Source organism: Aotus nancymaae, unplaced genomic scaffold (genome assembly GCF_030222135.1).
Source record: "Aotus nancymaae isolate 86718 unplaced genomic scaffold, 86718_ANA_hifiasm-v0.15.2.pri h1tg000004l, whole genome shotgun sequence".
NCBI classification, from domain to species: Eukaryota; Metazoa; Chordata; class Mammalia; order Primates; family Aotidae; genus Aotus; species Aotus nancymaae.
This window is the reverse complement of record NW_026988415.1, coordinates 17480834-17625012: the sequence shown is the minus strand read 5'-3', so window position 1 is coordinate 17625012 and position 144179 is coordinate 17480834. Positions and strand designations below refer to the sequence as shown.

The 144179-nt window shown below is 40.6% G+C and overlaps 1 long non-coding RNA gene and 1 pseudogene across 1 annotated transcript; one reads left to right on the top strand and one right to left on the bottom strand.

Moving 5' to 3' along the window:
• The first annotated feature begins 22627 nt into the window (after positions 1-22627).
• LOC105721629 (DNA (cytosine-5)-methyltransferase 3A-like) lies at positions 22628-25838 on the top strand (annotated as a pseudogene).
• Positions 25839-58039: 32201 nt separating this feature from the next.
• On the bottom strand, positions 58040-141359 carry LOC110569451 (uncharacterized). The gene is made up of 10 exons (XR_010336737.1): positions 141029-141359; positions 135851-135970; positions 105837-105952; positions 95757-95905; positions 84139-84257; positions 72806-72958; positions 71189-71311; positions 69391-69528; positions 59856-60008; positions 58040-58169 (listed from the first exon to the last, which is right to left on the bottom strand). It is a non-coding gene; the product is annotated as an uncharacterized LOC110569451 (long non-coding RNA).
• Positions 141360-144179: the final 2820 nt, after the last annotated feature.

The following is a 144179-nucleotide window of genomic DNA, read 5'->3' as shown; positions in this document are numbered from 1 at the left end:
GGAGGAAGATTTACCAATCAAACAGAGAGTAAAAATAAACTAATAAACAAAAAGCAGGAGATGCAATTCTCGCCTCTGATAAAGTAGACTTTAAAGCAACAAAGATCAAAAGAGGCGAGGAATGACATTACATAATGGCAAAAGGATCAATGCAACAAGAAGAGCTAACGATTCTATAGATCAACGAGATAGAAAATTAACAAGGATATTCAGAACTTGAACTCAGACCCGGAACAAGTAAACTTAATAAACATTTATAGAACTCTCCACTTCAAATACACAAAATATACATTACCACCTCACACCTATTCCAAAGGTGACTATATAATTGGAAGTAAATCACTCCTCAGTAATCGTATAGCATTTCATAGGTTTAAATTAAATATTGGTTGGCTGTTTGTTTGTTATCTTCTTCCCTTATTCCTTCCTGACTACATCATTAAGTATAATTATCAGTATAAAAGAGGTTTTCAATACCCATTACTAAATTGCATTCTAGCCTGGGCAAGAAAGCAATACTCCCATTCTCTCTCCCTCTTTCTTTTCCTTCTCCCTCCTCTCCATTCTCTCTCTCTCTTTCTCTTCCTTTTTCCTCCTTCCTATTCTCTCTCTCTCTTTCTCTTTAAAAAAAAAAAAAAAAAAAAAAAGAATCTGGTACTACATATCACTAGCTCGGGCAAGGGTAAAAATTCAAAGCATGGTTTCTTCTAAATCCACTAAGTACATGTCACTTTTGCATCTCCAAAAAGTCAAAAAATCTTAAATCATCATAAGTGGAGGACTATCGATATTTAAGTGAGCATCTATGCTCTTCCTAATCACCCTCTCTTGCCTCGCTATTGCACTAGTTGGCCTGGCCAGGCATGCTGTCCTCTCTATGGCCTTCTATCAGAGCACCGACCATGCCTGTGTCTCTTGTTTGTTCACATGTGTGCCTCTTCAGTAGACTGAGTTGCTGGAGTTGAATATGTTGATATCAGAACTGTGTGCCTAGCACAGAGCACAGGACCTAGTGCAGAGAAGGTATCTGACAACTATTGGATACATTAATTAGTTAATTAATCTGGTACCATTCTTGAGAATGACAGAACTTAGACCCAAGTTTGTCATTTTACAAAACACTCTCCCACGAGTGCTCTTCTTTTGTCCTTTCTATATTTTGGTAACATAATTATTTTTAGCAAGGCTTGAACACAAATATTTGTACACAAATCTCTATGCTTTACCTAAGTGTGTATACTGGCTCATCTGGTGGTCTGTGACATTAAAAGACACATTGGAAACAAATTCAAATTTTCTCAGTCTTCTTTCCCACAAGCTAGGTGGAATTCTTTAGGCAGATAATCAGGCTTAGGCAGAATTTTAGAGGCCCAAAATTATGTTTTATCAGAGTAAATACATTCCAACAGAAAATAAGATTAAACAAACCATCTAACATAAAGGAAAATTATGAATTGTACTGGCTAATGTACGCAAATGTACCAGGTCTCCAGTAGTTAAAGAGAATAGTACTAAGCCTTGCAAAAGTCCTTACTTTTAACATTAAAGATCCTTCGCCTCCCCCAATAACCCTAGATCATAAGCTTTTGAAATTACCCTTTGTAATCCTCTTAGCAGGATTTGCTAACATTTAAATCTATTACATATGTCCTTTAGTTGAATCTTTTAACCTCACTGAAAATGTCATTAATGTATTTTTCACTCAGACAACTTAATGGAATGGGCCAGAATTAAAATCGTTGTCACAACTTGAAAATGTGAATGTCACATCTTGAAAATTACCATCTTTCATATAAACAAACAGTCGTGCAAACATTGACTAAACTTCTAATATATACTAGGCATTGTGCCTATCCAGATGGAAACAAAATAAACTCCATGTGGGTGAGGACGCTGTTTAACTCACCATTGTTTAAACATAAATTAGCACTATGCTTGGCAAGTCGGAGGAACTCAAAAACACTGACAGAATGTATAAGTAAAATTAGATCAATTCATTGTCCCTGCCCTTGAAAATATTGCAATATATAATATTTGAGCCACACAAGAACCTATCTCGAGGCCATGGGCAAACTCATGCTCCACAGTTGTTCATGAGCATGTGTGAAGCCACAAGTTCGACTCCGGAAAGCTAATTAGGTATGACGGGGTACGGAAAGCACGCAGTCGTGATGTAACGTGTTAAGGGACACGGTTGTGGAAAAGAAAAGTGACGCAGGCATGCTCAGAGGTATTACAATGCATACTGCAAGAGATTTTATTTCTTTAGTTTGTCCCTTTGGAGAAAAAAAATGAGGTCGTGGGATGCAGAAGGTGCTCATGTGTGAAGCGTTCAGATCTTACATATTGTAGCTTGAGTCATTCTGTGAACTCTGTCACTCAGAGGGAGATCCTAGCACTCAGAGGGAGATCCTAGCACAAAGCCATGACATAGTAGCCACTTCATATGTATAGTGAAATGAGGAAAATTGAGTTAGATGAAACAGCTGCCCTCAAACTCAGGCGTCAAAGAGAAGACTTCCAGGCAAGCTCTCTATCACCATCTTGTGGTCTCTACCAGCATCTTATGCTTGCACACAACACCCAACCCCAGAAAGGAGGAGAAACAATGGACATTTACAGAGAGGAGTGAGAGGGCAAAAGAGGCTTGGTAATAGTGTGGGGGCAGAAAAGGGCAAAAATGTTCTCTAAGGGCAGAACTGGCTCCCACTTTGGTGAATCTGCCCCAGGACTCGGTGGGTACACTGACCCACAAGCAAGGGCCTTAGGAGTCCATTCTCTGTTTACAAAGGCACATCTCTGGGATGGAGGTAGGCTAAGAAAGTCACTTATTCTGAGGTGTCTAGGTCCTCCCAGGACTAGGAGAACAGGGTCCAGGAAAGTTCCTGCCATATCCTCCTAATGGCAAAGCTGAGCAATTGGGTTAAGGTTAGAAATTGAGCTGCCACATCACAACTGTGTGAAAACAAAAGGAGGCTCCTTATCTAAAAATGGCAAGATTAGGAGAACATGTGGTCCTGGTCCTGAAACAAAAGGGACACATTGTACAAGGGCTTGTTCTCTCAATCCTGGAATGTTACATTTGCCCCACCTATTCGTATACCTCAAAAAGACGGGGATGACATACTACATTTTGTTTATCCATTCATCAGCCATAAAAAGGAATGAAAAAATATTGATACATGCGACTGCATAAGTGGACCTTGAAAACATCTCAGTAAGTGGAAGAACTTAGAAACAAAATGCCAAATACTGTATGCTTCCATTTATGTGAAATATACCGAATAGGTAAATTCATAAACGCAGAAAATAGTGGTTGTCAGGGGCTGGGAGTAGGAGTCAGGAATGAGCAATGACTGTTTGATGGGTATGAAGTTTTCTTTTGAGGAGATGAAAATGTTCTGGAATGAGATAATGGTGATTGTTGCAAAGCTTTGTGAATATACTAAAAAAACACTAAATTGTGCCATTTAAAAGGGTGAACATTATCATGTGATTTAGACATCAATTTTTAGAAAATATAAAGAAGAAAATGTAAGACAGACACAGGAAGGAAATTCCGGGCCAACGTGAATATGGTGCATAATTCTCTGTGGTAGGTGAGCCATTGAGAAAGCATGGGGCCTGTCACTAGTCAATATCAAGTAGCATCATATACTTGAATGGGCACAAGATTTCCTGGGGAAAGCTTACCTGGTGTCCCCTGGGCAGCATTTTCTGCATGGTATCTGATGCTGTGCTCCCAGGATCAAGGATTGATGCCAGAAGGGAAAGTTTTCAATCTGTGAATGGAGGGATGAGCTTCTCCTGTCCACATTCCCAGAAAACACTACAACTCCAGAAATACACTGTTATTGCCTATCTCAACCAGCGCATACTAATAAAATCAACACTAAGACTTTGTAGAAAACTCAAACCAAAAAGCAGTTACCAACTGCCAGACATAGTTGATGAAGCCAGGGACACAGTCCGTAGTCGAAACTTAGGAGCTCAAGATGGGAAATGACAAGAAAAACACATAATGACTGAGGCCTTACTCTGAGGGGTGAAGATGGCAAATTAGAGTAGCTAACATATACTGGGTATTTAGTTATGTGCCAGGCATTGTCATAAGTGTTTTAAAATGTTTGTAAACTTCAGCCTCATAATAACCTCATAGGTACACTATGAAGATCCTCACTGCATGCACAAGAAAACCTGAGTGCAGAGAGGTAAACGAACTAGCTCAAAGTCACACAGCTACTAAGACATGACCTCAGTCTTCAGCTAAGCCTGCAGTACTGTTAGTTGTTGGTGTCAATTATGCTGAGGTCAAAAAGAGCAGCTGAATCCCCAGTCCCCTACCATGTGTGGAGGGAGGCAGTAGGTACAAGGAACATGGAGACAGCCAAAGACAGTGGCATCCCCAATGCTTATTCCATCCATGTTATTTGGATGCTCAGTCACCCTGTGGGATCTAGGGGGGTGGACGGAGAGGACTGTAAGGGGAGGAGTATCCCAGGTGGCAGCAGAACGTGGTTTCCAGCCTTCGTTCCTTCTCACATTGCTGTGAGAGATAGTGGGGCTCTGGTTGGTCCTGAACCCTAATTTCACCCATTGGAACAGGAAAAACAGCCCTGGAAGAGGTGAGGCCTCCTGCTAAGATCTCTTTCACCATCTAGTGGCCACTAGGAGGTATGCCACCCAACGCAGCACCTGCCAGGGGGAAATTCCCAGGTGGGAGGAGGAGAGACATGGGGAGCAGGAGCTCCTAACCCAGGGCTTGGCGAGGGGAGGGGCGGGGAGGTCCTGAGAAAGGAAAATCCCTAGAATCCTTTGTATCAACAATTCTGGTGCATTTTCCTGCAGCTGCCACGACATCCGCAGTGGCTTTTAGGACACTCACAATGTAAGGGCCGTAGCTGGAGAGTCGGGAAAAGGTAGCCAGAGAGACCTGCTCCTGCTGGGGCTGGCTCCGGCTGCCTTCTTGTCTTCTGCTAGCTTTTGAGTTTTTTTGATCTTGCTCCTCTAGCTCTTTCAATTTTGATGATAGAGTGTCGATTTTAGATCTTTCCTCGCTTCTCATGTGGGCATTTATTGCTATAAATTTCCCTCTAGACACTGCTTTAAATGTGTTCCAGAGATTCTGTTACGTTGAGTCTTTGTTCTTGTTGGTTTCAAAAAACATCTTTATTTCTGCCTTCATTTCATTGTTTATCCAGCCAACATTCAGGAGCCAGTTGTTCGGTTTCCATGAAGCTGTGTGGTTCTGAGCTAGTTTCTGAGTTCTGAGTTCTAACTTGATTGCATTGTGCTCCGAGAGACTGTTTGTTATGATTTCCATTCTTTTGCATTTGCTGACGAGTGATTTACTTCCAATTATGTGGTCAATTTTAGAGTAGGTGCAATGCGGTGCTGAGAAGAATGTACATTCTGTGGATTTGGGGTGGAGATTTCTGTAGATGTCTATTAGGTCCCCTTGGTCCAGATCTAAGTTCAAGTCCTGGATATCCTTGTTAATTTTCTGTCTCATTGATCTGTCTAATATTGACAGTGGAGTGTTAAAATCTCCCACTATTATTGAGTGGGAGTCTAAGTCTCTTTGTAGGTCGTTAAGAACTTGCCTTATGTATCTGGGTGCTCCTGTATTGGGTGCGTGTATATTTAGGATAGTTAGCTCTTCTTGTTGCATTGATCCTTTTACCATTATGTAATGCCCTTCTTTGTCTCTTTTGATCTTTGTTGGTTTATAGTCTATTTTATCAGAGACTAGGATTGCAACTCCTGCTTTTTTTTTGCTCTCCATTTGCTTCATAAACCTTCCTCCATCCCTTTATTTTGAGCCTATGTGTGTCCTTGTATGTGAGATGGGTTTCCTGAATACAGCACACTGATGGGTCTTGACTTTTTATCCAATTTACCACTCTGCATCTTTTGATTGGGGCATTTAGCCCATTTACATTTAAGGTTAATATTGTTATGTGTGAATTTGATCCTGCCATTTTGATGCTAGCTGGATGTTTTGCCCATTAGTTGACACATTTTTTTCATTGTGTCGATGGTCTTTACCATTTGGTACATTGTTGAAGTGGCTGGTACTGGTTGTTCTCTTCCTTGTTTAGTGCTTCTTTCAGGAGCTCTTGTAAGGTAGGCCTGGTGGTGAGGAAATCTCTTAACGATTGCTTGTCCATGAAGGGTTTTCTTTCTCCTTCGCTAATGAAGCTTAGTTTGCCTGGATATGAAATTCTAGGTTGAGGCCGGGCGCGGTGGTTCACGCCTGTAAGCCTAGCACTTTGGGAGGCCGAGGTGGGTGGATCACCTGAGGTCAGGAGTTCAAGACCAGCCTGGCCATAATGATGAAACCCCATCATTTAAAAAAAAAAAAATTATAAAAAAATTTTTAAAAAGGAAAAAAAAAGAAAGAAATTCTAGGTTGAAAGTTCTTTTCTTTAAGGAAGTTGAATATTGGCCCCCATTCTCTTCTGGCTTGTAGGGTTTCTGCCGAGAGATCCGCTGTGAGTCTGATGGGCTTCCCTTTGTGGGTAACCCAACCTTTCTCTCTGGCTGCCCTTAGCATTTTTTCCTTCATTTCAACCCTGGTGAATCTGATGATTATGTGCCTTGGGGTTGCTCTTTTTCAGGAAGATCTTTGTGGTATTCTCTGTATTTCCTGGACTTGAATGGTGGCCTGGCTTGCTAGGTTAGGGAAGTCATCCTGTATAATATCCTGAAGAGTGTTTTCCAGCTTGGATTCATTCTCTCCGTCACATTCAGGTATACCTATCAAATGTAGATTAGGTCTTTTCACATAATCCCATATTTCTTGGAGGCTTTGTTCATTTCTTTTCACTCTTTTTTCTCTATTCTTGCCTTCTCATTTTATTTCATTGAGTTGATCTTCAATCTCTGATATCCTTTCTTCTGCTTGGTCAATTCGGCTATTGAAACTTGTGTATGCTTTGTGAAGGTCTCATGTTGTGTGTTTCAGCTCCATCACGTCGTTTATATTCTTCTCTAAGCTGTTTATTCTAGTTAGCATCTCATCTAACCTTTTTTCTAGTTCTTAGTTTCTTTGCATTGGGTTAGAACATGTTCTTTTAGCTCTGAGAAGTTTGTTATTACCCACCTTCTGAAACCTGTTTCTGTCAATTCATCAGATTCATTCTCCATCCATCTTTGATCCGTAGCTGGTGAGGAGTTGTGATCCTTTGGAGGAGCAGAGGTGTTCTGGTTTTTGGTGTTTTCATCCTTTTTGTGCTGGTTTCTTCCCATCTTAGTGGCTTTATCTATCTGTGGTCTTTGTAGTTGGTGGCTTTCGGATGGGGTCTCTGAGTGGATGTCCTTTTTGTTGATGATGAAGTTATTTCTTTCTGTTTCTTAGTTTTCCTTCTAACAGCCAAGCCCCTCTGCTGCAGGACTGCTGGAGGTCCACTCCAGACCCTGCATGCCTGGGGATCACCCATGGGGGCTGCAGAACAGTAAGGGTTGCTGCCAGTTTCTTCTTCTGTTGTCTTCTTTCCAGAAGGGTAACCCCAGATATCGTCCTGAGCTCTCCTTTATGAGGTGTCTCTTTGGGTATACTGTCCCTTATAGGATCTGAAGTGCTGTGCTGGGAGCTCTGTTGTTCCATGCAGATCCGCTGGGCAGGTATTTTTAAGTCTGCCGCAGCAGAACTCATAACCGCCTCTTTTACCAGGTGGTCTGTCCTAGGAAGGTTGGCTTTATTTATAAGTTCCTGTCATGCTGCTGCCTTTTTTCATAGATGCCCTACCTAGCACAGAGTGGTCTAGTCACAGTCTGCCAGCAGAGGCGTTGCTGAGCTGCCACAGGCTCTGCCCAGCTGCCGTGTGAACAGCCTCAGTAGTGGTGGTCACCCTTCCTCCCACTGACCTGGACCATCCTAGGTCCAGCTGTGCTTGCTGTAAAACTCTCAATCCAGAGCGTTTCAGATTGCTTGTTTTGTGGGGGTGGTAACCTCCAAGCCAGATCACCTGGCTCCCTGTCTCTGCCCCTTCCCTTTCAGTTGATTGGGTGGCTCTGTCTCCCAGCTGTTCCAGGCACCAGTTGAAACGGCCGCCCAGATTTGTGTGTGTTTCTGTGCACCAACCCGGCACCAGCTGAAACTGCCGTGCTAAAAACTCATGGTGCTTTTCGGCCCGGGAATCTCCTGGTCTGTGTGCAGTGAAAATTTGTTTGGAAATGCGGTGGGCACTCACCCTCTGCGTTGTTCTTGCTGGGAAGTGCACTCCAGAGCTGTTCCTATTCCACCTTCTTAGATCCCCCCACCTTAACTTTCTATTTATACACCATGTTGCATTTTTGTTTATTACATACATCACCAGATCACATATAATAAACAATGTGATTTGTTTATTTTATGTTTCCTCCCAATAGAATAGAAACTCATAAAGGGGAGAAGCTGTGTATATTATGAACAGCAGAAAACAGAATGAAATAAATGCTCAATGAAAATTTATTAAATGAAAAAATTCTGCAAAAAATCATCCATTTTGTGGGAGGAGGGAGAGGATCAGAAAAAAATAACTAATGGGTATTAGACTTAATACTTGGGTGATGAAATAATCTGTACAACAAAGCCCCATGACACTCTTTTACATATGTATCAAACCTCCACATGTACCCCTAAACTTAAAATAAAAGTTAAAAAAAAATCCATTTCCTCCAGTTTTTCAAATACAATGACAATACCCAAGGGAAATCACTTATCACTTTTTAACCTTTCCTGTATATATTGTTATTTTACTTCTCATATTTTTAACAGCTCACTAATTGAATAATTTACATACCATGAAATGTGCCCATTATGTGTAAAATTCAAATGATTTTTAGTACATTTTTAGTTATGAACCTATCACCACGATCCAATTTTATATCACTTGATCACACCAAGGAGTTTCCTCATGCTTCCTTGCAATTAATTCCCACTCCCAACTTCATCCTTAGGCAAACACTAATCTGGTTTCTGTTTGTACAACTTTGTTTTTTGGACACTTTGAAAAATTGAATCATACAATGTATATTCTTTTGAATCTGTTTTTTTAAACATAGTGTAGTGTTTTTGAGGCTTATCTATGTCGCAGCATGTATCAGTATGTTATTCTTTTTAACTGCTGAAGAGTATTCCATATGTGGATGTGATGGAAAGTATTGTTCCTGGGTGTGTCTGCGAGGGTGCTGCCCGAGGAGATTAACATTTGAGTCAGTGGACTGGGAGAGGCAGGCCCACCCTCAATCTGGGTGGGCACCATCTAATCAGCTGCCAGTGCACGTAGGATAAAGAAGGCAGAAGAAAGTGGAATCAGCTGACTTGCTGAGTCTTCCACCCTCCATTTTTCTCCTGTGCTGGATGACTCCTGCCCTTGAATATCAGACTCCAAGTTCTTCAGCTTTTGGACTCTTGGACTCACATCAGTGATTTGCCAGCGGCGGACCTTGGGCCACAGACTGAAGGCTGCACTATCAGCTTCCCTACTTTTTGAGGTTTTGGGACTCCACTGGCTTCCTGGCTCCTCAGCTTGCAGATGGCCTATTGTGGGACTTCACCTTGTGATCATGTGAGTCAATTCTCCTAATAAACTCTCCTTCATATATTCATCTATCCTATTAGTTCTGTCCCTCTAAAGAACCCTGACTAATACAATGGATATGGGACATTTTGTTTATGCACACACCTGGCAATGGAAATTTGGATTTTTTTCCAGATTGAAGGTACAGTAAATAACGCTACTACAAATGTTTGTGTATGTCTTTATGTGGACATATATTTTCATTTCTCTTGGATAGTGTTGTGCTTAGGATGTGTCCCCCAAAATCCATATGTTGAAACTTAATCAACAGTATGATAGTATTGAGAGGTGGGGCCTTTAGGAAATAAGTCAGAAAGGAAGAGCCCCCAGGGACCAAATTAGGGCCCTTATGAAAGGATTTGAGGAAGTGGTTTCATCCCTTCCTGTCCCTTTGACCATGTGAGGACACCACATTTGTCCCTTCCAGAAGATGCAGCAACAAGGCACCAGCTTGGAAGTCGAGAGATTGGGCCCTTGCCAGATACCAAACCTGCCAGTACCTTGATGTTGGACTTCCCAGCCTCCAAAACTGTGAGAAATAAATTTCTATTGCTTGTAAATTACCCAGTCTGTGGTATTTTGTTATAGAAGCAGGAATGGCCTAGGACAGGAAGATATCTTAAAGGAGAATAGCTGGGTCATATCCTAAGTTTGTTTTCTTTTTAAAGAAATTGCTGATGCCTGTAATCTCAGCACTTTGGAACTCTAAGTCAGACAGATCACTTGAGGTCAGAAGTTTGAAACCAGTCTGGCCAACATGGCGAAATCCAGTCTCTACTAAAAATACAAAAATCAGTGGCATGTGCCTGTAGTCCCAGTTACTCAGGAGGCTGAGACAGGAGAATCGCTCGAACCCAGGAGGTGGAGTTGCAGTGAGCCGAGATTGTGCCATTGCAATCCAGCCTGTGCAACAGAGCAAGACTCTGTATCAGAAAGAAAGAAAGAATAAAGCTTTTTACCAAAATGGTGAATACATTTTACATTCCCACTGGTATGTCTGAAGTTTCCAATGTCTTCACACCCTCAAAAATGTGAAATTGTCTGGTCTTATTATAGTCATTCTAATGTGTGCGGTTTTATCACCTTGGGGTTTCAATTTGCATTTTTAATGGCAAATGATGTTTGGGCATATTTTCATGTATGTATCTTCTTTAAAGTATCTATTAAATATTTGGTTTTTCATGTATTTTTATCTATGCATATAGATATTTTTAAGTTTAAAGACTAAAGAGGTTTAATTGACTCACACGTCCACAGCCTATACAGGAAGCATGGCTGTGGAAGTGTCAGGAAGCTTACAGTCATTGTAGAAGGCAAAGGGGAAGCAGGGATGTCTTACATGGTGGGAGAAAGAGGAAGAGAGCAGGGGAGGTGATACACATTTTTAAACAACCATTTCTCATGAGAACTCACTCACTATCATGAAAACAGCAAGGGAGAAATCCACCCCCATGATCCAATCACTTCCCATCAGGCCCTTCCTCCAACATTGAGGATCACAATTGCACAAGAGATTTCAGCAGGGACACAAATCTAAACCATGTCAGAGTTCAAATTTCTTACTCAAAGTTTAATATTGTTGTGCACATTCAATTTCCAGAGCACAGAAATGGTTCATTTTGTCCATTTCATCCAGCTTTGCAGTGTGACATGGTAAAAGCGCTATAAAACTGCATACCTTAACCATACCTTGGCTTTCTGTTGAAACTGATGCAAAAAACGTTTTTTTCTGCTGGCTGCCAGCCCCGCGTGGCTTTTAGGCAGGCCACACCACCTCAGGGTGCAGTATTTGCATCCAAAATACGGCTTAAAAAAGCTTTCTGCCTACCTTTAAGGCAAGTGCCCTATTAGCACATTAGTTAAGGTATAGAGCCTGCAACTGCTAGGTTGTTGGTTCAAATCCTCAGTGAAGCCAGTTTTAAATTAGTAAAATATCTTAAGGGAAGTTCAAAAGCTAAAGAAAAAAAAAAATGGGGTCATCTAGCTCCGGGCCTTGTACCCCCCTCCGATGCATGACAGCCAACTTCAAGGCTGGGTTCTCAGGCCAATATGGGGTAAAATTAACCCCTGAAAAGCTCTGCTCTTTATGTAAACTAAAATAGCCATTGGGTGGCAAAATTACCCAGGCTGTATAAAAAATAGTCGCAGAAACTCATGAATACCCTAACCAGTTTCCATACATCAACCAACGGCTAAATTTAGTCCAACAACCCCCTCCATAGCTAAAGCGCTATATAAAACAGGCTAAACTTCAAGTCATATTAGCTAGCCCAAAAAAGTCCCCTGCAGCACCGGCCATTCTCCCCGCCCCAGAAAAAAATCTAAAATTACCTCCGCCTTACTTTAAACCCTCTGGACAGGGGTCTCAGCACCCCTCTCCAGACAGCACTGGTAGCCAGCCCTTGTCCCCACTCCACACCCATAGCAGGGCTCCATACCCACCCAGGGTATTACCCCTCCGGGAGGCGCCCCCAATGAAAGGAGGTAGCCAGGGCCACCCCTTCTTCGTCCACATCCCCTTATCCTCTAATGACTTATACAATTAAAAGGCTCAACATCCTTTCTTTTCTAAAAGGCCCCAGGCACTCACGGGGCTCCCAGAGTCTCTCTTACAAACCCACCACCCCACTTGGGATAATTGTCAACAATTACACCTAGTAATATTTACAGCAAAAGAAAGGGGCAAAATTAAACAGAAGGCCCATAAGGCCATCATTAGAACAGGGGGAGGCTCAGCGGAGGACCACCAGGAGCAAATTAATAAAACTTTCCCTTCCACCCAACACCAGTGGGATCCAAACACCTCGGCAGGTCTACAGGCTCTAAACAATTTTCACCGGTACCTACTAGAAGGGGTCAGGGAAGCGGCCCGCAAGCCCACTAACCTCTCCAAGGTAGAAACTGTAACTCAGGGCTCGCAGGAGTTGCCGGCCGCCTTCCTTGAGCCTCTACAAGATGCTTATCCGTCGACACTCCTATTAACCCTGAGGCTCCAGAAAATCAGCGGGCCATCAATCTAGCTTTCGTTTCCCAGTCAGCCCCAGATATTAAAAGAAAGTTACAAAAGTTAAAGGAATTCCAGGGAATAAATTTAACCCAATTGCTAAAAATTGCCCAAAAGGTTTTTAACAACAGGGACACTTCAAAAGCCAAACAAAATAAAGTTACTAAAGCAGTAATCGCAGCTCTTCAGGAAACCCGAGTTATCCCATGGGGACAGGGAACCCCAGATGGGAGCCCCCGGGGTCCCCAGCCCAGGCTAGGATGCAACCAGTGCTCAGACAGGAAGGCTACTGAAAAAATAAGTGCCCAGAAAGGAAAAGGCAAGAAACAGCTCAGGAAAAGCCACCGAGGGCCATTCTCAATTTAAAAAGCCAGGATTGTTGGGGCTGGAGCTCTTATTTACTAAGCCCCCAGGAGCCCAGGTCACTTTAAAAGTTGGAAACAAATCTGTCAACTTCTTAGTCAACACCGAGGCGGCCCACTCGGTCCTTAGCCTCTGGAACCACTATCCAGTAAAAAACAATTATCCAGGGGCCACAGGAAAAAAACTACAAGAAGCCCTTGGACCACCAACCGATTCGTTAATCTAGGGAACGGCACCATCACCCACTCCTTTTTAGTCATTCCAGAGTGTCCGTACCCACTCCTAGGACGAGACTTACTCCACAAACTTCAAATATTTCTTTCTGTGAGGGTCAGGCTTGCCTCTCAATTCCTCCTCCCTTGGCATCAGGGCCACCTCGGCAAATCCTCATCACCTGTGCCCTGTCAGACAAGCATCTCTTGCAAGAAGCTTTATCCTCAGAGGCAAATCAATCACCAACATCAGACCTCCTCCACCAGTTCCAAAAGAATGTACCCGGAGTGTGGGCTGAGACAAATTCCCCAGGCTTGGCAAGTCACCATACCCCAATCGTGGTCCAGCTATTGGCAACAGCAACTCCAGTCCAGGTACGACAATATCCCATGAGCCAGGAAGCCAGACGGGGAATTGCTCCACATATAACCAGACTCCTAAAAGGAGGGCTCCTTACTACCTGCAAGTCCCCCTGGAATACCCCCTTGCTCTCCATCTTAAAACCAGGCACAAAGGACTATCGGCTTGTACAGGACTTAAGGGAGGTAAACAAACGAGTGGAAACTGTCCACCCTACGGTTCCAAATCCGTACACCCTCCTAAGTCTCTTAGGCCCAGAACACCACCATTACGCTGTCTTGGATCTCAGGGATGCATTCTTTTGCATCCCACTGGCCCCTGTTAGTCAGCCCATATTTGCTTTTGAATAAACTAACCCGGATACTGGAGCCTCGGGGCAACTCACTTAACAAGACCGTCTCAAAGGTTCAAAAACTCCCCTACTCTGTTTAATGAGGCACTTAGCCAAAATCTTGCTGCCTTCCGAGCTAAGTTCCCCGAGTGCACCCTACTCCAATATGTGAATAACTTACTCTTGGCTACAGAGACCCAGGAGGCCTGTAAAGAGACCACCCAGTCATTATTAAAAACCCTACAAATTTTAGGTTACCAGGTCTCAGCTAAAAAGGCCCCACTCAGCCAACCAAAAGTTACTTATCTGGGCTATATCATTAAAAAGAGCAACCGGGCACTAGCACCCAGCTAAGTTCAAGCAGTGCTGCAAATACCCACCCCCACCACCAAACGCCAAGTTCAAGAATTCCTTGGGGCGGTAGGGTACTGCAGGCTATAAATTTTAGGATTCACCGCGATAGCCAAGCCCCTGTATGCCTGCACTAAATAAAATCAGCCCTTAACTTAGACAGAAATAAAGCAACGGACTTTTAACAAGCTCAAAACTGCCCTAAGTACAGCCCCAGCCTTGGGCTTGCCAGGCATCTGGAAACCCTTCCGGTTGTTTGTGCATGAAAAACAGGGAATCGCTAAGGGGGTGCTCACCCAGACGTTGGGACCATGGTCCCGGCCAGTCGCCTACCTTTCGAAAAGACTTGCTCCCGTAGACTCCGGGTGGCCAGCTTGTCTGAGGTCGGTGGCAGCTACAACCCTGTTAGTCAAAGAGGCGAACAAACTAACCTTAGGGCAAGAGTTAAATTTAGTGGCACCCCACGAGGTAGAGTCACTAGTCCATAAAGCTCTGGGAAAATAAATGTCAAATGCCCGCACAGTTCAATATCAGGGCTTACTTTTAAATCAGTCTCGCATAAAGTTTTTAAAGGCTACAGTTTTAAACCCCGCCACGCTGCTACCTGACAGCGAGCCGGAGAAGCCCATACACGACCGCCAACAATGGACGTCCTCCACGCTGCTCAACCGGACCTCACCGACGCCCCCCTGCAGAACCCAGAGGAGGTACTGTATACGGATGGCAGCAGTTTCATGGTCAACGGAGTCAGGTATGTCGGGGCAGCCGTAGTCACCCTAGAGTGAATTGTCTGGGCCCAGGCTCTTCCACATAAAACCTTGACCCGAAAGGCAGAACTCATAGATCTGACAAACGCCTTAAACTGTGCAGAGGGAAAAATGTTAACATCTACACAAATAGCCAGTATGCCTTTGCTACGGCTCATGTACATAAAGCCATTTATTTAAAAAAAAAAAAACTACTTACCTCAAAGGAAAAAACCATCAAAAATAAAAAATCCTAGCCCTACGAGAGGCTATATGGAAACCCAAGGCAGTGGCATTAATACACTACAAAAAACACCAGAAGAGAAATTCACCAAAGGCAAGGGGAAACAGGGCGGCTAACCTACAAGCCAGACAGGCAGCCTTAGAACCAGTAAAACCTCTGACTCTTCTTGTAACTCTGCCGGCCCCAACCCTGCCCCCCACCCCTACGTCCTCACCTAATAAAAAAAACTTTGCTAGCAGGGCGCGGTGCCTCACGCGTATAAGGCCAGCACTTTGGGAGGCCGAGGCGGGTGGATCACGAGGTCAAGAGATCGAGACCATCCTGGTCAACATGGCGAAACCCCATCTCTACTAAAAATACAAAAAAAAATAGCTGGGCATGGTGGCGTGCGCCTGTAGTCCCAGCTACTCAGGAGGCTGAGGCAGGAGAACTGCTTGAACCCAGGAGGCAGAGGTTGCAGTGAGCTGAGATCGCGCCATTGCACTCCAGCCTGGGTTAACAAGAGCGAAACTCCATCTCAAAAAAAAAAAAAAACACTTTGCTAAAGAACAAGGGGGCACACAAAATTCCATAAAATAGTAAATTCTACCAAACACAAAAATTGTAGTCCCCAAGTCTCTAGGATGGACCCTAGTTAAAAACACACACCAGGCCACTCACTTAGAACAAACAAAACTAAACTGCTAAAAGCCAAGTACTACATTCCCCACTTACATAAACTTATCAAGAAAATTACACTCAGTGTGATGTATGTGCCTGAGTAAATCTGGAAAAAAACAGGTCTAGCCAGGTAGAAGTAAAACTCAAAGGGACTAGCCCTGGGAAGCACTGGGAAGTAAATTTCACTAAAATAAAACCCCGAGTAAATGGCTATAAATACCTCCTTATGTTTACAAACATGTTCTCTAAATAGGTGAAAGCCTTCCTCACTAAGTCCAAGGCTGCTTTAGTGGTCACAGAAAAACTATTACAGGACCTTGTTCCTCGGTTCGGCCTCCCTCTAACACTGGAGTCAGACGATGTGCCCGCCTTTACTGCACAAATTTCTCAGGGCCTACGCAAGGCCCTGGGTATATCCTGGAAATTACACTGTGCCTATCATGCCCAGAGTTCAGAACAGGTCAAACTAATAAATCGGACCCTAAAAAAAACCCTGACAAAGTTTATCCTAAAAACCGGTGAAAACTGGGTCAGCCTGCTTCCTTTTGTCCTCCTTCACGGCCGATGCACACCCTATCAGAAAGGCTTCTCCCCTTTTAAAATCATGTTCGGCAGGCCCTCTCCCTTACTCCCCAGACCCGCGGATACTGTGCATGCTAAAGCCCATAACTATACACTCCTTAAGTCCTTACAGGCGCTGTAGTGTGTTCAATCCCAGGTACACCAGCTCATTAAAAACACCCGTCCCACCCCATTAAACCTCGCAAACCAGCCGACATACCTCTACCATCCTGGAGACTCTGTCCTAGTTAAAAAATTCGCCACCTCCAGCCTCACACCGACCCCCCCCCCCCGTTAAAAGGAACCCTACAAGGTTATCCTGACCACACCCACCGCACTCAAGGTGGACTGACTAATGACCTAAATTCATCACACCCACGTCAAAACTGCCCCACCTGAAAAACAGAGCTTCAACCATTCATCCCCTGATTCACTAAAGCTCAAACTGGTGCGCACTTCGCGGTCACCACCCTCGCCACCCTAATCCATGCTATAAATCCCTATAGCAAACCCCCCTTAAAACAAACAGACAATACTAACCTACTAAAGGAATTAATAATTTAATTCCTGTAAATAAAACAAAAGGGAAATGTGACATGGTAAAAGCCCCATAAAACTGCATACCTCAACCATACCTCGGCTTTCTGTTGAAACTGCTCTCTGTAACCCTGATGTGACAGGCAAACAGTCCAAACCCATGCCATCTTGGCCCCTGCGACTTGTGATAAGTAACTAAGTTCTGTTATTTCCACCCTACCCAGACAATGTATAAACTAACGCTTATCTTGACTTCTGTGAACCACTTAAGTAACAATTGGAATATCCAAAGTCCACTGGCCCTCGGAGTGTCTGAAGCCCCTCACCCCCACCCCCGCCCCTCACCCTCACCCCCACCCCCAAGGTGGTTTACGGGCATACAAGGTCTTGACACCCTCCTTTCGGGGCCACGGGTTGGAGAGACGAGAGTCCTCCATGGCCGCCGGCAATAAAGACCCTGCAATTTGGCATGCTTTTGTATTGGTGTTAACTTTCTATGCTCCCTCCAGTACAACAGTAGTTGTTCTTTGGAGAGAGTTATTTCCTAATATCCTCACATGGCCACTTGAGAAATGCCTTTCTCAAGCATAATCCTTGATGTTTTATGAAAAAAAGTCAACAAAACAGCCAAACTCTGTAAAATATTGAAAAATGTTTATTCTGCACCAAATACGACTGACCATGGCCCAAGGCACAGTCTCAAGAGGTCCTGACCAAGGTAATTGGGTTACAGCTTGTTTTTATATGTTTTAGAGAGACAAGACATCAATCAATACTTGTGAGGTATACATTGGTTTGGTGCAGAGGGCAGGAAAACTTAAAGCAGGGCAAAGTGGGTGCTTACAGGTCATAGGAGGATTCCGTGATTTTCTGATTGGCAATTGCTTGGAAGAGTTATGTGATTTTCTAAAGACCTGGAATCAATAGAAACAAGTGTCTGGGTTAACATAAGGGGTTTTGGAGACCAAATTTTTATTACATAGATGAAGTCTCATAAGTGGCTGCCCTTAAAGATAATAGATGGCAAATGTTTCCTACTTACACTTTTAAAAGGTGCTAGACTCTCAGTTAATCTCTTCAGGTTTGGGAGGGCTTGGAAGGGGAAAGATCTAGTTATGTTAATGAGATACTTTACAGATGCAAATTTTCACCAATTGCCTTGCAGGGCTATTTCAAAATATGTCAAAGAAACCTATTTTGAGGGTAAAATATTTTTATTTCCTTTTTTATCATGTGAAATTATACTAGAGTCAGGTTGGAATTTGGTATTTTATTTCTACAAAGAATCTGACTTGTAAGTTTTAAAATCTGTTTTAATGTTAATTGTCACCACCTGAACTAGTTTTTCATGATTCTTTGGAATCCTCCTGGCAGATAAATGGAGGGGAATTTAATTGATTGGGGGAGTTAGAACTTTATTTTTCTGGTCAAGATGTAGTAGAGGAGGCCAAGCACAGTGGCTCACGCCTGTAATCCCAGCACTTTGGGAGGCTGAGGTGGGTGGATCACCTGAAGTCAGGAGTTAGAGACTAGCCTGGCCAACAGCGTGAAACCCCATCTCTACTAAAAATACAAAAATTAGCCAGGAGTGGTACTGCACACCTGTAATCTCAGATATTTGGAAGGCTGAGACAGGAGAATCAATTGAACCCAGGAGGCAGAGGTTGCAGTGAGCTCAGAATATACCACTGCATTCCAGCCTGGCCACAGAGCAAGACTTTGTCTAAAAAAAAATTGCTAGAGGCAACATCAATGGCCAAACTATGATTTTGTCCCATACCATTGCTGGGGTGGACTGGCTATCTGTCCTGGCTCTAACTGTCCCTTGGTGGGACCTCAAAGCCAATGGATTTTGAGCCAAAAAATGTATAGCCAATTTAAATACTCTATGCCAGATGGGAATAGAAGTGGAGCAGGCACTTATCAAACCTTAAAATTTTGTAACATAAGAGTCAAGAACCAAAAGTCAAAAGGCAAGTTACAAAACTGACTTAACTATAAATCCTATGCATTAAGCTAGAATATCCTCACATGGCCACTTGAGAAGTGCCTTTCTCAAACATTTTACATTTTATGAAAAAGCAAACAAGAAAAACCCAACACTGTAAAATATTTTTTAAAGTTTATTCTGAGCCAAATATGAGTAACCACGGCCCAAGGCACAGTCTCAAGAGGTCCTGAGAACACGTGCCCAAGGTGATTGCCTTACAACTTGGTTTTACATATTTTAGGGAGACCTAAGACATCAGTCAATACATGTTTTAGTTATAGACTTGTAGCAATTAGCTTGCGAAACATAAGTATTTTCTTAAAACCGTTGAAGCTACACAGTTTAGAGACTTTTTTGTGCCACAATGCTTTTGGCATTCTTTTTAGTAGTTTGTCCTAAGGTGCTTGATTTTAAAAACTTTATATAACAATCTGCATAAACCTCATAACTGGGAGCACTACACCCAGGAGGTTTTATTACCACGTATGTTGATATCTTCTTTGCAATTTTCTTTAAATTCTACAGGAAGGAGGAAATTATGGTTTGGATGGATGAAAAGGGGCCATATACTGGTCCAGGAGGCAAAGTCTCTTATTTTGTCAACTGTTTAGGCATCTGTGTGTCCATTTTAGATTTGGAAGATCTAAATTAATATTGAAACTCAAAAACCAGCCTTTACAATCTTACACACTTAACTCTTCCAAAATAGTGCCTGAGCCTAGAGGGAAGGTGCTTATATAGTTTTAGCAGTGGAGCATTAGCAATGACAATAGATCAGGACCAGGGGGACTCTAAATAGTTTTAAATTTCAGAGATACTAAACAGAGAGAGTAAAAGTAATCTTGATTGTTTTACCCAAGTTTGCAAGCTATCTATAGAGTTAGCAACGTTTAAACAAAAGGGACTTAAGCCCTGCCTAGCTCTGACAATGGCAGGAAAAGAAAACTCATAGGTAACTAAACATTTATCTAATAAGGCATAGAACAAATTATATTAATATAGATGGAGGAAAAAATTATTCAATGATTATTTATGACTTTGTATATAGGCCAGGCCAGTGTCACATGAAAGCAGTTCATTTCGACTATCATCTTCTCTCAGGTCTAAAGATGGAACTTTGGTCAACTTGAGTTTGATGCCAGACACCAAAGTTGACTGTTAAGATTCAGTAGGCGTCAGTGCTCCCTTTCAGATGAAATACATGTACCCAGGAGTCAAACCCCTGCAACTTAACAGCACAAAGGTTAGTTAACAACACTTCATAAAGACCTTTTTTTTCCTTTTTTTCGAGACATCGTCTTGCTGTGTCTCCAGGCTGGAGTGCAGAGGCACGATCTTGGTTCACTGCAACCTCTACCTCCCAGGTTCAAGCAATTTTCCTGCCTCAGCTTCCTAAGTAGCTGGGACCACAGGCACGTACCACCACACCTGGCTAATTTTTGTATTTTTAGTAGAGACAGGGTTTCACCATGTTGGCCAAGATGGTCTCGATCTCTTGACCTCGTGATCCACCCGCCTCGGCCTCCCAAAGTACTGGGATTACAGGTGTGAGCCATGGCACCTGGCCATAAAGACCATTTTTAAGTGGGGCTAAGGGGAATCTCTCAACTGATGTCTAATCATCAGGCTGGCTGGTGGTGATACTTGAGTTTATGACTTGATTGGCAGCTCTAGAAAGATTCTATATCCTTAGGGTGATTAATTTCTATAGTTTTAATAAGCCTCCAGCAATAAGTTCAAGTCAGAGACTTAATTTGGGATTTCATTTTGAGGATATTTGTCAAAAATGTTAAAAGACACAAAATATTTTATTAAAACAGAACCATACGTCATTATAAATTAATAGTTAATCATTAACAAGAGTCATAATCAAAAGACTTCAAAAATCATACAGGAAGTTACACAAATGTAAAAACCTTAACCATTTCAAAGTTTAGTTTTTAAGTATTTTTTAAAATCTAAATAAAACAACACAGGAATTATTTGATAAAATGTAAAATCACTGTTTCTTAGACTAATCACCAAAAAAGTAAAACAACGACAACCAAAAAGACCTATGGTAGTAATTATTTTTCCTTATGTGAAGCTTCTTCAAATAATCTGAAAGTCAAACCTGTATTCCAGGCCTTCTCAAAGGGAGAAAGGCTAAATACAGTAGGTTAGAGAAGAATTTGAACTTCTAAGATATCAAACTCAGAAATTTCAAGTTTGAAAAAGGATTACAAAATTAAAAATTTAAAACTTCTTGCAATTTCATTGAGTAAATCAATATTTTAAGAAAGTCTATTCTAACTAAGTCTTTAGTTTTATATTAATTTTTATTATCAAAGCAATTTTTAGAAAGATGATTATAAATAATTTCCTTTCCAGTATAGCTAACTTAACCACATACAAAATTTCTTCCATAAATTCTGCTTTTTATGAGCCCAATTATGACTTACACAGACCATGTTTGAACTTTCTGTTTTGTCCTAAACATGTCTCTTTCTTAAATAACCAGTCATTTTATTTTAAGACAAAAATTTATCATACAAGATTCTTTTTCACATGAAATTATTTTACTTCTAAACTCTTACCAAAAATATTACTTTTATACCTATAGCTTTCTTTACATTTCTTTTACTTACTAGCTCCTAGCTCATTTTACTTTGTTTCATAAATAACCTTTCATTGAATTAGATAAAAATTATTTTCTTTTTATTAAGAACACATTTGTATGTCTTATAATTTTTCTCATTTTCATCAGAATCCATCTTACTGTGGCATGTTTTATCTGTAGAATTATATATTAAATTCAAATTTTATTTTTAGTAACCTTAATTTTTTGTAAAGACCTAGAAAATAGGAAATCTTAAAATGTCTATTACATCACCATTTTATAGATGAGAACCATTTAGTATTTAATTTTTCTGAAAATATTTTTGCATATATAATTTTTAAATATAATTGGATATGATCCAGATATTTAATAATTATCTCATTCAATTTAACATAACTTTAAGAATTTAAAATTAAAGTACAATTTTATTTATAAACATTTATTTCATTCCATTTATTTGACTATTTATTTACTTATTTATTATTACATTTTTTTTAAGACAGGGTTTCACCATGTTGGTCAGGCTGGTCTTGAACTCCCGACCTCAGGTGATCCGCCCACCTTGGCCTCCAAAGTGCTTGGATTACAGGCGTGAGCCACCACGCCCAGCCTATTTATTTATTTTTAATAGTTTACCTAGCTGGGCACGGTGGCTCACACCTGTAATCCCAACACTTAAGGAGGCCGAGGCAGCTGGAGCACCTGAGGTTGGGAGTTCGAGACCATCCTGATCAACTTGGAGAAACCCCATCTCTACTAAAAACACAAAATTAGTCAGGCATGGTGGCACATTTCTGTAATCCCAGCTACTTGGGAGGCTGAGGCAGGAGAATCACTTGAACGGGGAGGCAGAGGTTGCGGTGAGCCAAGATCACACCATTGCACTCCAGCCTGGGCAACAAGAGCTAAACTCTGTCTCAAAAAATAATAATAAATAATAAATTTTTTAAAATAAATAGTTTACTTAGAGTACTTATGAAAACTGTGATGTTAGACAAAGCTACTCATAATTTAAAGTTATTTCTCTGTTAACCAATTTTATACCTATGAATATCAGGTGTTTGCCTAAGTATGAAATTTACGCCCCTTCCCCTCCTCCCAGACGGGCAGCTACTTCCAGAGCTTCAGGGCCGGGGCTCACACCTGAGCGCTACCACAGAGGGGCTGCACCTGGCCTTATGGGGATCCTGGAGCGGGCTGTGAGAAGGAATGGGTGCGTGGATCGTAGCCTGAAAGACGAGTGTGATGCGGAGAAAGGATGGAGGCTGTGCAATGGGAGAATAACTGGGGCTGAGAAGAAAGCCAAGGTCATCGCAGTAATGAATGCTGTGGAAGAAAACCAGGGTTCCGGGGAGTCTCAGAAGGTGGAGGAGGCCAGCCCTCCTGCTGTGCAGCAGCCCACTGACCCCGCATCCCCCACTGTGGCCACCACGCCAGAGCCCATGGGGGCCGATGCTGGGGACAAGAATGCCACCAAAGCAGGAGATGATGAGCCGGAGTACGAGGACGGCAGGGGCTTTGGCATTGGGGAGCTGGTGTGGGGGAAACTGCGGGGCTTCTCCTGGTGGCCAGGCCGCATTGTGGTGGATGACGGGCCAGAGCCGAGCAGCTGAAGGCACCCGCTGGGTCATGTGGTTCGGAGACGGCAAGTTCTCAGTGGTGTGTGTTGAGAAGCTGATGCCGCTGAGCTCGTTTTGCAGTGCGTTCCACCAGGCCACGTACAACAAGCAGCCCATGTACCGCAAAGCCATCTATGAGGTCCTGCAGGTGGCCAGCAGCCATGCAGGGAAGCTGTTCCCAGTGTGCCATGACAGCGATGAGAGGACACTGCCAAGGCCGTGGAGGTGCCGAACAAGCAGATGATTGAATGGGCCCTGAGGGGCTTCCAGCCCTCTGGTCCCACGGGCCTGGAGCCACCAGAAGAGGAGAAGAATCCCTACAAAGAAGTGTACACGGACATGTGGGTGGAACCTGAGGCAGCTGCCTACGCACCACCTCCACCAGCTAAAAAGCCCAGGAAGAGCACAACGGAGAAGCCCAAGGTCAAGGAGATCATCAATGCGCGCACGAGAGAGCGGCTGGTGTACGAGATGCGGCAGAAGTGCCAGAACATCGAGGACATCTGCATCTCCTGTGGGAGCCTCAACGTCACCCTGGAACACCCCCTCTTCATTGGAGGAATGTGCCAAAACTGCAAGAACTGCTTTCTGGAGTGTGCATACCAGTACGACGACGACGGCTATCAGTCCTACTGCACCATCTGCTGCGGGGGCCGAGAGGTGCTCATGTGCGGGAACAACAACTGCTGCAGGTGCTTTTGCGTAGAATGTGTGGACCTCTTGGTGGGGCCAGGGGCTGCTCAGGCAGCCATTAAGGAAGACCCCTGGAACTGCTATATGTGTGGGCACAAGGGCACCTACGGGCTGCTGCGGCGGCGAGACGACTGGCCCTCCCGGCTCCAGATGTTCTTCGCTAATAACCATGACCAGGAATTTGACCCTCCAAAGGTTTACCCACCTGTCCCAGCTGAGAAGAGGAAGCCCATTCGGGTGCTGTCTCTCTTTGACAGAATTGCTACAGGGCTCCTGGTGCTGAAGGACTTGGGCATTCAGGTGGACCGCTACATTGCCTCGGAGGTGTGTGAGGACTCCATCACAGTGGGCATGGTGCGGCACCAAGGGAAGATCATGTACGTCGGGGACGTCCACAGCGTCACACAGAAGCATATCCAAGAGTGGGGCCCATTCGATCTTGTGATTGGGGGGCAGTCCCTGCAATGACCTCTCCATTGTCAACCCTGCTCTCAAGGGCCTCTATGAGGGCACTGGCCGGCTCTTCTTTGAGTTCTACCACCTCCTGCATGATGCACGGCCCACGGAGGGAGATGACTGCCTGTCGTTGGCCGTGAGACCAGCACGTCTGCCGGGGGTCTCTTGACCAGCAAGAGGGTCCTAATACCTGGAAGAGAGAGTGCGCAGAAAAAAAGGGAGATAGAGAAGATGGGTCCGGAGGTCTGAAATGAGCTATGCTCAGATCAGCAATTTATTCTTTGTGCACAGAAGTTTATATAGGATTTTACGTACAGTGACTGACGTCAGTTTTATTACAGAATCATTATCAGGGGAAAAAATAGAAAGTTACAAGGTAACCAAAGGAGGTTCAAAGTAACCAAGGGAGGGGGCAACATGTGAGCTTACCAAAAGGTCACAAAAGATTCTTATCCTCTTATCCATTGTTACAGAAAATGACGTTAAGACAGGTGGGCAAGCAATAAATCAGGAAGGGAGCAATTTTCTAGTAATACAGTGAATGATCTCAATGCTTCTGTGACTACAGGTAAACAGAGTCATAGAACTAGCCCAGAACAGGGACTTCAACAGAAAAACAATAAGCTGGCATTACCTCAGTCATGCTCTAAGAGCAGTGAACTGAGAGTGACTCTCTGTAAGCTTAACATTTCCCACGTCTTCCTGTAGCCACCTCACTCGACTGCACCCAGTGGAGGGAAACGTGTCTGGGCTCAAACCCCGTCATGGCGGAGACACGGAGGGGCCTCTATGCTGGTGGGGGATCCCCACAACTGCCCCTTCTTCTGGCTCTTTGAGAATGTGGTGGCCATGGGCGTTAGTGACAAGAGGGACATCTCGTGATTTCTCGAGTCCAACCCTGTGATGATTGATGCCAAAGAAGTGTCAGCTGCACACAGGACCCGCTACTTCTGGGGTAACCTTCCCGGTATGAACAGGCCGTTGGCATCCACTGTGAATGATAAGCTGGAGCTGCAGGAGTGTCTGGAGCATGGAAGGTTAGCCAAGTTCAGCAAAGTGAGGACCGTTACTACGAGGTCAAACTCCATAAAGCAGGGCAAAGACCAGCATTTCCCCGTCTTCATGAATGAGAAAGAGGACATCCTATGGTGCACTGAAATGGAAAGGGTATTTGGTTTCCCTGTCCACTATACTGACGTCTCCAACATGAGCCGCTTGGCGAGGCAGAGACTGCTGGGCCGGTCGTGGAGCGTGCCAGTCATCTGCCACCTCTTCACTCCGCTGAAGGAGTATTTTGTGTGTGTGTAAGGGACATGGGGGCAAACTGAGGTAGCGACACAAAGTTAAACAAACAAGAAAACACAAAACATAATAAAACACCAAGAACGTGAGGATGGAGAGAAGTATCAGCACCCAGAAGAGAAAAAGGAATTTAAAACAAAAACCACAGAGGCCGAAATACTGGAGGGCTTTGCCTTGCGAAAAGGGTTGGACATCATCTCCTGATTTTTCAATGTTATTCTTCAGTCCTATTTAAAAACAAAACCAAGCTCCCTCCCCTTCCTCCCCCTCCCGCTCCTTTTTTTTTTTTTTCCTGGTCAGACCTTTTGTTTTCTACTCTTTTCAGAGGGGTTTTCTGTTTGTTTGGGTTTTGTTTCTTGCTGTGACTGAAACAAGGTTATTTCAGCAAAAACCAGTAACAAAAAATAGTAACAATACCTTGCAGAGGAAAGGTGGGAGAGAGGAAAAAAGGAAATTCTATAGAAATCTATATATTGGGTTTTTTTGTTTTTTGTTTTTTTACTATATATCTTTTTTTGTCTCTAGCCTGATCAGATAGGAGCACAAGCAGGGGACGGACAGAGAGAGACACTCAGGCGGCCGCATTATTGAGCTGTCGTGCCCGCACCATTCCTGGTCACGCAAAACAGAACCCAGTTAGCAGCAGGAAGACGAGAACACCACACAAGACACTTTTCTACAGTATTTCAGGTGCCTACCACACAGGAAACCTTGAAGAAAATCAGTTTCTAGAAGCCGCTGTTACCTCTTGTTTACAGTTTATATATATATGATAGATATGAGATATATATATAAAAGGTACCGTTAACTACTGTACAACCCGACTTCACAATGGTGCTTTCAAACAGCGAGATGAGCAAAAACATCAGCTTCCACGTGGCCTTCTGCGCAAAGGGTTTCACCAAGGATGGAGGAAGGGAGACAGCTTGCAGATGGCGCATTCTCACGGTGGGCTCTTCCCCTTGGTTTGCCACAGAGTGAAGGAGGAGAACCTGGGAGCCGTGTTCTCCCGTTTCTCCCTGCCAAAAAGGGGGTTAGATGAGGTGGTCGGGACCGTGGACAGCTGAGAGTGGGATTCATCCAGACTCATGCAATAACCTTTTGATTTTTTTCTAAAAGGAGACTCCCTCGGCAACCTGGCAGGGTACGGAGTCTTCAGGCCCAATTTCTCACTTTAGCCGAGTCGAGGGCTCCTTGTGGTGGGATCAGAACTAATCCAGAGTGTGGGAAAGTGACAGTCAAAACCCCACCTGGAGCAAATAAAAAAACATACAAAACGTAAAAAAAAAAAAAAAAAAAAAAAAAGAAATTTACAATTAAATAAATGTGGGGTTTTTTGCTGATAAACTCAGAATTTAGCTCTTTTCATTAGACTAACAATATTAAATGCCTTATTTATCAAAAATTACACAAAGATCATAGGTTTGGGGCTGGGTTTATACTTCTATACCCTTCGTGCCAAACTTTAACACCTTATAAGAGCTATGAGATAAATATAAAACCACTTGAACAGTAAATCTAGACAAAATGTGTGCTGACAATTCTGAAGACATTTCTAATTTTATGTTACCAATAATTTTAAACCAGCTTATGTTTTAAAGATTTACTTAAGTCATATGAGCTGGAAAAGTATTGGGCTTATTGACTTAATTTATGAGTACTCCTTTATTTTAAAGCCAATTTGGTACTTTGTGGCCACAACACATTTAAAAATTGCATGTACATACATACAAACACATCTAAACACACATACATGCATATACAAAGATCTTATAACTTTTACCTCAGAATCTACCCATGAGAGAGATACAAACTCACTAGTTTAAAAAAAAAAAAAAGACAAAAAGAAAAAGAAATGATTGGATGCAGGTTTTTATCTCAACCCCAGTAGAAAAGTAACAGCAGATTTAAAGCAGGCAGAAAAGAAAATAGAGAAATACACATAAAACTTTAAAACACTCTGTAGTTGCAGGTCGACTTTTGACCTCTGAATTTTTTTTTATGTAATTTACCCACAAGTTTAAAATGTGCACAAGAATAGACCATAATACATAACCAGCTGGAGTACTAGAAAACCTGTTTACAAAAATGCTTGCAAGTAGAGGCATCATAAAAACAGGGTGCCCAAAAGGGAGTCATTCTCTCTGTACTCCTCATTCTTTGATGATTTGTTTCCTGGTTTTTTTTTTTATTTTCTTTAAGGGAGGAACCAAACTGTAATCTACATTTTAGTGGGGTGGAGCTGAGATATTCAGTTGCTCATTGATTTACAGAAGGGACAAACAAGCCAATTGAGATTAATTTGGGGAGAAAGAGGCAATGGAAAAGATCCTTTGGAATGCACCTCTGAATCAATTATTAGGATCCTGAACAACTTCCTAGGAAAAGTACCAGCTCAGAATAAACCAGAGGACTGTCAACCAAACAGGAGGTCCAGGGCTCAGGAAGACTTAACCAGTCTCACTCAAAGAGAAGCTTGGAGTTGGGGGGCTTTCAATGGGCCCCTGCTGGTACCTTAGCTCTGGGTTTCAGTGGCTTCTTCAGAGGTCTGAGGCCCCATATGTAGGGTGCCAATTAATGTTGATGAAAAAAGCCAAACTGTAACATATGTAAAGAGGTTTATTATAAGCCAAATACGTGCGGCCATGGCCCAAGACATAGTCTCAAGAGGTCCTGAGAACAGATGCCCAAGGTAGTTGGGTTACACCTTGCTTTTATATGTTTTAGAGAGACATAACGCATCACTCAACACATGTGAGCTATACGTTAGTTTGATCCAGAAGGGCAGGAAAACTTAAAGCAGGGGAAAGTAGGTGCTTACAGGTCGTAGGAGGAGTCCAAGATTTTCTGATTGGCAGTTGCTTGGAAGAGGTAAGTTATTTTCTAAAGACCTGAAATCAATAGAAAAGAATGTCTGGGTTGACATAAGGGGTTGTGCAGACCAGAGATTTTATCATGTAGATGAAGTCTCATAAGTGGCTGCCCTTAGAGATAATAAATTGCAAATGCTTTCTATTTAGACTTTTAAAAGGTGCGAGACTCTCAGTTAATCTCTTCATGTTTGGGAGGGCCCAGAAGAGGAAAGATCTAGTTATGTTAATGAGATACTTTACAGATGCAAATGTTTCCCAATGACTTTGCAGGGCCATTTCAAAATAGGGTAAAGAAACATACTTTAGGGTAAAATATTTTTATTTCCTTCTTTATCCTGTGAAGTTATACTAGAGTCAGGTTGAAATTTGGTCTCCTAGTGGTACAAAGTGTCTGTTTTGTCAGTGTTAAGATTTGTTTTTTGTTTGTTTGTTTGTTTTAAGAGGGTCTCACTTTGTCACCCAGGCTGAAATGCAGTGGCGCAATCTCAGCTCACTGCAACCTCTGCCTCCCAGGCTCAAGCAATTCTCCTGCCTCAGCCTCCCACGTAGCTAGGACTAAGGCATGTGCCACCATGTCTGGCTAATTTTTGTAGAGATAGGGCTTCCCCATGTTGCCCAGGCTGGTCTTGAACTCCTGACCTCAAGGGATACGCCCACCTTGGCCTTTCAAAGTGTTGACATTATAGGCGTGAGCCACCTTAACTGACCAAGAGCTGTTTTAATGTTTAATGTTCATGCCGGTCAGTTATAATACATTACGCTTATTGATTTGCATATGTTGAACCAGCCTTGCATCCCAGAGATGAAGCCAACTTGATCGTGGTGGATAAGCTTTTTGATGTACTGCTGGATTCGGTTTGCCAGCACTCCACTGAGGATTTCTGCATCGAAGTTCATCAGGGATATTGGCCTGAAATTTTGTTTGTGTTGTGTCTCTGCCAGGTTTTGGTATCCAGATGATGCTGGCCTCATAAAATGAGTTAGGGAGGAGTCCCTCTTTTTCTATTGTTCGGAATAGCTTCAGAAGGAATGGTACCTGCTTCTCTTTGCACTTCTGGTAGAATTCAGCTGTGAATCCGTCTGGTCCTGAGCTTTTTTTGGCTGGTAGACTATTAACTACTGCCTCAATTTCAGAACTTGTTATCTGTCTATTCAGGCATTTGACTTCTTCAAAACTATCCTATTTCTTAATCAGACTTACGATATGTTTGTCTTGGTCTTTTCAGGCTGTTATACTACCTTACACTGAGTAATTTATAAACAACAGAATTTTATTGCTCACAGTTGCTCTGGATGGAATAAATACTATGGTGGTTTGAATGTTTGTGTTATCCCCCAAATTTATATGTTGAAACCTAATCCCAATGGTAATGGTATTAAGAGATAAGGCCTATGGGAAGTGATTTGGTCAGGAGACTCTGCCATGATGAATGGGATTAGTGTCCTTAAAAAAGTGGCCTGAGGGATCTCTTTTACTTCTTCTACCATATGACGACACAGCTAGAAGATGCCATCTTTTTTTTTTTTTTGAGATGGAATCTAGCTCTGTTGCCCAGGCTGGCATGCAATGGCACAATCTTGGCTCACTACAACCTCTACCTCCTGGGTTCAGGCAATTCTCCTGCCTTAGCCTCCTGAGTAGCCGGGATTATAGGCACCACCACCACATCCAGCAAATTTTTGTAGTAAAGATGGGGTTTTACTGTGTTGGCCAGACTGGTCTCAAACTCATGACCTTGTGATCCGCCTGCCTCAGCCTCCCAAAGTGCTGGCAAGATACTTTCTTATAGCACCCTGAAAGAATCAAGGTAGAAATTGATAGCAATAGATGGGGTGCTGCCATAACAAACACCTAAAAATGTGGATGCAGCTTTGGAACTAGGTAAAGGGTAGAGGCTGTAAGAATGCAAAGGATCAGGCTAGGAAAAGCCTACATTTCTGTGAGCAGAGTACTAAGAGTGATCTGGTTATGGCTCAGAATAGGAGAGCTGTAAAGAAAGCTTTTATCTTCTTAGAGATTTCCTAAGAGGCCATGAACAGATTGTAGGTAGAAATCTGGATGGTAAAGGCCATTCTGATGAAGTCTCTGATGTAAATGAGAAATGTTATCAGAAACTGGAGGAAAGGTCATCCCTGTTATAAAGTGGCAAAGAACCTGGCTGAACTGTGTATATATCCAGGGCTTTATGGAAGGTAGAACTTCTGTGCAGTAATAGTATAGTTGGTAAAACAAATATCTAAGCAAAGTGTTGAGGGTGTGGTATGGTCTCTCTTGAATGCTTGTAGTAAAATACAAGACGATAGAAACAAATTAAAAAGAATTTATAATCAAAAGAGAAGCAGAATTAAAAGTTCTGAAAAATTCTCAGTGTGGCTGTTTTGTAAAGAATTAATGAAAAAGCATATTCAGAAGAGAATACAAAAAAGTATCACCAAGCCACCATTTGATAAGAAGATTAGTATGGGTAGAAGGAAGCCAGATGGTATTCTGCATAATAAAAGAATGACTCTAAAGGCATTTCAGAGACCATCCACCCTGCCACTCACATCATAGGCTCAGAATACCAAACCTGGTAACTTGATCTCAGACTTCTCAGACTCCAGAATTGTGAGCAGTAAGTTTTATTATTTATAAAAGATTATAAATTACCTAGCTATGGAATTTTGCTACAGCAGCCTGAATGGATTAAGATAAGGCTAATATATTTTATTGATATTTTCAGAGAATCTGCTTAAAATTCATTGATTATTAACTTTCGACTTTCTATTTCTGTGACTTCACTTTCAAAATGATTGACTTGGATGGGTGCGGTGGCTCACACCTGTAATCCAAGCACTTTGGGAGGCCGAGGCATGAGGATCACAAGGTCAGTAGTTCAAGACCAGCCTGGCCAATATGGTGAAACCCCATCTCTACTAAAAATACAAAAATTAGCTGGGCATGGTGGCATGCACCTGTAGTCTCAGCTACTTGGGAGGCTGAAGCAGGAGAATTGCTTGAACCCAGGAGTCAGAGGTTGCAGTGAGCCGAGATCACACTGCCACACTCCATCCAGCCTGGGCGACCGAGCGAGACTCTGTCTCAAAAAAAAAAAAAAAAGATTGACTCAATTCTTCTCACTTGTTTGGATTTAGTTCATTCTTTTCTGTCTTATTACCTTAATCTTCAAAACTGTTTTATATACCACTTGGTTGAGCTTATGATAATAAATAAATAAACATTTTAATAAAGTCATAATGGATAAAGGCTTTCCTCTGAGAAAAGCATCTGCAGACATAATGGGATTTGACTTGATGTATTTTGCATTTAATTATTCTCTGGATATTATGTAAGTTCCATTTTTATTTCTTATTTGAGTAAAAGAAAATTCTAAACATGTTTATTAATTTCAGATTAGATAAGATTTGGTAACATTTCTTTAGTTACTTCTAAATTTATTGAATACACACATGATATGGATTGCTAAATCTCTAGTATTTTAATATATTAAATGAACTTTGTGCCAAATGACTAATAAACCTATTAAGAATTCTCATTCTCTGGCTATCATTAAAAAATCTGGAGACAACAGATGCTAGAGAGGATGTGGAGAAATAGGAACACTTTTACACTGTTGGTGGGAGTGTAAATTAGTTCAACCATTGTGGAAGACAGTGTGGCGATTCCTCAAGGACCCAGAAATAGAAATTCCATTTGACCCAGCAATCCCGTTACTGGGTATATATCCCAAGGATTATAAATCGTTCTATTATAAACACACATGAACACGTATGTTCATTGCAGCACTGTTTGCAATAGCAAAGACTTGGAACCAACCCAAATGCCCATCGATGATAGACTGGACAGGGAAAATGTGGCACATATACACCATGGAATACTATGCAGCCATAAAAAACGATGAGTTCATGTACTTTGTAGGGACATGGATGAACCTGGAAAGCATCATTCTCAGCAAACTGACACAAGAACAGAAAATCAAACTCCGCATGTTCTCACTCATAAGTGGGTGTTGAACAATGAGAACACATGGACACAGGGAGGGGAGCATCACACACTGGGGTCTGTTGGGGGGAACTAGGGGAGGGACAGCGGGGGTTCGGGAGCTAGGGAGGGATAACATGGGGAGAAATGCCAGATATAGGTGATGGGGAGGAAGGTAGCAAACCACATTGCCATGTATGTAACTATGCAACAATCCTGCATGTTCTTCACATGTACCCCAAAACCTAAATCACAATAAAATATATATATATGGGGCCGGGCGCGGTGGCTCACGCCTGTAATCCCAGCACTTCGGGAGGCCGAGGCGGGTGGATCATGAGGTCAAGAGATCGAGATCATCCTGGTCAACTTGGTGAAACTCCGTCTCTACTAAAAATACAAAAAATTAGCTGGGCATGGTGGCGCGTGCCTGTAATCCCAGCTACTCAGGAGGCTAAGGCAGGAGAATTGCCTGAACCCAGGAGGCGGAGGTTGCGGTGAGCCGAGATCGCGTCATTGCGCTCCAGCCTGGGTAACAAGAGCGAAACTGTCTCAAATAAAATAAATAAATAAAATAAAATAAAATAATATATATAATAAAAAAGAAAGAAAAGCTTTATAATATTCAAATAAGAAATCCAAATATTTTCCTTAGCTATTGATTGTAATGTGAATGTATCCTTTTCTAAAGCTTGTCAATGAAATGTAAATAGGAAAATTGATTTCTTTTTTACTTCCCTTCTAGTGATATTGTCTGGCATTCAGCTTTTAAGAATTATGTATGAAACAGCAGCACCCAATAAGTGATTAAAGAACACTTTGAATAAATTTAAAAAAAAATTCTCATTCTCTCCAGGCACTGTGGCTCACGTCTATAATCCGAGTACTTTGGGAGGCCAAGGTGAGTGGATCAATTGAGGTCAGGAGTTTGAGACCAGCCTGGCCACCATGGCAAAATCCCGTCTGTAATAAAAATACAAAAATTAGCCCAGGTGGTGGTGGGCACCTGTAATCCCAGCTATTTGAGAGGCTGAGGCACAAGAATCAGAGGAGAAAGAAAAGGAGGTGAAGGTTGCAGTGACCTAAGATCAGGCCACTGCACTCCAGCCTGGGCGACAAAGTGAGACTCCATCTCAAAAAAAAAAATCATGAATTGATCATTACACATTGCATGCATGTAACAAAATTTCACATGTACCCCATAAATATATACAAATATAACATATCAAAAAAATTAAAAATAGAAAATTAACAAAATAAACAAAAAAGCTTAAAATATGGAAGGAGTAAAAAGCTATTTAATAGTATTGAAAAGTGCTTCTGTTGAAATCTTAAATGAGATCCACAGTAAGAATACATTACTTTTTTTTTTAAGTGTCCATATGGAAGGAGAGTATAGAAATGTGTTACTCTCTGTAAGGCAATTTCTGGAATATACAAATTATCCCTAACTACCTCTATTGCTATGCTTAGAATAGGAGTGTGGCAGACCAATTCTCCCTGACAATGATACAGACAGGCCCACATAGCACCTCACCTACACAAGCAAATTTCTACAGAGCTGCCTTAACATTGAGCAAATAGTTAAACCTAGGGAAGTCGGTGCCCAGACATCAAAGCTTGAAATGAAACTTACGGTCAATAGGAACCTTCCATGGGCTTTTCCCCAACCTGGAGAAAGCCAAAATAATGGAGACAGTCTTACATTCCTAGTGCCAGGACCCATCTCAGGTCAACGAAATCTGAGAGGAGCCAAAGGTAACAGAGGCATCTGTTTGAATAGATTTATTGGAGAGTCCAAGGTAGCTCTACACCAAAGTATAAAGGAGATAAAATAGAAATAATCACTCCAGGCCAGGCGTGATGGCTTATGCCTGTAATCCAAGCACTTCGGAGGCCAAGGCGGGAGGATCACCTGAGGTCGGGAGTTCAAGACCAGCCTGACCAACATGGTGAAACCTCATCTTTAAAAAAAAAAAGAAAAGAAAAAAAAGAAATAATCACTCCAATACTACAGTATACAGGCCTTGAAGGTACTGGGACCCTTTTAATCGAACTTAGCAAGCATTTTTTTGCCTCTGACATTCTAGTTGAAACCAAATTAGTTACCAATAGACTTAGGCGAATGCTATACTGCAGTAGGCACAGTTAATAATCCCAACCTATATAAGCACTAAGAAAACTGTAATACTTTGAGTTGGTCTGGTGGAATTATCTCCAGCTTTCTTCCTGTATCCAGTTATAGTAATAAATTCCATTCTTTTCTAGTTTGTCTGCTTTTCCATACTAGGCCTCTAGAAAATGCAGCTAGACCCGGCTTGGATCCAGGAACAGGAGTAACTCCCAAACAAGTATCAGTGTAGGACTGAAAATAAACGCAGAATATCATGAGAGTCTCACAGGAAAAGAGGGTGGCTAGAGAAGCCTTTCTCTAAGTATTGAATGTCCAGCATTTTATTCTCTCTCTTAAGCTTGGATACCTCACACTTATCCTTTCAGGTAGAAAATCTGATACTTTGGGAAAGTACTGGATATGGAATATTGAGCAGAACTGCATAGATTGCATAGAATGGAAACAGAACTCCATAGACAAGGTCAAGTGTAAATTTAATTTTTGAAAGAACAATATTCTTTTTTTTTTTTTTTTTGAGACGGAGTTTCGCTCTTGTTACCCAGGCTGGAGTGCAATGGCTCGATCTCGGCTCACCGCAACCTCTGCCTCCTGGGTTCAGGCAATTCTCCTGCCTCAACCTCTTGAGTAGCTGGGATTACAGGCACGCGCCACCATGCCCAGCAAATTTTTTGTATTTTTAGTAGAGACGGGGTTTCACCATGTTGACCAGGATGGTCTCGATCTTTTGACCTCGTGATCCACCCGCCTCGGCCTCCCAAAGTGCTGGGATTACAGGCGTGAGCCACGGCGCCCAGCCGAAAGAACAATATTCTTGATAAGGGTGGGTGGTTTTAGGCCTCAGTTTGATTTGAGACCGAAAACAAAAGTGAAAGTGAGTAGTAAGGCCAGGTTGCCCCCAAACTAGGCAAAACATAAGGCAGCCATGTTTGCTAGAGTTTTTTCAGACATGAGGGGCGGGAGAAGAGGGATCTAGACAGGGCTCCTTGGCGTATCTGGAGCACTACTGCCATCGTGAGGACAGAGTTTAATGAAACCCTACGCCATTACAGTGTTCTCAAGAACAGCGTTCTTCTGTTGGGGAAGGTCTGATGTGTGGGGAGGTGGAAGAGGTTTGGGTTCCAGGCTAGGTCTCCTTGCCTTCTCCTCTAAGGCCTTAAGATAGACCTGGACACTAGCGGCATCTTGTGAGAGCTTGGAGTGAACCAGCCCCTGTAGGTGGTCCTGGCACAGAAAGTCATGGGGCGGGGCCTTGGTTCCTCTTGTGGGCAGGACTGCAGGAACCCACTCAAAGACAAATGCAGTCTCTTGTGGGCATCTGTCTCCTGATCCTGCCCCTTAGAGCAAGAGTCAGCAGGTTTTCACATGGTACTATCTTTCTACGGCTCTTTGGGTCTCTTGTAGCACCCGGGCACAATGAACAGCGTTCTTCCAGGGGAAGTTTACAGGCTTTGCTATTAGAACCTTCACTCTCCAGGTTCTACACCAAGGTACCGCCAATGTCTAGGTCGCTTTTAAAGCCTCAGACGAGACTAAGCAAGGACAACCAGCATGGAAGCCAAGCCTCTTCCACTTCTTAACCAACTGGTAGTCTTCACTAGAACTCTGTAATGGCGTAGGGTTTCCTTAAACAACATCCTCACGATGGCAGTAGTGCTCCAGATATGCCAAGAAGCCTTCCCTTGGAGCCCTCTACTCCCGCCCTTCTTGTGTGAAAAAACGCCACTCATAGACAAAGACGCCGCCAAACATGGCTGCCTTTACATTTTGCCCTGTTTGTGGCCACGTGGTCTTACTGCTGCACTTCTGCTTTTACTTTTGTTCTTTTTCCTTTTCTTTTCTTTTCTTTTTTTTTTTTTTTTGAGACGGAGTCTCACTCTGTTGCCCAGGCTGGAGTGCAGTGGCACTATGTCAGCTCACTGCAACCTCTGCCTCCCGGGCTCAAGCAATTCTCCTGCGTCAGCCTCCTGAGTAGCTGGGATTACAGGCCACCAGGCCTGGCCGAAACTTTAAGACACTCCTGAATGCCAATAGCATCTATGTCTACAGACCATCACTCACCTCAACTATAACCAGCTTGAGGGAGAGCTAGTCACAGTCAAGAATATCACAAAAGCCAGGCCCCTTACCCTGGAATGCTTGCCTGAATCCTCAGAGGCCAGGAAAAGTCCTACCTGAAGAAGCTCTTGAAGCGCTGGAAGGTCACACTACAGTAGCAGACTCACATTACATCCTTTTTTAAAAGATTCAGATACTGAGATAATAAACACTGAAGAAGAATGTCATGGGGAAAAAAATCACCCATATAATTTTAGTCACCCTTGTTGATTCTTCAATTATGAGTCATGGAATATCTAGAGGTCTCCACACCTAAGGATGGATATCTTCATGAAGAACTAGTTTTGAAGCTGGTATACAGAACACTCGCTGGGATGAGGTAAATATTGGTTTGCCCAGGACTAAACAATGCCATCCTTCTCAGGGAATGTCCAGCGGAAAAGAAGCACCGATCTACCCTCTTTAAGAGAAATGAGATTACCATCAACATCCTACTATGAGAAAAGACTTTCCCATGAACTTATAAAGTCCCTTTTCTGTATGACTTTATAAGACTTATGCTGGCTTGTGGGCTTAGATAATTGCTTAGGCTTTTCGTTACATTCTTGCTTCCTAGAAGCAGCTGACTCAGTCCTGGTCCCTCACTCACCAGATACTTCACTAAGACTTTACATTTGTCCATTGCTTCTGCCAGGCCTCAGAGAAAGCGGTAGGAAGACCAACTTAAGTCTCGGGCCTGTTCAGCCTCCACTGGCTTTTTCCTTTTGCAACTGCTAGGGCTTATGGACAAAATACTCATGGGTTTTGTATACTATGAAACTATTTCCGCACGATGGCAGTATTGTGCGAGAAAAGCTAAGTAGCTTTGCTCTAGGCGCTCCTCTCCCGCCCGTCACGGTTGAAAAAAACTCCATGAAGGAACAAACACACCAGAAACTAAAACTATCTAATGTTTTGCTTAACTTGCATAAAAGTGGAATCACTCTTAGCATTTTGCTTTTGGTTTCCATTGGATAATTAAACTGAGATCTAATCCACTCACCCTCATCAAGTGTATCTTCGTTTCAAGAACTCAGTTTCCACACCACCAATCTTCCAATTTCTTCTCTTCCATTCAGCATTGTATCTGCGTGTTTTACCATGGTATCAAATAGTCTTGTAGTACTGGAGATAGACCTTAGGGATCCAATCCTAAGGAAAGGAGAAAAATTTAAATAAGCTTACCCTTTAGATCTTGGAGAAGAGCAAATCTAGGCACCAGGCCACGTGGTTCTTCTCCTGACTACCTACCCAGGTTCCCTGGGAGTTATACTCCATGTTCTGACCTAGTCATTAGAGCTTGTGTCTTGAGGGAGAGGTCACTATGTACTGGAGCTCTAACATAAGGGTACAGATAGCTCTCAAGCTTGATAGACACACACAACCCTACTTGAATGTATGCAAATGCAGGAATGACTATAAATGCTAATCGGATGGATCACAGGATTTTGTCTCATGGTTTCATTATTCAACATCGCAACATAAATATTTTCCAGTGTCATTAAGAGGCTGTGGCTCAGGACTGTGTTCTATGACTTTGTTGTGTATGTTTCTTACTGTTTTTCAGTTAGGAATCAGTCCTAGATTATCTCGTTAGTAACAATGACATGGAATTTGAAAAAAAGTAAAACAAGCTCAGGGCTCCTACTGATTCTACATGATGGTGAGTTGTATAATTATTTCATTATTTATTATCATGTAATAATAATATATATAAAGTACACAATAAATGTGCTTGAATCATCCCAAAACCATCTCCCAACCCCTGGTCCATGGAAAAATTGTCTTCCACGAAAATGGTCCCTGGTGACAAAAAGGTTGGGGACTGTTGATGTAGAGTTTAACTCCAATGTTTCTTTGTCTTCTTGTCTTTATAAGGTGTTCATCACTGCAAGTAGGGTATTGAAGTCTCCCACTATTATTGTACACCAGTCTGTCTCTCTCTTTATATCTCTAAATGCTTGCTTGTATATTTGGGTGTTCCATTCTTGAGTACATATATATTTACAGTTTGTTATATCCTCTTGCTGAATTGGTCTTTTTATCATTATATAATGGCCTTTGTCTCTCACTACCATTTTTGAAATTAAGTCTATTTTATCTAAGTATTGCCATTCCTGTTCTTCTGTCATTTGCATTTGCATGAAATACCTTCTTCCATCCCTTCACTTTCAATCTATTTATAGGTAAAGTGAGTTTCTTGTTGGCAGTATATAGTTGAGTCTTGCTTTTTTAAATCCATTCAGCCACTCCATGTCTTTTAGTTGGAGAATTCAGGCCACTTACTTTCAATATTATTGATAGGTAAGAAGTTACTATTACTGTTATGTTATCTGTTTTCTGGTTGTTTTGTAACTCCTCATTTCCTTTGTCCCTTCCTGCCTTCTATTGTGGTTAAGTGATTTTCTCTGGTAGTATGTTTTAATTCCTGAAATTTGTATGTTTACTGTATGTATTATAGATTTTTTTTTGCTTTGTGGTTACCAAAAGGCTTATCAAAAACACTTGATTGTTACAACAAGTTATTTAAACAGATAACAACTTAACTTTGATCACAAAGAAAGAAAAAATTCTGCACTTTCACTCAACCACTTCACATTTTGACTTTTTATTTTCTCAATACACATCTTTTATATTGACTATCATTTAACAAATGTTGTAGATATTACTGTTAATAGATTTGCCTTTTGGATTTCATACTATACATGTGAGTGGTTTATGTGCCACAATTACAGTATTAGAGTATTCTGAATTTGTTTGCTTACATTTTTTTTTCTAGAGAGGAGGCCTAGAATCCAAATGAGAATTCCAAATTATGGGTAATAAGGCCTCTCTGAGTTGGCTAAAATTCATTGCACCTGCAAAAGAGGAAACAAAACAAAATAAAACATGTGCTTGGTTTCTGTGTTTGGTTCCTGTCCTAAGAAACACAATTATTCTTTTGCTTACTTTTCTTCCACTCTCTCCCTCCTTCCCTCTTTACCACCTTTAGTACGAAGAAAAATCTAGAGAAGGTTTTTAATGACTTGAAACCCTTGAAAAACTCATAACAGAGATGTCCTCACCCCTTTTTGGAGTATTCTGTTTTCTTTGTGAAGTTTCAACAGTCATGGGAAGATTCTTCTGAGGTCTAAAGCTCTGCTCTCCTGTATTGAATGACCTGACATCTTAGGCTTTGGGGGAACCAGAGATTACCTTATACTATGAGAAGATTTGACCTTGGCATGTGTAATGGCAGATGAGAGCTACAAAGTTAGTTAGGGGTGGGTGAAGACAGTTCACAGGAAATTGCCTTACCTGGGTTTTTTCTCCTTTGAAGTTATTGTTTAGGATCCTAATTCTAGTTCAGAGGTACATTTTAAACTTTTCTCCAGTGCCTTTTCCCCCAACACAAATCTCAATTAGAGTGTGCATTTGCATAAGGAACTGAACTGTCATGTTCATAGATAGATGAAAGACTGATGAGTTTCCTCAGCTCCAAAGACAAAGCACATTTTGCTCCTCCCAGCTGAAAGGTGACCCTGGGTGACCAGGGGCCCAGCGGGAGTGTCTGTGGGGTTGATCCTCCAGGATGTATAGTTGCCCTACACGAAACCCCCAACAAAGTAAGCTTAAAAAGCCTCATTTAAGAAGTGCATATAGGAGTGATCACTCTTCACATTGAGCCCTCTCAGAGGTGCCAGACCTCCAGAGAGAGAAACTAAGACATTTAAGGGGGCAGAAACAACTTAGTGATGACACACTTTGGAGTCCTGCCTACAACCAGCACACTTTGACCCCTGCACACTAAACCCTAGGCCACAGCTCAGTGCCTCCCTTAAAACAAACAAACAAACAAACAAAACTGGGAAACAATCTAAGGATGAGGAAAAACAAAGACAATGACCCGCTTTCAGGCTCTCCGTTGGTTTTATGGAGGCTCTTCTTCCAAGTGTTTGTGTAAAATGGACATATATGGTCTTTTTGTGCACAATTACATCAAGGAAAATTCAGATCCCAAAGGTAGACTTGCAACTATAATATTCTTAAGTTCTCTATCTCTGTTTTCTTTTCTGCCTGCTTTAAGTTTGCTGTTACTTATCTACTGAGATAAAATCCACTGTTGGCATCCAACCATTTCTTTTTGTTACTGGTTTTGCAAACCACTGAGTTTGTATTAATATTTCATGGTTAGAGATCTGAAGTAACTGTTATAGGATCCTTGGTTGTATGAGTGTGTATGTGTGTGTTTATGTGTACATACATGTATTTTGTTGTGTTTTGGGACAAAACACACCATATTAGCTTAAAGAATACTCATAAATTAAATAATAAGCCCCAATGCTTTTCAGTTTCACATAAGTAAAATCTTTAATAAGCTGGCTTTAAAATTATTGTTGAATATTAGAAACGTCTTAAGAATTTCGAGCATATAATTTTGTTTACATTTATTGATTGAGCAGTTTCATATTTATCCCTGCCAAATATTATAAATTGTGAAAATTTGGCATAAAGGTTACAAAACTATAAACTCAACCCAAAACAGAGTTATCTTTTCTTGTGTAATTCTTTATAAATAAGCTATTAATATTGGTTTAATGAAAATAGCTAAATCTTGAATTAATAAAATAACCATATATTTAATCTTAAGGTTCTTACTTAGGTGGACACCTGAAATTCACAAGCTATAAAATGATTAACAGGAAATAACATTAAATTAATATCACAATTGTCATGAATCATTTATATTAACTATCAAAATACAATAATTAGGTAAATATAATGGGATAAATACTTATGGACCACCTTGTCATACTTAAGAATCTAAAGTTATATTAAATTATAGATATTTCACTAATTGGGTATTTTGCAATTAAAAATATATGTATTGTAGAAAAATATTTTTTCTAAAAAATGTTTTAAAACATGAATAACATTTGTCTAATTCAAAGCTTATGTAAAAGTTATCTATAAAATAAGGTAAAAGGAACCAGGAAAAAAGGAAGATATAAAGAAAGCTAAAGAAATAAAAAAGGTATTTTTGGTAAGAGAGCTTAAAGAAAAATTATTTTATATGAGAAAGAACCTTATAAATTTTGTCATAGAATAAACTGACTGGTTGTTTAAAAGAGATGTTCAGGACAAACCAGAAAGTCCAAGCATGTCATGAATGATTTGTGTAAGTCATAATAAAAGGATATATGAAAAAAATTTTATATGATCAATGTCTATAATTAAAGGGAAATTATTTATAATGCTCTTTCTAGAGATTCGGTTTTGGGGATAAACCACTTTATACACTAAAGAATTGGTTTAAAATAAAAAAGTTTCTTAAGGTATTGAATAAGCTTAATTACAAAAAAAATTTTTTTTTAATGCAAAGTTCAATTTTTATTGCATCTCACCTTTTTTTTGGCTTTCTCTCACCTATTTTTTTGAGATGGAGTCTCGCTCCCATCATGCAGGCTGGAGTGTAGTGGTATGATCTCAGCTCAGTACAACCTCTGCCTCCTGGGTTCAAGTGATTCTCTTGCCTCAGCCTCCCAAGTAGCTGAGATTACAGGCACACACCATCACACCTGGATAATTTTTGTATCTTTAGTATAGATGGGGTTTTGCCCATGTTGGCCAGGCTGGTCTCGAACTCCTGACCTCAGGTGATCTGCCTGCCTGGGCCTCCCAAAGTGCTGGGATTACAGATGTGAGCCACCGCATCTGGCCATATCATGCTGTTTTTATTATGGCTTATTGTTTGGGAAATTAAGTCTCCTCTCTAAAAGAATAAAGAGTTTTGCCCTTTCTTTTTTTGAAATCTCCAAGTTAGCACTTTAACTAAATGAATGATTCGTTTTACAATGACCTGTGATCCCATATTGTGTTATTCAGCATTTTAAACATTTTACATGTGACAAACTTTCCAAATTCTAACTTCAGTCCTCATTAATTTTTTTTTATATTAGTCCCCTGAAGTCCGAAAGAGACATATTGAGCATATATTTGACATAATATAATCATAAAGGAAGTATTATCAGATATGAAATTGTGCTTAACATTTTTTGGATATTTATATAAATGTGTTATTAATATGTTATCCAGAATTGTATGAAACTCTTGTGATTCTGGTATGTTTTAGTGTATGTGGGCAGTGGTAATTATGATTATGTAAAATCAGTGCATGCCACAGAAGTAACCATGTTTTATAAATAAGCTATTAATATTGGTTTAATGAACCAAGCAATTAAATGTTCTAATGAACATAAGCTATTAAATTGGTCAATTATGTCTCTAACTATGACTGTTCTGAGATTTTTGTCATCCACAATTGCTTTACTTTTATCCTTTTCAAAAGGTGGTTTTATAATCAACATAGGACTCTGACAGATGCTCTGGAATGCAGGTTTTGGAGACTATGTCACTAGAATAGAGAAAAAAACTTCCAAGGCTCCCATGGAGAGCTGAAATGTTCATGAATATCAAGCAGAAAAGGAGTTAAATGCATGAACTGAACTAATAAAAGAGTGTAATAATCCTTTTATGACTTCTTGCTTAAAACCTTATGGATCCTTTCTTTGTTTTTCAGAGCCAAGAAAACTTTTGAGTTATTTACTGCTTTTAACAATTGAGTAAAGTATACTCATATAAACAAAATTTGGAAGATATTTCTCTCTACCTGTTTTCTTCAAAATTTAGAAACTAGCTGTGGTAGTCTTAACTTAGAGCAATATAATTATTTGCCTAAGTGCAATAAGAATCTGTATTCTGGCCAGGTATGGTGTCTCATGCCTGTAATCCCAACACTTTGGGAGGCTGAGGTGGGTGGATCACCTGAGGTCATCAGGAGTTCCACACCAGCTTGCTCAACAAGGCGAAACCCTCTCTCTGCTACAAATACAAAAAAAAAATTAGCAGGGCATGGTGGCATGCACCTATTGTCCCAGCTACTCAGGAGGCTGAGGTATGAGAATCACTAGAACCCAGGAGGTGGAGGTTGAAGTGAATCGAGATCATGCCACTGCATTCCAGATATTACCAGAAAAAAAGAAAAAAGAAAAAAAAGAAAGAAAGAAAATAAGAAAGAAAGAAAGAAAGAAAAAGAAAAAGGAAAGAATCTGTTTTCTTTTGTAACAGGACACAATTGGAGACACTGGTTATTTTACAAAGGTTTTGACTAGAATGGCATGCTATCAGATACAGACTCCTTTATGGAATCAAAGTTGACTGACAGAGCCAATAAAAGCCCTTTGGGAAAAAGCTGGCCTCAAAGCTTGTCTATGCAGTTCCTGTACAGGTTCCTGACCTGTGGTAAGTAAAGAACGTTAATTTCTGACAGGCCCAAGAGCCCCAAGTTTTCTTGTGACCTCAAGGTGAAGATTTCACCCAATTAATATGGGTATTTGCAGGCACGGGCTGGGCTTAAGGCATTAAATTCAAATCAGAGATTTCTTATTGAATAAAGATCCAGAAAAGCCAATTAAAAAAACAAAAACAATAGGAGACTACATGGCAAATAATTATTCTTGCTGACTTTATGAAAATACTCTAGCCAAGTATAATAAGACTAAAACTTATTTTTCCAATGATTTTGTATTATGATTTGTTGTTAGTGAAAACAAGACTAGAGAGGAAAAATAAAGTATGTTTCAAAATGATCTATAGTACACCTGTTGTTAAATTCTAGTCTTGTTTAATTTTTTTTTCCATTTTTATTATTTTTTACAGTTTGGACCCGAATTCTAAAATTTTTCCTGGCTACGAGTCTCCCAAATTATGTTTTCAACTTTTTTCTTTTTTCCTTTCCTTTCCTTTCCCATTTCTCCTGATTTGAAATCATTAAAAACTGGCCGGCGCAGTGGCTCACGCCTGTAATTCCAGCACTTTAGGAGACCGAGGTGGGCAGATCACAAGGTCAGGAATTTGAGACCAGCCTGGACAACATGGAGAAACCCTGTCTCTACTAAAAATATAAAAATTAGTTGGGCATGGTGGCACGTACCTGTACTCCCAGCTACTTGGGAGGCTGAGGCAGAATTGCTTGAACCAAGGAGTAGGAGGTTGTAGTGAGCCAAGATCGTGTCACTGCACTCCAGCCTGGCAACAGAGAGAGACTTCATCTCACAAAAATAAAAAATAAATAAAATAAAGAAATCACTAAAAATTAAAGCTGTGCTTTCTTAAAGCCATGTAAATGAAATGTAGACAACTTAAAACTTCAGAAGAATATAACAGCATGCTGTTCACACACATAAGCCACTTTCATACATGCCTACTGATGTATAGACTTCACAGTAATATGGCCTATATCAATTTTCCAGAATTGTTCCTCTTATTTTTTGTTTGTTGCTATTTTTGTCCCTTCCACCCCCTATATTCTCTATGTAGAACATGAGACTTCACAAACAGCTAAAAGTGAATGTTCCTAATAATGTGGGACCTACCTGTCTAGGAATAAACTATCATAGCCATGAGAGATAAGAGAAAACCTGACACCAGAAACTCATTTTCTTCTAAAATGCCTTCTCTGAAAGATTTTTAAAAGAAAAGGAGGTAAATGTGAAAGGAAATCAAATCTCAGGATGCCAAAATCACTAAGACAAAGGAAAAAGTCAATCTGGGAACTCCTTAAGGCAAAACTGCCTCCCATTTTATTCCAAAAAAAGGCTGGATGCGGTGGTTCCTGCCTGTAATCCCAGCACTTTGGGAGGCTGAGGCAAGCAGATCACCTGAGGTCAACACAGTGAAACCCTATCTCTACTAAAAATACAAAAATTAGCTGGGTGTGGTGGCAGGCACCTGTAATCCCAGCTACTCAGGAGGCTGAGGCAGGAGAATCACTTGAACCAGGAGGTGGAGGTTGCAGTGAACTGAGATCGTGCCATTGCACTCCAGCCTGGGTGACAAGAGCAAGATTCCATCTAAAAAAAAAAAAAAAAAACAAAAAACCTAACAACAAACCTTCCTCACAATTTGTGAACAAAGGACAAACAGAAATCAATGTCATACCGCTGATCACTGAGATAAACGCATACCTCATTGCTTCCTTTGGAAGGGCTAATCAGAAAGTCAAAAGAATGCAACCATTTGTTTCTTATTTACCTATGACCTGGACGCCCCCTCCTCACTTCTAGTTGTCCTGCCTTTCTGAACTATACCAATGTATGTCTTACATATACGAATTGATGGCTTGTCTCCCTAAAATTGTATAAAACCAAGTTGTGCCCAGATCACTGTGGACACATGTCATCAAGACCTCCTGAGAATATGTCACAGATATGTCCTTAACCTTGATGAAAACTTTCAAAATTGATAGAGAATTGTCTCAGATACTCTTTGGTTTACAAATGCAACATATGAGAATAGAACATGAAGTACTCTCTGGTTGTCAGGGCGGAGAGCCAGCTCAGATCAGAAATCACCAGGGTTTGAAAAATGTTAAAGATCCCCAAGCTTCAACCAATATTCTTCTTTTTGTGGCTTGATCCACCCAATTTCTCCCCTGAAAGAGACAATTTTACATCACAGAAATTACTGGACATGTAACTCTGTGAAGTAAATTATACCAACATGGACTAGGTCAGGGGAATTTTTAATATCTGAAAAAATGAGATTCCTGATGAGAGTGAGTGGTTTAGGCCTCATTTTGTTTTCAGGTGGAAAACAGAAGCAAAAGTGCAGCCATAACACCGGTATACCCCAAACTGGGCAAAATGCAAGACAGCCATGTTTCCTAACGACTTTGTCTCTCTGGGTGGCATTTCTTTTTTTTTCTTTTTTTTTGAGAGGCAGTGTTGCTCTGTTGCCAGACTGGAGTGTAGTGGTGCAATCTCAGCTCACTGCAACCTCTGCCTCCTGGGTTCAAGTGATTCTCGTGCATCAGCCTCCCGAGTAGCTGGGATTACAGGCACACACCACCACACCCAGCTAATTCTTGCATTTTTAGCAGAGACAAAGTTTCACTATGTTGGCCAGGATGGTCACGATCTCCTGACCTCGTGATCCACCCATCTCGGCCTCCCAAAATGCTGGGATTACAGGCAAGCATAAGTGGGTGGCATTTCTGAACACAGAAAGGGTTGGAGAAGAGGCCTCTAGACAGGGCTACTCAAAATATCTGCAGCACTACTGCCATCATAAGGAAATCGTTTAAAGATACCCTACGCCATTATGACAGCCTTCCTGGGAGGCCTAGATGGTGGGGAAGGCCTGTAATGAGGGGAAGTAGAAGAGGCTTGGGCTCCATGCTGGGCCTCCTTGCCTTCTCCTCTAAGGCCTTAAGAGAGACCTAGACATTGGTGGTATCTTGGTGTAGAACCTGGAGAGTGAGGGATTTGGAGTGAACCAGCAGCTGCCAGAAGATACTGGCACAGGAAGTCATCCAGTGGGGCCTTGGTTCCTCCTGGAGTGGTAGGACTGCAGAAACCCACTCAAAGACAAATACAAGCTCTTGTGGGCCTCTGGGTCTCTTGTGGCATCAATATTCATGAACAATGAACAAGGTTGTTCCAAGGCAAGTTTATAGGATTTGCTTTTAGAAACGTCACTCTACAGGTTCTACACCAAGACACCACTAATGTACAGGCCTCTTTTAAGGCCTTAGACAAGAAGGCAAGGAGGCACAGCATAGAGCTGAAGCCTCTTTCACCTCCTACCAGACCTATCCTTCCCCAAAAGGTAGTACTCACAGGAAGGATGTTGAAACGGCACAGGGTGTCATTAAACTACCTCCTCATGATGGCAGTAGAGCTCAAGATATGCCAAGAAACCCTGTCTTGGAGCCCTCTTCTCCGGCCCTTCCTGTCTGAAAAAACGCCACCCAGAGACAATGGTGCAAGGAAACATGGCTGTCTTGCTTTTTTGCCCAGTTTAGAGCCACCTGGTCTTACTGTGGCACTTTTGCTTTTGTTTTCCATCTGAAATCAAACCAAGGCCTAATCCCTCATCAAGAGTCTTCTTCTTTCAGAAATTAAATATTTTACAGAACTAGTCCCTGTGGGTATGATTTATTTCACAAAGTTACAGTGCCAGTAACTTCCATGGAGTAAAACTGTCTCTTTCAGGGGATAAACTAGGTGGACAGGAGGATGATGACACAAAATGGAGAAAATTGCTTGAAGCTTGGATGAGATCTTCTCTGGCACACAATTTACAGATCCTGGTGGTCTCTGACCTGGCTCCCCTCCCAGAAAACCAGGGAGTTCTTCATGTTCTAGCCTCATCTGTTGCACTGTAGGCAATAATTTGGCATGAACCATCGAGGAGGGACCAGAAAGCTGTCATCACTGCAAGCAATATGTGCTCCACATGGCATGATACTCATACTATATATGTACAATTCCTACAGAGGTTACTCAGAGTTTCAGGCCAGAAGCAGCAGCTCACACTTGTAATCCCAGAACTTTGGGAGGCCAAGGCAGGTGGATCACAAGGTCAGGAGTTCAAGACCAGCCTGGTCAACATAGTGAAACTCCATCTCTACTAAAAATACAAAAAAAATAGCCATGCATAGTGGCACATTCCTGTATTCCCAGCTACTTGGAAGGCTGAGACAGGAGAATCGCTTGAACCTGTGAGGCGGAGGTTGCAGTGAACCAAGATCATGCCACTGCACTCCAACCTGGGTGACAGAGAGAGACTCCATCTCAAAACAATACAGAGATTACTGAGAGTTTCATCTCATGGGCTCATCATTTAACATAAAATATTTTGCCAAAAGATTAAATATTCTTCAAGTATTTCTTGAGACTTTATCAGGTATGTGTGTGTGTGTGTGTGTGTGTGTGTGTGTGTGTTTTATAATTTCTCTTTTAGGTATAAGACTTACAGTACTCTCCCACTGATTAATTAAAGAATAACGCTTGACAAAGACTCAAAAAAAAATTAATGCACTAATAAAAAAGAAAAGCACTACCATAAAATATGTCAAGGCATCAAATAACTCTTGAATTATTTTCATGATTATCTTTCAATATAGACATACATTCTTAATTTCAAGCAAAAAAAACTATATTAAAATTGGATAATTGTGTACATTGTGGTTTGGATCAAACCAAGTGTGTATTTTAACAAAGCTTTGAAGAGCATGAGTTCATTTGAATGTCTCAATATGAAGCATTGTTTGTCAACATTTCAAGCCTTCAGTTTAAATAAAGATAAATCTTAAAAACATGCCATTGCACTCCATCCTGGGCAATAAGAGTAAAACTCAGTCTCAAAAAAAAAAAAATAGGTGAACTAAACTATGCAGGTCAGATGCAAGGTTTGCTAAGTGTTTTAAGGTTACAAACGGCTTTTTAGGTTTTGAGGACTGTCTGTCTTGCCTGCTTCACAATTGGTGATGCCTGGGGACATAAAACCAGCCATGCCTTTGACTAAGAAGACAAGCCTTAGCTGCACTTAGCACACAAGTAAAGCAACTTACCGGGTTTTACCTTAAAGGTAAAATTGCTAGGAATTAATTAAAACTACTGGAAATAGATTTATATGCAAGGTGTATAAAAACAGTAAAATGTGCTTTTATAGTAAAAGGTTAAAAGAAGGCATGGAAATGTCAACTTTTGCCTAGTGTTAAAGGATTGTTTGTTTTAAGTTAAATTAGGAAAAAGCTGAAGGTTCAAAGAAGTGGTGGAAGAACTGCGGAAATGAGTCTTGCAGAAGAGGTTCTCTGTGTGAACATGTTGACTAAATTCAGAAGGGTTATAAAAGGTTTTCGCTTCTTTGAAATTTCTGAGCCAACATTTTGACAAAATAAATAACTTGTGGTAATCTGGAATTCCCAAAATCAAACTTCAGTTTCCAAATTGTCTTCCCTGGCACCTGGCTTTTGGAATACTTCAGAGGACCCCTGAAGTGTCCAGAAAAGAGAGGTAAACAGGATTATTTGACATGTTTAGGTACAAGGGATTGCCAAAATGATGCCCAATCTTCTTTAGGTTGTATTTTTGTGAATACTACTACTACATATTCCAAAACTGTATGGGATTTCTAAAATTATAATGTCTAAGTATATGCTACCAATCACAATTATAGTTATTATGCTTAGTTATTGTAAACTACAGAAATAACCAAGTTTCCTTGTATAAAGCTACTAACCCAAGTAAAACAAAAAATTAAATATCAATAAAATACTGTTAAACCAGCTAATACTAAAATTGTTTAAAATAGTTTATAACCAATGCTTTATCCCTGATTCCTGGGAAAACAATTAAAATTTCAGGTACATTTGGTCGCCTGGTTGGCCATTTAAACATTTTATAAAGAGATATCATTCAATTGTCATTTCAATGCATGTTTTCTGGTTTCCTTTGTCTTTCTTTTTTTTTTTTTTTTTTTGAGACGGAGTTTCGCTCTTGTTACCCAGGCTGGAGTGCAATGGCACGATCTGGGCTCACCGCAACCTCCGCTTCCTGGGTTCAAGCAATTCTCCTGCCTCAGCCTCCTGAGTAGCTGGGATTACAGGCACGCGCCACCGTGCCCAGCTAATTTTTTGTATTTTTAGTAGAGACGGGGTTTCACCATGTTGACCAGGATGGTCTCGATCTCTTGACCTCGTGATCCACCCGCCTCGGCCTCCCAAAGTGCTGGGATTATAGGCATGAGCCACCACGCCCGGCCCTTTTTTTTTTTTTGAGATGGGAGTCTTACTCACTCTGTCCCCCAGGCTGGAGTGCAATGGTGCAATCTAGGCTCACTGCAACCTCTGCTTCCTGGGTTCAAGCAATTCTGCCTCAGCCTCCTGAGGCAGGATTACAGGTGACTGCCACCTCGCCCGGCTAATTTTTGTACTTTTAGTAGAGATGGGGTTTCACCATGTTGGTTAGGATGGTCTTGATCTCCTGACCTCAGGATTCCCCAACCTGGGCCTCCCAAAGGGCTGGGATTACAGGCTTGAGCCACCATGCCCGGCCCCCACTTTCATTCTTTTGTTGCTTCATTCTTGCTTTGCTTTGCTGGACATTTTGTGTAATTATTTGTTCAAAACGCCAAGAACCTGCACAACTTGCAATCATGACCCTCTACCAGTCACAAGACCAGGTTGCACCAAACTGGACAAATCTCCAGGAAACCATGTTCAGTGGTGCCTTTATCTCTGGGTGGCGTTTTTTTCAGACAGGAAGGGCGGGAGAAAACGGCTCCATGACAGGGCCTCAATGAAAATGTGGAGCCCTACTGCCACCGTGAGGAAATTGTTTAAAGATGGAATACGCCATTATGGCATCCTTCCTGGGAAGCCTCACTGAGAAGGAAAGGCTGATCTGTGCTTGGCCTCCAGGCTAGGTCTTCTTGCCTTTTCCTCTAAGGCCTCAAAAGAGACAGGGACATCGGCAGTATCTTGGTGTAGAAGCTGAAGATTAAGGGACTTGGAGTTAACCAGCCGCTGCCAGCAGGTCCTGTCACCGGAAGTCATGGGGCGGAAACTTAGTTCTTCCTGGTGTGGGCAGGATTGCAGGAACCCACTCAAACACACATGGAGGCTCTTGTGGGCATCTGTCTCTTGTACCTGCCCCTTGGAGCAAGGGTCAGCAGGCTTTCACGTGCGGGCATCTTGCTATGAGTCTTTGAGTCGCTGGTAGCATCAGTACTGTGCATAAGGAATACGGTTATTCCAAGGGAAGTTTACAGGCTTTGCTATTAGAAGCTTCACTCTCCAGGTTCTACACCAAGGTACCACCAATATCCAGGTCTCTTTTAAGGCCTTAGAGGAGAAGGCAAGGACTCTCAGCATGGAGCCCAAGCCTATTTCACCTCCCCATAGACCAGACCTTCTCCTACAGGTAGTCCTCACAGGAAGAATACTAATGGCCTAGGGATTCATTAAATGACATCCTTGCAATGACAGTAGAGCACCCGATATGCCAAGAAGCCCTGTTGGTGGCCCTCTTCTCCTGCCCTTCCTGTCTGAAAAAAACGCCACCCATAGACAAAGGCGCTCCAAACTTGGATGCCTTATATTTTGCCCAGTTGGGAGCCAGCTGGTCTTACTGATGCACTTTTTCATTTTGTTTTCCACTTGAAATCAAACCGAGGCCTAAAGCACCCACCCTCATCAGGAATCTAGTTCTTTCAGAAATTAAATATCCTCCTGACCTACTCTGTGTGGGTTTCATTTACTTCAGTTAAAGGTTCAGTAATTTCCATGGCATCAAACTGTCTCCTTCAGTGGATAAATTCAGTGGATGAACACACAAAAAAGAGAAAAGGGGCCGTCACTCATGCCTTTAATCCCAGCACTTTGGGAGGCCAAGGCTGGGGGATCACCCAAGGGCAGAAGTTCGAGACCAGCCTGGCCAACATGGCGAAGCCCTGTCTCTACTAAAATACAAAAATTAGCTGAGCGTGGTGGCACAGGCCTGTAATCCCAGCTACTCGAGAGGATGATGTAGGAGAATCACTTGAACCTGGGAACAGAGGTTGCACTAAGCGAGGAGCATGCCATTGTACTACAGCCTGAGCAACAGAGTGAGACTGTCTCAAAAAAAGAAAAAAAAAAGAGAGAGAGACAGAAAAGAGCTTAAAGCTTTAAAAAGACCTCCAGCAAACAATTTATAAAACCCAGGGGTCTTTGACCTGGGTCCCCTGTCAGGCAACCAGAAAATTCTTCCTCTTCTAAGAGCCTTTTGTGGTGCATTGTAGGCAACAATTTAGCATGAGCCATTAGAGGAGAAACCAGGTGATGCTCATTACTGCATGGCGTATATACTCCACATGGCATGATACTCATAGTTTATATGTTCAATTCCTGTCAAAGTGACTCAGAGTTTAATCTCATGGTCTCATCATTTAACATCAAAACATAGCATGTGCCCATGCCATTACATATACTTCAAGTATTTCCTGAGAATTTATGGGCTGTGTGTGTTTGTGTTTGTGTGTGTCTCTGAGAGTACTATAATTTGTCTTTTAGGTATAAGGATTACAGCATTCTCCAACTAGTAAATTAAAGAATAATGCTTGACAAATATTAAGAAAAATCTGCAGGGCGCGGTGGCTCATGTCTGTAATCCCAGCACTTTGGGAGGCCGAGGTGGGTGGATCATGAGGTCAGGAGTACAAGACCAGCCTGACCAATACAGTGAAACCCCGTCTCTATTAAAAATACAAAAAGTTAGCTGGGTGTTGTGGTGAACACCTGCAGTCCCAGCTACTCAGGAAGCTGAGGCAGGATAACTGCTTGAACCCGGGACACAAGAGGTTGCGGTGAGCTGAGGCCGTGCCACTGCACTCCAGCCTGGGCGCCAGACTGAGACTCCCTCTCAAAAAAAAAAAAATCCATCTATCAATAACAAAGAAAACCGCTACCATATAACTTGTCAAGGCAATTCATGAACTTTCAGATTATCTGCATGCATATCTTTCAATATGTACATACGTTGTTAACTTCATGCAAAAAAATAAATCTGTATTAAAAGTGGATGACTGTGTACACTGTGGTTTGGATCAGACCAAGTGTGTATTTTAACAAACCTCTCAGATGCATGAATTCATTTGAATGTCACCAGTACTAAGTCTTATATGTCAACATTTCACGCCTTCAATATAAATAGAAGTAAATCTTAACATTCGGCCTCTGGAAAATTACTTTAGTAAAGTAGGCAATATCGGTTCTACACAAAGATAATGCCAATGTCCAGGTCTCTTTTAAGGCCTTAGATGAGAAAGCAAGGACTCCCAGCCTGGAGGTCAAGCCTTTTCCACCTCTTACCAGACCAGACCCTCCCCAACAAGTAGTCCTCACAAGAAGGCTGTAATGGCGTAGGGATTTGTTAAACGACATCCTCGAGATGGCAGTAGTGCGCCAGATATGCTAAGAAGCCCTGTTTGTAACCCCCCTTCTCCCGCCCTTCCTGGCTGAAAAACCACCACCTATTGACAAATGCGCCACCAAATATGTATGCTCAGTTTGGAGCCAGCTAGTCTTATAGTTGTACTTTTTCATTTTGTTTCCCACTTGAAAGCAAACCAAGGCCTACACCACCTGCCCCCATCAGGAATCTTGTTCTTGTTAGTAATCTTGTTCTTTCAAAAATTAAATATCCTCCTCACCTAGTTTCCATGGGTTTCATTTACTTCAGAGTTACAGGTCCAGTCATTTCCATGACATCAAACTGACTCCTGCAGGGGACAAATTCGGTGGATGAATGCACAAAAAGGAGAAAAGGGCTAAAAGCTTGGAAAAGATCTTCTCCAGCAAACAATAAAAATCCTACTGGTTTTTGACCTGGTTCCCATGTCAGATATCCAGGGATGGATAGTTCATACAACTTACCAGGGCAACCATAGAACTTGTCGAGGCAACTCATGAACTTTTGGATTATTTCCATGCATATTTTTAATATAAACAGACATTGTTAATTTCATGCAAAAAATAAATCTGTATTGAAAGTAGATTACTGTGTATACTGTGATTTGGATCAGACCAAGTGTGTATTTTAACAAACCATTGAAAAGTGTGAATTAATTTGAATGTCACCAATACTGTCTTATATGTCAACATTTCATGCTTTCAATATAAATAAGGGTAAATCTCAAAATAGGACCTCAGGAATATTACTTTAGAAACGTAGACACTATACATGACTACATGTTTCCAAAAAAAAAAGGCCACGAAGAAACAAAGACACCAGAAACTATGGCTACACAACATTTTGCTAATTTGTGTAAACATTAATCTTAGCCACTTGCTTCTGGTTTCCATTGGAGAGTAAACTGAGATGTAATCCACTCACCCTCATCAAGCATCTCTTCTTTTTAAGAACTCAGTTCCTGCACAATGAAGCCTTCCCATTTCTACACTTTCTCACTCAGCATCACATCTGTAGTTTTTTATTATGATATCAAATAGTCTTGTCATAATGGAGACAGAGCATAGGGATCCATGCCTAAGGAGAGAACTTAAAAAAAAAAAAAAAAAACAGCTTACCCCTAAGGTCTCGGAGAAGAGGAAATTGAGGCACCAGGCCACGTGGTTCTTGTCCTGACTCCCTATCCTGGTTCCCTGGGAGTTTTACTCCATGTTCTGACCTAGTCATTAGGCCTTATATGTTGAGGGGGAGACTGCTATTTAGTGGGACTCTAACATAAGGGTCTGGATAGTCTCCAGCCTAACAAGACACACATGGCCCAACTTGAATGGACACAAATATAGGAATGACTATAAATTCTAATCCAATGGATCATAGGATTTTGTCTCATGGTTTCACCATTTAACATTGGAACAGAAATATTTTCCAGGGTCATTAAAAGGCTATGACTTACGACTGTGTCCTATGACTTTGCTATGTATGCATCTTAGTGCTTTTCGGTTAGGAATCGGTCCTATATTTTCACATTACTAATGAAGACGTGGAATTTGCAAAAAAGTTAAAAGTAACGATGTGCTGATCAAGAGAAAAACAACGTCATAAAACTGTGTATTAAATACTGATAACCGTTTCCATATTTACTCCAATTTTTTCAATACACAGATAAAAAGTTATATCTATACAGTCAAACACAATAAATTTATGTTTTTGCTAAATTTATCTGTATATGTAAGGTTGAAGAATTAAAAGTTTCACATCTGATTCCGGAGGAGTTTTTGGTATTCTCATAAAGAAATGGCAGTATCTGAATTTTAGACAATAACATATTTGCAAGGAATTTCTTGACTGGACTATTCCTCAAACCCTAAGTTCACAATTTGCACTTTTAAATCTAAAATATCTATATACAGACATACAGATGTATTATTATTACTATTATTATTTGAGACTGACTCTCACTCTTTTAAGTGCAATAGTGCAATCTTGGCTCACTGCAACCTCTGCCTCTTGGGTTCAAGCAATTCTCCTACCTCAGTCTCCCGAGTAGCTGGGATTACAGGCATGCGCCACTGCATCCAGCTAATTTTTGTATTTTTTGTAGAGATGAGGTTTCACTATGTTGGCCAGGTTGGTCTTGAACTCCTAAACTCAAGTGAGACAACCATTTCTCACTCACAAAGTCTTGGGATTACAGGTATGAGCCAACATGTGCAGAATAACACACATACATACATAAATATATAAATACATTTTTATATGCAGTATAAACATGTATTTTACATGCTTATACCTCTGAAAATTAGGATTTTTAATTTCTCTCGAATGTTTATTCTTAATTCTAACCTTAATATTTTATCTTTAAAATTTCAAAAGAAATATAACAAAATTCAAGAAATGATAGTTGAAATAGGCATCTCTAACATTCAGTTACCTAGATGTGTAACCTAAGAAAACTGTATGCTGGACGTGGTGGTTCACGCCTGTAATCCTAGCACTTTGGGAGGCCAAGGTAGGCAGATCACCTGAGGTTGGAAGTTCAACATCAGGCTGACCAACATGGAGAAACCTCGTCTCTACTAAAAATACAAAATTAGCCGTGTGTGATGGTGCATGCCTGTAATCCCAGCTACTTGGGACATTGAGGCAGGAGAATCGCTTGAACCCCGGAGGCGGAGGTTGCAGTGGGCCAAGATCGTGCCATTGCACTCTAGTCTGGGCAACAAGAGTGAAACTCCTTATCAAAAAAAAAAAATCTGTAAGATGGATGCATTCGCACTACTCACATGCAGGTAGAGTGCTTCATTAGTGCCTCTGTTTATAACAATGAATTAAAGATATGAATTTGTTGGCCAAAGATACCATCGTCAAACATATACCCATTATAACACCAACCATGATTAAAAGCATATAACATTGGCCAGGCACGGTGGCTCTACTAAAAATACAAAATTGGTCAGGCTTGGCGGAGCGTGCCTGTAGTCCCAGCTACTCGGAGGCTGAGACAAGATAATTGCTTTAACCTGGGAGGTGGTGGTTGCAGTGAGCTGAGATTGTGCCATTGCACTCCAACCTGGGCAATAAGAGTGAAACTCCATCTCAAAATAAATAAATAAATAAATAAAATGTGATAGGTATTATCATCTGTTTCTTATGCATATATAATATAGACTTTTATAAACTATGCTCAAATTCCCCTGCACTATAACTTTATGTATAGATATATATTTATCATTTTAGATATGGGGTTTTACTATGTTCATCAAGCAGATCTTGAACTCCTGGCCTCAAGCAATCCTCCCATCTGGGCCTCCCAAAGTGTTAGGATTACAGGCATGAGGCACCCTGTCCGATCAACTTGCAGTATAATTGATAAAACAAGTTTTCTTCACTAACAACTTGAGTACTTTTCAAATATAATTAATTATTAATGGAAATAATGATAGGCTTAAAAGTATTGGCACTTTTTAAACTGAGTTTGCAAAATCCATATAACATAAAACCATATAGTGCAAGCATTACCACTGTCTAGTGGCAACTCGTTTTTATTACCGCGAAAGAAAGCCCTGGACCGATTAAGCAGTCATTCCTCATTCCACTTTCTTCCCAGTCCCTGGCAAAATCTCATCACTTTCCCTCACTACTGAGCATCACAATAAGTGGCCTTGTTCATCTTGCTTCTTTCACTTAGCATGTTTCAAATTTCATGCATTTGTTATCTACCTCTCTGATATCTATCTCTTTGATATGGATCTCTGTTGTTGTACCTTCATCCACCCAATTAATCACCTGAAGTAGACAATTCGAGGCCATGAAACTTACTGGACTTGTAACCGTGTTAAGTAAATCATACCCATATACTCTCAGTGAAGAGTATGTTTAATTTCTTTCTTCCTTTCTTTCTTTCTTTTTTTTTTTTTGAGATGGAGTCTGACTCTGTCTCCCAGGCTAGAGTGCAGTGGCAGGATCTCTGCTCACTGCAACCTCCGCATCAGCCTCCCCAGTAGCTAGAATTAAAGGTGGGCGCCACTACACCTCACTAATTTTTTATATTTTGGGTAAAGACAGAGTTTCAACATGTTGGCAGGCCTGGTTTCGAACTCCTGACCACAAGTGATCCATCTGCCTCGGCCTCCCAAAGTGGTGGGATTACAGAGCCACTGCACCTGGCCAGAATATACTTAATTTCTGAAAGAACAAGATTCCTGATAAGCATGGGTAGTTTAGGCCTCATTTTGTTTTCAGATGACAAAAAATAAATAAAATGTCAACAGTAAGATCAGGTTGCACCAAACTGGACAAATCTCCAGGCCATGAAAGTTAGTGGCGCCTTTGTCTCTGGGTGGCGTTTTTTCCAACAAGAAGGGTGGGAGAAAAGGGCGCCAACATAGGGCTTCTTTGAAAATATGGTGCACTACTGCCACCGTGAGGAAATTGTTTAATGGTGGAATATGCCATTTCACCATCCTTCCCCGGAAACCTTGCCGCGGGGGAAATTCTGATTTCTGGGAAGGTGAAAGTGGCTTGGGCACCAGGCTAGGACTTCTTGCCTTCTCCTTTAAGGTCTGAAGAGAGGCCTGGGCATTGGCAGTACCTTAGTGTAGAACCTGGAGGGTGAGGATCTTGGAGTGAAGCAGCAGCTGCCAGGTGGTCCTGGCACAGGAAGTCGTGGAGTGGAAACTTGGTTCCTCCTGGTGTGGGCAGGACTGCAGGAACCCACTGAAACACACATGGAGGCTCTTGTGGGCATCTGGCTCTTCCTCCTGACCCTTGGAGCAAGAGTCAGCAAGCTTTCTCATGCTGACATCTTGCTATGGATCTTTGGGTCTTTGGTAGAATCAGTACTGCTCACAATCAACAGGGTTATTCCAAGGGACATTTACAGGATTTGCTATTAGAACCTTCACTCTCAAGGTTCTATACCAAGATATCACCAATGTCTAGGTCTCTTTTAAGGCCTTAGATGAGTAGGCAAGGACTCCCAGCAAGGAGGCTAAGCCTTTCACTTCTTACAAGACCACATCTGCCCAGCAGGCAGTCCTCACAAGAACTCTGTAATGGCATAGAGATTCCTTAAACAACTTCCTCGCGATGGCAGTAGTGCTCCAGATATGCCAAATAGCCCGCCTCGGCACTCTCTTCTCACGCCCTTCCTGTCTGGAAAAACGCCACACATAGACAAAGCGCCACCAAATGTGGATGCCTTATATTTTGCCCAGTTTGGAGCCAGCTGGTCTTACTGCTGTGCTTTTTCTTTTTGTTTTCCACTTGAAATCAAACCAACGCCTAAACCACCCACCCTCATCAGGAATCTTGTTCTTTCAGAAATTATTCTCCTGACCTAGTGTGGGTTTCATTTACTTTAGAGTTACAGGTCCAGTAAATTCTGTGCCATCAAACTGTCTTCTTCAAGGGATAAATTCAGTGGATGAATTCACAAACAAGGAGAAAAGGGCTGAAAGCTTGTAAAAGATCTTCTCCAGCAACAATTTTAAAATCCCAGAGGTCTTTTCCCTGGCTCCCCTGGTCGGACATCCAGGGAGTTCTCCATAATCTAAGAGTCTTTTGTGGAGCATTGTAGGCAACAATTTGGCATAAGCAATTAGAGAAGAAACCAGGTGATGCTCATTACTGCATGTCATATATACTCCACATGGCATGATACTCATAGTTCAATTCCTGTCAAGGTGACTCGAGTTTCGTCTCACGGTCTCAACATTGAACATTAAAACACAGCATATTCCCAGGCCATTACGTATTCTTCAAGAATTACCTGATAATTTATGGGCTATGTGTGTTTGTGTTTGTGTGTCTCAGAGTTTTACAATTTGTCATTTAGATATAAGGATTAACTAGTAAATTAAAGAATAATGCTTGACAAATATTAAGATTAGTCCACGTATTAATAACAAAGAAAACTGCTACCATACAACTAGTCAAGAAAACTCATGAATTTTTGGATTATTTCAAGGAATCTCTTTAGATATGTATATACGTTGTTAATTTTATGAAAAAATAAATCTGTATTAAAAGTGGATTACTGTGTACACTGTGGTTTGGATCAGATCAAGTGTGCATTTTAACAAACCTTTGAGGAGCGTGAATTCATTTGAATGTTACCAGTACTAAGTCTTATATGTCAACATTTCACCCTTCAGTATGAATAAAGGTAAATCTTAAAGCAGGGCCTCAGGAATATTACTTTAGAAAAGTAGCACTATCAACTTTTTGTTTGAATTTTTACCGATACATTACTATACGTTTCAAAACAAACGCTGTGAAGAGACAAAGACATCAGAAACTACGGCTACCTAATATTTTGCTCAATATGTGCAAACAATTTGCACTCTTAAACATTTGCTTTTGGATTCCATTGGATATCGAACTGAGATGTGATCCACTCACCCTCATCAAGCATCTTCTCTGTTTAAGAACTCAGTTTCTACACAACCAAGTCTTCCCATTTCTACTCTTCTTCTTTCAGCATCCTATCTGCAGTGTTTTATTATGATACTAAATAGTCTTGTAGTATTGGGAACAGACCTTTGGGATCCATGCCTAAGGAGAGAAGAAAAAATAAAGCTTGGCCCTAAGGTCTTGGAGAAGAGCAAATCTAGGCACGAGGCCACGTGGTCATTGTCCTGACTCCCTACCCAGGTTCCCTGGGAGTTTTACTCCACGTTCTGACTTAGTCAGCAGGCCTTATACGTTGAGGGGGAAGCCACTATTTAGTGGGATGTTAACATAAGCATCCATATAGCTCTCAAGTCTGACAAACATGCACAGCCCTATGTGAATGGACACAAATACAGGAATGACTATAAATTCTAATCGGATAAATTACAGGATTTTGCCTCATGGTTTCATTATTTAACATTGGAACAGAAATATTTTCCAGTGTCATTAAAAGGCTATTACTGGCCGGGTACGGTGGCTCACACCTGTAATCCTAGCACTTTGGGAGGCTGAGGTGGGCGGATCACTTGAAGTCATGAGTTCGAGACCAGCCCGGCCAACATGGTGAAACCCCATCTCTAATAAAATACAACAAAATTAGCCAGGTATGATGGTGCATGCCTGTAATCCCAGCTCTCAGGAGGCTGAAGCAGGAGAATTGCTTGAACCCAAGGCAGAGGTTGCAGTGAGCCAAGATCATGCCACTGCACTCCAGCCTGGGCAAAAAGAGTGAGACTCTGTCCATCTCAGAAAAACAAACAAAAACAAAAAAGGGCTGTGACTTAGGACTGCCTCTTATGACTTTGTTGTGTATGTATCTTACTGTTTTTCACTTAGGAATCAGTCCTATACTTTCTCATTAGTAATGAAGACATGGAATTTGCAATGAAGTGAAAAATAACCATGTGCTGATCCAGAGAAAAGCAATGTCATAAAACTGTGTATTAAACAATATTAACCATTTCCATATTTACTCCAATTTTTTGATACACAGATAAAACATTATATATATACAGTCAAACACCACAAAAAAATTTACATTTTACTTCAATTTAGTTATACATAAGATTAAAGAACTAAAAGTCTCACCTCTGATTCCTGAGGAGCTTTTGATATTCTCATAAAAAATTTGCAATATCTGAATTGTAGGCAATAAAATACTTGCAGGGAACTTGTGATTGGCCTATTCATCAAAACATAAGATCTCAATTTGCACTTTTAAATCTAAAATATATGTATTTATACATACACAAGCATATAAATACATATTTATATACAATATAAACATACGTATTATACATATTTATACTTCTGAAAATTAGGATTTTTAATACTTCTTGGATTTTATCCCTAATTCTTATCATAAATATTATCTTTCAGAAGAAAGATAACAAAATTCAGTAAATGGTATTTGAAATAGGCATCTCTCACATTCAGTCACCTAAATGTATCACGTAGGAAAATTGTAAGATGGATGCATTCACACAACTCACATGCAGCTAGAATGCTTCATTAGTGTCTCTGTTTATATAATGATGAATTAAAAATATGAATTTACTGACCAAAAATACTATCTTCAAACATATACTCACTGTAACACCTACCAGGATTAAAAATATATAGCATTGGCCAGGCACAGTAGCTCACAACTGTAATTCCAGCACTTTGAGAGGCCCAGACAGATGGATAGCTTGAGCCTAGGAGTTCAAGTCCAGTCCTAACAGTGTAGAGAGACCACTTCTCTGCAAAAAATACCAAAAATAGCCTGGCATGGTGACCTGCAACGGAAGCCCCAGCTACATAAAAGGCGGAGGTGGGAGGATCACCTGAGCCCAGGGAGGTTGATCCTGCAGTGAACCTTTGCTCATGCCACTGCACGCCAGGCTGGGCAACAGAGTTAGAAGCTGTCTAAAATATATATATACACACACGTGTGTATATATATATAGAGAGAGAGAGAGAGAGTTTAAAATTTTGTAATATACTTACAGACAGATAATGAATATACACATACTCCAGACAGTTTAAACATAATTGGATGCATACTCTTTGAAAATTTGTACAAAATTTTCAGTATCACTTTATACTCTTTGAATATATCTACATTGATACAACTTTTGAGTGATTGAAATTTTTTTATATTTTACTCTAGAAGAACTTTAAGAAACTATAAAGTAGAAAATTTGTGGTAAGTCAAACACAGTAAGAAGAAATAATCACTTTTAAAATGTCTGTGCTAGATACTATGATCTGTTCCCTACGCATATATTACATGGACTTATACAAACCAATGTTCAGATACCCCTGTAATATAACTTGTTTTTTTTTTTTTTTTTAAATTTTAGATATGGAGTTTCAATCTGTTGACCAGGCTGCTCTCGAACTCCCTGCCTCAAGCAATCCTCCCATTTCGGCCTCCCAAAGGGCTAGGATTACAGGCATGAGGCACCCTGCCTGGCCACCTTGTAGTATAAATGTTAAAACAAGTTTTCTTCACTGAAAACTGGAGTACTTTTCAATTAAAATTAATTATTCCTGGAAATAATGATAGGTTTAAAAGTATTAGCACTTTGTAAAACTGAGTTTGTAAACTTCATATAACATAAAATTAACCATTAAAATGTGTTAAATTCAATGGCACTTAGGACATTCACAATGCAATGCGAGCATTACCACTGTGTATTGGCAAATCATTTTCATTACCACAAAAGAAAACCTTGGACGCGCACCAGGTGTGTTGGGTCACACCTGTAATCCCAGCACTTTGGGAGGCCAAGGTGGGTGGTTCTCCTGAGGTCTGGAGCTCGAAACCAGCCTGACCAACATGGAGAAACCCTGTTTCTAATACAAATACTAAAAATTTTAGCCGGGTGTGGTGGCGCATGCCTGTAATCCCAGTTACGTGGGAGGCTGAGGCAGGAGAATCGCTTGAACCTGGGAGGTGGAGGTTGCAGTGAGCCGAGATAGTGCCATTGCACTCCACCCTGGGCAATAAGAGTGAAACTCTGAGAAAAGAAAGAAAGGAAAAGAAAAGAAAGAGAAAAGAAGAGAGAGAAGGAAGGAAGGAAGGAAGGCAGGCAGGCAGGCAGGCAGGCAGACCTTGGACCCATTAAGTAGTAATTTCCCATTCCACTCTCTGCCTAGCCCCTGGCAAAAACTCACCTGCTTTCCCTCATACTCATCATCACAATAAGTGGCCTTGTTCCTTCTTGCTTTTTTCACTTAGCGTTTCAAATTTCATGAATTGGTTATTTATCTCCTTGATAACTATCTCTTGGATATCTGTCTTTGTTGTTGTACCTTCATCCACTCAATTTATCAGTTGAAGGAGAAAATTTGATGCCATGGAACTTGCTGGACCTATAACTGTGTGAAGTTAAATCACACCCATATAGACTCAGTGAGGAATATATTTAATTTCTGAAAGAAAATGATTCCTGATGAGCATGGATGGTTTAGGCCTCATTTTGTTTTTACGTAGAAGAAGTAAAAAAGCAAAAATTCAACAGTAAGACCAGGTTGCACCAAACTGGACAAATCTCCAGGCAGCCATGTTGGGTGGCACCTTTGTCTCGGGGTGACGTTTTTTCAGACAGAAAGGGCGGGAGAAAAGAGCTCCAAGCTAGGAATTCCATGAAAATGTGAAGCAGTACTGCCACCGTGAGGAAGTCGTTTAAAGACAGAATCCGCCATTACAGCGTCCTTCCCAGGAAGACTCGCTGTGGGGGAAAGTCTGAACTGTGGGGAAGTGGCAGACGCTTGGGCTCCAGGCTAGGTCTTCTTGCCTTCTCCTCCAAGGCCTGAAGAGAGGCCTTAACACTGGTGGCATCTTGGTGTAGAACCTGGAGTGTGATGGGCTTGGAGTGAAGCAGCAGCTGCCAGGCCGTCCCGGCACAGGAAGTCGTGGGGCGGGGCCTCGGTTCCGCCTGGTGCTGCAGGACTCCAAGAACCCACTCAAACACACATGGAGGCTCCTGTGGGCATCTGTCTGTTCTTCCTGTCCCTTGGAGCAAGAGTCAGCAGGCTTTCACATGCTGGCATCCTGCTATGGGTATTTGGGTCGCTGGTAGCATCAGTACCATGAAAAATTAACAAGGTTATTGTAAGGTCTGTTCTCGCCGAGGACGAAATGAAGAAACTGAGGCCAGCACGAAAATAATCCAATGCAAGGGGTTTTATTCATGCTCCCGGACGAGGTTCTGCGGCCCGGACAGGAAGGGCCGGAGAAGTCGCCCAGACTCCGCTCAGGCACGGGGTTTTATAGGGAGTGGAGGCATCCGATTGGCTGTGGCCAAGGTGAGTGGGACAAAATGGAGGGGAGTGGGACCCGGATGAAACAAAATGGAGGGGAGTAGGACCCGGATGGTGGGGAGTGGGGCCCAGATAGGACAAAATAGTAGGCAGGGAGTGGAGCCTGGATGGGACAAAATGGTATCAGGTAAGTCCTGATGGGGCTTTTTTTCCCAGGCTCCCGGCGGGGGCGGGGGAGGAGGAGGCGTGTCTGAGCTCCCGGCAAGGGAGGGGGGCGTTTCCGAGCTCCCGGCAAGGGAGGGGGGCGTATCCGAACGCCCCGCGAGGGGAGGGGGCGTGTCCGAACGCCCCGCGAGGGGAGGGGGGCGTGTCTGAACTCTCAGCGACACAGCCAACCTTACAGTTATTCCACGGGAAGTTTACAGGATTTGCTATTAGAACCTTCACTTTTTAGGTTCTACACCAAGACACCGCCGAAGAACTGGTGTCCTTTAACTCCTTAGACAAGAAGGCAAGGACTCCCAGCATGGAGCCCAAGCCTATTCCACCTCCTTACAGACAAGACCTTCCCCAGCGGGTAGTCTTCTCCAGGAGAACGCTGTAATGGCATAGGGTTTGTTAAACAGTATCCTCGCGATGGCAGTAGTGCTCCAGATATGCCAAGAATCCCTGTCTCGGCGCCCTCTTACCCTGCCCTTCCTGGCTGAAAAAAAGTCACCCGGCTGGGCACAGTGGCTCACGCCTATAATCCTGGCACTTTGGAAGGCCGAGGCGGGTGGATCACAAGATCAAGAGATGGAGACCATCCTGGTCAACATGGTGAAACCCCGTCTCTACTAAAAATACAAAAATTAGCTGGGCATAGTGGCGCGTGCCTGTGGTCCCAGCTGCTCGGGAGGCTCAGGCAGGAGAATTGCTTGAACTCAGGAGGCGGAGGTTGCGGTGAGCCGAGATCGCGCCATTGCACTCCAACCTGGGTAACAAGAGCGAAACTCTGTCTCAAAAAAAAAACAAAAAACAAAAGTCACCCACAGACAAAGGCCCCACCAAATGGGTGCCTTCTATTTTGCCTAGTTTGCAGCCAGCTGTTCTTAAACTGCTTTGCTTTTTCTTTTTGTTTTCCAACTGAAATCAAACCAAAGCCTAAACCACCTGCCCTATCAGGAATCTTGCTTTGTATTAAAAGTGGATTACTGCATACACTGTGGTTTGGAACACACCAAGTGTGTATTTTAACAAATCTTTGAGGAGCATGATTTTATTTAAATGTCACCAGTATTAAGCCTTATATGTCAACATTTCATACCTTCAATATAAATGAAGGTAAATCTTAACATAGGGCCTCAGGAATATTACTTTAGTAAAATAGACACTACCAGCTTTTTGTGTAATTTTTACAGATACATCACTACATGTTTCAAAAAAAAGGCCATGAAGAGACAAAGACATCAAAAACTATGGCTACCCAACATTTTACTGAATTTGTGTAAACATATACCACTCTTAGCCATTTGCTTTTAGTTTCCATTGGATATAACTGAGATGTAGTCCACTCACCCTCATCAAGCATATCCTCCTTTTAAGAACTCAGTTTCTACACAACCAAGTCTTCCCATTTCTACGCTTACTCACCCAGCATCATATATAGTGTTTTATTATGATATCAAGTAGTCTTTCAGTATTCCGGCCACAACTTAGGGATCCATGGCCAAGGAGAGAAAAAAAAAAAAGCTTACCCCTACGGTCTTGGAGAAGAGCAAATCTAGGCACCAGGCCACGTGGTTCTTATCCTGACTCCCTACCCAGGTGGCCTGGGAGTTTTACTCCATATTCTGACCTAATCATTAGGCCTTATATGTTGAGGGAGAGGCCGCTATTTAGTGGGGTTCTAACAGAAAGGTCCAGACAACCCTACTTGAATGGACACAAATACAGGAATGACTATAAATCCTAATCAGATGGATCACATGGTTCTGTCTCATGGTTTCATCATTTAACATTGGAACAGAAATATTTTCCAGTGTCATTAAAAGGCTATGACCTAGGATTGTGGCCTATGACTTTGTTGTATATGCGTCTTACAGCTTTTCAGTCAGGAATCAGTCCTATATTTTCTCATTATTAATGAAGACATGGAATTTGCAAAGTAAAAAGTAACCAACTCCTGATGAAGAGAAATGTGATGTCATAAAACTGATAACTGTTTCCATATTTACTTCCATTTTTCCATACACACTAAAAAGTTCTATGTATACAGTCAAACGCCACAATAAATTTACATTTTACTTGAATTCAGCTATACATAATGGTGAAGAGTAAAATTTTCACATCTGATTCCTGAGTTCTTGATATTGTCATAAAAATTTGCAATATCTGCCTGGCGCGGTGGCTCACGCCTGTAATCCCAGCACTTTGGGAGGCCGAGGCGGGTGGATCACGAGGTCAAGAGATCGAGACCATCCTGGTCAACATGGTGAAACCCCGTCTCTACTAAAAATACAAAAAATTAGCTGGGCATGGTGGTGTGTGCCTGTAATCCCAGCTACTCAGGAGGCTGAGGCAGGAGAATTGCCTGAACCCAGGAGGCGGAGGTTGAGGTGAGCCGAGATCGTGCCATTGCACTCCAGCCTGGGTAACAAGAGCGAAACTCCGTCTCAAAAAAAAAAAAATTTGCAATATCTGAATTTTTTACAATAAAATATTTGCAAAGAACTTCCTGATTGGACTATTCATCCAAACATAAATTCTCAACTTGCACTTTTAAATCTAAAATACATATTATATATTTATACATACATAAACATGTAAATAACTATTTATATATAATATAAACATGTATTTTACATACTTATACATATGAAAATAAGGATTTTTAATTCTTCTCCAAATTTTATTGCTAATTCTTACCTTAAAATTTTATCTCTAAAATCTCAAAAGAAGGATAACAAAATTCAATAAATGATAGTCAAAATAGGCATCTCTCACATTAGTCACCTAGATGTGTAACCTAACAAAACTGTAAGATGAATGCATTCACACAACTCACATGCAGCTAGAATGCTTCATTAGTGTCTCTGTTTATACAACGATGAATTAAAAATGTGAATTTGTTTGCCAAAAATGTCATCTTCAGACATATGCTCAGTATAACATCTACCATGATTAAAAATTTATAGGATTGGCTGGGCACGGTGGCTCACAAGTGTAATTGCAGCACTTTGGGTGGTCAACGCAGGTAGACAGCTTGAGCCCAGGAGTTCAAGGCCAGCCCTGGCAATGTAGTTAGACAATGCAGTTAACATAAAATTAACCATTGAAATGTGTGAAACTCAGTGGCATTTAGTACATTCAAGATGCCGTGTAGACATTACCACTGTCTAGTGGCAAGTCATTTTCATTACCACAAAAGAAAACCCTGGACCCATTAACTAGTCATTCTCCATTGGCCTCTCTGCCCAGTGCCTGTCAAACACTCATCTGCTATCCCTCACTACTGATCATCTAAGTAAGTGGCTTGTTTAGTCTTCCTTATTTCACTTAGCATGTTTCAAATTTCATGCATTGGTTATCTATCTCTTTGATATCTATCTTTGTTGTTGTAACTGCATCCACACAGTTTATTGCCTGAAGGAGACAATTTGATGCCATGGAACGTGCTGGACCTGTAACTGCGTGAAGTAAATCATACCCATATAGACTCAGTGAGGAGTGTGTTTAACTACTGAGAGAACAAGATTCCTGATGAACATGGGTGGTTTAGGCCTCATTTTGTTTTCACAATGAACAAAAAAGCAAAAATTCAACAGTAAGACCAAGTTACACCAAACTGGACAAACCTCCAGGCAGTCATGTTTGCTGGTGCCTCTGTCTCCAGGTGGCATTTTTTCAGACAAGAAGGGCGGGAGAAAAGGGCTCCAAGACAGGGCTTCCTTGAAAGTATGGAGTACTAGTGCCACCATGAGGATGCCGTTTAAAGACAGAATACGCCATTATATCTTCTTTCCCGGAGGCCTCGCTGTGGAGGAAGGTGTGATCTGTGTGGAGGTGGAAAAGGCTTGGGCTCCGGGTTAGGTCTTCTTGCCTTCTCCTCTAGGGCCTGAAGAGAGGCCTGGATATTGACGATATCTTGGTGTAGAACCTGGAAAGTGAGGGGCTTGGAGAGTACCAGCATCTGCCAGGCAGTCCTGTCACAGGAAGTCAGGGGGTGGGGCCTCGGTTCCTAGGGTGGGCAGTACTGCAGGAACCCACTCAAACACATATGCAAGCTCTTGGGGGCATCTGTCTCATGTAATTGCCCCTTGGAGCAAGAGTCAGCAGGCATTCTCGTGCTGGCATCCTGCAATGGGTCTTTCGGTCTCTGGCAGCATCAGCACCGTGCAAAATCAACAAGGCTATTCCAAGGGAAGTTTACAAGATTTGCCATTAGAACCTTCACTCTCCAGGTTCTATACCAACACACCGCCAAAGTCCCGGTGTCCTTTAAGGCCTTTGAAGAGAAGGCAACGACTCCCAGTCTGGAGCCCAAGCCTCTTCCACCTCCCCAGGGACCAGACCTTCCCCAGCCCATAGTCCTCAGGAAAAAAACGCTGTAATGGTGTAGGGATTTGTTAAACTATATCCGCGCGATGGCAGTAGTGTTCCAGATATGCCAAGAAGTCCTGTCTTGGAGCCCTCTTCTCCCACCCTTCCTGTCTGAAAAAACACCACCCATAGACAAACGCCCCACCAAATGGGTGCCTTATATTTTGCCCAGTTTGCAGCCAGCTGGTCTTACTGCTGTGCTTTTTCTTTTGTTTTCCAGTTGAAATCAAAGCCTAAACCACCCACCCTCATCAGGAATCTTGTTTTGTATTAAAAGTGGATTACTGTGTACACTGTGGTTTGGATCACACCAACTGTGTATTTTAACAAACCTTTGAGGAACCTGATTTTATTTGAATGCCCCTAGTACTAAGTCTTATATGTCAACATTTCACACCTTCAATATAAATAAAGGTAAATCTTAACACAAGGCCTCAGGAATATTACTTTAGTAAAATGGACACTATCAGCTTTTTGTGTAATTTTTACAGATACATCACTACGCGTTAAAAAAAAAAAAGTCCATGAAGAGAGAAAGACACCAGAAATGATGGCTACCCAACATTTTGCTGAATTTGTGTAAACATACTCTACTCTTACCCATTTGCTTTTAGTTTCCATTGGATATTAAACTGAGATGTGATCCACTCACCCTCATCAAGCAACTCCTCCTTGGTTTCTGCACAACCAAGTCTTCCCATTTCTACTCTTATCAGCATCATATATATCATGTTTTATTATGATATCAAGTAGTCTTGTAGTATTCCAGCCAGACCTTAGGGATTCATGCCTAAGGAGAGAAGAAAAAGAAGCTTACTCCTAAGGTCTTGAAGAAGAGCAGATCTAGGCACCAGGCCACGTGGTTCTTGTACTGACTCCCTTCCCAGGTTTCCTGGGAGTTTTACTCCATATTCTAACCTAGTCATTAGGCCTTATATGTTGAGGGAGAGGCCACTATTTAGTGGGGCTCTAACATAAGGGTCCGGATAGCTCTCAAGCCTGACAAGACACACAGAGTCCTATACGAATGGACACTAGCACAGGAATGAATACATATCCTAATCAGATGGATCACATGATTTTGTCTCATGGTTTAGTCATTTAATATTGGAACAGAAATAAGGAACTTGCTGGACCTGTAACTGTGTGAAATAAATCATACCCATATACTCTCAGTGAGGAGTATATTTAATTTCTGACAGAACAAGATTCTTGATGAGCAAGGGTGGTTTAGGTAGGCCTCATTTTGTTTTCAGATGGAAAAACAGAAGCAAAAATTCAACAGCAAGCTCAGGTTGCACCAGACTGGACAACTGTCCAGGCAGCCATGTCGGGTGGCGCCTTTGTCTCTGTGCGACGTTTTTTTCAGACAGGAAGGGTGGGATAAAGGGATCCAACACAGGGCATCCTTGAAAATATGGAGCACTACTGCCACCGTGCGGAATTCGTTTAAAGACAAGCTACGCCATTACAGCCTACTTCCCAGAAAGCCTTGCTATAGGGGAAGGTCTGATCTGTGCGGAGGTGGAAGAAGCTTGGGCTCCAGGCTAGGTCTTCCTGTCTTCTCCTGTAAGACTTGAAGAGAGACCTGGACATTGGTACTATCTTGGTGTAGAACCTGGAGTGTGATGGGCTTGGAGTGAACCAGCAGCTGCCAGGCGGTCCTGACACAGGAAGTTGTGGGGTGGGGCCTCGGTTCCTCCTGGTGTGGGCAGGACTGCAGGAACCCACTGAAACACATGGAGGCCATTGTGGGCATCTGTTTCTGTTACCTGCCTCTTGGAGCAAGACTCAGCAGGCTTTCACGTGCTGGCATCTTGATATGGGTCTTTGGGTCTCTGGTAGCTTCGGTAATGCGCACACGGAACAGGGTTATTCCACGGGAAGCTTACAGGATTTGCTTTCAGAACCTTCACTCTCCAGGTTCTATATCAAGATACTGCCAATGTCCAGGTCTCTTTTAAGTCCTTAGACGAGACAGCAAGGACTCCCAGCATGGAGCCCAGGCCTCTTCCCTCTCCACATACCAGACCTTCCCCAACAGGTAGAACGGGAAGAACTCTGTAATGGCATAGGGATTTGTTAAACAGTATCCTCGCGATGGCAGTACTGCTCCAGATATGCCAAGAAGCCCTGGCTTGGCGCTCTCTTCTACCGCCCTTTCTGTCTGAAAAAACGCCACCTATAGACAAAGGCGCTCCAAACCTGGATGCCTTACATCTTGCACGGTTTGAAGCCTGCTGGTCTTATTGCTGCACTTTTTCTTTTTCTTTTCAACTTGAAATCAAACCAAAGGCTAGTTGCAGTGGCTGGCGCCTCTAATCCCAGCACTTTGGGAGGCCGAAGTGGGCGGATCACCTGAGGTCGAGAGTTCGAGACCAGCCTCACCAACATGGAAAAACCCGGTTTCTACTAAAAATACAAAATTAGTCAGGCCTAGTGGCGCATACCTGCAATCCCAGCTACCAGGGAGGCTGAGGTAGGAGAATCGCTTGAACCCAGGAATCGGAGGTTGCAGTGAGCTGAAATCACGTCATTGCGCTTCAGCATAGGCAACAAGAGCAAAACTCCGTCTGAAAAAAAAAAAGAAAGAAATCAAACCAATGCCTAAACCATCTGCCATCATCAGGAATCTTGTTATTTCAAAAATTACATATTCTCCTGAACTAGTCTGTATGGGTGTGATTTGCTTCAGTTACAGGTCCAGTAATTTCCATGGCATTAAACTTTCTCCTTCAGGGGATAAATTTGGTGGCTGAACGCACAAAAATGAGAAAAAGGCCGAAAGCTTGGAAAAGATCTTCTGTGGCAAACAATTAAAAAATCCCAAAGGTCTTTGACTTGGCTCCCCTGTGAGACATCCAGGGACTTCGCAGGATTTTGAGAGCTTTATGAGCCTTTTGTGGTGCACTGTAGGCAATTTGGCATGAGCCACTAGAGGAGAAACCAGGTGACACTCTTTACTGCATGCCATATATACGCCACATGGCATGATACTCAGGGACATATGTTCAATTCCTGTCAAGGTGACTCCAAGTTTCATCTCATGGTCTCATCATTTAACATCAAAACACAGCATGTGCCCATGCCATTACATATTCAGTTATTTCCTGAGAATTTATGGGCTGTGTGTGTTTATAATTGAGTGTTTCTCTGAGAGTTTTATAATTTGTCTTTTAGGTATAAGGATTATAAAATTCTCCAACTAGCAAATTAAAGAAAAATGCTCAATAAATATTAAGAATAATCCATGTATTAGTAATGAAGAAGGTCGGGTGTGGTAGCTCACACCTGTAATCCCAGCACTTTAGGAGGCCGAGGCTGGTGGATCACCTTAGGTCAGGAGTTCGATACCAGCCCAACCAACATGGAGAAACCCCATCTGTACTAAAAATACAATAAATTAGCCAGACATGGTGGCGCATGCCTGTAATCCCAGCTACTCAGGAGGCTGAGGCAGGAGAATTGCTTGAACCCGGGAAATGGAGATTGTGGTGAGCTGAAATCGTGTCACTGCACTCCAGCCTGAGCAACAGAGCGAGACTCCCTCTCAAAAATAAATAAATAAATAAATAAGAAAACTGCTACCATACAAGTTGTCAAGGCAATTCATGAGCATTTTGATTATATCCATGCATATCTTTCAAAACGTACATTGTTAATTTAAGCAAAAAATAAATTTGTATTAAAAGTAGATTATTATGTACACTATGGTTTGGATCAGACCAAGTGCGTATTTTAACAAACCTTTGAGGAGCATAAATTCATTTGAATGTCATCAGTACTATGTCTTATATTTCAACATTTCATGCCTTCAAGGTAAATAAAGGTAAATCTTAAAATAGGACGTCAGGAATATTACTTTAGTAAAGTAGACACTATCAGCTTTTTGTTTGAATGTGTACACATACATGACTACACACTTCAAAAACAAAGTCCATGAAGAGACAAAGACACCAGAATCCACGGATACCCAACATTTTCCTCAATTTGTGGAAACCTATTCCACTCTTAGCCACTTGCTTTTGGTTTCCATCGGATATTAAACCGAGCTGTAATCCACTCACCCTCATCAAACATCTCCTATTTTCAAGAACTCAGTTTCTGCACAACCAAGTCTTCCCATTTCTACTCTTCATCACTCAGCATCATAATTGCAGTGTTTTATTATGATGTCAAATAGTCTTGTCGTATTGTGGACAGACCTTAGCTTTCCAAGCCTAAGGAGAGAAGAAAAGAAAAATCTTACCCCTAAGGTCTTTCAGAAGAGCAAATCTAGGCACTAGGCCATGTGGTTGTTGTCCTGACTCCCTACCCAGGTTTCCTGGGAGTTTTTTCTTTTTTGTTTTTTGTTTTTTTGATAGAGTCTTGCTCTGTCACCAGCCTGGAGCACAGTGGCAGGATCTCGGCTCGCTGCAACCTCTGCCTCCTGAGTTCAAGAGATTCTTCTGCCTCAGCCTCCTGAATAGCTGGGATTACAGGTGCGTGCCATCACACCCAGCTAATTTTTGTATTTTTAGTAGAGATGGGGTTTCACCATGTTGGTCAGGCTGGTCTCGAACTCCTGACCTCGTAATCCACCTGCCTCAGCTCAAAAAGTGATGGGATTACAGGCATAAGCTGCCGTGCCCGGACCCTTGGGAGTTTTACTCTGTGATCTGACCTAGTCATTAGGCCTTATATGTTGAGGGGGAGGCCGATATTGAGTGGGGCTCTAACGTAAGAGTTCAGATAGCTGTCCAGCCTGACAAGACACATATAGCCCTAACTTGAAAGGACACAAACATAGGAAGGACTATAAATTCTAATCAGATGGATCACAGAATTTTGTCTCATGGTTTCATTATTTAACATTGGAATAGAAATATTTTCCAGTGTCATTAAATGGCTATGACTTAAGACTGTGTCCTATAACTTTGTTATATATGTGTCTTACTGTTTTTCTGTTAGGAATCAGTCCTATATTTTCTCATTAGTAACAAAGACATTGAACTTACAGAGTAAAACAGTAATCATATTCTGATGAGGAGAAAAGCAATGTCACAAAACTGAATATTAAACACTGATAACCGTTTCCATATTTACTCCCATTTTTTTAATACACAAATAAAAAGTTCTATATAAACAGTCAAATACCACAACAAATTTACATTTTAATTGAATTTAGCTATACATAAGGTTGAAGAATTAAAAGTTTCACATTTTATTTCTGAGGGGTTTTTGATATTCTCATAATAAATTTGCAATATCTGAATTTTAGACAAGAAAATATTTACAAAGAATTTCCTGATTGGACTGTTCATCAAAACATTAGTTCTCAATTTTTACTTTTAAATCTAATATATATATATATATATATATATATAGAGAGAGAGAGAGAGAGAGAGAGAGAGAGAGAGAGAGAGAGAGAGAGTGATGGAGTCTCGCAGTGTCTCCCAAGCTGGAGTACAGTAGTGTGATTTTGGCTCACTTCAACCTTCAGGTCCTGGGTTCAAGAGATTCTCTGGCCTCAGCCTCCTGAGTAGCTGGGAGTACAAGAATGGGCCATCACACACACCTAATTTTTGTCTTTTTAGTAGAGAACAGTGTTTTGTCATGTTGGCCAGGCTGGTCTCCAACTCCTGACCTCAGGTGATCCACCCACTGAGGCCTCCCAAAGTGCAGGAATTACAGGCATGAGTCACCACGCCTGTATATATTTATACATACATACACATATAAATGCATATTTCTATACAATATAAACAGATGTATAATACATACTTATACTTCTGAAAATTACGATTTTTAATTCTTCTCAGATTCTTATTCCTAATTGTTCCCTTTAAACTTTATCTTTAAAATCTTCACACAAAGATAACAAAATATTTAGTTTTCAGACCCATTATCACAGGATGTTCTTTTTTAAAATCGATGTTATCTTTAACTTCTTCTCCAATATTTTGTGATTTTCAATGTACAAGACTTTAACCATTGTCCTAAAAATATGATTCATTTTGATGCTATTGTAAAGGGTAATGCTTTCTTAATTTAATTTTCAGATTATTCATTGCTAGTGTACAAAAATACAACTACAACAAATTTTCCCGAGTTAATTTTCTATCCTGCGGTATTTGCTGAATATTGTCCACTAGCTGTAATATTATTTCTTCTGGATTTTTAAGCATTTTCATAAGATCATCGTATTTATGAAGAGAAATAATTTCCATTTTTTCTTTTCAACTTGGATGTCTTTTATATATCTTCATTGTCCGCTGCCCCGGCTAGAGTTTTAAGTATAATGTTCAATAGAAGTGACAAAAGTGGGCGTTCTTCTCCTGTTCATGATTTTAGGTGCAAAGCTTTCAGTCTTTCTCTCTTGACTATATTATTAGCTGTAGGTTTTTAATAAATGGCCCATGTATCGTGCTGAGAAAATGATCTTCTAATTATATTGATTGTTTTAAGTTGCTTTTCTGGAGAGATGGACTAGAAAAGTGTCTACGGCACGTTTTGTTTTTCTTTTCTTTTTTTTTTTTTTTTTTTTTTTTTGTGAGACAGAGTTTCACTCTTGTTACCCAGGCTGGAGTGCAATGGCGTCATCTCGGGTCACTGCAACCTCCACCTCCCAAGTTCAAGCGATACTCCTGCCTCAGCCTCCCAAGTAGCTAAGATTACAGGTGCCCACCACCAAACCTGGCTAATTTTTGGTATTTTTAGTAGATACAAAGTTTTGCCATGTTGGTCTCGAACTCCTGACCTCAGATGATCCCCCACCTCAGCCTCCCAAAGTGCTGGGATTACAGGCGTGAGCTACCTCGCACGGCCCCCATTTTCATTGATGCCACTTTTACCACCTGTTTTTGAATTTGTAGAAACACTCATCCTTCTTCAAAATGTGCCTGACACAACAGTGATACATGAAAAAGTAAAGTTGTTACAGGTAGTTAGATAGGCAATGAGCAGGGCAGGAAAGGGCTCTCCCCACCCACTAGGAATGTCGCATGATCTTTCGGCAATTAACACATTGTCTGTCTAAAAATGATAGCTTGGCAACCAGGGAGAGGCAGTCTCCTGATGGTCCACACCTGTTAATATTAAAAGTGTGAATTGAATGCAGTCCCCAGGAAGAAGTAGCTTCTTGGGCATGCATGTTAAGAGACAAAATTGCAAAATATAATGTTCCAGGTACATGCGACCGGAAAATGGAAGAAAGCCTCAGATGGGCATGTGTATAACTCCCTAAACACATTGTGCAGTGCTCAATTCCAAATGGTAAGGAGAGCACTGCGCATGTGGAAAGCTCACCCTAAAGGAAGAATCATGGGAAAGAGGAAAGCCTGTAAGGTCCCAGGATCAAGGTTAAAAGGTCTTTTTGTTCTCTTGGCCATTCAGGCACCCATTTGGATCTCTTCCAAGGGTTCTTTCTTCCCTGTTCTAAAGCCTTTTAAATAAATGTCCACTCCTGCTCTAAAACTTGCCTCAGTCTCTTTTCTGCTTTATGCCCCTCAGTCCAATCCTTTCTTCTGAGGAAGGAAGGACTGAAGTTGCTATGGACCCATACGGATATGCCACCTGTTACTCGGGTAACTCGGTTCTCTACCACCATTAACAAAGTGAGATCATGGGTAATGTTACCTCCAACAGACAAGTACTTTTAAAATGTAGATTGATTTTCAATCCTTTTCACTCTTTTTGGGTCCCATCCCTTTATGTATAACAACTCCACTAAGAAAAAAAAAAACAAAATGGCCAGGCACAGTGGCTTATGCCTGTAATCCAGCACATTGGGAGACCAAGACAGGCGGATCACCTGAAGTCAGGAGTTTCAGACCAGTTTGAGATGGTGAAACCCCATCTCTACTAAAAGTAGAAAAATTAGCTGGACAAGGTGGAGCCCGCCTGTAGTCTCAGCTGTTCCAGAGGCTGAGACAAAACAATCCCTTCTTCCTGGGAGACAGAGGATGTAGTGAGCTCAGATCCTGCTACTGCACTCAAGGCTGGGTGACAGAGCAAGACTCCATCTAAAAAAAACAAAAACAAAAAACAACTCTACTAGAAGATGAAAACTTTAGGTCTTTTCAGTCTCTAGACAACTAGATGTCCTTGAGACTATCAGAAGACATCCTGGCTCCTGCTTTATCACAGCTGGAACAGGCCTGTCTTTGGTGTTCTTGTACTGCTGCATCAAAGGACCGTGATAGAGTAACACTGACTGAAAGTCTCCTAACACTTGCTCCAAGGGACAGAACATATAACACACACTCATCCCAACCACACACAGCATCTACTGTCTCAGGAAATACCTGAAGAATAGAATATGTGATGCATGGGAACATGCTGTGTTCTATTAAATGATGAGACCATGAGATGAAACTGGGTAATCACCATGGGAACTGAACATAGGGACTGTGAGGATCACGCCATGTGTAGCATATAAGGCAGGGAGTAATGACTGCTGTCTGGTCCTCACTCTATGGCTTATGCCAAATGTTGACTATGATGCAACACATGAGGTTAGAATATGAAGAACTACCTAGTTGTCTGGGAGGGAAGCCAGGGCATAAACCACCAAGGTTTGTAAACTATTTGCCAAAGATCTCCTCCAAGTTTCAAATAATTTTCTCCTTATTGCACTTTTACCCACTAAATTTATCACCTGAAGGAGACAATTTGATGCCATGGAACTCGCTGGGCCTGTGACTTTGTGGAGTAAATCATATCCAGATAGACTTAATGAGGAGTGCATTTAATTTCTGAAAGAACAAGATTCCTGAGGAGCAAGGGTGGTTTAGGCCTCATTTTGTTTTCACATGGAAAGAAAAGTAAAACTTCAATAGTAAGACCAGGTTGCACCAAACTGGACAAATCTCCTGGCACCCATGTTTAGTAGCGCCTTTGTCTCTGGGAGGCGTTTTTTCAGACAGGAAGGGCGGGAGAAGAGGGCTCTTAGACAGGGCTTCCATGAAAATGTGAAGCACTACTGCCACCGTGAGGAAACGGTTTGAAGACAGAATCCGCCATTACAGCGTCCTTCTCGGGAAGCTTCGCTATGGAGGAAGGTCTGATCTGTACGGAGGTGGAAGAGGATTGGACTTCAGGCTAGGACTTCTTGGCTTCTCCTCTAAGGTCTTAGGAGATGCCTGGACTTTGGTGGTATCTTGGTGTAGAAACTGGAGAGGGAGGGGCTTAGAGTGAATCAGCGGTTTCCGGGCAGTCCTGGCACACGAAGTCGTGGGGCGGGGCCACGGTTCCCCCTGTTGTGGGCAGGACTGCAGGAACCCACTCAAACACACATGCAGGCTATTGTGGGCACCTGTCTCCTGTTCCTGCCCCTTGGAGCAAGAGTTGGCAGGCTCTCACGTGCTTGCATCTTTCTATGGGTCTTTGGGTCTCTGGTAGCATCAGTACCGCACACAAGGAACAGGGTTTTACCAAGGGACGTTTACAGGATTTCCTTTCCTTCACTCTTCAGGTTCTATACCAAGATACCGCCAATGTCCAGGTTTCTTTTAAGGCCTTAGACGAGAAGACAAAGATGAACAGCATGGAGATCAAGCCTCTTCCCCCTCCCCACGGGCCAGACCTTCCCCAATGGGTAGTCCTCAGTGGAAGGACATTGAAATGGTGTAGGGTGTCATTAAACTGCCTCCTCACGGTGGCAGTAGTGCTCTAGATGTGGCAGGAGGTGTCTTGGAGCCCTTTTCTCCCGCCCTTCCTGTCTGAAAAAACGCCACCCAGAGACAAAGGCACAGGAAACATGGCTGCCTTGCTTTTTGCCCAGTTTGGAGCCATCTGGTCTTACTGTGGCACTTTTGCTTTTATTTTCCATCTGAAATCAAACCAAGGCCTAAACCATCCACTCTCATCAGAAATCTTATTCAAAAATTTAAATTACTCCTCACCTAGTCTATATGATTATAAATTACCACAGAGTTATAGGTCCAGTACTTTCTATAGCATCAAACTGTCTCCCTCAGGGGATAATGTTGGGGATGAAGGCACAAGGAGAAAATTTCTTGAAGCCTGGAGATCTTCTCTAGAAAACAAGTTACAAATCCTGGTGGTCTCTGACCTGGCTCCCCTCCCAGACAACCAGGGAGTTCATGTTCTAGCTCATCTGCTGCATTGTCGCAACAATTTGGAATGAACCATAGAGAAGGGACCAGATAGCTGTCATTACTGCATGCCATATGTGCTCCACGTGGCATGAAACTCATACTGCTTAGGTTCAGTTCCTATGAAGGTTATTCAGAGTTTCATCTCATGGTCTCATCATTTAACATCAAAACACGGCATGTTCCCATGCCACTACATATTCCTCAAGTATTTCCTGAGACTTTGTGGGGTGTGTCTGTGTGTGTGTGTCTGTACTTTATAATCTGTCTTCAAGATATAAGTCTTACACTATTCTGCCACTAGTTAATTAAAGAATAATGCCTGGCTGGGTGCGGTGGCTCACACCTGTAATCTTAGCACTTTGGGAGGCCAAGGCAGTGGATCACCTGAGGTCAGGAGTTCAAGACTAGCCTGGCCAAGATGGTGAAACCCTGTCTCTACTAAAACTACAAAAATTAGCCAGGTGCAGTGGCAGGTTCCTGTAATCCCAACTCCTCGGCAGGTTGAAGCAAAAGAATCGCTTGAACCTGGGCGGCAGAGGTTACATTGTGCCGAGATTGCTGCACTCCAGCCTAGGCGACAGAGTGAGACTCCGTCTCAGAAAACAAAATGAAACAATAATGCTTCACGAAGATTTGGAAAAATCCATGTACTAATAAGAAAGCACTACCATAAAATTTGTCAAGGCAATAAATAAATAAATTTGGATTATTTTCATGTATGTATATATATATATATATATACACACACACACATATATACACATATATATATATACACATATATACATATATATGCTCCTTTTTTCTTTGGACCAAAACTCTGTCACCCAGGCTGGAATGAAATGGTGCCATCTTGGCTCAATGCAACCTCCAGTTTCAAGTGATTCTCCTGCCTCAGCCTCTTGAGTAGCTGGGATTACAAGCGCATGCCACCAGACCTAGTTAATTGTTTTGTGTTTTTAGTAGACATGGGGTTTTGCCATGTTGGCCAGGCTGTTCTTGAACTCCTGACCACAAGTGACACAATCACCTTGGCCTCCCAAAGTGCTGGGATTACAGGTGAGAGCCACTATGCCCAGCTATACATACATTCCTAATTTCATGCAAATAACAAAGCTGTATTGAAATTCGATTACACTCGACATTGTGGTTTGGAACAGATCAAGTATGTATTTTAACAAAGCTTTCAGGAGCATTAATTCATTTGAATATTATAAATACTAAACATTGTTTTCAACATTTCAAGTCAGTGTAAATGAAGGTAAATCTGAAAAATACATGCTCAAAAACATTCTTATAGAAAAGTAGACATTACTCATTTTTTGTTTAAATTTTTACAGATACATCACAATGTGCATACTGGCTCTCTACAATACATACCTGACTATGTTTGGTTTAAGGTTATGACATGTTAGAAGTAGAGTAACATACACTTTGCTTTCTCATTTCTCTTACGGTGTGGTACGTTTAATCCTCAAGGTTCAATGATATGCTTTTCTCCCTAAATCAAAGACAGGGAATGGCTGGTTATGAGGACACAGAGAACGCAATTAAGATTTTGTGAGGGGTCGGGCACGGTGGCTCAACGCCTGTAATCCCAGCATTTTGGGAGGCCCAGGAGGGTGGATCACTAGGTCAGGAGTTAGAGACCAGCCTGGCCAATATGGTGAAACCCCGTCTCTACTAAAAATACAAAAATTAGCTGGGCGTGGTGGTGCATGCCTGTAGTTCCAGCTGCTCAGGAGACTGAGGCAGGAGAAGCGCTTGAACCCGGAAGGCAGAGGTTGCAGTGAGCCAAGATCACGCCACTGCACTTCAGCCTGGGCGACACAGCTAGACTCCATTTCAAAAAATAAAAAGGACTACCTGGTGTAGGTGAATGACATGTATCCAACCTAAATGGGAATGATAGGCTCATTGTCCCTCCACACTATCCTCCCTTGCAGAAGAAACCAGTCAACCTCCTTGTCACTACCACTGGTACTCAGCTGGGTGTGATTTCCTTCCCAGGCTTCCATCCACTAGTCAGGCACATAGCCTGCATCAAAGATAGTTAGCAAGGGGCGAATAAAAGATCCCTTAGCCTAAATAATTCCAGATTTGGGATCAACAGCATTTTTACCTTCAGATATGAGATGCTGTCCCATAGGTAGGTCCGTATTCTTCCATGAAAATGGTCGGGTCAAACTATTCCTCCATAGGAGGCAGTTTAGCAGCTATCTAAGTCTACTTTAGATGAAACACTCTGGGGAGGTAAGATATCTTTTTTACTTCCCAGGAACAAGGATCATAGAGAAATGCTTCCCAGATGGTCTCCAAGACACTCATGCGTGTCAATAGCATCTATGTCTGCAGACCATCACTCAACAAAACCAGCTAGAGGGAGAGCTACACACAGTCAAAGATGTCAAAAAAGCCAGGTTACTCTACAATGCCTTACCCTGCCTGGAATGCCTGTCTGAATCCTCAGAGGTCATGAGAGGTCATCCCCAAACAAGCTCTTGAACCACTGTAATGTCACAGTGCAGAACCAAACTAACATTAATTCCTTTCACTAATAATTCAGATAGTGAGATAATAAACTCTGAAGAAGAATGTCATGAGAAACAAGTCACCCATGCAATTTTAGTCACCCTTTTGATTCTTCAATTATAGGTCACAGAATATCTGGAGGTCTCCACACCAAAGGTTGGATATCTTATTAGGAAATAGATTTAAAGCTGGTACAGAAAATACTAGCTAGGATGCAGTAAATAATGATTTCCTCAGGCCTAAACAATGCCGTAATTCTAAGGGACGTCGAACAGAAAAGAGCCACCTAACTGCCCTCCTTGAGAGAACTGAGATGACACTGGGGTCCCATTATGACAAAAGACTTTCTCCTGAACTTATAAAGTCACAGAAACTGCTGGCTTGTGCACTCCAATAATTGCTTAGGCCTTCCATCACATTCTTGGCCTGCATCCACTTTAGCAAATCGGCTCTCCTAAAAGATGAACTGGCCCACATAGGCATGTCAGTGTATCCCCACTCCTCTACAGAGGTCCCTCTAGCTATAGGCAATGGTGTTTAGAATTTTCCTGTATCAAGTACCACGTGAATGACACTGGGTTCAGATAGATCTTCCCTGGAACTGGCCTGTCCATTGTCATCTAACGATGCTGCTATAAATGTCACAGCCCCGTAACACAGGGACAGCCAGATTGCCAAAACTCCCGAGGTCGTATTCATAACATAAATGCCCCAAGGGTCTGTACTTGGCTTTGTCACTTCTAGTCTTGTCCCCACTATGAGGAAACTGAGGCCCTGTCCTCTATTTCCTGTGCCAAGACTTCCTGGAAGCAGCTGGCTCAGTCCTGGTCCCTCACTCACCAGCTACTTCACTAGGACTTTGCATTTGTCCATTGCTTCTGCCAGGCTTCAGAGAAAACGGTAGGAAAGCCCGCTTGGGTCTCGGGTCTGTTCAGCCTGCAGTGGCTTTTCCTTCTTCAAGTGCTAGGGCTTACGTGGAGGAAACGCTCACAGCTTTGGATGCTATGAAACTATTTCCGCATGATGGCAGTATTGCCCGAGAAAAGCCAACTAACTTTGTTCCAGGCACTCATCTCCCGCCCGTCACATTTCAAAAAAAAAGGTCAAGAACAGACAAAGACACCAGAAACTATGGCTACCTAACATTTTGCTAAATTTGTGTAAAGGTATTCTACTCTTAGCATTTTGCTTTCGGCTTCCATTGGATATTAAACTGAGATCTAATCCATTTACCCTCATGAAGCATCTCCTTTTTTCAAGAACTTAGTTTCCACACAACCAAGTCTTCCCATTTCTACTCTTCTTCACGCAGCATTATGTCTGCCGTGTTTTATTATAACATCAAATTGTCTTGTAGTATTGGGGCAGATCTCAGGGATTCATGCTTAAGGAAACAAACAAAAATAAACCCACAAATGTTGACACCTAAAGTCTTGGAGAAGGGCGAATCTAGGCACCAGGCCATGTGATTCTTGTCGTGACTCCCTACCCAGGTTCTCCGGGAGTTCTATTTCATGTTTTGATCTAGGCATAAGGCTTTATATGATGAATGGGAGATTGACATTTAGTGGAGCTCTAAGATAAGGGACCAGATAGCACTCATACTTGACAATGACACAGAACCCGACTTGAATGGACACAAATACAGGAATGACTATAAATTTTAATCAGATGGATCACAGGATTTTGTCTCATGGTTTCATTATTCAACATTGGAACACAAACATTTTTCTGTGTCATTAAATGGCCTTAGCTTAAGGCTGTGCCGTATTACTTTGGTGTATATGTGTTACTATTTTCCAGTTAGGATTCGGGCCTATATTTTTGCATTAGTAACAAAAAGGCGGAATTTGCAAAGAAGTAAAAAAAAAAAAACCTATGTGCTGAGCAAGAGAAAAGCAATTTCATAAAACCGTGTATTAAACACTGATACCCTTTACCATATTTATTCCGTTTTTCAATACATAGATAAAAAGTTCTATATATACAGTCAACACAATGAATTTACATTTAAATTGGATTTAGCTATACACTGTATTTTAGTATGAATATTCCGTAGTATGAATGAAGATTTTCATTCTAAAATTTGATTTCTCACCAGTGTTTGACATTGTCATATAAAATTTGCAATTTCTGGATTTTGGACAATAAAATATTTGCAAAGAACTATGTGATTGGACTAGTCATTAAGAAATAATATCTCACTTTGCTCTTTATTACATAATCTATTTATACATACATATACACATATATAAATATTTATTTTACATAGTTATGCCTCTGAAAATTAGGATTTTAAAATTATTCTTGAATTTTTATCTCTAATTCTTACTTTCAACTTTTGTCTTTAAAATCTCAAAAGAAAGAAAAGAAAATTAATAAATGATCATTGAAATAGGCATTTCTCATATTCAGTCACTTAGATGTGAACCTCAAGAAAACTTTAAGATGGATGCATTCACACCACTCACATGCAGCTATAGTATTTCATTAATGTCTCTGTTTATATAACTATGAATTAAAGATATGTATTTGTTGGCCAACAATACCATATTCAAGCACATACTCAGTATAACACTGACCATGATTTAAAATATATGGCATTGACCAGATGCAGTGGCTCACAACTGTAATCCCAGCACTTTGTGAGACTGAGGCAGAAGGATCGCTTGAGCCTGAGAGTTCAAGACCAATTTAGCAATTAGTGATTTAGGCAATTTAGTGAGTCCCTGTCTCTACAAAAAATAGCTAGGCGTGGTGGCATGTACCTGTAGTCCCAGCTACTCATGAGGTGGTGTTGGGAGGATCACCTGAGTCCACGGAGGTTGAGGCTACATTGAGCCATGATCATGCCACTGCACTGTAGCCTGGGCAATAGAGTCTGATCCTGTGTAAAAAACATATATATTATATTTAAACATTTGTATAAGCATACAAACAGATATGAATACACACAGAGTCCCACACACATTTTACTTTCAATATAATTGGATTCATACTGTTTGAAATTTTATACAAAATCTTTAGCATCACCTTATAATCTTTGAATATATCCATATCAATATATACTTTTGAGTGCTTGAGTATTTTTATATTTTACTTTAAAAGAACTTTAAGAAATTATAAACAGAAAACATATGGTAGGTCAAACATAGTGAGAAGAAAGAATCACTTTTACAGTGTCTGGGCTATGTATCATGATCTGTTCCTTTGCACATATAATATGTACATTTATAAACTAATGTTCAAATTCCCCTGTAGTATAATTGCTGAAACAAATTTTCTTCACTGATAACTTCAGTAATTTTCAAATATAATTATCATTCTTGGAAATAATGACAGGTTTAAAAATATTGGCACATTTTAAAACTGTGTTGGTATAATTCATGTAACATAAAACTAACCATTAAAATGTGTGAAATTCAGTGGCGTTTAGTACATTTACAATGCAGTGCAAGCATTACCTCTATCTATTGGCAAATCATTTTCATTACCACAAAAGAAAACCCTGGACTCATTAAGCAGTCATTCCCCATTGGACTCTCTGGCCAGCCCCCAGCAAACACTCATCTACTTCCCCTCACTACTGATCATCGCAATAAGGGGCCTCCATCATGTGTCTCAGAGAGGCTATTCTAATGTACATTGCAGGCAGCAGGATACAAGCATTCCTCTTTCCCTGCCTCCTAGTCAACATCTGTTACTTTCTCTTTTGTAAGAGACATTTGAACTGGTGTAGTACGGTATCCCATTGCAGTTTTGATTTACATTTCCCTGACGATTAGTGATGTTGAGCATTTTTTCATGTATCTGCTGGCCATCTGTGTCTTTCTTTCAGAAATGTCTATTCAGATCATTTGCCCATTTGTAAATCAGATAATTTGTTTTCTTTGCTATTAAGCTGAATTTGCAAAGATATTCTCTTTCTGTAGGTTGTCTTTTCACTTTGTTTTCTTTGCTGTGCAGAAGCTTTCTAGCTTGATTTACTCTCATTTGTGTATTTATGCTTTGATTTCCAGTGCTTTTGAGGTCTCCTACAAAAAAGCGTTGCCCAAAATGATGTCTTAAAGCATTTCTCCAGTCTTTTCTTCTAGTAATTTCATATTTTCAGGTCTTTTCTTAAATTTGTGGAGACTTGTTTTGTGGCCTAACATATGCTCTATACTGGAGAATGTTCCATGTGCTGATGACAAGAATGTATATTCTACAGCAATTGGATGAAATATTCTGTAAATGTCAGTTGAGTCCATTTATTTGGTCTAGAGTATAGTTTAATTCCAATGTTTCTTTGTCTGGATAAGCTGTCCATTGCTTAAAGTGGAGTACCAACATCTCCCAGTATTGTTGTACACCAGTCTGTCTCTCCATTTAGCTCTCCAAATGTTTGCCTTCTATATTTGTATGTTCCGGTGTTGGGTACATACCTATTTTCAATTGTTAAATCCTCTTGGCCAGGCGCGGTGGCTCACACCTGTAATCCCAGCACTTTGGGAGGCTGAGGAGGGCAGATCAAACTCCTGAGGTCAGGAGTTTGAGACCAGCCTGGCCTATATGGTGTAACCCCATCTCTACTAAAAATACAAAAATTAGCTAGGTGTGGCAGTGGGCCCCTGTAATCCCAGCTACCCCGGAGGCTGAGGTAGGAGAATCGCTTGAACCTGGGAGGTGGAAGTTGCAGTGAGCTGAGATGGCGCCATTGCACTCCAGCCTGGGCAACAAGAGCGAAACTCCGTCTCAAAAAAAAAAAAATCCTCTTGCTGAACTGGCATTTTCATTGTTATACAGTAACCTTCTTTGTCTCTCTTTACAGTTTTTGACTTTAATCTATTCTGTGTAAGTATAGCTTTTCCTGTTCTTTTTCCATTCCTGTTCATTTTTATGTTGCTATTGATGTCCCTCTCTTGTTTGAGGTCTTCTTTGTCTAAGTAAAAGAGGAGTCCCTAAATTGAATACACTCGGGTTGGTAGCTTCAACTCCACTTTTAATCTCAGACTGCCCCCTCAGGGATTTTCTTCCTACAGGCAGTCAGGATGCCTCCTAGGGATTAAGGCCAGAATAGCATTCCTGCAAAGGACACCAAAATGGAAGAAAAGCTAGCTCTCTACATTGCTCTCACATTTTACAGAGGAAACTGTGAGTCCAGGGGGACTTCTTTTTTCTTTTTTGTTTTTGGGATGGAGTCTCACTATGTCCCCCAGGCTGGAGTGTAGCAGCGTGATCTCAGCTCACTGCAACATCCACCTCCCGGGTTCAAATAATTTTCCTGTCTCACCTTCCAGAGTTGCTGGGATTACAGGTGCACACCACCACACCACCACCCCTCCCCACCCTGTTTAATTTTTGTATTTTTAGTAGAGATGGAGTTTCATCATATTGGTCAGGCTGGTCTCAAACTCCTGACCTCAGGTGATCCACCTGCCTAGGCCTCCCCAAGTGCTGGGATTATATGTGTGGGTCATCGCGCCCAGCCAAGGGGGACTTTTCTACATGGTGCCCAGCAGCTTTGGGTTGGGGAATCATGGAGAGAGAAGTTCTTTAGTCTTTCCAGCTGCTCATACTTTTTCACTTCCTTGTGGCCCCACAGATCATCACAGTCTCAATTTTCAGTTCTGGAATATTGTTTCTGATAATCTTATCTCTACACAGCTGTTTTTAGTTTTCTTTGCAGTAAAGTCAGACCACTTCTACTCTAGCATATTGCTGATATCACTCTCCCTTTGCCTACTTTTAAAAAATTGGGTTATTTGTCTCTTTGTTTTTGAGTTTTAAGAGTTCTTTGTTTTCATTAGATATTAGATGTTTATAAATAATTGATTTGGAAATATTTTCTCCCATTCTATAAGTTGGATTTTCAAGTCCTGAATTCTGTACTTTGATGCAAAAGGTTTTTAATTTCAGGGAAGCCCAATTTATCTTTTCTTTTGTTATCGGTGCTTTTGGTGGTATAGCTAAAAAATTACTGCCAAATCTAAAGTCGTGAAGATTTATCCCTATAATTTCCCTGAAGATTTTATAGTTTTAGCTCTTATCTTTAGACATTGGATACATTTTGAGTTAATTTTTGCATATGATGTGAGGTAGAGGTCTAACTTCATCCTTTTCCATGTGGATAACCAGCTGTCTAAGCACTATTTGTTAAAGACTCTATTAACTTCTCATAAAATGCCCTTAATCACTTTGTTAAAATTGAAGTGACCACGTGTGGGTTTATTTCCACACTCTCCATCTCTTCCATTAATCACTGTGTGTATTCTTATTTGATCATCACACTGCTTTGATTACTCTAGCTTTCATAGTAAGTTTTGTTTCTTTTTTTTTTTTTTTTTTTTTTTTGAGACGGAGTTTCGCTCTTGTTACCCAGGCTGGAGTGCAATGGCGCGATCTTGGCTCACCGCAACCTCCGCCTCCTGGGTTCAAGCAATTCTCCTGCCTCAGCCTCCTGAGTAGCTGGGACTACAGGCGCACGCCAACATGCCCAGCTAATTTTTGTATTTTTAGTAGAGATGGGGTTTCACCTTGTTGACCAGGATGGTCTCGATCTCTTGACCTCGTGATCCACCCACCTCGGCCTCCCAAAGTGCTGGGATTATAGGCGTGAGCCACCGCGCCCGGCCTCATAGTAAGTTTTGAAATCTAGAAGTGTGAGTCTTCCACCTTGGTTTTTCTTGTTCAAAGTTTACACTGGTTATCAGATCTCTTGCAATTTAATAGGATCTTTAGAATTTGTGCTCTTCTTTTTTTTTTTTAAGAATGCTCATTGGGATAACAATAAAGATTACATTAAATTTATAGATCTTTTTGGGTAGTATTGCCATGTTAAAAATATTTAGTCTTGAGACCCAATACCACAGGATATTCTTTTTTAAAATCAAGTTTATCTTTAACATCTTCTCCATTGTTTTGTGATTTTCAATGTACAAGACTTTCATCTATTTAATTATTGTCCTAAAATTGTGATTCATTTTGATGCTATTGTAAATGGAATTGCTTTCTTAATTTAATTTTCAGATTACTGATTGCTAGTGTACACAACTACAACTGATTTTTCAGAGTTAATTTTTCTATCCTATGCTTGCTGGATATTGTTCACTAGCTCTAATACTGGTTTTCTGGGGTTTTAAGCATTTTTTTATTTTTATTTTTTTGAGACTGGAGTCTTGCTCTGTCACCCAGGCTGGAGTGCAATGGCACCATCTTGGCTTACTGCAACCTCTGCCTCCCAGGATCAAACTATTCTCTCACCTCAGCCTCCCAAGTAGCTGGGATTGCAGGCACCCACCATCATGCCTGGCTAATTTTTGTAGAGATGAGATTTCAACATGTTGGCTAGGCTGTTCTTGAACTCCTGACCTCAAGGGATCCACATGCGTCGGCCTCTCAAAGTGGTGGGACTTGGGAGGCCGACGCATGTGGATCACTTTAGGTCAGGAGTTCAAGAACAGCCTACAAGATTTTTTAGAAGATCATTGTATTTGTGAAGAGAAATAATTTTTATTTTCTCTATCCAATTTGGATACCTTTTATATATCTTCATTGCCTGATGACCCTGGCTAGAATTTTAAGTATAATGTTCAACAGAAGTGGCAAAAGTGGGCATTCTTCTCCTGTTCATGATTTTAGGTGCAAAGCTTTCAGTCCTTCCCTCTTGACTATATTATTAGCAGTAGGTTTTTAATAAATGCCCCATATATCAGGCTGAGAAAATGATCGAATTTGTAGAAACACTCATGCTTCTTCAAAATGTGCCTGACATAATAGCAATACGTGAAAAAGTAGTTACAGGTAGTTAGATAGGCAATGAGCAGGGCAGGGAAAGGCTCTCCCCCACCCATTAGGAATGTCCCGTGATCTTTTGGCAATTATCACATTGCCTCTCTGAAAATGATAATCTGGCAGCCAGGGAGAGACAATCTCCTGATGGTCCACACCTGTTAATATTAAAAGTGTGAATTGAATGCAGGCCACAGGGAGAAGCAGCTTTTTGGGCATGCGTGTTAAGAGACAAAATTGCAAAATATAATGTTCCAGGTACATGCCACCGGAAAATGGAAGAAAGCCTCAGATGGGCATGTGTATAACTCCCTAAACACATTGTGCAGTGCTCAATTCCAAATGGTAAGGAGAGCACTGCGCATGTGGAAAGCTCACCCTAAAGGAAGAATCATGGGAAAGAGGAAAGCCTGTAAGGTCCCAGGATCAAGGTTAAAAGGTCTTTTTGTTCTCTTGGCCATTCAGGCACCCATTTGGATCTCTTCCAAGGGTTCTTTCTTCCCTGTTCTAAAGCCTTTTAAATAAATGTCCACTCCTGCTCTAAAACTTGCCTCAGTCTCTTTTCTGCTTTATGCCCCTCAGTCCAATCCTTTCTTCTGAGGAAGGAAGGACTGAAGTTGCTATGGACCCATACGGATATGCCACCTGTTACTTGGGGTAACTCGGTTCTCTACCACCATTAACAAAGTGAGATCATGGGTAATGTTACCTCCAACAGACAAGTACTTTTAAAATGTAGATTGATTTTCAATCCTTTTCACTGTTTTTGGTTCCCATCCCTTTATGTGTAACAACTCCACTGAGAAAATAAATAAATAAAATAGCTGGGAATGGTGGCTTATGCCTGTAATCCTAGCACTTTGGAAGGCCGAGGCAGGTGGATCACCTGAGGTCAGGACTTCAAGATCAGCCTGACCAACATGGTGAAACCCATCTCTACTAAAAATACAAAAATTAGCCAAGTGTGGTGGAGCCCGCTTTCAGTCCCAGTTGTTCAGGAGGCTGAGACAAGAGAATCCCTTCAATCTGGGAGACAGAGGATGCAGTGAATTGAGATCATGCCACTGCAATCCACCCTGGGCAACAGAGCAAGACTCCATCGAAAAACAAAAACAAAAAACAACTCTACTAGAAGACATAGAACTTTTTGTCCTTCCAGTCTCTAGACAACTAGATGTCCTTGAGACTATCAGAAGACATCCTGGCTCCTGCTTTATCACAGCTGGAACAGGCCTGTCTTTGGTGTTCTTGTACTGCTGCATCAAAGGACCGTGATAGAGTAACACTGACTGAAAGCCTCCTAACACTTGCTCCAAGGGACAGAACATAACACACACATCTATGCACACCACACACAGCATGTAATGTCTCACGAAATACTTCAAGAATATTTGATGTATGGTAACATGTTGTGTTCTATTGTTAAATGATAAGACCATGAGATGAAACTGAGTAATTTCAAAAGGAACTGAACATAGGGACTGTGAGGATCACGCCATGTGCAGCATATAAGGCAGGGAGTAATGACTGCTGTCTGGTCCTCACTCTATGGCTTATGCCAAATGTTGACTATGATGCAACACATGAGGTTAGAATATGAAGAACTACCTAGTTGTCTGGGAGGGAAGCCAGGGCATAAACCACCAGGGTTTGTAAACTATTTGCCAAAGATCTCCTCCAAGTTTCAAATAATTTTCTGCTTATTGCACTTTTACCCACTAAATTTATCACCTGAAAAGACAATTTGATGCCATGGAACTTGCTGGGCCTGTGACTTTGTGGAGTAAATCATATCCAGATAGACGTAATGAGGAGTATATTTAATTTCTGAAAGAACAAGATTCCTGAGGAGCAAGGGTGGTTTAGGCCTCATTTTGTTTTCACATGGAAAGAAAAGTAAAACTTCAATAGTAAGACCAGGTTGCACCAAACTGGACAAATCTCCTGGCACCCATTTTTAGTAGCGCCTTTGTCTCTGGGAGGCGTTTTTTCAGACAGGAAGGGCGGGAGAAGAGGGCTCTTAGACAGGGCTTCCATGAAAATGTGAAGCACTACTGCCACCGTGAGGAAACGGTTTGAAGACAGAATCCGCCATTACAGCGTCCTTCTCGGGAAGCTTCGCTATGGAGGAAGGTCTGATCTGTACGGAGGTGAAAGAGGATTGGACTTCAGGCTAGGACTTCTTGGCTTCTCCTCTAAGGTCTTAGGAGATGCCTGGACATTGATGCTATCTCGGTGTAGAAACTGGAGAGTGAGGGGCTTGGAGTGAAGCAGTGGCTGCCAGGAGGTCGTGGCACGGGAAGTTGGGGGCGGGACCTCGGTTCTGCCTGGTAAGGGCAGGACTTCAGGAACCCACTAAAAGACCAATGCTGGCTCTTGTGGGCCTCTGTCTCCTGTTCCTGCCCCTTGGAGCAAGACCTGGCCGGCTTTCCCATGGTTTCATCTTGCTACAGGTCTTTGGGTCTCTTGCGGAATCAGTATCCACGCACAATAAACAGGGTTCTTCCAAGGGAAAGTTACAGGATTTGCTTTCCTTCACTCTACAGGTTCTTTACCAAGATACTGCTATGTCCAGATCTGATTTACCGCCTTAGACAAGAAGGCAAGAAGGACCAGCAAGGAGCCCAAGCTTTTTCCACCTCCCCATAGACCAGACCTTCTCCAACAGGTAGTCCTCAGGGGAAGGACATTGACATGGCGTAGGGTGTCTTTAAACTACTACCTAACGGTGGCAGTAGTGCTCTAGATGTGCCAAGACTTGTCTTGGAGCCCTCTTCTCCCGCCCTCCCTGTCTGAAAAAACGCCACCCAGATACAAAGGCACAAGGAAACATGGCTGCCTTGCTTTTGCCCAGTTTAGAGCCATCTGGTCTTACTGTGGCACATTTGTTTGTTTTCCATCTGAAATTAAACCAAGGCCTAAACCACCCACCCTCATCAGGAATCTTATTCTTTCAGAAACTTAAAATCCTCCTAACCTAGTCTATACGATTATGAATTACCTCGGAGTTATAGGTCCAGTAGCCTTGACAGCATCAAACTGTCTCCTCCGGGGACAAATTTGGGCATGAAGACACAAGGATAAAATTGCTTGGGGCTCAGAAGAGATCTGTAGGAAACAAGATACAAACCCTGGTTGGTCTCTGACCTGGTTCCCCTCCCAGACAACCAGGGAGTTTGTTCTAGTTCATGTGTTGCTTTGTAGGCAATAATTTGGCATGAACCATAGAGGAAGGACCACAAATCTGTCATTACTGCATCCATATGTGCTCCACATGGCATGAGAGTCATGGTACATACCGTCAATTCCTGTCGAGGTTAGTCAGAGTTTCACATCGCGGTCACATCATTTAAAATCAAAACACGGCATGTTCCCATGCCACTACGTATTCCTCAGGTATTTCCTGAGACTTTATGGGGTGCGTCTGTTTTTGTGTGTGTATCTTTTTTTTAATAATTTGTATTTTAGATATAAGTCTTACAGTATTTTCCTACTAGTTAATTAAAGAATAATGCTTGACAAAGATTCAGAAAAATCAATGTACTAATAAAGAAGGAAAGCACTACCATACAATTTGTCAACGCAAAAAATAACCATTTGGATTATTTATATATATGTGTGTGTGTGTGTGTGTGTGTACTTTTTCTTTTTCAGGGGACGAAAACTTTCTCTGTCACCCAGGCTATAGTGCGATGGTACAATCTCAGCTCATTGCAGTCTCCAGGTTCAAGCTTATCTCCTGCCTCAGTCTCCTGAGTAGCTGGGATTACGAGCATACGCTGCCAGGCCTAGTTAATTGTTTTGTATTTTTAGTAGACATGGGTTTCACCATGTTGGCCAGGCTGGTCTCGAACTCCTGACCTCAAGTCATCCAGTCACCTTGGCCTGCCAAATTCCTGGATTACAAGTGTGACCCACTGCACGTGGCTATATATACATTCCTAATTTCATGTGAAAAATAAATCTGTCTTGAAATTTGGTTACACTCTACATTGTGGTTTGGAGCAGATCAAATGTGTATTTTAACAAAGCTTTCAGGAGTAGGAATTCATTTGAATATTATAAATATTAAGTGTTGTTTTCAACATTTTAAGCCTTCAGTGTAAATGAAGGTAAATCTGAAAAATACACGCTCAAAAATCTTTTAGAAAAGTAGACACTACTCATATTTGGTTTAAACTTTTACAGATACATCACAATGTGCATACTGGCTCTCTATAATACATACCTGACTATATGTTTGGTTTAAGGTTATGACATGTTAGAAGTAGAGTAACATACACGTTTCTTTCTCATTTCTCTTACGTTGTTGTAGTATGTTTAATCCTCAAGGTTCAATAATATGCTTTTCTCCTTAAATCAGAGGCAGGAAATGGCTGTTTATGAGGACACAGAGAATGCAATTAAGATTTGTGAGGGGCCAGGCACGGTGGCTCACGCCTGAAATCCCAGCACTTTGCGGGGCCCAGCAGGGTGGATCACTGGGTCAGGAGTTAGAGACCAGTCTGGCCAATATGGTGAAGCCCCATCTCTACTAAAAATACAAAAATTAGCTGGGCATGGTGGTACGCGCCTGTAGTTCCAGCTGCTCGGGAGACTGAGGCAGGAGAGTCACTTGAACCCAGGAGGCAGAGGTTGCAGTGAGCCAAGATCATGCCACTGCACTTCAGCCTGGGCGACAGAGTGGGACTCCATCTCAAAAAAAAAAGGACTACCTAGTGTAGGTGAATGACATGTATCCAACCTAAATGGGAATGATAGGCTCATTGCCCCTCCACACTATCCTCCCGTGTAGAAGAAACCAGTCAACCTCCTTGTCACTACCACTGGTACTCGGCTAGGTGTGATTTCCTTCCCAGGCTTCCATCCACTAGTCGGGCACATAGCCTGTATCAAAGACAGTTAGCAAGGGGTGAATAAAAGATCCCTTAGCCTAAATAATTACAGATTTGGGATCAACAGCATTTCTACCTTCAGATATGAGACACTGTCCCATAGGTAGGTCCGTATTCTTCCATGAAAATAGTCGGGTCAAACTATTCCTCCGTGGGAGGCAATTTAGCAGCTATCTAAGTCTACTTTAGGTGAAATACTCTGGAGAGGCAGTTTTTGTCATTCCCAGGAACAAGGATCATAGAGAAATGCTTCCCAGACGGTCTCCAGGACACTCATGCATGTCAATAGCATCTAAGTCTGCAGACCATCACTCAAGTCAACAAAACCAGCTAGAGGGAGAGCTACACACAGTCAAAGATGTCAAAAAAGCCAGGTTACCCTACAATGCCTTACCCTGCCTGGAATGCCTGTCTGAATCCTCAGAGGCCAGGAGAGGTCATCCCCGAACAAGCTCTTGAACCGCTGTAATATCACAGTGCAGAACCAAACTAACATTAATTCCTTTCACTAATAATTCAGATAGTGAGATAATAAACTCTGAAGAAGAATGTCATGAGAAACAAGTCACCCATGCAATTTTAGTCACCCTTTTGATTCTTCAATTATGAGTCACAGAGTATCTGGAGGTCTCTACACCAAAGGTTGGATATCTTCATGAGGAAATAACTTTGAAGCTGGTACAGAAAATACTAGCTAGGATGCAGTAAATAATGATTTCCTCAGGCCTAAACAATGCCATCATTCTGAGGGACATCCAACAGAAAAGAGCTAACCTATGTGGCCTCCTTGAGAGAACTGAGATGACACTGGGGTCCCATTATGACAAAAGACTTTCTCCTGAACTTATAAGGTCACAGAAACTGCTGGCTTGTGCACTCCAATAATTGCTTAGGCCTTCCATCACATTCTTGGCCTGCATCCACTTTAGCAAATCGGCTCTCCTAAAAGATGAACTGGCCCACATAGGCATGCCAGTGTATCCCCACTCCTCTACAGAGGTCCCTCTAGCTATAGGCAATGGTGTTTAGAATTTTCCTGTATCAAGTACCACGTGAATGACACTGGGTTCAGATAGATCTTCCCTGGAACTGGCCTGTCCATTGTCATCTAACGATGCTGCTATAAATGTCATAGCCCCGTAACACAGGGACAGCCAGATTGCCAAAATTCCCAAGGTCGTATTCATAACATAAATGCCCCAAGGGTCTGTACTTGGCTTTGTCACTTCTAGTCTTGTCCCCACTATGAGGAAACTGAGGCCCTGTCCTCTATTTCCTGTGCCAAGACTTCCTGGAAGCATCTAGCTCAGTCCTGGTCCCTCACTCACCAGCTGCTTCACTAGGACTTTGCATTTGTCCATTGCTTCTGCCAGGCTTCAGAGAAAACGGTAGGAAAGCCCGCTTGGGTCTCGGGTCTGTTCAGCCTGCAGTGGCTTTTCCTTCTTCAAGTGCTAGGGCTTACGTGGAGGAAATGCTCACAGCTTTGGATGCTATGAAACTATTTCCGCATGATGGCAGTATTGCCCGAGAAAAGCCAACTAACTTTGTTCCAGGCACTCGTCTCCCGCCCGTCACATTTCAAAAAAAAAGGTCAAGAACAGACAAAGACACCAGAAACTATGGCTACCTAACATTTTGCTAAATTTGTGTAAAGGTATTCTACTCTTAGCATTTTGCTTTCGGCTTCCATTGGATATTAAACTGAGATCTAATCCACTCACCCTTATCAAGTATCTCTTTCCAAGAACTCAGTTTCCACACAACCAAGCCTTCCCATTTCTTCTCTTCTTCACTCAGCATTATGTCTGCAGTATTCTGTTATGATATCAAATTGTCTTGTAGTATTGTGGACAGAACTCAGGGATCCATGCTTAAAGAGAAAGAAAAATAAAATGTTGACATTTAAGGTCTTGGAGGAGAGCAAATCAAGGCACCAGGCCACGTGGTTCTTGTCCTGACTCCCTACCCAGGTTCCCCGGGAGTTTTACTCCATGTTCTGACCTAGTCAGTAGGCCTTGTAAGTTTAGAGGGAGGCCACTGTTTAGTGGGGCTCTAACATAAGAGTCCAGATAGCTCTCGAGCTGGACAGACACACAGAACCCTACTTGAATGTACACAAATACAATAATGAGTATAAATGCTAATCAGATGGATCCCAGGATTTTTGTCTTATGGTTTCATTATATAACATTGGAACACAAACATTTTCCTGGGTCATTAAACTACAACGGCTTACAACTGTGTCCCATGAGTTTGCTTTGTGTATATGTTACTGTTTATCAGTTAGGAAATCAGTCCTATATTTTCATATTATTAACAAAGAGGTGGGATTTGCAAAGAAGTTAAAAAAAAATGTGCTGATAAAGAGAAAAGCAAGGCCATACAACTGTGTATTAAACACCGAGATTGCGCCACTGCACTCCTGCCTAGGCAACAGAGGGAGAGTCCGTCTCAGGAAAAAAAAAAAAAATTAGATTTAGCTATGTATTGTATTTTAGAGTAAAAATTTCCATTTTAAAATTTGACTGCTGACCAGTTTTTGCCATTGTCATATAAAATTTTCAATTTCTTGATTTTAGACAATAAATTACTAGCAAAGAACTTTGTGATTGTACCAGTCATTAAACAATAAGTTCTGTTTGCTCTTTTTAATCTAAAATGTGTTTATACATAAACACATATAAATATGTATATTATACATACTTATACCTCTGAAAATTAGGAGTTTTAAATTATTCTTGAGATTTTTTAACCCTAATTTTTTTGTTTTGAGATGGAGTTTCCCTCTTGTTGCTCAGGCTGGAGTGCAATGACACAATCTTGGCTCATTGCAAACTCTGCCTCCCAGGTTCAAGCGATTCTCCTGCCTCAGTCTCCTTTGTAGCTGGGATTACAGGCAGATGCCACAACGCCCAGCTAATTTTTAGTAGAAACAGAATTTCACCATGTTGATCAGGCTGTCCTCGAACTCCTGACCACGTGATCCACCTGCCTTGGCCTCCCAAAGTGCTGGGATTACAGGCGTCAGCCATTGTACCCAGCCTTAGCTCTAATTCTTACCTTTGAATTTTATCTTTAAAAAATGAAAAGAAGGAAGACAAAATTCAATAAATGATAATTGAAATAGGCATCTCTCACATTCATTCACTTAGATATGAATAAGAAAACTGTAAGATGGATGCATTCACACCACTCACATGCAACTACAATGTTTCATTAATGTCTCTGTTATATAACTATGAATTCAAGATATGAATTTCTTAGCCAATAATATCATATTTAAACATATACTCAGTATAACACTGATTATAATATAAAATATATGGCATTGGCCTGATGCGGTGGCTCATGACTGTAATCCCAGCACTTTGAGAGGCTGAGGCAAGAGGATTGCTTGAGCCTGAGAGCTTGAGATCATCCCGGGCAATTTAGCAAGACCCTATCTCTACAAAAAATACAAAATATAGCTGGGCATGGTGGCATGCACCTGTAGACCCAGCTACTCAGGAGGTGTAGGTAAGAGGATCACCTGAGCCCAGGGAGGTCGTGGCTGCAGGGAGCCATGATCACGCCACTGCACTCCAGCCTGGATGACAGGGTGAGCCCCTGTCTTAAAAAAAACATATATAAGGCATTTTAAAATCTGTATACGCATATAAACAGATATGAATACCACAGAGTCGCACACACAATTTACATTCAAATAACTGGATTTATACTTTTTGAAATTTTGTACAAAACCTTCAGCATCACTTTATAATCTTTGACTATATCCATATCAATATATGCTTTTGAATGAGATTTTTTAAATATTTTACTCTACAAGAACTTTAAGAAATTATAAGCAGAAAACATATGGTAGGTCAAACATAATGAGAAGAAATAATCACTTTAAAACTGTCTATGCTATGTATTATGGTCTCTTTCCTATGCACATATAGTATGTACATTTATAAACTAATGTTCAAATTTCCCTGTAGTATAATTGTAAAAACAAGTTTTCTCCACTGATAACTTGAGTACTTTTCAAATATAATTAGTTATTTTTTGGAAATAATGATAGGTTTAAAAATATTGGCTCTTGTTAAAACTGTGTTGGTAAAATTCATGTAACATAAAATTAACCAGTAAAATAGGTCAAATTCAGTGGCATTTAGTACATTCACAACGCAGTGCAAGCATTAACCTCTATCTAGTGGCAGGCAACTCATTTTTATTACCACAAAAGAAAACCCTGGACCCATTAAGCAGTCATTCTCATTCTACTCTCTGCCCAGCCCCTAGCAAACATTAATCTACTTTCCTTCACCACTGATCATTGTATTAAGTGGCCTTTTTTGTCTTTCTTCTTTCATTTAGCATGTTTTCAAATTTCATCCATGTTGTAATATATGTCAGTACTTCATTTGTTTTCGTAGCTGAATAATATCCATATGTATATATCACATTGTGTTTATCCATTCATCAACTGATGGATGTTTGCTTGTGTTCACCTTTTGGATATTGTTAATAAATATATACAGTGAGTATATACATGTACTTGTTTGAGTATTTGTTTTCAATCGTTTGCGGTGTATAGTTAGGATACTTAGGAGTAGAGTTGCTAGCTCATATGGTTCCTTCTATGTTTAAATTTTTGAAGTACTGATAAACTGTTTTCTGTAGCAGGGGCACAATTTAGCATTTCCACCAACACTCTAGAAGAACTCCAATTTCTCCACCTCCTCACCAATATTAGTTCTTTTTAAGTAATTCCCATTCTAGTGGGTGTTAAATGGTATCATGAGGTGGTTTTGATTTACGTTTCTGAAAAGACTAATAATGGAAGCATCTTTCATGGAATTGTTGGCTATTCGTATATCTTCTCGGGAAACTTGTCTATTTAAGACCTTTGCCTGTTTTTAAAATTTGTACATAATTATACATATTTATGCAGAACATATATTTTCATGCATCCATAAAATGCGTAATAACCAAAAGAGGGTAACTGGCATACTCATCACCTAATGCATTTATTATTTGTTTGTGCTGGGAATATTTCGAATGTTCTTTTAGCTATTTGGAAACAAGCATTAAATTATTGTTAACTATGGTTGCCGTAACTTTGATATTGAACACTAGAACTTACCCCTTCTGTCTAACTGTATTTTTGTAGCCATTAACCAACCTCTCTTCATTCCCCTCCCTTCCTAACTTCTGGTGTCCACCATTCTACTCTATACTTCTATGAGATAGACTCTTTTAGCTCCTACATATGAGTGAGGACATGTGATAATTTGTCTTTAGGTATCTAGCTTATTTCACTTAACATAGTGTCCTACAGTTTCATTCATGTTGCTGTAGATGACAGGATTTTATTCATCTTGCTGGCTCAATAATCTTCCATTTTATATGCATGCCATATATTCTTAATCCATTCATCCATCAGTGAACACTTAAGTTGATTCTATATCTTGGCTATTGTGAATAATAATCCAATAAACATGAGAATGCATGTATCTTTTTGCTGTACTGATTCCCTTTCTTTTGGATATCTACTCAGCAGTGGGATTGCTGCATCATATGTAACTCTATTTTTAGCTGTTTGGGGAAACTCCATACTATGTCTCATAATGGCTGTATTAATATACATTTCTAGCAACAGTATACAAGCATTCCTCTTCGCCTCCTAGCCAGCATCTATTATTTTCTGTCTTTTTAGTAAGAGCCATTTGAACTGGGGTAATATGGTATATCACTGGGGTTTTGATTTGCGTTTCCCTGATGATTTGTGATGTTGAACATTTTTTCATATATCTGTGTGTCCTTCATGTCTTTCTTTCAGAAACGAAAAGCCATTTGTGTCTTTCTTTCAGAAATGTCTATTCAGATCATTTGCCCATTTGAAAAATAAGAAAATTCGGTTTTTGGCTACTGAGCTGAGTTTGTTTAATATTGTGATTTATTATTCTATTGTTAGATGAATAGTTTGCTAAGATATTCTCTATTGCTGTAGGTTGTCTCTTCACTTTATTGTTTTCTTTGCTGTGCAGAAGCGTTCTAGCTTGATTTACTCTCATTTGTCTATTTTTGCTTTGATTGCCAGTGCTTTTCAGGTCTTATACAAAAATTTGCTGCATCATATGCAAAGATTTTTGCCCAGAATGATGTCTTAAAGCATTTCCCCAGTCTCTTCTTCTAGCAATTTCATATTTTCAGGTCTTTTCTTAAATTTGTGGAGACTTGTTCTGTGGCCTAACATATGCTCTATACTGGAGAATGTTCCATGTGCTGATGACAAGAATGTATATTCTACAGCAATTGGATAAAATATTCTGTAAATGTTAGTTAAGTCCATTTGGTCTAGAGTATAGTTTAATTTCAATGTTTCCTTGTCTGGATAAGCTGTCCACTACTGAAAGTGGAGTACTGACATCTCCCAATATTGTTGTACACCAATCTCTCTGTTTAGATTTTCAAATGTTTGTCTTATATATTTGTGTGTTCCAGTGTTGGGTACACACATATTTACGATTTTTATATCCTCTTGCTGTATTGGCATTTTCATTGTTATACAGTGACCTTCTTTTTCTCTCTTTACAGTTTTTGACTTTCAGTCTGTTTTATCTAAGTATAGCCTTTCTTTGAGGTGGAGTCTCACTCTGTGGCTTAGGCTGGAGTGCAATGGCAAGATCTCAGCTCACTGCAATCTCTGCCTCCTGGTCTCAAGGGATTCTCCTGCCTCAGCCTCCCTAGCTAAGATTACAGGCATGCGCCACCATGCCCAGCTACTTTTTGTATTTTTAGTCGAGACATGGTTTCACCACGTTGACCAGGCTGGTCTTGAACTCCTGACCTCAGGCCATCTGCCTGCCTCGGCCTTCTGAAGCGCTGGGATTACAGGCGTCAGCCACCATGCCCGGCCAAAGTATAGCCTTTCCTGTTTTTTGTTTTTCTTTTTTTTTCCATTCCTGTTCATTTTCATGTTGCTGCTGATGCCCTCTCTGGTTTGAGATCTTCTTTGAGTAAAAGAGGAGTCTCCAGATTTAATGCACTGGGGTTGCTAGCTTCAACTCCACTTTTTGTCTGTAGCTGCCCTCAGAGATTTTTCTTCCTATAGGCAGTCAGGATGTTTTCTAGGGTGTGAGGCAAGAATAGCATTGCTGCAAAGGACACCAAAATGGGTGATAAGGTAGCTGCCTACCTGGATCTCACATTTTACAGAGGAAACTTAAGTGGTGCCTAGCAGCTTCGGGTTGGGGAATCATGGAGAGAGAAGTCCATTAATCTTTCCAGCTGCTCATATGTATTCACTTTCTTGTGGCCACATAGATCGTCAGTCTCAATTTTCAGTTCTGCAATATTACTTGTGATAATCTTGGCACGAGACAGCTGTTTTAGTTTTCTTTAGGGTAAAGTCAGATTGCTTCCACTCTACCATTTTTGGTGATGTCACTCTCCCTTTGCCTATTTTTTAAAAATTGAGTTGTCTTTTGTTGTTTTTAGGAGCCCTTTATATGTATTGGATATTAGAAGTTTTTAGATAATTGATTTAGAAATATTTCCTCCCATTCTGTTAGCTGGCTTTTTAAGTTCTGAATTATGTACTTTGATGCAAAAAGTTTTTAATTTCAGGGAAGTCCAATGTGTTTTTTCTTTTGTTATTGGTGGTTTTGGTGGTATAGCTAATACATCATTGCCAAATCAAAAGTTGTGAAGATTTATTCCTATAGTTTCCCTGAAGGTTTTATAGCTTTAACTCTTATCTTTAGGCATTTGATACATTTTGAGTTAGTTTTGCATATGATGTGAGGTAGAGGTCTAACTTCATCCTTTTGCATGTAGATAACCATCTGTCTAAGTACTATTTCTTGAGGAGTCTATTCATGTCTTATTAAATGAACTTGATAACTTTGTGAAAAGTCAATTGACCACAACATCTGGGTTTATTTTCAGACTCTCCGTCTCTTCCATTAATCACTATGTGTATTCTTATTTGATCATCACACTGCTTTTCTAGTAACTTTTCAAATATAGAAGTGTGAGTCTTTCACCTTGGTTTTTCTTATTCAAACTTTGGTTACTCAGATATCTTGCAATATAATAGGATCTTTAGAGTTTGCAGTTTCTTTTTCCCAAAAATAAATACTCATGGGAATAATAATTAGGATTACATTAAATCTACAGATCTCTATGGCTAGTATTGCCACATTATAAATATTTAGTCTTCCAACCCATTACCACAGAATGTCCTTTTTAAAAATCTAGGTAATCTTTAATTTCTTCTCCAATATTTTGTGATTTTCAACGTATAAGTCTTTCATCTGTTTAGTTAAATATTCTCCTTAAAATATGATTTATTGCCGGGCACTGTGGCTTATGCCTGTAATCCCAGCACTTTGGGAGGCCGAGACAGGTGGATCACCTGAGGTCGGGAGTTTGAGATCAGCCTGACCAACATAGAGAAACCTCGTCTCTACTAAAAATACAAAATTAGCCGGGTGTGGTGGAGCATGCCTGTAATCCCAGCTACTCAGGAGGCTGAGGCAGGAGAACCATATATATATGATTTATTTTGATGCTATTATAAATGGAATTGCTTTCTTTAATTTTCAGACTGTTCATTGCTAGTGTACACAACTACAACTGATTTTTCCAAGTTACTCTTCTATCCTGTGGTGCTTGCTGAATATTGTGCATTAGCTCTAATATGGGTTTTCTGCATTTTAAAGCATTTTTATAAGATCATCGTCTTTATGAAGAAACATAATTTCCATTTTTTTCTTTTCAACTGGGATGCCTTTTATATATCTTCATTGCCTGATGACTCTGGCTAGAATTTTAAGTGTAATGTTCAAGAAAAGGGCAAAAACGTGCATTCTTGCCTTGTTCATGATCTTAGCAGGAAAGCTTTCAGTCTTTCACTCTTGAGTATATTACCTGTAGATTTTTTTATAAATGCCCCCTATATCATGTTGAGAATATTATCTAATTATAGATTCCTGATTGTTTTGAGTTGCCTTTCTGGAGAGATGAAATACAGAAGTTCCTTAATGCATAATTTTCATTGATGTCACTTTTGCCACTTGTTTTTGAATTTGTAGAAACAATCATGCTTCTTGAAAACACACCTGCTATAATAAGTCATATATGATAATGTGAAGTGAGATCACAGGTAATACCACTTCCAACAGACAAATACTATTAAATTGTAGATTGATTTTCAATCCCCTTTACTATTTTCGGTTTATGTACAACAGTCCACTAGAAGATATAACTCTTCTTTGATTGGCTCAGTGGTTCCATTTCTCTTTATGCCCTTCTAGTCTGCAGACAATTGGGTGCCCTTGAGACCCTCAGAAAGCTTACCCGCTCCTGCTACATCCCACTTTGAACTGGTCTATCCTCGATGTTCTGACATTGCTGTAACAAATGACTCATGCCTCACAGCAGAGTAACACTGCATGAAAGCCTGCTAACACTTGCTCCAAGACAGAAAACATAACATACCCATCCATTCCCCACATAGACACTGTATAAAGTCTTAGGAAATACTTTAACTATATGTTATGCATGGGAAAATATTGTATTTGATATTAAATGGTGCAACCATGAGACATAACTCTGAGTAACTTCGACAGGAATTGAACAGACATACTATGAGCATCATTTCATGTGGAGTATATGTGGTGGACAGTTATGACAACTATCGGATCCCTCCTCTATGGCCAAATTACTGCCTATAATGCAAAACATGAGGCTAGAACATGAAGAACTCTCGGGTTGTCAGAGAGGGAAGCCAGGTCAAAGAACACCAGCGTTTGTAAATTGCTTGCCAGAGAAGATCTCCAAGTTTCAAGTAATTTTCTCCTTGTGTCTTCATCCTCTGAAGATGCTAATTTTATACCATGAAATGAACTATCTCTGTAACTCGGTGAAGTAGATCACACCCTCAAAGACTTGGTCAGGAGGACATGTCTGAAAGAACAAGATTCTTGATGAGGGCGGGTGGTTTAGGCCTTGTTTGATTTCAAGCGGAAAACAAAAGTGGAAGTGCAGCAGTAAGACCAGCTGGTCCCAAACTGGTCAAAATGCAAGGCAGCCATGTTTGGTGGCGCCTTTGCTTATGCGTGGCGTTTTTTCATACAAGAAGGGCGGGAGCAGAGGGCGCCAAAACAAGACTTCTTGGCATATCTGGAGCACTACTGCCATCGTGAGGTTGTCGTTTAACGAAACCCTACGCCATTACAGAGTTCGAGTGAGCACTACTTGTTGGCGGCAGTGGTCTGGTAAGAGGCGGAAGAGGCTTGGCCTCTATGCTGAGAGTCCCTGACTACTCATCTAAGGTTTTAAAAGAGACCTGGAAGTTGGTAGTACCTTGGTGTAGCACCTCGAGAGTCAATAGCAAATCCTGTAAACTTCTCTTTGGAATAACCCTGTTGATTGTGCACGTTACTGATTCTACCAGAGACCCAAAGATCCATAGCAAGATGTCAGCATGAGAAAGCTTGCTGACTCTTGCTCCAAGGCACAGGAAGAAGAGACAGATGCCCACAAAAGCCTCCATGTGTATTTGAGTGGGTTCCTGCAGTCCCGCCCACACCAAGTGGAACCGAGGCCCCGCCCCACGACTTCCTGTGCCAGGGCCGCCTGGAGCGGCTGGTTCACTCCAAGACTGTAACTCTCCAGGTTCTCTTCAGGCCTTACATACCGCCTATGTTCAGGCGTCTCTTCAGGCCTTAGAGGAGAAGGCAAGAAGACCTAGCCTCGAGTCCAAGCACAGACCAGACAACCCCCACACCGAGGCTTCCCAGGAAGGACGCTGTAATGGCATATTCTGTCTTTAAACGATTTCCTCACGGTGGCAGTAGTGCCTCAGATTTTCAAAAACACCCTGTCTTGAAGCAGTCTTCTCCCGCCCTTCCTGTCTGAAAAAACGCCACCCAGAGACAAATGCGCCAGGAAACCTGGCTGCCTGGCATTTTGCACAGTTTGGGGCAACCTGTGCATATTCCTGTAATTTTGCTTTTCTTTTCTGTGTGAAATCAAGTCAAGGCCTAAACCACTCAACCTCATCAGGAATCTTGTTCTTTGAGAAATCAAATGTCTTCCCGACTTAGTCTATGTGGGTTGGCTCAGCACTTTCACATGGCATCAAAATGTCTGTCTCAGGCAAGAAATTAGAAGGATCAGAAAAGAAAAGTGAGAATAAATTGTCAGAAGCCTGGAGATCAACAGGAGCCACCAATTCACAAGTCTGGGTAATCTTTGACCTATTCCCCTCCCCAGACAACTAGGGAGTCCTCTTTCATTTTCTCAGCTTATGTGATGAATCGTCAGAAACTGTTTGGCAGGAGTCATAAGAGAAGGCCAAGACAGTGCTACGTATACTCACATCTGTATAAACTCCCATTAGAAGTTACACAGTTTTGGGGCAGACTTGGGGGCTCACGCCTGTAATCCTAGCACTTTGGCAGGCCAAGGTGGATGGATCACTTGAGGTCAGGAGTTTGAGACCAGCCTGGCCAACATGGTCAAACCCCATCTCTACCAAAATACAAAGATGAGTCAGTTGTGGTGGTGCACACCTATAGTTCCAGCTACTCTGGAGGCTGAGGCAGGAGAATCGCTTGAACCTGGGAGATGGAGGTTGCAGTGAGCTGAGATCAAAAGTTACAAAGTTTTAAAAATTGTCCTGTGTTTAACAGTGAATAATTTATATTTCCACATTTTCCTATGCCCTTAAATATTTTTCAGCTTTTTTTTTGTGACTTGAGTGTGTGTGTTTGTATTATCTGTTATCTCTTAGGTATCAGACTTACAATATCTTCTTAATAGAAATGGTGTTTGCAAGCCAGGTACAGTCTTGTGTGCCTGTAGTCTCAGTTAGTTGGGAGGCTGAGGCAGTAGAATCGCTTGGGCCCAGGAGCAGAGCAGCCTGAAAAACATAATGCCACCTTAGTCTCTAACAAAAATAAATAAAATAAATAAATAAATAAATAAATAAATAAATAAATAAAAAATGAATGACATTTGCCACGTAGTTAGAAAATAATCCTGTGTACACAAAGAAGAATAACACCATTATAAAATCTGTTAAGACAACTGATAACCTTTTGGGTTATTTTATTGCATACTTTTCAGTGTATACATACATACATCTACTATATTTAGGTTCACACAAAAAATAAATCTATATTAAAATTGGATTAATCTGTACATTGTGGTTTGGATCGGACCAGATGTATATTCTGACAAAGTTTTGAAGGGAAAGTATTCGCTTGCATTAAATGCATGCATAAGCGCTCCTTAACATTTTGTTTTGTATAAATAAGTACATATACAAATACATATGTATATAGGCACAGAGCATGGTAAGTGTAATGATTACCATGATTAAAATAGTAAACGTGTACACACATAGGTGTATATATATTAATGTGTATGTGTTTCTTCAAACACAATTGAACACACATTGAAGGCAATTTTAACATCATCATTATTTTAGAGTTTCTATGTTCATATATATGTAAATTTCTTTATATTCCACTGCCTTATCATTCAAGAGATTTACAAAAGTAATTCATACTAATGGCAAAGTGTTCAAACCCTGAACAAAATATAAAACTATAAATAAGAGGTCTCTCAATCCCAAGAGGAAATGACTTTTAAAATGGTTTTATCACACATTCACATCTTCCATTGGTCACATAAGAACTTCTCTATTTAAAATTCCCATGTATTTATATATCCAGTGTTCAAATATGTTCTCTGTATTTATTGTAACTTAAACATTTGCAAACTTGTTAAATATTCTTAAAGGTTATTCTTAGATATTTTGGGGGATGCTAGTTTTTTTTGAGTGCCTTCTTGTTTTTGGTATTTCTCAAAATTAGATCTGCTTCTTTACAATATTTTGAGATACAGTAGTCTTGCATAAAGAAAAGCAGGTAGGTCACAGTTAATGCCACCACCAAGAAACAAGCAATTTCAAAATGTGGGGCTATTATCAATATTCCCATTTTCTATGTTTCAAAATTATAAATTACTGAATTCCGTCTGAGATCAATAAGCATTTTGCATCAACTTTTTCAACAGATACCTGTTTTTGATTGCTTCTCAAATTATGAATATCAGCTTTTTGAAAAATCTCTTAGAATATTCAAATCTATGAAGGACAAATAAAAACACTTCATTGTAAATCCCATTTTCATGAAGCAACCACTATCAGCAGCTTGATGGCTACAGGCACTCAAACATTATAAATGGGATCTATGATTGTTCATGAGAGGTGAACATTTAACTAAATCAATAGAGGCTTATCAATATAATCCCTTATTTACACAAGGTGTTCAAAACACACACACATACAAACAATCAAATTAGTTATTACCTTTAATTCTATCCTTATTAAACTATAGGTACCATTTAGTGCCTTGAATATTTCACACAATATTAGGTAATGGGAAATTTCCAGTGGTGTGGAGTAACTAACAGTACTTTATTGCTAAATCTCATAACATTTCTTTATTGTTCAAAAATAAGAATGAATCAAATACTGCTCACATCCTAAGGATAATATAAGCATTTGGCAAAAAAAAAAAAAAATGAAAAATGAAAAATTGAGCAATTATAACAGAAGTTAACAAGGTATATTCTCTATTGCAGAAGCTCAATCAAAATTCAATTACTGTTTTACTCAATTGCATTCTGCTTGTTATTCTATTTGTATTATATTGGGGGAGGTAGAGGGAATTCACATGTGCAGGAATTTTTTTGTTACAAACATCAAATGACACCGTTTATGTGAAATTTCCTTCCAGTTAAATATTTTTCCTTCTATCATTTTTCTCAGGTTTTGTATGGAAAGGCTACTTAAAATGTCACTAAGCATACTTCAGCTAATTGGATTGTGTTAAATAATAATTTGCTAGAAGTTTTTAATTTTTTTGACTAGTAAGAGCAAGACATTTAATCATCCCAACATGTAAATAGTGCTGTTTATTTTTAGATATAAATATGGTATTACTCAAAATGTTATCAGTACTAAGCCTTATTTGTCAATGTGTCAAGGCTTCATTATAAATAAAGGTAAAACTGGAAAATGTGCTCTCAAAAACTCAGCTTCAGAGAAGTAGACACTGTTAGTTGTTTTGTTTGAATATTTTTAAATTTACAGACACATTACAATGTGCATATTTGCTCTCTAGAATACATACATGTTTAGACGTTTGGTTCAAGGTTATCACATAAGTTAGAAGTAAAGTAAAATGCCCTTTACTTTGTTATTTCTCTTACCTAGTCTTAGCAAACTTACATGGTTTGATGCCCAAGGTCCAACTGTTGGCTTTTCTCCCTAAATCAGAGGCAGGGAATGTCTCTGCCAATCAGGCCACAGAGAATGGAATTCAGATTTTGTGAAGGCTGAAGGGGCTACCTAAGGGAGCCTAGCTCATCTATTCAAGGCTTTCTCTGAATGTTCTTTAGATGATATATAATGGAAAGGTTAGAGGTCATTTTTCTCTTTCACAAGATACCTGTAAGACCTCATGCTTGCTTCCCAGAGCCTCTGCAAGGCACCCTCGGTATCAGTACACCTATGTCCATAGGCCATCCTTGAAATCAACCATGATAAGTTTAAAATAGACTTAGGCACAGGCCAGGATGTCACAAAAGCCAGTTCCCTTCTCCTGGTACAGCATGGTCAATATGGTAGGTGATGGAATCTTACCTTTCAAGGTAAGATATGTTTTTATATCTTTTAGGTCTTGTTGACTTATAACTTTGTTCACATTCTCTAATTCCTTAATGATCTTCAGTTTAGTTGTTTCATCCATTATTTAAAATGGGGTATTGGGCTGGGTGCAGTGGCTCATGCCTGTAATCTTAGCACTTTGGGAGGCTGAGGCGGGCGGATCACTTGAGGCCAAGAGTTCAAGACCCGTATGGCCAACATGGTAAAACCCCTTATCTGCTAAAAATACAAAAATTAGCTAGGCCTGTTGGTGCACACTTGTAATCCCAGCTACTTGGGAGGCTGAGACATGAGAATCGCTTAAACCCGGGGGCAGAGGTTTCAGTCGAGATCATGCCACTGCACTCTAGCCTGGGTGACAGAGCAACACTGTCTCAAAATAAACAAATAAATAAATAATAAAATAGATGAAGTGGGGTATTGAAGTCACCAGTTTATTTTTTAGAACTCTATATTTTCCTTTAGTTCTGTTCAGTTTTTGCCTCATGTATTTGGGGATGCTTGTAAAATAAACATGCATGTTTAATTAGTACATCTTGACAGACTGACCTTATCATTATGTAATGTCCATCTTTGTCTCTTGAAACAATTATTGTCTTAAGGTGTATTTTGTCGGGTATCAGTACAGTTAGACCAATTTTCTTTTGGTTACTTTTTGCATGAAATCTTTCTTTTTTCATCCTATTACTCCTAACCATTTATGAATTGGATCTAAAGCCAGTCTCTTTTAGACAGAATAGAATTGGATATTCTAAAAAATCCATTCTGCCAATCCTTGCCTTTAAATTGGACAGTTTAATCCATTTAAAGTAATCACTGGTAAAGAAGGAATTACTCCTGCTATTTTGCTGTATATTTTCTATATGTCTTCAAGCTTTTTCTCAATTCCATAATTCGTACCTTCTTTTGTGATTAATTGATCTTTTCTAGTGCACCATTTTTATTCCTTTCTTTTTCTCTATATACTAATTTTTTTTCTTTATGGCTACCCAACAGAATACAATTAATATCTTAATTTTATAGCAAGCAATTTTTATTAAACCACAAAGTAGTTTACATAGTACATAAAACCTGCTCCTTTAAAGCTGTAATCCCTTTTGTGTTTTTTTATTATTATTATTTATTTATTTATTTTTTTTTTGAGACGGAGTTTTGCTCTTGTTACCCAGGCTGGAATGCAATGGCACGATCTCGGCTCACTGCAACCTCCGCCTCCTGGGTTCAGGCAATTCTCCTGCCTCAGCCTCCTGAGTAGCTGGGATTACAGGCACGCCCTTTTGTGTTATTTTTACAAACTACATCATTAGACATTGTGTACTTATTAATACAGACATAATTATTGTTTTATGCATTTGTTTTTAAAATCATATGGAAGGAAAAGGGAATTACAAACCAAAAGCATAATACTTCTGGCTTTTTTATGTATCTATGTAGCTACCTTTTTCCTTGTTCCTTATTTCTTCATATGGTTTTGAGTTAACTATCTAGCGTCTTTTCATTTCATCCTGAGAGACTCTGTTTTGCATTTCTGTTATGGGAGGTCTACAATTGGTGGAATCTGTAAGTTTTTTTCTATCTAGGAATGTCTTATTTTTTCCTTCATTTCTGAAAGTTAGTCTTGCTGGATATGGAATTATTGACAAGTTTGTTTGCTTTTAGAACTTTAAATATGTTATCCCACTACCTTTTGGCTTCCATGGTTTCTGAAGAAAAACTGGCTGCTAATTTTATTGAGAAGTTCTTGTATATAATTAAGGCCTTTCTCTTTTGATGCTTTCAAGATTCTTGCTTTGTCTTTGTCTTATGACAGCATTATTAGGTTTTGTCATTGTAGATTTTTTCCTGTTTGTCTTACATGGAGTTTGTTGAGCTTCTTGCACGTGTATATTCATGTGTTTCAGTTGCTCTAGCTTCATATTCACTGACTTTTTTCTAACTGTTCTAATCTGCTGTTGGAAACTTCTAGTGATTTTGTTTTTCATTTCAGTTTCTATAGTTTTCAGTTCCAAAAGTTCTAATTTTTTTTTTTTTAATAATTTCTCAAGCCAGGCTCAGTGGCTCATACCTGTAATCTCAGCACTTTGGTAGGCCGAGGTGGGTGGATCACCTGAGGTCAGGAGTTTGAGACCAGTCTGACCAACATGGAGAAACCCCAAAATACAAAACATAAATGGGCGTGATGGCACATGCCTGTAATCCCAGCTACTCGGGAGGCTGAGGCAGGAGAATCACTTGAACCCAGGAGGTGGAGGTTGCAGTGAGCTGAGATCGTGCCATTGCATTTCAGCCTGGGCAACAAGAGCAAAACTCCATTTCAATATTACTACTACTAATAATAATAATTTCTCTCTCTTTATTGATATTCTCTACCTGGTAAGACATTATTCTCTTGGTTTCCTTTAGTTCTTTGTATTTCATTTACTGTAATACTTTGAGCATGTTTAAGAGAGTTGACGTAACTGTTCTAGTAAGCCCAATGCCTGGGCTTCCTCCTGCACAGTTTCTTTTCCCTGTGAGTAGACCATACCTTCTTGTTTTCTTTGCATGTCTTCTTTTTTTGTTTATTATTAAAAATGAGATGTTTTGAATATCATACTGTATCAAGTCTGGAAATTAGATTTCTAAACACACTTACCTCCCTGCCCCATGGGTTTTGTTGATACTATTTGTGGATTGTTGTTTGTTATTTGCTTTTTTAGTAACTTTTCTTAAATATTTTCGTAAAGTCTATATTTTTATCACATGTGGTCACTGAAGTCTGTGGTCACCTAGTACTCTCACAGTTGCCTTAAACACCTGGAGCCTAAGAAAGAAAGAGAAGTATTCTCTAAGTCCTTGAAGACTGGCTTTGTGTGTTGGGGCACTCTTTCAACTATCCAGGCTGTAGTGTTCACTTCTAGCTTGCAAGGGGCCTGAAAGCTAGTGAGATATGAGACCTTAAGGTCTTCTCAGGCATTTCCTGAATAATTGTTCAGCCCTGCATGTGTGCATGCCTTTCTTATTTCTCTAGTATATACAAGAACTTTTTAAAGTTCTTACTCTCCCAAGTATTTCCTTTGATAACCTTTTCCTTCCCATGCTTTTCCATCTGTTTGTTGTTTATTTTAACTGTCATCCCTTGCCCCAGACTCCTATAGCCAATACTTTTGTCTTTAAGTTCTTTCAACGAATGCCCCTCAGGAAGCTGTTCCAAACCTGGAAACACTCCAAGCGAGGCAAAACAAAACTAAGCTCTTACACCAATCCTTTAGGGAGCCAGAGGACAGGTCAAACTGGAATGCAACAATTCTTTGAGAATAAGTTCTGTGTTATAACTATGCACCAGGGTAGGAGCTATACTCAAGGCACCATGGAGGTTGGGGGATGGTAGACAGGCAATTTATAATCCCACAGCTCACTTGCTCTCTCACCACAAAGCAGTCACTTCTCTTTTGTTCTTTTTTTTTTTTTTTTTTTTTTTGAGACAGAGTCTTTCTCTGTCGCCCAGGCTGGAGTGCAGTGGTGTGATCTCAGCTCACTGCAACCTTTCCTCCCAGGTTCAAGTGACTCTCCTGCCTCAGCCTCCCACATAGCTAGGATTACAAGCACCTGCCATCATGCCCAGCTAATTTTTGTATTTTTGTAGAGATTGAGTTTCACCATGTTGGCCAGCCTGGTCTTGAACTCCTAATGTCAGGTGATCCACCCGCCTTGGCCTCCCAAAGTGCTGGGATTACAGGTCTGAGCCACCACGCCAGGCCAACAGCCACTTCTTTCTTCACCAAGCCTTCCCTGGCTGTGTAAGTTTTTGACAAGCTCCAGACTTCTGTGAAAATGGATTCTGACACTTTTTTCTAGTTCATGCCTGGTTTGTTGTTGCCTTTGTGGAGGAATGATGTGTCAATATGTCCTCCTTCATGATCTTCAGTGATGTCATTTTTTGCCACCTGATTTTTGCACTTCTAGAAATAATCACATTTCTCTACAATATTCCTTCTATGACAGGCATGTATGAAGTCATAGAGTGATATCACAAGGAATGACACCTCTGGCAGGCAAGGACTTGGAAATGTGTGTTCATTTTCAATCCTTTACACTGTCTGTTGAAATAAATAAATATCATTTAACAGCTTAGTCATATGTAATACATATAAATTAGATTGAATTCTACTTCATTTTTTGTTGATGCTTAGCTAACATTTTTGGACTACTTTTTCTCCATCTGTTTTTCATATCTACTCCCTTAGACGTTTCATTACTTCTTGGTTTAGCTATGTGGTCCTACTGCTCTTCAATTCCTCCTGGCTGCAGGCCATGAATCTCTAGATGTTTGATTGATCTGAGATCCTCAGCAAGCATACTTGCATCTGCAATACGTCACCTGGAATTGGCCTGTTCCTTGTGTTCTGACATGGCTGCCACAAGAAACCCATGCCCCATAACTTCCTTGAGGAATCCTTGTATATAATAAGGCCTCACCATAGCATGGTAGTACCACATGAAAGCCAGCTAACTCTTGCTCCAAGGGGCAGGAACAGGAGACAGATGCCCACAAAAGCCTGCATTTGTGTTTGAGTGGATCCGTCTAGTCCTGACCACTCGAGGAGGAACTGAGGCCCCGCCCCATGACTTCCTGTACCAGTACTGCCTAGCAGCAGATGGTTAACTCCAAGCCCCTCACATTCCAGGTTCTACACCAAGATCCCGCCAATGTCCAGGTCTCTGTTAAGGCCTTGGAGGAGAAGGCAAGGAGGCTTAGCATAGAATCCAAGCGTCTTCCACTTCCCTACAGACCAGACCTTCCCCAACAGCTGGGCCTCAAGGGAAGAACGCTGTAATGGCGGATTCTGTCTTTAAACGATTTCCTCACGGTGGCAGTAGTGCTGCATATTTTCAAGGAAGCCTGCCTTGGCGCACTCTTCTCCTGCCCTTCCTGTCTGAAAAAACACCACCCAGAGACAAAGGCGCCACCAAACATGGCTGCCTTGCATTTTGTCTAGTTTGGGGCGATCTTCTCATACTGCTGCGCTTTTGCTTTTGATTCCATCTGAAATCAAACTAAGGCCTAAACTACCCACTTTTATCAGGCAATATTATCTTTCAAGAACTCAATTTCCATTTAACCTAGTCTTTGCAGTTCTGCTCTTAACTCAGTTTTACATCTCAAGCATTTTCCCTAAACTATCAAATTCTTTACTTCTAGGAGTAAGTCTCAAGGAGCTAGGCCTAGAAGGAAGAAGACAATTCTGGTTTTGTTTGTTTTTGAGACAGAGTTTCACTTTTGTTGCCCAGGCTGGAGTGCAATGGTGCAATCTTGGCTCACTGGAACATCTGTCTCCTGGGCTCAAGAGATTCTCTTGCCTCAACCTCCCAAGTAGCTGGGATTACAGGCGCCCACCACCATGCCCAGCTAATTTTTTTGTATTTTTTTAGTGGAGACAGGGTTTCACCATGTTGGCCAAGCTGGTCTTGAACTCCTGACCTCAGGTGATCCACCTGCCTCAGCCTCCCAAAGTGCTGGGATTACAGGGGTGAGCCACCGCGCCAGTGGAAGAAGACAATTCTGAAAAATTAAGGGCAGGATTGGGGCATTTCTAGGCATCAGGACATATGTTCCTTGACTTGGCTTGCTATTGTTAGAGACAAAATTATTCTGGCACTTGTTAAAGTGGTAAGGAAGACTCTATTCAAGACTATTGCAATAGGCACATTGCAATAGGTGAGAAAAAGATCAGACTTCATTCTGAGCATAGCAAAGACAGCTGGGGATTTATAGTCAAGAAGCAGAGTGACAGGGGTCAGTGCATGGAACATCACAGAGGAGACATCAAGAGTAGGGAAATTCTTGCTAAACTGAGTTAAGATTCTTATTAAAACTGGACTAGGTAAGCCAAAGACAGGACTCAAGAATGAGTTCAGTCAAAAAGAGTACTCAGAGGAACCTATCTACAACTTGGTCAAGGAGATAGTCTTTGTCAATATTCATGCCCTGAAGGAGTCTTTCTCCATTTACAGGGTTGGACTCTGTAAAATGAGAGGCACCTCTTTGCTTGGAGCCCTAAGAGGAAGGCTTAGATACTGCTCATCACTTCAAGCCACAAATGCCAACTTTGAGGAGTATACATATGTAAGTATGTATAAACCCCAATCAGAAGTTACTAAAAGCTTGTCTCGTGATTTCTTCTTTTAACATGGGAACACAAGCACTTTCTCATATCATTAATTTTGTGCCTTATATTTTAAAACTTTTTATTTTACTTTATTTTTTGTTTGTTTTCATTGTATTTCTTCTCATTTCAAAAATAGTTTCTTCAGAAAGTTAAGGAAAATATTCATTGAAATAAATGACAAATATTACTGAACAGTTTAGTCAAATTTCAACTCATTAAATAGATTTAGGCTAATTCAGTTTTTGTTTATGGTTGGCTATAATATTTGGACCATTTCTCCTTCATATCTTTCTACTGGAAACAAAATATACCAGATGAAATACAAAATTCTCCTTAAAAGTGTCAAATAATTCACAAAAGAGAAACTCTCTGATTAAAATTCTATGGGCAGAGAGAATTAAGGGGAGCACCAGTCCCTTTGGCCTTTGGGTCATTTGCTTAGCTGGGTACTACTGACTTTCATTTTCAGGGACCTCACACAGAGCAGAAGATAGAAAAAGCCTGAAGGGAACTGTAAGTATTAAAAAATAAAACACAGTTAGGGACTTTCCTTCAATGCAAGCGCCTATCCCAGATGGTTACAGGTTGGTTCTATGAATTTTTTTTTTTTTTTTTTTGAGATGGAGTTTCACTCTTGTTGCCCAAGATGGAGGGCAATGATGCAATCCCAACTCACTGCAACCTCCACCTCCCAGGTTCAAGTGATTCTCCTGCCTCAACCTCCCAAGTAGCTGGAATTACAGATGCGTGCAACCATGCCCAGCTAATTTTTGTACTTTTAGTAGAGATGCCTGTAATCCTAGCACTTTGCTTTCCCATTGCTTTCGATTTTCCTTTGTATTGAAATATTTTATGCAGTTCATCCTTCTAGCCTCTCATTTAATGTCAGTTGACCTCCCTTTCAAAACTTTTCCTAATGGTTTAGTGTTTTCCAATAGAAAAGCTTTTGGGAGGCATCTGAATTTTAATAATTTCATATTTCTTTTTAAATTCAAGTTGTCACTTTCTCATCTAGCTATTGTATTTGCAGAGTCAAAGGTCAGCTTATTCAGAGGCTTTTAGGGACTTATCTAAAGCTGCTAAGCTCCTTTAAGTGGGCTACAATTTATTTTCTTGGAATTACTAAGTAAGAAGTAGTTGAACCTTTAAGTGGGCTACAATTTATTTTCTTAGAGTTACTAAGTAACAAGTAGATGAAATTTCACAAGCGGTAGAGTATAAAGTGTTCTTTACTTTTGTAAGCTACTGGAATACCACCATCAAGGACAATAGCTAACAAATATCGAGCACTTAACCACGTACCAGGGAATATTCTAAGAATCTGAATACAAATTCATATATTTATTCTTCACAACATCCTTCTAATGTAAGTAGTATGATTCTAGCCACTTAATTAGTGACGACAGGTAGCAAAGAAAGTTTAAATACCTTATGCAAGGTCACAGAAGAAAAGTTAAAAACAAATTTTAAAATCAGATTAGTCAGGCTTCAGAATTCACATTCTTAAGATCTAGGTTAGGCAAATTGTCAGCTCACTTCCGAGGTACTTTGAGGAAGCCTCCCAACTTTTAGTGGTTTTCCTGCATTTTCAAAGTCTCAGGTCCAGGGAGGACTCAGGTAACAAATTCAGCTCTATCTTGTATACTTGGCATACAGGAACAACTGGCAAAAATATGTCTGACTCAGTTGACCTTTCAATTATTAGTCCACCTGCTTCTCAGGTCAAGCCCTTTCCACAATCTGTTCCCTTTCACTGCAAGCTTTAAAACTTCAAAAAGGCCCATAAACTGATCTTCAATTGCATAAGCAGTCCAAAGGAGAAATTCCGATAAAGGCTGCACTTATTCCGAGCTACCTATAGGCTCCCTTTGGGTCAGAAAAAGAAGATAAATCAGAGTTGGGAATGTAGAAATATACAGTCACATTCAGGTTCCAATGTTTTAATTTTTAAAAATGCTGACATTGTTTAACTATATTTATGGGTATACGGGTATTCATTATGGCTGTTTACCAAACATTTCCATTACTCCCCCTGGATACTGTTAAGAGAGTGGTATTTGGCTAAGGGGTGGAGTCAAACCCATAGATCTGATTAAATAAATACCTAACCTACCCCTGAAATCTTGCCGGAACCCTTTACAGGAGAACGTAATGAGGACCTGTAGGGTAAGACAGCCAGATTACACAGTCCATACAGGTTAGCCATTTGATACACAAAGAAGTAGAGAAAAATGAAGAGTGGATTCAAGAGGAGAAAATAGAAATAAATATCAGGGGGAAAAAGTCCAACATACGATATGCAATTTGTGTTTAAAGAAAAAATACATACAGATAATAGTAATACAACAGGTCATTTTGTGTTCACTTATCTGAATTCTACGTTTTCTAAATATTCTGTATTGAAAAAGAGTCTATTTCTTAGAAATAGAAATAGTTCTACCTATATTTCTATAAATAGAAATACTTATCAATAAATAGCTATTTTCATATTTTTAAATCATACTTTTGGATAACTAAAGTACTACTGTCAAAATGCTCATAATATAACAAAGAGAAAAAGTATAAAAGAAAAAATATGGAGGACAATGCCCAATTTTTATAAACATGTATGTGTATATACAAATGAAAATTTATCAGCCAGGCACAGGGGCTCACACCTGTAATCCCAGCACTTTGGGAGGCCAAGGCAGGCGACCAACTGAGGTCAGGAGTTCGAGACCAGCCTGTCCAACATAGAGAAACCCTGTCTCTACTAAAAATATAAAAATAGCTGGTCCATGGTACTGGTACCAAAACAGAGACACAGACCAGTGGAACAGAACAGAGGCCTCGGAAGCAACACCACACATCTACAACCATCTGATCTTTGACAAACCTCACAAAAAAAGCAATGGGGAAAGGATTCCCTGTTTAATAAATGGTATTGGGAAAACTGGCTAGCACTGTGCAGAAAGCAGAAACTGGACCCCTTCCTGTCACCTTACACTAAAATTAACTCCAGATGGATTAAAGATTTAAACATAAAACCTAATACCACAAAAACCCTAGAAGAAAACATAGGCAAAACCATCTAGGACATAGGCATAGGCAAGGACTTCATGACTAAAACACCAAAAGCAATGGCAACAAAAGCCAAGATAGACAAATGGGATCTAATTAAAATTCAGAGCTTCTATACAGCAAATGAAACAATCATTAGAGTGAACCAGCAACCAACAGAATGGGAAAAAATTTTTTCAAGCTACCCATCTGACAAAGGGCTAATATCCAGAACCTACAAAGAACTAAAACAGATACACAAGAAAAAAAAACAAACAATCCCATTCAAAAGTGGGCAAAGGATATGAACAGGTACTTCTCAAAAGAAGACATATATAAGGCCAACAAACATATGAAAAAATGCTCATCATCACTGGTCATTGGAGAAATGCACATCAAAACCAGATCCAGGTATCATCTCACACTAGTTAGAATGGTTATCATTAAAAAATCTGGAGACAACAGATGCTGGAGAGGATGTGGAGAAATAGGAACACTCTTACACTGTTGGTGGGAGTGTAAATTAGTTCAACCATTGTGGAAGACAGTGTGGCGATTCGTCAAGGAGCTAGAAATAGAAATTCCATTTGACCCAGCAATCCCATTACTGGGTATATACCCAAAGGATTATAAATCATTCTATTATGAAGACACATGCACACATATGTTCATTGTGGCCTGTGTACAATAGCAAAGACCTCGAATCAACCCAAATGCCCATCAATGATAGACTGGACAAGGAAAATGTGGCACATATACACCATGAAATACTACACAGCCGTAAAAAACGATGAGTTCATGTCTTTTGTAGGGACTTGGATGAATCTGGAAACCATCATTCTCAGCCAACTGACACAAGAACAGAAAACCAAACACCGCATGTTCTCACTCATAAGTAGGTGTTGAACAATGAGAACATGTGGACTCAGGGAGAGGAGCATCACATACTGGGGGCAGTTGGTGGGGGCTAGGGGAGGGACAGCAGGGGATGGGGAGGGTGGGGAGGGATAACATGGAGAGAAATGCCAGATATAGATGAAGGGGAAATAGAGGCAGCAAACTACCTGGTTATGTATGCACCTGTGCAACATCCCTGAATGACCTGCACATGTACCCTTGAACCTAAAGTGAAAAAAAAAAAATAGCTGGTCATGGTGGTACACGCCTGTAATCCCAGCTACTCAGAGGCGTAGGCAGGAGAATTGTTTGAACCCAGGAAGCAGAGGTTGCAGTGAGCCGAGATTGCCTCACTGCACTCTAACCTGGGTGACAGAGCAAGGCTATCTCAAAAAAAAAAAAAAATCAATATATTTAGGTAAATAATGCATAAAGATGTGATTAGTGTTTGTCTCAAGACTGTGAAATTATAAATAGGGTGAACATTCCTTTCAGTTCGCCTTAGGAAGTCACAGTTCACACAGTTGTCCAACTTGGACAATAAATTATATAATTATCTAAGGAGGATACACAATGTATATTCTCTACCCAACTGGCCAATTAATTATTTAAAATGTGTTGTTTCTATATTCATTCAAAGCATCACCTATGTGAAAATTAAAACATGAATATATATGAGGCATAAAAATATAAAAGCATAAGAAAAGGTCATATGATAAAGTTGATAATGTTGTTTTAACATATTAGTTCAAAACCTATGGAAGAGCTTAACTCTAATGTCCTTAAATGATAATAGCTAAATATGAGTATTTACTTTGAACATCAAATTTGAACCACTGTAATATTTATTAGTGAGTTCTCCATCTGGAAAAAAATTTAAAAAGAAGGATGTCATTTTGGTTACTTTCTAAAATATGTGAGCCAGAAAATGAAGTAGGTCGTAAGAGCCTGGGAAATGAGCCAGGTCAAAGACCACAGCATTTGATGGAGACAGATAGCTTCATACAAGCTTTGGAGTTCCAGCAATTTCTTTTCCTCATGCACGGATTCCTTGGGACTTGAACCTCGCAGCAGAAAACTTGAAAATGAGGAAAATCCTACATATCTAATGGTGACTGATGAGGAGATCTGTGAAGCTGCGGTAGAGGAAACTGAATTACTGAAAAGAAAAGATGCCTGATGAGAATGGGTGACTTTAGGCCTCAGCTTGATTGTACATGGAAACCAAAAGCAAAAGGGCAGCAACGTGAGCAAGTTTCTTCCAATTGGGTAAGATACAAGGCAGCCATGTTTCCTGGTAACTTTGCCTTTTAGTGGTTTTTGTTTGTTTTTTTTTTCAGACAGAATGGGCGGGAGAAGAGGGCCTGGGGGCAGGGTTAGTTGGCTTTTCTGGACCCATACTGCCATCGCGAGGAAGTAGTTTGACAAAAGCCAAAGCTTTGGGTTTGAATGTCCCTCCTATCTAGCAGTTAAGAAAGATTTGGCCAGGCACAGTGGCTCAGGCCTGTAATCCCAGCACTTTGAGAGGCTAAGGCGGGCAGATCACCTGAGGTCAGGAGTTCAAGTCCAGCCTGGCCAACATGGCGAAACCCCATCTCTACTAAAAAAATAACAAAATTAGCTGGGCATGGTGGTGGGCACCTGTAATCCTAGCTATTCAGGAGGCTGAGTCAGGGAGAATCGCTTGATCCCAGGAGGCGGAGGTTACAGTGAGCTGAGATCGTGCCACTGCACTCCAGCCTGGGCAACAGAAAGACTCCCTTTCAAAAAAAAAAAAAAAAGATTTAGTAAATTCAAAGTTTCAACACTCCCTGACCCCAAGATGAGACTTTTCCATCTCAACTCTTGAGCTTTCCAGGAGCCCAGTCTGGACAAAGGAAAAATCTCAGAGAAGAAGCTGCTGAGTTAGGGGCCAGGACTGGTGCAGGACTTTGGTTTCTTCTCACTGTGGGCAGGACTACAGAAAAATTACAAGCTTCTGGGCATTGGTCTCCTGGCCCTACCCCTTGGACTATGAGGCAGTTGGGTTGGCAAAAGATATCCCTGTACTTTGGGATATGAGCCCCAGTGTTAGCAATGTTAGAATTTGGGGACGGGGGAATGAATCTCATTCGGGGTGGCATGTAACAGCAGCTGGAAAGCTTTCTGAAGGTCTCAGGGACACTCAAAAGTCTGGTACCTCTATTGCCTACAGCAAGAGGGATCTGAGGAAAAGGAGCATGTGTCACTCTGCCAAGTCAATAAATTCCAGAACATCAATAGGAGTGCAAATATACACAACCTCAAGGCCTGGAGGTATTTTCTGAGCCCAGGAGGTAACAGCTACAGTGGCTTTGCAGCATTTTTTCTAGGGTCCAGTGTGAAGGCACAGCCACATGGAGGGATCTGCTCTCATTTCAGCTCTCTTAATGGGACAGAAATGGGTTCTTCAGCTTTCTTCTAAGGAATATGAGGGCTTTAAGGCTCAGGATTTAACTGTTCATTAAGATTAGCAAGTATTGTACACTGTGACTGCTTCTAGCTTTTTTCTGATGAAGATTCCTTGTAGACCTGACAAGATAATCCTTCTTCAGGGAGCTGGGTACATCAGGACCCCCAGAAAACTTGCCTCTTTGGTGCCACTCTTTTGTACCAGAGATGATCTTTGTACATGATCCTTTGAAGAAAATGCTGAGCAGTCCATGAAAACAAGCATTAGTATTTTGATCTTCTTTCTTCTGCTCTCTTCTAAATCGATTCCATTTGAATATTTGCATGAGCACATGTATGTGTGAGCACTCACGGGTTTGTTGGTATGACTTTAGGCTTCCCCGTAGCTTGCAGAGCTCCTTGAATTTTGAAATTTTTCCATTTATCATACTTTTCCATTTTATTAAAAGGCCACCTCATGGGTCACTAAATATCCTTCAGGTGATTGGATTTTGTGTTACTTACAACTTTGCCTAAAGATTTTTGTTTTCTTCACTATAAAAAGTGATTTTTCGTTTCCATATGTAAACAGAGCAATGTATAATATTCAGAGAAACTGATTCTTACACCAAAGGCTATTTTGAAACCTAAAGGGTAGACTTTTGTTTCTTGATTTCAAATGTAAACCTTGCTTGTTACTATTTCAAACATGGAGACATCTATAACGTTAATACTTGATGGCATGGCCTTAAAACAATTACTCCAGGAAGGTAGACACAATGAGTAGTTTCATTAGAAGACGTCTGCAAATTCATCCTTCAGAATTCATATATATGCACTCAACTTACAGTAGTCAAGCATGGAATAAGTGGAGAAAGACAGACTTTATTTTTTCCTTTGTTTTCTTGTATTAGTAAACTAGAATGATTTGATCCCAAAGATTCAACAATTTGCTTTAACCCTTAATTAAAGATGTGGAATATCTTTACTGACATGGACACCAAGAATGGAATTGTCTTTTCAAGGACTTAAGAGGATGACCTGGTATAGCTGAAACACGTGGAGTCAATCTACTAGAGAATAGGCCCTTTGCCCCTCCCCACTGTCTGACATTGCAAAGGAAGCTGAATGAACCTACTAATCTCTATACTTCTGTCTTCTATGGGAATGTGACCTTGACTCTGGATGAAGAGTGTGCTCATGTGAAAGGTTAAATGATGCACACATATTGCCCACCAAAGAGTTAAACCAATTGACAATGCTTCCCACCTCATGGAAACTTGTCTGATTCTACAAATGTTCACACAAACCAGGTGTTATCAGTGGTTTCATGTTCAGTAGCTTGCTCAGGAACATTTTGAAGAGGTGGGGAATGGTTGAGACTTTGTCAAATTCTAACTTACTTGAGTATTGATGAGTTTGAGAACCTGTCTATAGACTTTGTTGTTCTGTGGCCTTTTTCTTCTGGGAAGTTTGTGCCTGGTTCCTTTTCTCTTTCCTTGTTGAACTGTTTCTCAACTTTAATTCTTGGAATAGCTAATAATCTGTAATGGATGTCAATGATGTAAGGGCAGTAAACACTGACAAATAATTGCTTGTGGTTTCCTGTTTTTGCTGTTATTTTTATTTATGTCCGAAATGATGAAATTCAGCTAGGAGCTACTGTTTTAGGCTTCCATCTACAATCAGGCATGTTAGCTTCTATTAAATATAGCCAGGTGAGGTAAGCACAACATTCTCGAGCCTGAGGAATTCCTGAACTGACGCCACTGTTAGTGTCATCCACAATTCTGTCTCTACACATTTGTCTACCCTACATCAAGAATATGACCTAGTCAAAATGCAACTCTAAGGCAGGCATGCTAACACATCTGGTTCAGGCCTCCTCTTTCAGTCTGTTTTAACTGAAATAATGTCCTTTCACCTTCACAAGACATCTGGGATCATTAAGGCATGCTTTGCCACATGTCTCCAAGACACTCCTAAGAGTTATTGTTACTTCTTATCGATTATCTATCGCCTCTCAGCTCCGAATACATTCTTCAATATATGCTCTACAATAAACAGTGGGAATTTTCCCCCTGCACTTGGAGCTCTGACACTACTGCCAAATGGGGCTCATATCCCAGGCCCCAGCATGCTAGAGGACTGTGTCCCAGACTGTCTGCCTCTATAAGAAGGAGCAGGGGCAGGAGACAAACAATCAGAAGCCCTGAACTTAACAGTAAACTGCTTCCTCTAGTTCCTCCTGTACTGGGAGGACACAAAAGCTCCACCTCCAGGACTTCCTGTGCATGAATTTCTTGTCTGCTCCCTGTTCAGTTCTGGCCACTTCTACAACTATATTATGCCTTTGTCCACAGATCCTAGAAGGCCTGAGAGATGAAAGCAATGACATCACGCTCGAGGCCAGAGGCCTTCCCAACTTCCCCAGAGGTCCAAACTTCCTCAACATCCTGTTTTGTGGGGTCGTGTCTTGGCATTTCATCAACCGATTTCCTCACGATGGCGGTAGTGCTCCAGAAATGTCAACCAGCCCAGTCCCCACAGCCTCTTCTCCCGCCCATCCAGTCTGAAAAAACGTCAACAAAAGACAATGGCACAAGGAAACAAAACTTTCAATTCTTGCCCAGTTTAAGGAAACTTGTTTACACCATTGTGCTTTTGCTTTCTATTTCCATCTTAAATCAAAATGAGTCCTTAACCACCTGGCCCTCATCAGGCATCTTCTCTTTTCTAGCATTAAATTTTCCACCAGATCTTCGGCTTCACAGTTCAGCTCTTCTTCACTCAACATTAGTTCTTCAGCATTTTCTCAATTTATTAAGTTGACTTCGTTTAGGAATAAGACCCAGGATTCCAGGATGAAATGGGAGAAGAAAATGCCATAATTTCCAGGCCTGGAGAAGGTCATCTCTAGTCACCTGGAAGCATGGCCCTTGACATAGTTTTCTAGGTTACCAGGGAATCTGCCTCCATTTTGTTGGAGACTAATCTTTTTGTTTGGTGGAAGTCTGTTGTTTGACCGAATTCCTGAGATTATTTTCTTACAACCTATATAGCTCTCATTGGTTTGATACGTCATACATGACATACCAAATGTACCTTTATGTTTGTTTGTTTGTTTGTTTGTTTATTTATTTATTTTTAAGACGAAGTCTCTCACTCTGTTTCCCAGGCTGGAGTGCAGTGGCGCAATCTCGGTTCACTGCAAACTCCACCTCCGGGTTCAAGTGATTCTCATGGCTCAACCTCACCAGTAGGTGGGACTACAGGCACCCGCCACCACGCCCAGCTAATTTTTGTATTTTTAGTAGAGGCAGGGTTTTACCATGTTGGCCAGGCTGGTCTTGAACTCCTGATTTCAAGTGATCCACCCACCTCAGCCTTCCAAAGTGCTGGGATTACAGGCGTCAGCCACCAGGCCTGGCCTGTTCTTAGGAAACTTCTAGTGAAGAAATGTATTAAACAAAAAGGGAAGTTCTTATCTAAAACCAGTTTTCAGATGTAAATTTCTTTGCACTTTGGTCTGTCTATTTTTTCATATACTTAAAAACATAGTTATTCAGTACATCTGTCATGTGACCAATTTGTCTTTGTAATTACTTCTTACAATGCTAAATATGGAAGTACAAACACACACACAGAGAGACACACACAGACATATTCACAGACACACACATACACACACACACATACACACACTCCTTTTCCACTTACGTCATTACACTGAATTAACAGGTTTGCATTTTACTATTTTCCTTAACAAAACAATAATCAATATATGTTTTTTACAGTTTGTAAACTGAATCTCCTACATTATTTTCTTAGAGGAAACCAGTTTTAATGTTTCTCCATACTTTATTCTAAACGTTTTAGTCAGTGAGGGCTGCCTTAAAAAATATCATAGATTTTTAAGCAAAATAAATGTACTTCTCACGGTTCTGGAGGCTGGGAAGTCTAAGATCATGGTGGCAGCCAATTCAGTTCCTGGCTAGGGCCCTCTTCCTGGTGTGCAGATGGATACCTTCTTGTTGTGTACTCACAAGGCAAAGAGAGAAATCTCTGGTCCCTTCATCTCCTTATAAGGGCACTTATCATAATTCAGGCTCCACCCTTATGACCTCATTTAAACCTAACTACCTCCCAAAAGTCTCATTTCCAAATACCATCACATTGTGGGTTAAGGCTTCCACATAGGAATTTTGAGGTGATACAAACTTTCAGTCCATATTAGGTTTTCTTTGTTTTTTCTTCCCCATGTGTTAGCATTATATTCATTATGTCTTGCTATGTAAGAAATTACTTCAAACTTAACAGCTTAAAACAGCCTACATTTATTATCTCAGTTTCTGTGAGTTAAGAGTCTGGGCACAGCTCAGGTAGGTTCTCGGCTCAAAGCTGCCATCAAGGTGTTGGTTAGGGCTGGGGACTCATCTGAGGCTCAAGATCCTCTTGGAAGCTCATGTGGTTGTTGGCAGAATTCATTTTGTTGCAGCTATAGAACTCATAATTGCTTACTTCTTTGAGGCAAGCAAAAGAGAAGATCTCGGACCACTAGGCCCTCTTTCCCTGTCCTAATTACATCAGGCTCCAAGGGTAATCTCCCTTTTGAGATCCTATCATTTTTGCCACATAATATAAATGAATCACAGGAGTGATAATCTATCATATTCACAGGTCCCACTCATACTTAAGGAATTATACAGGGAGATGGAATCATCTTAGAACTCTGCCTATATACCACAAGGGTGGATGGATGGATGGATGGATGGATGGATAGATGGATAGATAGAAAGATATAGTTTTTAAGATTTTAAATCAAAATCAAAATTATATATGAACACATTTTTCAATGTTAGTTATTTGTACAATACTTTACAAACAACATTATGCCATCTGACATTCCTCCAAGATTGAAACACTTTTAATACTCTTAGCTAATAAGTTTTTTACTTACTTATATATCCCTAAATAGAATGCCCATATTACCAATTTAAAAACTAACCTACGTATTCATAATATATACTCTTCCTTCTAGAAGAATCTTTCACTTTCCTTGCCCTCACTACACTTCACTAATATCAGTATTACTATTTCACTTATATCCTTCCTTTCTCCCATCCTCCCAATGTAGCTATAATTGCTTGTGTCAATGTTTAATGCATACAGTACTATGACAATGTAAATACCTTGAGATGATCCATTTACTAAATTGTGTTTGCTTTTCTTTTTCTGAACATATTTTCCCTAGTCTCTGTCCCCTAGAATAATTGAATGGTCATTTCATTTGATGGTTCGTATACTCACAATTCATTCAAACACATACGTATATAAGTTGACTAAAATATCTCTCAAGAGTCTCATTCATATCATGGATTTTGATCAATTTAATTTTCCTCACAAAATTTGTCTCAAAATTTTCTGACCTCCTCCATTGTGTCCAGTTTCCCCTATCTCTGGTGCTTAACTGCCAATCTGATAGCCCCTTCATCAACATTCTGAAGATTCTCATCTCACATCTTCCCTATTGATCTCCAGTTTCATGAAGCCCCTCTCTTCTTTCTTACTATTTCTAAATCTTATTTTGAAGCACAGGCTAAATAGCATTTTTTTTTTTAATTGAGACAGTCTTACTCTATTGCCCAGGCTGGAGTGCAGTGGCATGATCTCAATTCACTGCAACCTCTGCTGCCCGGTTCCAGTGATTCTCCTGCCTCAGCCTCCTGAGTAGCTGGGATTACAGGCACGTGCCACCGCACACAGCTAATTTTTTTGTATTTTTAGTAGAGACGGGGTTTCACCATCTTGGCCAGGTTGGTCTTGAACTCCTGAACACGTGATCCACCCGCCTCGGCCTCTCAAAGTGCTGGGATTACGGGCTTGAGCCACCGCGCCTGGCCCGAAAATGGCTTTTTTTTTTTTTAAGGCTATATGAGAATTATATTTTTAAGACCTTGCATATCTGAAGATATCTTTTTTATCTTTACAGTTCATTACAATTTGGCTATGTGTAAAATTCTAAGTTGGAAATACATTTTCTTCAGAATTTTGAAGGCGTTGTTTCACTGTATTCCAGTTTCTAGCGTTGATGTTGAGAAGTCCAAAGTCACTCTGATTCTTTATATGTGTATGCTATCCCTTTTGGCAGGTTCTATGATCTTCCCTCTGTTACCAGTGTTCTGAAATTTTAAAGTGTCCTCAGGTAGATCTCTTATCACCTACTGTGCTAGCAACTTGGTGGCCTCTTTCAATCTGAAATATCATGTTCCTTATTTCTGTGGAATTTCTGGGAATTCCTATTATGTCAATAATGAGCCATGTTTACAGATGAACTCTAATTTTGCTTTTCTCCTTTTCACTTTTTGTGCCACTTTGCTGGATATTTTTCCAAAGCTACTTTCCAACTTCTTTGTTGAGTCTTATGTTTCGGCTATGTTGTTTTTAATTGTAGTGCTCATATTCATTATTTGTAACTTTATGTTTTCTCATTGTATCCTTTTCTTGTTTCACAGTTGCAATATTATGTTTTGCCTGTCTGGTAATACTGAAGAGAATTACTTCTTAAAGCTCTCCTTGGCCGGGCGCGGTGGCTCACGCCTGTAATCCCAGCACTTTGGGAGGCCGAGGCGGGTGGATCACGAGGTCAAGAGATTGAGACCATCCTGGTCAACACGGTGAAACCCCATCTCTACTAAAAATACAAAAAATCAGCTGGGCATGGTGGCGCATGCCTGTAATCTCAGCTACTCAGGAGGCTGAGGCAGGAGAATTGCCTGAACCCAGGAGGCGGAGGTTGCGGTGAGCCAAGATAGCGACATTGCACTCCAGCCTGGGTAACAAGAGCGAAACTCCGTCTCAAAAAAAAAAAAAAAAAAAAAGTTCTCCTTTAAAGTTGGTCTTCTTCAATGTTGGGAATAAAAGTTTGGAATTGTAAAGAAAATAAGCATTTAAGTAAAGGATTTTTTAGTAAGGCAAATTTACTTTTGTAGAAGGGTATTGTTTGTAGGCTGGTTGTTACGAGAGTACACTGAACAAAGAAGGGAAAAGGTTTTTATTTTTAATGCAGTTTGTTTCTGTTACTGTATTTTGTCTTTATTGGTTAGAGTTGGACTGTACAATTTAAGTTAAACTTGATTGGTTAACTTGAAGAGTGCAGGGTTGTGTGTAATGAGGAGGGAAGGGCAGTTTTGGTAGGAAGAGCCATTGTGGCGGGAGGGGTAATTTACAGAGTGAGTAGTCCATGTGGGCTCTGTAGGTTAGGACTGGCAGGAAAGTTCTTTACTGAAACTAGGTCAGGGAGGCAGAAAGGATAAGGAAGTCTGGCCTTGAGAGCAGGGAACAAAGAACAAGGGAACCAAATAAACTAAACTCTTTGAAGAGGAACTTCTTCTTGTGTCTAACATTCAGCGTATTTCTTCTATGTTTTGGTCTGTATCTTTCATGGTGAAGTTCCCTTTAGATGCCTGGGAGTGCAGTCCTAAGTCCTGCACCGGCCTTACTGAAAGTTTTTATCATGCTTTTTTTGTATCTGTTTAAATGACCATATTTTCCCTCCCTTAATCCGTTAATATTTATATTATATTATTTGGTGGAATTATATTTATTGACTTGTGAATTTTAAACCAATCTTAAGTATCTAGAGTGAATTCCAGTGGTTTTGATGTGGTTGCCTTTTTATATATTGCTGGACTTAGTTTGGTAATATTTTAGTTGAGGAATTTTGTGTCTATGTTCACAAGGAGTATTGGCCTATAGTTTTACTTTCTTTTAACATCTTTGTCAGGTTTCTGAAAGGCATTATGCCTTCTCTATGCCCCTGTGCCTGAAAGTCTTTGTATACATGTTCTCACATGCTTTTCAGTAGCAAACTGCTATTTCTTGTTATTTGAGGATTGCAGGTGGTGAGAGTTCTCTATTGTCCTGTTTCAGCCTCCATCTTGGGTAGGTCCTGTGTCCCTGGGTGTCAGAGAATGGCTACTCAGTGCTCCTGTCCTTTTCCCAGCAGTAGGAGACATCTACTACTCTGGAGAGTTTCCAACCCCTCTTTCAGGTTTAGAGGTTTCTTAAAACGTTCCTTTCCCTAAGCTGCAATAGGTTTTCGTCTGTGCTCTGGCTGCAACAGAGTTTGTTGTTCTTCCTCCAGTGACTTAAAGCTTTTGCGCCTTAGGGGAGAAAGGTTTAGATAGGGCTTGTGCCTTTCCCAAAGCAGTAGTTGCTCCCTTCCTCCAGACCTCCAGCACTGAGGAGGACTTTCTCCAGTCTCTTGCTCTGTCCTTAATGAGTCCCATGAATCCCAAGTAAAAGTTCGTGACTTCCAGGGCTTCTATGCTCTCATACTAAGCCTTGAGTAATCCATTAGAAAGTTCAGCTGAAATCTTCTCATCTGCTTTTATGGTGGGTCTGTCTTATTCTTATCTTCTGCCATATATGAGCCAGAACTTTCAACTTGTCTGTCCTTATAGGTAACTGTCTTTGCTTAGATTTCAGGCCAATTGTTTACCTTGACTCCTCAGCTCTCTTCAACTCTCTGATGGATCCAAGAAACGTTGTGTTTTTTTCAGATTATCCAGGGTTTTTTGTTCTTGATTTAGGACGAAAACAGCACATTTTCTGGCTTTCTATATCTCAGACGAAGCCAGAAGTCCCCAGTTGCTTCTTGAACATCTTAAAACCAAAATCCTTCATATTTTAATGCCACCTGCTATACAAGGAGAAGCCCCTGTATCAGGTGAAGCAAATTTAGTGTGTGTGTGTGTGTGCACGCACGCGCACGTGCAAGTATTTGATTTAAATCAGGTTGGTTCTCCACTTTTCCTTTTGTTGTATCAGGACTAATTTTTCTCTCATCTGTTATTCATTTATCAATTCTCCATCTTCTCTCAGCTTCTAAATACTGTTGGCATTGTCTCCTCTTATTTTTTCTGTCCTTTGAACTTATATCTTTTAGAAAAATCTGTTTGGTTCCCTCTCAGAAGGGCATCAGGAGAAATCAATATTAGACATCCGGGCTCAACCTGCCACCTTACCTGGAAATCAAAGTTTCTTTATCTTTGTATCATGAGTACTTTTCAATGGCACTTAATGCCCCTTGTAAGCCTGACAACATTTTTATCCCTCTTTTTGGAAATTGATTTATCCTTTGTCCAGATTGTACATGTAATATGGGCATAATGAAAATAATTAATAAAATAAGTTATGGCGCAGTGCTCAAAGGATGCCCTTGACCCCCTTTCTTTATATAAGTGCAAACATGTTTTGATTTGCTCTATTATTTTCTTACATATATCTTTGTGAATGGGTTAAATGTATATCATATGGGAGAGAATCTTGAACTTAAAACTCAGGATTAAGAAACTCACTCAAAACCGCACAACTACATAGAAACTGAACAACCTGCTCCTGAATGACTATTGGGTAAATAATGAAATTAAGGCAGAAATAAATAAGTTCTTTGAAACCAATGAGAATAAAGATACAATGTACCAGAATCTCTGAGACACACTAATGCAGTGTTTAGAGGGAAATTTATAGCACTAAATGCCCAGAGGAGAAAGCAGGAAAGTTCTACAATTGACACCCTAACATCACAATTAAAAGAACTAGAGAAGCAAGAGCAAACAAACTGAAAAGCTAGCAGAAGACAAGAAACAACTAAGATCAGAGCAGAACTGAAGGAGACAGAGACTCGAAAACCCTTCAAAAAAAATCAATGAATCCAGGAGCTGGTTTTTTGAAAAGATTAACAAAACAGACCACTAGTGAGACTAATAAAGAAGAAAAAAATCAAATAGACACAATAAAAAATGATAAAGGGGATATCACCACTGATCCACAGAAATACAAACTACCATCAGAGAATACTATAAACACCTCTACACAAATAAACTGGCTGTAATGCCAGCTGCTCGGGAGGCTAAGGTGGGAGAATTGCTTGAACCCAGGAGGCAGAGGTTGCAGCCAAGATCAGGCCACTGCACTCCAGTGTGGTGACAGAGCAAGACTCCGTCTAAAAAAAAAAAAAAATTAGCCAGATATGGTGGCACATGCCTATAATCCTATCCCAGCTACTTGGGAGGCTGAGGTGGGAGGTCTGCTTGAACCTGGGAGGCGGACATTGCAGTGAGCCAAGATCGCACCACTGCATTCTAGCCTGGGCGAAAGAGCAAGACTCTGATTTAAAAAAAATAAATAAATAAAAGACTCTTACTATTGATGATACTTAATAATCTGGAATTGTATTTTTTAAATATATTAAAACAAGTGGTGTTTCTTATATTTTATAAAGCATTCTTACATGTAAAAAACTTTTTGTAAAAAAGAGGCATGAGCACCCATTCATAAATAGCATATGGTAGTACAGTAACTACTATTTGCACTTTGGTGTTTATCATCTCGGATCTCTCAATATGCAGAGAAAATCATATATTCCTTTAACCAATACGTATCTACTTCCTGCCATTTTCCAGGCACTGTTCTAAGCCTTGGGGATTAAAGAATACTAAATAGGATATTTAATTGAATAAAATCATTTAACTGAATACAATTATTTAATATTTAACCTAATATAATTCAGTTATACTTATTTAATATAATATCAGTTATAATATTTAACTGAAATAATATGTAATTGAATATATTTAAGTGAATAGAATTATTTTAATTGTACACACACACATTTACACATACATGTCTTTATATATATAAATACCTCTATATTTGTAAAAATTATATATTACTTAATGTGCGTGCATATACACGTAATAGGTATGTATGTATAGATATAGGATTATGTGCAAATACTGGTGCATATATTTATAAACTAACACAATATATACATAAACACAATGTGTGTATATAATTGGAACATCCTAAACAGTAGTAAAATTGAGTATCTTTTCACTTATTTAATAAACAGCTGGAATTCTTTTTGTAAATTGCCTGTTTAATTTCTTAACCAATTTTGCCCTTGGTGTAAATACCACAGAAACAGAAAGTTTTAAATTTTTTAGTTACAGCACACTTATACACGCAAACACACATAGAAAAAAATCATCTTCAACTACTCTACAAGGCCAAATGCTAACTGAGTGAGGAAAGTAGAAGAGGGCGCCAGAATGGTTCTCCATTATGCAATGAATCCCAAATAATTCTAGACATTCTCCAACTTGGGAGCAAGAAGTATGGGTTGTCAGGCTTACCAGGTATCCTCATCTGGAGCTTTTTATGAAGCAGTAACAGAGAAGAACAATTGTTACCTAGGAGGAAAATGATTAGATTTCAAGGAGTTCAGCATCCTCTGGGAGAACAAATAAAGAGATAAGCACTCCTCCCTTTTTCCCCATCAACCCCACCAAGAGAACTGAGATGACAGCAAAGCTCTATTAGGGGACAAGCCTTGGCTATAGACATAACATTTTTTGGCCTCTTTGTGCATGCCTCTCCTCTCTAAGCAGGAGATTTGGCCTTTTATGGCTTGAGAGGATGGCTCCCAATGCTTCTTTCATTTCCCTCCTTGCTCTAAGGCAATGGGGTCCAGACTATTGCTGTGTATGAGATCCCCCAGCAAGCACAAATGCTGTTGTAAGATATCTCCTCAAATTAGCCGATTTTATGCGTTGTGATGCTGCTACCACAGGGAGCCAGGTTCTATGACTCCAGAAGAAGGTGAATTGGCCTGAACCATCTTCTGCGGGGCAGCGACAGGAACGGGAGACGATGGGCGCAAACCCCACACTGGGCCACCGAAGGTTTTCCTCAATGGAAGCCTCACCCAACAACTTCCTGTGCCCGGACTTCCTGACAATTATTGGCTCCTTCCTGATCCTCCAACAACCCGCTCTTACACCTGAATATCAGCTTTGTCACATCAGCATCGTCATATCAGCATCAAGTCTTTGCCCAGAGCTCCCGGAATAACTCAGAGAAGTCAGGGACGACTAATTTGGGGTCAGGGCCTATTCAATCTCTCCGCTGAGCAGACGTTTCAAAACCGAAAGACCTCACTGGACGGACGCTGTAACGGCGTAGGGTATTTCAAAACTATTTCCTCACGATGGCAGTAGTGCTCCAGATACGCCAACAAGTACTGCTGCTCCCTAGTTCTTCTCCCGCCCTTTCAGACCGAAAAAACGCCAGCAAGAAAAATGTGCCAGGAAACGTGGCAGCCTTACTTTTGCCCAGTTTGGGACAGTCTGATCAGGCTTCTGCACTTTTGCTTTTGGTTTCTATTTGAAACGAAACTAAGACCTTCTCTTTTTAAGAATTACATTTCCAATAGGTTTAGCCTTCACAGCTGTGTTCTCACTCACTCAGCATTGCAGCTCCAGTATTTTTCCAAGTTATCAAGTTGTCTGCTTCTGAATTCAAGACTCAAGAATCCAGGAACTAAGCAGAAAAAGAAAATGCTGGAAACTCAAGGCAGGGAGGATATCTCTAAGTACCAAACCACATGTCCTTGCCTAGCTCATCCATCTGTAAGACTCCCAAAGAATTCTGTATTTTCAGGTTAGAGATCTGAGTCTTACATATTGACTTGTTGGCAGCCACTGGGCTGGCGTCTTAAGAGAAGTGTCCAGATAGCTTTCATCTGAAGAGTTTTGTTTTGTGATTTCATTTACCATTTGAAGACAAACGCTTTCCGATTCCATAAATGGTTTCCAATTGCTTCCTACGACTTTGTTGGGTATGTAGGAGCGTGTGTGTGTGTGTGTGTGTGTGTGTGTGTGTGTGTGTGTGTGTCTGTGTATTTATCTCTGTATCTGTATTTACCATCTATCTCTAAGAGATAAGCCTTAAAAGCGCTTCCTCATTAGTAATTAAGACATGATATTTGCCAAGGATTCAGAAATAACCATGCACTGATAAAGAGTAAAGCACCATCATAAAACCAATTAAGACCACTGATAACTTTTTGGACCATATCCTCCTACCCCTTTCAGTACACACAAAGTTTTATATTTATGTTCATACACAACAATGAATTTATATTAAAATTGTTTGTTTGTACATGATGGTTTATCCAGGAGATTGCCACTTCTGATTCTCAGACAGTTTGGCCACATTATATAAAATTTTTGTCTTCATATTTAGTAATCAAAACATTGCAAAAGAGTTTCTTATTGCTCCATTTATTATATATTTTAAATATGGCATATATAATACTGTTATACATATATATGCACATTTATTTCACCTTAATTATAACTTCACTTATACTGGGCATAGTTTTACACAAAGTCTTCTGCACCAACTTACATAAATTGCATGTTTCCATATATCAACATATATTTTCCCTAGCTGGAAATTGCTTTATACTTTATTCTACAAGGAGGTTTCTCTTCCAAGGAATTATAAAAGTAACATCTGCTGTTGGAAATCTGCTCATATTTTAAGAAATTACGAAGCCAAAAATAAATGGCATCTCAATGAAAACTAGAAGAAACAACTTTTTAAATGTCTTTGCCATACATTCTGATATCTTCTCTATCCATATATAATGTATATTTTAAACCTAAAATCCCAGTTACCTTTTATGTTAGACATGCTTTTCTCACTAATGACAGTTTGAGGTCTTTGCAAACATCATTAACTACTCCTTGGAATATGCAATATTTTTAAAGTTGCTTCTTATATTTTTGCATTTCTTAAAGTTAAACATATCTGTTTACAAAATAACCAGACACATTTGCCTTGTACAAAGAAGTGCAGTGAGGCCACAAGTAATGCCCACTGAAGCAGACAAGGATTTTTAAAATGTGGTGTCCTGAATACACCTGCTTTCTGATCAGTTAAAGATATAAATATATTAGGTCTCAAATAGCCAACAAATCATGTTTTCACCAATAATTCCATCTGCACATATTTGTTCTGGGTTGATTGTCTGGATTCAGAGTCCAGAGTGCTCACCATTGCACCACGGAACCTCACGGGTTGATTCTCAAATTGCAAATATATTATCAGCTTCTTGAAAAATCTCTTAGAATATACAGTCTACGAAGAACAAATGGAATTACTTCATCCCAAATCCCACTTTTTTTGAGGGATCCACTATTAGCAGCTTGATGAGTACATTGGTTCAAATACTCAAAAAATTATATAAAATTGTTCAATAAGAACTGATGTTATTTAATGAAATAAATTTAGTCTATATCTCATCAATATACTCCCCACATTCCTCAGCACAATGCTAAACACACACACACACACACACACACACTCTTCCATTTCTTTCCTTCAAATCCATCCTTTCTGGTCACACTACACATAGAATTTGGTGCCCTGAATTCTCAGCGCAACAATGGACGATGAACACTCTCTAACAGCATTAACTTTTCTTGGGGAACAAGTAGTTTTTTACGGTTAAATCTCATAGCATTCTTTTACTGTTGATCAAACCATAAGAATCATATGCATCTGGAAAAAAATCAGTAAGTGGAACAAATATATAGCAGTAAAGAAATGATACTTTTAAGAAGGTTAATAGATATTTCATTGATGTCTGTCATATTGCATTCTGCTCTTTTATCTTTATTATATAATTGTACATGTGTGGGCACATGTGGACAGTTTGTGAGCTTTTACTTACATGATACATGAGGAATATCCTTGCAGTTTGAGTTGCTTCTTTCTATCATAGTTTTTTCAGGTCTCACATCACGTAAGTCTCATCATATGTCATTAAATATGCTTCAGAAAGCTGGATTTTCTGTTAATTAAAATTTTGAAATAGAATTCAGAATAGAGCCTTTAAATCTTGCATATGTGTAGAAGTGTGTATGTTTTAAAGAAAAGTGCATCTTGTACTGTGTTCTTTTCTTAATTATATATTGAGACGATGCTGGTTTCTTGATTTTTAGAAAACTTGCAAATGAAAGCTTTTCTCATTTTCAACATTTCAAGGCTTTGGATAGGTGTAAGTTAAAACTTGAAGGCAAGTCATTAGAAACATCACTGTAGAAAATTACACACTGTTAGTTGCTTGACTGGGAACTTTCCAGATAACTTCCTTTCTGCCTATTCGCTTTTCTGAACCAATATGTTTATGTATTCAACTTGAATTAATAATGTATGTAATTAAGAGAGAAAGAAAGACTTTATTTTTTCATTTTGATTTCTTTGCCATTAGCCAACAAGAATGGTTTGATTCCATTACAACATTTTGCATTTTCTTCCTTACAACAGAGGTGTGGACATCTCCCCTATTGAGGACTTGGCGAATGGATTTCAATCTTTCCAAAGGCTTAAAAAGACTACCTACTATAGCTGAACTTACTGTAGCTGAACCTGGACAACGGATGCCTTGCCCCCTCACCTATACCATCCTTGCAAAAGAAATCTCAGTGATCCTCTTTGTCCTCTCCTTTCTACTTTCCTGTGGGAGTTTGTCTGTGTGATCACTTTCAAGATGGAGTCTCTGGACAAAGGGTATGCTAATGTGAAAGGTGAAATGATTTGACCAATTGATCTTCTAAGAGGTGAACCATTTAACAATGCTTCTCACCTGGTAGGAGCTTGTCCAATTCTACAAATCATTACAAACATTGATATCGATGGATTCTTTTTCAGAGGCTTGCTCAGGGTTATGATGAAGATTTAAGGGCTTTATGGAAGAACACAATGAATTGCAATTTACTTCAGTACTGGTGAATTCGAGACTGTGATAATAGAGGTGCCTTATTCCTTTGCCATCTTTCCTGCTGAGTGGTTTTCTTTTTAACTTCATTTTGAAACAGTTTTTGATCTGAGATGAGTGTCAATGATTGAGTGTCATTGAGAGTTGGCAACAGTTACAATCTCCCGTTACTGGTCACGGTGTCATGTTTGAATTCCTGGGACTTAGCAAGGGACTGCTGCTTTAGGCCTCTATTCACTCTAACCAGATAGTTTCTAAATGTAAACAAAAGGTGTGGGAATACAAAATTCCTGAGGAATTCCAGGGCTAGGGCTACCCCTCTGTCACCCACAATTCTAAGTTCAGATATGGTGTACTGTCTCCACATATCTGGCTTTTCTAGCCTAGCATATGGTCAAGTGAAATTATGACTCAACAACAGGCAGCCTAACTCATCTGATGCAAGGTTTCTCTCAGTTATCTGCTTAGCTGAAGTAGGCTGAAAAGGTCAGAGGTCACCTTACACCTTCATAGGGTATTTGAAACCATTGAGACATGGTTTCTCAAATGTTTTCAAACCCTTCGTGGCTCATGTCAACCTATAACAGCCTCAAAGACAGCTAGACCAAGGCATGAATAACAGGAGAGTCAATTTCCCCAGGGACCCTATGGTCTTTGTAGTAGTTGCTAAAAACTTTCCAGTAGATGTTATAGCTCTACCCTGGGCAAGCAGAATTCAGGTGGTGACCATAGATTACAGCAGTGCACGAGAATAACAGTCCTTCCTCTTCTGTAAGTGGTCAGCCACTGACTCCATCACTGATACAGGAGAAAAGTCTCACGTGCAGTCAATCTTATGAAATGTCTTCCTTTTCTTGCTATGCCATGGGCTAGTATCCTGAGGGTTCTGATATGCTCAGCTTCCCAAAGGAAGGTATCCTGTCAGATCTTACAAGGAATCTTCATTAGAAAAAGGCTCAGAAGCAGGCACAGATAACAATACTCGCTAATCTGAATGAATAGTTAGGTCCCAATTCTCAATGGCCTCATCTTCCTTAGGGGAATGCCAACAGCTAAAGAATCCATTTCTGTTCCCTTAATAGAGCTAAAAGTAGGTCTCTCTAAATAGGTAGGCCTTCACACCGGGTCCTAGAAAAGGTGCTGCAAAGCCACTGTAGCTGTTACCTCCTGTCTTCTGGTTGTGTATATCTGCACTCCTATTGATGTTCAAGGATTTATTGGCTTGGCAAAGTGACACACACTACCTTCTTCTCTGGCATTCCATGCTCTAGGCAATGGGGGCACCAGACTTTTAGGTATCCTTTAGACCCCCAGAAAGCACACTGGCTGCCGTTAGATAGCATCTGGAATGAGATGTTTCATCTGCACACCAACATTGCTGACACCTTGTGCCAACCCCCTACCTCACTGTTCAGCCAGAGGATATGTGGCCAGAAGTCCCCCAAATAGGATCTGAGCCATTTGTTTTAGTCCCACCCTCACTGGATAGATATCTAAGCCCCAATACTTCCTATACTCCACCTGCCTAGCAGCTGTCCCCTCAGTCCTCCCCCTGACCCTCTACTTATCAGCATCTCCACCAGGATCCTGCCCTTGTCCAGAGCTCCTGGAAGGCTTCAGATTTAAAGTGAAGGGGACCTTCTTAGGGTTAGGGTTGGGCCTCACAAAAGGCCCAACATTTCTCAGTTGCTAAAACTTTGCGAAGCTCTAACTTTGGGTTTGTGTTTTGTCAAGCTACATCCTCTTGATGGCAGTATTGCTCTGGAAAAGCTGATTAGTTCTGCCTGTGCACCCCACCCCCAAAGCCCTTCAACTCCCGCCCATTCAATCTGAAAAAAGCCCCCAAGACAAAGGAGCCACGAAATAAGCTGCCTCGCTATTGGCCCTGTTTGGGGGAAATCTGCTCATTTGAATTCACTTTTGCTCCTGTTTTCCCTCTGAACTCAGACTGAGGCCCATACCACCCAGTTTCATCAGCCACACTTTGTTTAAAGACTCCCGCTTCCACTCTACTATAGCCTTGTGGGTCTGCTCTACTTCATGCAACCTTGATCCCCAGTATTTCCCCAAGTTATCTGCTTCAGTGGGAAATTCTTAGGGGTCTAGGGCTAAGAAAGTGAAGAAAATAATAGAAATAACAGCCTGGAGAAGAGCAAAATCTAGGCACCAGGCCATAGTGACTTGTTTCACTGCCAGGTTCCCTGGGAGTCCTCCATTTTCTGACCTGGGCACTAGGTCTTGTGTATTGAGTTGGGGGCAGCCATGTTAGCAGAACCCTAATAGGAGGGTCCAGATAGATCTCAAGGCTGAATTCCATACAATGTCCCCCTTGGGGTGACACATATACTCCAAACTAACAGAATTCCAGTAGAAAGAAACATGATTTTGTCTTATGGTTCCATCATTCAACATTAGAACACAAGCAAGTTCTCATGCACATCATTATTTGACCTTTAATGGCTTCCTATGACTTTATTATGTATGCGCGTGCCACTGCTTAAGCCTTAGAAATCAGTCTTATGGTGTTTTCTCATAAGTAATTAAGACATGGTGCTTGTAAAGAATTTAGAAAATAACCATGTGTTGATCAAGAACAAAAGCACTATCATAAAATCTTGTATTAAACACTAATAGCCGTTTGCATATTTATTCCCATTATTTCAACACACACACACACACAGGTCTATATTTACAGTAATACACTACAATACACTTATATTTAAATTAAATTTATATGTGCATCATGCTTTAGATGCAAACTTTTCACTACTGATTCCTGGATACCTGAAATTGTCATGAGATATTTGCAAGACTTGGATTTTAGATAATACAATGTTTGCAATGAGCTTCTTGATTGACTAAAATCTTAAAGAATATTAGGTTATCAATTTTCAAAAAATTTATACTCAGGACATAATACCTATAATGCCATCACTCAAGTATCTTAATTTTGATACCTGCCTTACCTAATAATTATTATGCTGAATACACACACACACACACACACACACACACACACACACACACTAACATTGGAACAGGCACTCCTTGCTTATGCCTCAGAACATTAGGGTTTCTTTTGTTTATATTTTTCAAAACTTATACCAAAGTTTCATCTTAAAATTTTATTTAAAATCTATAAAGTTGAAACCCATACTCACTCTAACACTGACCATAATTATACATATATAGGCATCATGTATATATATGTATATGCTTTAGATAGATAGGTCCAAGTTACCTAGTTACAGGTCTAGAGGGAAAAGAAAATGGTTGTACCTATTATATATATTTGCTCCTCTTTATTTATTTTTATCCAACCTCTTGAAGCATGGACTATCCTTCTTTTTAAAGATAATTGAATGCAAACTGGATATAGTTTTACACAAATTCTTCGACGCTACCTTATACCATTTGCATACATGAATAACAATGTATATTTTTGAGTGCTTGCATTTTTTTTTGTATCTTACTCTAGAAGATCTTTCTATTTCAAGAAATTACAAAAATTATACCCACTGCTGGCACCGTTTAGATTTTAAGAAATTATAAAGTAGAAAGTAAGGCCGGGCGTGATGGTTCACGCCTGCAATCCCAGCACTTTGGGAGGCTGAGACAGGCGGATCTCCTGAGGTTGGGAGTTCAAGACTAGCCTGACCAACATGGAGAAACCCCGTCTCTACTAAAATACAAAATTAGCCAGGTGTGGTGGTGCCTGTAATCCCAGCTACTTGGGAGGCTGAGGCAGGAGATTTGCTTGAAGCCGGGTGGCGGGGGTTGCAGTGAGCTGAGATTGCACCATTGCACTCCAGCCTGGGCAACGAGAGCGAAACTCCATCTCAAAAGAAAAAGAAAGAAAGTGAATGGTACCTCAATCACAACAAGAAGAAATAGCCACTTAAAAATATCCTTGCCATACATTCTTATATCTTCACTTTGCACAAATAATATATACTTTAAAAAATAACGTTCAAATTCTCTTGTACTTTGAATGCTAAACAAATTTTCCTCATTTGTAGCTTGAATGCTTTTCAAATCTCATTAAGTATTCTTTGGAATACTGACAGGTTTTAAAATCTTGCCACATGTTTTTTGCATTTCTAGAAACAGTCATGCTTCTTTACAATGTACCTGACGTATCAGCCATCTATGGAGAAGTGAAGCAAGGTCACAGGTAATACCACCTCCAGCAGACAAGAACTTTTAAAATGTGGGTTCATCTTCAATCCTCTTCACTCGATTTCGGTTCCCATCTGTTTGTGTGTGGTCAGCTCTTAGTGCTAATCCTTCTTGGTTTGGCGGACTGATTCCATTTCTCTTCAAAGTCCTCCTAGCTGCAAGCAATTTGGTTGTACCTGGAACCTCCAGCAAGCACATGGCATCCTTTATAAGCCACCTGGTATTGTCTGGTTCTCTGCACTGACTCTGCTATTACAAAGGTCCTAGGCCTCAGAGCCTGAGGGCACCACGTGGCAGCCTTTCCCAGACTCTCAGGGGTGGGGAGAGAGATAAATACCCACAGGCCCAGTACTTCGTTGGTTGGTGGCTTCCTCTAGTCCCGCCCATACTGGGAAAATACCAAGACTCCACCCTACAACTTCCTGGGCCTGGACTTCCTGGCAGAGGCTGACTTAACCTTCCCTCCCCACGGGCCAGTTCCCGCACCTGGACTTCACTGTGTCCAGAGCTTCAGGTAGGCCTCAGGAGGTGGAAATAAGATCCAGCTCATGGTCCAAGCCTTCTCAGCCTCGGAGAGAATGGACCTTTTCAATTTGAGTCCTCTCAGGGATGGGGCTTTTTCCAGCAGTTTCCTCACGATGGCGGTGTTGCTCCTGGAATTCCATCCAATACAGTTCCCAAGCCCTCTTCTCCCGCCCTTCCAGTGTGAAAAAAAATGTGACCAACAGACTAAAGCACCAGGGAATATGGCTGACTTGCTTCATGCCGAGTTTGAGAAACTTTCTCTCACTGTTGTGATTTTTGCTTTTGGTTTTCATCCTAAATCAAACTGGTGCCTAAACCTACCCTCTCAACAGGGATCTCTGCAGTTCAAGAACTTAATTTCCACTTACCTAGTCTTCCCAGTTCTGCTTTTTCTTCACCTAGCATTTTATCTCCAGCTTTTTCTCATGGTACTAAATTGTCAGGGGTCAAACCTCAGGGATCCAGGTCTAGAGGAAAAAGAAAACGGTTGCATCTAAGGGCTTGGAGAAGAGCAAATCCAGGCACCTGTACAAGTTGCTCTTGCTTGACTCACTTCCCAGGTTTGCCCGAGTCCTACTCCATTTCTGGCCTGGGAACTAGGCCTGTGTGTTGAGGGAGAAACAGTTGTCTGGAACCCTAAGATAAGTGTCTAGATGGTTCTCAAGACTGCGTGCTTTACAATGCCCATTTGGAGGGGTACACAAACTCAAATATGCATAAATTCCAGTCAGAGGAGACTGATACAGTCTCATAATCAAAATAATTTAAGATCGGAACACAGGCATATTCCTATGTTATTATATGACTGTCAATGGCTTCTTGTGATTTTATTGTGTATGTGCTTGTCACTTAGGGGTCAATCTTACAGGATTTTATCTTAAGTAATTAAGACATGGTGCTTGCAAAGGATTCAGAAAAGAACCATGTGCTGACCAAGAGTAAAGCACTGTCATAAACAGTACCTATTAGTAATGCTGATCAACATCTGGATTATGTTTTGTAAACCAAAAAGTATCTGAGACAGGTCTCAATCAATTTAGAAATTTATTTTGCCAAGGGTTAAACATGCCCGTGCCTGGGAGGTAGGTCTGTGCCTCTCTTCAAAGATGATTTTGAGGGCTTCAATATTTAAAGGAGAAAGGGCAGATATTGGGGAAACAGGAAGAAATTTTGAAAAGGTGTTGGTAGATAAGAGGCAAAGGGTAGCATTCTTTTTTGAGTCTTTGATCAGCCCTTCATAGGTGAGATAAGGGTAGAGGAATAGTCACGTACACATTCATCTAGCTCAGTGAAGCTGCATTTTTTACATAAGATAAACACGGGGAGGCGGAAGCAATCAGATATGCATTTGTTTCAAGAGATGACTTTGGTTCTGTCCTTTTCCCCATACCTGTGAAGATAAGCCATCAATTCACGTTGTCAGGCTGAAATTCACCAGAACTGTTTCAGGACAAAAATCTTAGAGCTCACAAGGAATTTCCTAGTGGGCAAATTGTGAGGGAGATATGTAGTTTTTTGCTTTTGTCTTGTTCAATCATTGTAGCCATCTTATTTAGGAATAAGATGGGAGGCAGGTTTGCCTGACCCAGTTCCCAGCTTGACTTTTCCCTTTGGCTTAGTGATTTTGGGGTCCTGAGATTTATTTTCCTTTCACAGTTTCAATATACTCATGCAAACTCTTTCATATACTCATGCACTCATTTCAATATATACACACAAACACTGATATTTCTTGTCATACACACAGTAAGTTTACATTAAAATGGGGTTTATTTGTATGTTATGGTTTGGGATATATTTTCACTTCTGTTTCCTGGGTAGTTTGTCATTATCATGAAAAATTTGCAAGACCTGAATTTTTAGTAAATGAAACATTGACAAAGAGCTTCTTAATTGCTACATTCAATAAGAATGTGGTCTCTGAAGACATGTTCAGTTCATAAAACACTTATTTAACAACTGGAAATTTAATTCCTATGATGTCTCCTCTCAGGTATCATGATTTGAAGAGCTTCTAATCTTTATTATGGTAACATCTAAAACAAATATTGAATCACAACTATAACACGTGTGCCTCAGAAAATACAGGGTATTCCCTCCTCCTCAAAATTTTAACCTACATTTTAATCTAAAATTTAATCTTATTTTATTTATTATTATTATTATTAGAGACTGAGTCTGGCAAGTCTATGCAATTATGGTTCACTGTAGCCTTGACTTCCAGGCTGAAGCAATCCTCCCACCTCAGCCTCTGGAGTAGCTGGGACCACAGGCACATACCACCGCACCCAGCTAATTTTTTCTTTTTTATATTTTTTGTAGAGAAGGGGTCTCCCTATATCGCCCAGACTGATCTCTAACTTGTAGGCTCAAGCGATCTTCCCACTTCAGCCTCCCAAAGTGCTGGGATTATAGACATGAGCCACTGTACTTGGCCTAATATCATTTTATTACTAAAAAAAAATTTAACAATAGATTTCATTACTGTATAAATAAAGTCTGTGTTATCTCTCTAACACTGTGACTATGACCCAAACATGTATTCTATCAAAGCTTCAAGGTGAATGCATTCACATAT